The sequence below is a fragment of the Pavona decussata genome, unplaced genomic scaffold, assembly GCF_977016875.1.
Source record: "Pavona decussata unplaced genomic scaffold, jaPavDecu1.1 SCAFFOLD_344, whole genome shotgun sequence".
NCBI lineage: Eukaryota > Metazoa > Cnidaria > Anthozoa > Scleractinia > Agariciidae > Pavona > Pavona decussata.
In genome coordinates this window covers 231,925-372,766 of record NW_028145729.1, presented here as the reverse complement: position 1 = coordinate 372,766, position 140,842 = coordinate 231,925, and the positions used below count along the sequence as shown (strand labels likewise).

The following is a 140,842-nucleotide window of genomic DNA, read 5'->3' as shown; positions in this document are numbered from 1 at the left end:
AACTCACCCCTCTCCTACTCGGGGTGTATTGTTCTGATTGTCTTCAACAAAAGCAGGCCAATCAAAATCCATTCTTGTCGCTTACATCGCGAGGGAGGGGACCCACTCACCCCTACCTGTGTGACGTCAACGCATCATTTGATCTATTTATTAAAAACAAATTAAATTTGGGGCCATATTGTTTATAACATGTTCTGGACTCAAGTGTGCCGTTTTCAAACGGAAATTTCACCCTTTTGAAGCGGCAAATCGAAAGAATAACTTCTAAGAAGCACTCGACATTTAAAACGGTAGAAATTGGTGAGTTCATGGCGAAGGAATCGTGCTTTGTTTGACAGTCCTTGACCACGACGCGAGACTAAAAAGAGGTCATTGAGAAGCTTACGTTATCGTAATGGAATTCCACACATTTCCGGTGAAAGTCTGAGTCGCGTAACACAAGGAAAACAACGTAACGCGATCGTCGTGACTCAAACTATTCCATTAGCAAGGATAGTTTTATCAATCGGCGAAGCATACAGTTGGAAAAAATGAATCAGCCCCAGCATCACGCGTAATGCCAGTAAAGCAGGCATCTTGTTGTAAATGCCTGTGGGCAAGCAAGAATGCGGAAATGCTATTTCAGAGTCCCTGTGATACGAACGGGAAGATCGTGGGCGAATGCACTGCGAAATTGCGACTGTGAACGTGTAGGCGTCTAGGAACGTACGTGACATCAGTTTAAGCCAAGAAAGCGGATAATATTATAGAGATCAAGAGATCACGTTTAGGTGAATAACTTCAACTGTATTCTAAACAAAGTTTTATCTCCCGCAGTGTCCAAATCCTCTAATGCTCATTCAAGCAAGCATTCTACAATTTCACAATAAAATAAACATAAGAAAAGCACTAAATTGCTACATAGATTTCAAAAGCACATTTTGACTAGATTTACGAGATTGGCAAAATATTCATCGCAGATCGTGGTTGACACATCATGCCGGCATGATTTCGACCACAATACCATTGAGCATAATGGGCCGGCATAATAGTCCTACTGCATGCTGTTTTGCTGGCGTAATTGTGCAAATTGTGACATAACTTTCTGTTTTATTTTTATAGCTACTAAAAACTGTAACATTCCAAGATATTTTAATGTTCTATATGAGGCTTTCGTTATTTATAATTTTTTTTGAACCTTTGTGTTACTAATTTTAAATGAACTTAAAAATGAAAATTCGGTGTACGAACATAAGGTATCTTTGTTTTTACGTACACGTCTCTGCCAAATGGGGTAATGATTACGAAAGAGGTTAGCCTTTGATGACGTCATTAGAGTCATATCGGGCAATATTAAACAATCCAATACTTCTGTTTTCAATATAAAAGTGGTAGCGCTGACTCAGTGAAAGCAAACTCACTTTGATGTCACTGAAACTACGACGCTAGCCTCATCGTAACATTCAACTGCGTTTTCTGGTAATGGCTTCGCAATGTTCTGAACGCTTTTTAACTCCACGACAAGAATGTTTTAGTCAGGTTTTTACACCACCGGAAACGAACAATCACCCATTTGATATTATCTTGGTCGTACAAGATGGAAGAAAATTTGAAGCTCATAGACATGTTCTTTCAGAGGCAAGTCCGTACTTTGAAAAGCTACTAACTAGCGGCATGAAAGAGGCTAAAGAAGGATTAGTTTGCCTGGAGACGTATACTGCAGTTGCTATGGGAGGTTTGTTAGAATTTATTTACACTGGGAAGGTCCAGAGATGGACCAGAGAGATTGCCATCGACCTCTTCATAATGGCCGATTATTTGCTTCTTCCAAACTTGAAAACTCTCGCTGAGAATTTTTTGCTAAATACAGTGGAAACTTGGATTGCTCGTCACTGTATTTCAACGTATTATCATGCGGTGAAACATGACGGTAAAAAGCTTTCTTCCAAGACCGAATCGTTCATTCATGAAAATTTCCTTACCATAGCGAGAACCGAAGAGTTTTTGAACTTGTCCATGACAGAGGTTAAAATGTGGATTTCAAGAGATGAAATAAACGTTAGCGCCGAGGAAGACGTGTTCAAGATCATTTTAGCCTGGATCAACCGCGAGAAAAGAGAGCGAAGGAAATATTTCGCCGAGTTATTTTGCCATGTTAGACTTGTTTATGTATCACTCCACTGTCTATACAGCGATTTTGTGACAAATGATCTTGTGCGACAGACCGAAGGCTGTTTGGATCTTGTGAGACGAGCTTTGAAGTTAATTCGATCTGAAGCTCACTACGATTACGTGGATCCTCCCGCGGTTAGGCCAAGGAAGTCGCTTGAGACGCCTCTCATTGTGGCTTGTACAGAACGATCACTTCTCTGTTACTTTCCTAGAGAGGACAAGTGGTTTGGGTTTGCTAAAAATCCAATTACGAATTTAAGAGATTGCGAATTAGCGTCTTGCTGTGGAAAACTTTACTTTTTTGATCCACATGATTGGCAGATTAAATCAAACCTGCTTCGCCGTGAATTATTCTCGAACAATGATTCGTTCCCAGATAGCTGGAAGACCTTGCCATACAAAGAACACAGGTATGTGAAACATATCTTCGTCAGAAACGATAACGAAATATTTGCTTTGGTCACAGAAGCGTGTTTCGATTGTGTGTGTTTAAGCTGCCTTTGCTGTCGAGGATTAGGCAGAAGAAAGAAGCTGATGTCATTCATTACAAAGTACACACCCGAATCCAACTCGTGGAAAGACGTTGCCTCGTTTGACTTCGGTTCACGAGAAGGAATGTGCATCGTGACTAAAGACAGTTTTGTTTATTTTATCGGGGGCAGAGTGAGAGAGCTCAGAGGTGACAGTTGCGTTAAGAATACTGAAAGGTATGACTTAACCTCAAACCAGTGGGACAAAGTAGCTGACATTCAAGAGGACAGGATGTTTGCTTGCGGTGCCGCAACGCATGGAAAAATTTTTGTTGGTGGTGGAGTCAACAAACAGAGAGGAAAGGAGCTGGACACGTGCGAAGTCTACATCGAATCAACTAACGAATGGCATTTTATTGCGAGCATGCCCTCCGTCCCTAGCGTCTTTAGCAGTATGCTGTGTATCGATGGAAAGCTCTACGTAATCGGCGGTTTCTATAGTTACCAACAAGGAGGGAGAGTACAATGCTATGATCCCGAAACGAATGAATGGAACGATGGGATTGAAATGCCCATCGGCCGAAAAGGCTCAAGATTGACACAGGACTGCTATTTTATCGCTTGTTCCATGCGAGTCTTCAGAGGATTCGTTGACAATCTCGACAATGCCTCCACCAGACGTCACGTTGGCCTACGTAACCAGCGTAAATGCCTCATCATGTAAAGTCAATTCTGTAAATTTGCAAGATCACGATTTCCGTGTTCCTTACCCAAAAAGGGAAAAAAAATCACTTTTCTGCTTGCGTCAGCCAGTTGCAATTTCAGAGAAGTCTTTGACAATATTCACGTGTTTTGGTTCAGTACTTGCCACTACGAGATCTCAAGGCTGCATTTTAAAAACCAAAACTACGGCAAAATTTAGGCCGTGGCAAACAATAATTATATAGGTTCACTGCATCCAAAGTACGGCCTATGAATCACACTTAGTTATGCTTTCGTGTCGCACGGTTGTGATGATTAATAGTCCAGTCATTTTATGAAGAAAATTCGGTCAACCTGCCACTAATTGCAACAGAAGGTATTTCAACGGTTTTAGACTCAGAAATGTATCCTTAATAACATACCAAAAGTCCCAAAAAATCCCATAAGGGGAAGTTACCAAAAAACGGGATTTATTATGAAGCTCTGAGAACCGTTTTACGACGGCATGGGAACGAGGCTGGCTTATACTTTTTTTATATAATGCGCGTGTAAAGATCTTAAACTTAATAAAATGTTATGAAATTTCGTGTTTAAATGTTCAATTTAAGGTGTTCCTAATACTTTAAGTAACAGAAGATATTGTTTTGGTGAAAAAAAGGCTGTACTAGCGAAACGCTTAATATATTGGTGAAACTTTTAAGTCTGCTTTTTTGGGTAGAGTGTTGTTTTGTTTTGTTTTTGTTTTCAAGTTTACACTTGCCGAATTGATTTCGTTTAGGTTTTAAAAAAAAATAATTTAATTTAAATATGTTGTAAATTATTGTGGGAAAATAAAACGTTGCGGGTTCACTAGAAGTCGGTCTTGTAGGAGCTGGCGCCTTCGCTGTTACACATATACGTTTCACTCCGGAGTGTTTGTGCTTGCCTTGCACGTTTGTAATATTTCTGTCAAGCAAAATGGCTAGAAGACGTGATTCTGCAATGTTTAGTTCTGGTAAGACACACTCAAGAGTACCTACAATATTCTTAAGTTCTTATAACAGTAAATTGAATTAAGTACTTCTTCACACTAAACATGTGTCTTCGGAAAGGGTCGACCTGCATGAATAAATAAAACATGCACAAACACCGAGATCATTACAAAAGATACAGACACGTAAATCCTATTAATTGCGATTCTTTAGAAAAAGACATTGTACACCTTGCGGAATATTTTCAATCAGATTTCTGATATTTACACAACGGAAAAACATGCAAGTACACATCAAGTGACCAGTGTACGAGATTCCGATGTCAAATATTCTTACAAAACATTTTCGTAAAAACAAAGTAATTTGATAAACATTTCTCAATTAAAAACTTTAGATATCAAAGCCATCAGTTAACTACAACAAGTTAGGGGCTGCAGCTGTGCTGAAAAGCACCCAGTCACGTTTTATTTTCCCGTACATTTTGTGGTCAGTAATAATTTTTCCCGCGAAATTCTCAACCGGATTGAAGTCCGCGGGAAATTGCATACAGACAAATCTATAGAAAAATTAGACAGAGGCAGTACAACGTCTTGCACAATCATGTCGTTAAACCTGTGCTAGCGAAATTGTCTGCCCCAAAAAATAAATTTCTGATTGTTTTTTGTTTTTTTCACGAAAATTTTTTGAAAAACATAATATCTTCTAGCATATTTCAATGAACAAAAATTGCATCTAAAACCACGACAAGGTCTATTAAGTATGCTTGGTACATTCTAAGTTGCATCCTAATTATTTTTTAGACCATCAAGAATCCTAAAATGGATGACAAAATCACTTGCGCAATTTGCCAAAAATTACTTGATAACGTAAAGGACGTCGTAACTCTTTTGTGAGAAGGGAAGGGAGGGTATTAACTGGGCAAGCATAGAGCGCAATGACATCATTCAACCTGCTCCGGTCAAAAGGTGCACCAAACATACCGCCGCACATACTGCCACCCAACTAACATTATCAGAGCTAAGAAACAGGAGAGTACCATTTCACAATTATCAAGTAGCCGCCGTTCTTTTGATCGCAAGGCTGAAAAGTCTTTCAACTTTAAAACTGACTGTTTATTCTGTGAAACGAAAGTTGATTTCGAGGAACCTGAAAAGAGAAGACAAGGGGATGTGTTCAGGGTGACAACCCTCGACACTAAAGATACTGTGTAACAAACCTGTTCCGAAAGGAAAGATGAGTGGGCAGAAGTGGTACATGTTCATGATTTGCCAGCGGCCGATGCCATTTATCATCAGGCGTGCAGCGTGAACTTTAGGACCAAAAAGCAAATCCCACTGCTATTTGCCTCAGAACATCCTGGTTTTAAGAAAAGAAAAATTGGACGAATTTTACGATAACCCGTCAAATCAGGTGCGTACCCATGGGAGGGTTCCAGGGGTTCCGGAACCCCCCTAAACGAAACCAGCTTTTGCGCGCAGTTATAGAAAAGGAGGCTGCCGATAGAAAGAAAACAACGCTTTTGAGTCTACACGATGGGTCGAAAGGCATGAAGCATACGAGGTATTTTTTGACATGTTACCTTCTGTCGTCAAGACACTTGAGGCCATCTCCCATGAGCGACTGTTCCAAAACCAGTACAGCAACACTACATGGAACTGGAATGGTGAGAGTCGAAATAAAGCGAGTTCGCTTTTAAATGCCGTATTGAGGTTTCCCTTCCTCATCCCTCAAGTTACTGCTATGAAGTACTTATCGTTCGTAAACCCCCTGAGCATTAGGCTACAGAAACACGACATTGATGTGTACGAGGCATACCGCCAAGTTGATGACCTCAAAGGCGACCTCAAGCTATCCTGAGAGCAGATTGACACCCGGTTTTAACAATGGCTTGAGACAGCTGCTACTCTTGCATGAAAAGTCAGCATCGAACCCTCTATTCCAAGGCCGACAGGAGCATCGCAGTAACGTGGGACGTGGAGGCAACAATGCCCGAAGAGTATTTCAAGAGGGCTCTTGCAATTCCCTTGCTAGATCACTTAGCTACCCAGAAGGACTACTGTCTCGATCAGCTCAAAGATGCACTTTAGTTTTATTGCCTCAGGTCACCGACTTTGAACTCCTCCGTTGCGCCGAAAATAGCTGCAATCTTCACTACACAACGCGGTTAAAGCTCTGGCTAAATGCGACCATGATTTCTATCCCAACACTCACAAGTTGTTACGAATCCTCTGCACCCTAGTAACCTCTTCAGAATGCCAATCTTTTAGCCGATTGTAGGCTTACTTACAGGCAACTATGTATAGTGAACGAGAGTTTTCCCTTGCTGTCATAAACATCCACTATGACCAGGATGTTGACGTTGATGTTGTCATTGAAATTTTGCTCAAAAACACCCACGACACGTGTTTCTCGCTGACCTTCTGTCTACTGATCGAGAAATAATAACAGAATCCTAAAAAAAAACAAAACTGTAATAGAGCAGAACGTACTAGTTGACACGTCAAGAAATGCTTCTTCTAGTGACACGCGTATGCCTTATGAACGGCTGTATAATTGAACTTCCTTGAGTGACAGATTTCCGACGAGTTAGAAATTAAAACGTGCGTACGTACGTGTGATATTTTCGTAGATAGTATTGCGAAAGCCTATTTTATTTTTGTCAGTCATATCTTGGTTATCAGTATCATTGAAAACCAGTTGTACCTAGTAACTGGGTACTGTTGGACGATAATGAAATGTTACAGGATGTCTTTAGTACAGACCTTTCTAAGTGAAAATTTGAAATACTGCATGGCTTTGAGCTTAATTGAGCTTATACCATATTAAGTAAAGTTATCTACAAGGTGAAAGTTCGCAGAAGTATCTGAAGTAAAATTGATCAAATTTGGATGAATTTAATGCATTTCTGGAGATAAATAAGCAGAATAAAACCAACTTCTGGTTTTTAACCTCGTTTCCATGTAGCACCAAATCGGGAGTTATTAGTCATTAAAATTTTGACATGTTCCCGTGCTTAGATCCTTTGGGACTTTTAGTATGTTCATCTAGATACCATTCCTTAATGATTGGCGAAGAGAAACCTTCTGTTGCAATTAGTGGCAGGTCCAGCCACAAAATGACTGGACTATAAGTGGGTATCGTGATGATGGTGATAATGATGATGAAAATGACAGTACTGAAGACAAAAGATGACATGCTTGTGATAAGCTCGATCACTAAAAACCACTGTTCGGGAAATATCTTTTCCAATTTTAGCTGCTCTCAGTCCCTCAGTCTCAGGGTTTTTTTTGTTTTGTATTGTTTTGCTTTTTTGTTACCTGGAGGGGTGCTTACCATTTACATGTAAAACCCGGAAATTTCAGTTGGAAAATCAAATGGTACGCATCATTCCATTTGGAGTACTTCTGAAATTATGGGCTTCTGGTCAAAGTGATGCATTTTTGTGTCTACGGCTTCTAGAGAAGCGTAGACACTATGTCATCGGGTTGAGTGAAAGAGTGAAAGAGTGTAAGAGTGTAAATGCCACAGGAATCCCAAATAAAATACTATCGAAAGCCGACGCTAATCCTATCTAAGCGATTGTATTTGGGGATCAGGACAATGGCGACAATACGGTAAATGATGTTTTTCGATGTTGATTTGCTTTTTACAAATAGTTTAAGTGATGATTTGAACCAGAATTCTGTAACTTCTGTAATTTTCATCGCAAACGTTCCCGAATTTACTGCGAGTGATCGCTTACAAACACGGAGTGCCTTCAAATTTTACGTGCGTGTTTGCACGCACGCATCAAAACTGAAAGTTTTTTGCCTCTAATAGCAAATGCGTCGTTTATTTCAATAAAATGTTTTTTTTAGAAAGCTTTTTGTTGATTTTTGTGTCTTTGTCAATTCATATATGCGTTTGAGAAGCGACAAATGCGTAATCAAGGACAATTTGCATAAGCGGGTTGAAATTTCATATGCCAAAGGTCTTCATCAACATGCCATGAATTTTGGCAATATTTTTGCATTCAAGTGTGTTTTTCGGCAAATGATTAATAGGTAACCATATTATTTTACGTCAGCTTTGGAAGCCAACGATATTTATTTATCTACTGCGCATTTTATCCAGTTTAAACCGCTCTAGGAAAAAGTTAATTTATGCGAAAACTATGGAAACACGACAGGAGTCAAAGGGTTAAAGAATGATACTTGCCATTCATAAGTTCAGTATAGATTAATTAATAGTTTCTGTTGCATTTTATGCCTACGTTTCAGATTAGAACTTTGCTTTCAGTACTTTATGTTTAGAACTTTGCTGCATTGCTTTAATACAAAGTTGTGGTTCACGTTGTAAGATTATATAATATATTGTTTATGTTAGAATAAAGTTACAGTTCTCTGCATACAAAATGTTTGTGGTAAACGATACCAGCTTAATCTCTTCTCATCAGTATTCTGTGCAACATTTTACAACCATTTTTCTTTTATCTCTATCCTATTTCCACTCCTCCCTCTTCGTTTTCATTTCAGTCTTATTTTCCTTTTCTTCAATTCTTTTATAGCACATTTCTATACCAGTACTGCAGTAGACACATGCAGTCTGAGACTGCCTATTTTTATTACTCATTTTGAGATTTACAGCTGGCCTCATTTGTTCAAAGAGCGGATAAATTTATCCACTGGGTAGGTCGCCTCCGGCAGACAAAATGCGTGCAAGACTTTCCCGATAGCCTTATCATTTCTGAAGGTAGTAGAAGCATATGTCAAATTTAAGTATGGGATTGTGTGGAAAACTTCCCAAAAGCGTTAGTTGGGGTACATTTACTCCGCTAGATAGTGACTTATCCATTGGATAAAGTTATCCGCTCTTTGAACAACTGGAACCTGATGTTCATACATTTTGCATGCTATCCATCTTCTGTTAAGACAAGCTAAATCATTTCGTATTTATGCCGAAAATTTCCATCCGGTTGGTTTGCGTAAATCGTAGGCACCCCAGCTGGCCTTCATCCAACTTTGCATTACCTATATACCGTGATAAAGGCCTGAGAATAGGCAGATGTTAACTCTAAACACAACAAACATATCAATTAAAATTAAGACGGATAATTCATTGGCACTGATGAAAACATACAAAGTATCATGATTATATAAATATGTAATGTGTAAGACCAGCAGTAATAAAACATTTTGACACCTCGTTTCGAGGGCTTTTGCTTAAAACTTTTACATGGGTTTAAGATTGCCAAAAACGCACCGGAAAAATGCGGCTGAATTCACGAAACACTATGGGCCAGTCATTTAAAAAGAGTCTAAGTTAGGTCGAGGCTTAAGACAATCAGTGGGACTCCAAATCTGTTTGTAAGTGGTTTATTTTAAGTAGATAAATAGTTTTCTAGTGTGGGATGCAAGCCTCCTTGTTACCGCCAGCAGCAGACAATGTTTAGATATGACTGTTGGCAAAATTGAAAATGGCTTACAACGTGGTTTTGTTAAACACCGTCTAAACTGCCTTTTAATTACTGACCCTATTTCTTCGCTGTTTTGAAAGACAAGACCGTCAAACTTGGCCTTTTTACTAATTTTAAGTTGCATTTTCCAGCAGTTTCATTGAGTTTTCGTCAGGTGACTTAACTTGCCTACATCGAAATTTTAAGCTACTGTGATAAAGGCCAGTCTGGCATGTAGCCTGAAGCCGGCAAAGGATCTGCTTTGCATATCTTGTATCAATCGGGTGTGGTGAAACCTTTCCATAATTTTCACTCTGCGCCTGGTCAACTACAAAGATGGAAATAACTATCGTTCTTTTCAAACAAATTGGAATGTTTTGATTTTAAGGACGGTGCCTACTAATACAGAAGTATCTTTGCGCAGACTATGGGGGAAAAACAGATCTTAGCAAGGGCTATTGAAATCCATAAAGAAGATTAGGGGTAACCGCACATGTTTTAGAGGTAATTAAGCTAAAATTTATTTTAAAAAGCAGTAAAATATAAAGCAATGTATGGCGTTTTTCTCCAAATTGAAGCTTTCCTTTCTCTGAAAAATGCATGGTTACCCCAAATTTTCTTTTTGGATACCAAAAGCACTTGCTAACTTCTGCTCAGTCACAGCATAGGCTCGTCACGCAACCCACCTCACCACTAAGGAAAGAAGGGTTGCGTGACGACCCTAACAACGGCTGCGAAGGAGACCACTAGCCTGGTCAATCTTAGCAATTAAATATTCTGCCCACGCTTCCCAGCGTGAACTGCTTGCTTTCTATTTGAGTTTTGGATACTGGAAGATTGAACAGAATGCTCCATAGATTACTTTATACATAGGTTAATGCTCTAAATATTGTTATTGGTGTTTGTGTGTGTGTCGTCAGTGTTTGGCTTTGCTAGAAAGTGTTTTTTGTTTAACTGTCCTACCTCCGCTGTAAATATTTAATTTACATTATTTAAACCAGCTCCCTGATATTTTTAGCTCCTTAGTTATTTCAGGGAGCTGGTAAGCCCTTAACATTTCAAAATCTTTTCAACTAAATGTATGAATCACTTTTAAACGGGGTAATAAAGTCTTGTTGTTGTTGAATGCTATGAGCAGATATGATATCGATATGAGCAGAAATTGTGTTGCGTTGTTTATTCTGGAACAGGTCACTTCCGTAAAATTACACTATATGCTTAGTAACAACCTACGCTGCACGCACGGCTACGCTGCGCTTAAAGGGGAAGTATCAAGAAAATTTGCTGTCATTTCAAAACCCAAAAATGTTTGACTGTCAGCAGAAACAACAAAATAATTGTCAAGTTTGTTAAAAATTATCACCCCAGTGCAATAAAACTGTCGATTAGTGCCTCTGGCCAGAGACAGAGCAGGCTGGTTTGGATTGAAACTTGAAAAATATTAGGCTAATGTTTTTCAAGTTCTCGCATTTTTGTTTCCAAAATGCGCTAGAACAGATCACAAGTTGTTTCTTTTAAGAATTGAATTGACTTCGTTCCTCTCGTCATTCTTGAATTATTTGGCAGGTGATTGAAGGTCTTATTTCATCATTTTTAACAAAAGATATTAAAAACCCCATGATACTTCCCCTTTAAGAACCATTCAGTCGAAGTGAGCATAATATTTCTAAAATCCCGAGAACAGTTTCCTGTACGTAACGGAGAGAAATTTCAAACAGGACCATAAGACTATGGAACAGTTTACCCGCGGACGAAATAGAGTCAAATTCCTTAGTTTAATACTTTTAAATCTCAGTTACTTAGCTACTTTATTTCTAGACTTTTATATTATTTACTTTCACCACTTTTATTGCATTATTCAACTTTATTCATTTATTTTTATAGTTATTTATTGTTGATATATTGATGCTAATTCCTTTTTAATATTTAGTACACTTGGTGCGATATCTATAAAGATTTTACCGACGAAATAAATATAGATGTTGATGTAGTTCGGGGCACCCAGCTAACCTCGTTCCCAGGTCCTCTCTCTTCTAGAGAAAAGACCCCGGGAACGAGGTCGGCACCCAACGAGATTATCGAAGAAGAGTACTTCAAATATGGTGTCCTGTACTCCAAGACTGTTTTCGGGCCTTCAAGGGGCATTTGTGCACTCACGAGGGCTCCTGATCCGTCCTAACACAGCGGCGAGCTTTCGCTGTTAAATAGAAAAGCCAACTAACAAACTATTTTTCTAAGTAATCTTAGCAAACAACCATAGACGATACTTCTGCTGGTATACGCTGGATCAATTGTTGATCTGAGCGACTCAACAAATACAAATGATAAGAGAAGCAGAGACCGATACAACATAGAATTACTTTTTAAAGTGTACTATATTTCGGCTGGCCTCTATATTTCGCTCTCTCTCTATATCCTGTCCGATGGAACTAAAACTCACTGGAATCGCGCTAAATCGCCCTTAAAACCACATAGGAGGCAAGAAATACACAAAGGAAGTAAAATGGGTGATTTTTATTTAAAACTTCGTTCATATTTTTAGCCTCTAAAATAAACCGTTGTTCTCCCATACAAATCTTTATATTTTTCCACCGTTGCGTAACTAGCGCTCATATTTCGAGCTTGGGCTACCTGTGGTCAGGTTAGATTTGATAGGACGCGTTTCACCGGTGGAAAAGAAGGTGTAGTTAGTGAGACCATCGGAAATGTATGGGCAAGTGGCGCAATTTTTACCGCAACGATAGGAGCCGCCGGAAGGAGGTTGTGGGCACAGATTAATAAACCGTGGCCGACCTGTTGTAATGGCTTAGCCATGAATTGTTAAAGTCTACATCATAAACTGTAATAAGCGTCGAAGTGTAAAAGCCCAATTTCGATATATTACAATTCAGCCTCAAACAATAACATCACTTCGAGATTCTGGGGGATATATTATAGAGTTTATATAAGTTTATTCCCCGGAGTCTCGCAGTGATGTTTATTGTTTGAGGTTGAGTTTTAATATATCGAAATTGGGCAATTAGCCTTTTCTTAAACTCTTGCCTGCTCCGTTTTGAATGTAATTGATTTTGAAAAGTTTGTTTCAATGGTTTTGTTTGGTAAGACGGAGCGTCGATTTATGGAAGTGCTAATGACTAGGGAAATAGACCATTTCCGATAAATTAAAATTTTAGCTTGGCTACGAGGCTTGGGGAAATAAAACAACAGAATTTACACTGAGCCGGTTCAGAGATGAATAATTAATTTCTGTTGTTTTATTCTCCCAAGCCTCGTAGCCAAGGTAGAATTTTAATATGTCGGAAATGGTCTATTGGTTCGTTTATATATCAACGTGAGGTTCAATCTGCTCCAAACATTTTAAGGCTTTTAAAAGGCTGGGATGGAGAACATCGTTCGTTATACCGATCGCGATGACTTCGTTGTATAGAGGTTCGTTAAATCGCGGTTGCATTGTAATTAGACTTTTTGTTATGCTGTCATTGATCCTCAGCCGCTTGCTCTCTTAGCGGTGTGAAGCGGCACCGCAGGAAAGTACTGCTCAGTAGCTTTCATTTGAATAAAGGTGCTGTGTAAGGTATGAGTCAGAACGCCGGTAACATTCATTCCCGCCCTGCATGAAGCTGTACAGATTACAATTCTCAGTGGCCACAGATTAAATTGTAATTTGGAACTAAGTGTTGTGTATTCTATCCATCTCCAAGATTTTATTTGCTTAACCGATCTCGACTCCTCACCGCAGCTAACGAGTGCTTTCCCTGTGCGACATTTAGGGAACAAAACCCCCGTTCCTCAAATTTACCGTACTTATTGTTGGTTTTCCAAAAATTTTTGCTGACCCTATTTCGCTTTTAATGATATTTCTCGTTTACGGAAAAGGAAAGGCGGAATTCCCTTTTAAAAACGTTTTAGGTAACAAGCCGGCCTTCGCTTGTTTCATCACAACTGAATTCGAGGTTGTTACGCGATCAGCCCGCGAATAGCGCGCTTTAACAACGACGACGGCGATGGCAGCGAAAACATCGCTATTAATATAAACTGAATTCGCGTTTTTCAAACGTCGTGGCGATTATTCCAACTCGCTCTAAATGTCAAATGTAGGTGAAATTTCCTGGAGTTGAATTCTTCGAGACCGCACCCAAGTTTAGAAAGAGAGAGAAAAATTCGTCGCCTAGTGTCAGTACGTCCTCCATAAAACATCCCATCAGGAAATTTCACCTCCTAGTTGGGCTCCACTGTTATTTTAAAAGCTGACCCCTACGTAGGCGGGAAAGACGCTACATCCCGTGATACCATCACCAAGGAAGAATTTCTCTATTTTTAGCCACGATTGCAGGAAAGCCAGTAGTCTGTTTAAAAATCTGAAAGAAATAAAATTAACTCGATTTCAGAGACGAAAAATGCTTTATACAAGGTATTATTTAAACATTTTAAATCACTGAAAAAACAAAACTTAAGATTACCATTGAACAACTATCATCAGTGATATGATAGCGCTAATGTCCTCTCCAACCTCCCCCAGTCAGTTTTGTTAATTTATACCCAGTTCGCTCGCCAAATGAAACAAACATGGCGGCCGTTTAAAACACAACTGACACGCAGCTAGCGCTGTAAACAGTCCAAAGTCTTCGTCCAAGGTAGATCTTTTGATTTCACATCAATTATTTATTGATGTTATTGATACCGTCAATTATTTATGCCTTTCTGCTGTGGTAGCAGTTGGATTTGAAATGCTAAATGGATTGAATTCGACCCCGAGCGTATAATTTTATCCTCCGGGATAAAATTTGCATCGGAGAATGGTAATTGCGTCACAACCGTAAACGTTGTACGTGCTGTCGAGCAGAAGGAAAATGTTATTGGCACGAGGGACATAGTTTCCAAAACTACAATGGAAGCCTCATCGCAACATTCTGAACACTTGACTCCAAGACAAAAAAGTTTTTATAATCAGGTATTCACTCCACCGGAAGCCGGACTACAGCAACCTTTCGATATTACTTTGGTCGTTGAAGATGGGAAAGAATTTAAAGCTCATCGAAATGTCCTTTCAGCCGCAAGCCCATACTTTGAAAAGCTTATAAACAGCGGCATGAAAGAGGCGAAGGAAGGAATAGTTTGGTTGGAGACTTATACCGAAGCAGCAATGGGAGGCTTGTTAGAATTTATTTACACTGGGAATGTTCAGATATTTAATCAAGAAATTGCCATTGATCTGTTTACGATGGCCGATTATTTGCTTCTTCCAAACTTGAAATCTCTCGCTGAGAGGTTTTTGCGAACTGCAATGGCTTTGAATGCTTCGAACTGCATTTCAACTTATTTCTTTGCCGAGAGGTATAAACTGAAAGAGCTTGCGTCCAAGACTGAATCATTCATTCATGCAAATTTCATTACCGTGGCGAAATCGGAAGAATTTTCGAACTTGTCGAACAAAGAGGTCGAAATGTGGATTTCAAGGGATGAAATACATGTCAGCGCCGAAGAAGACGTGTTTAACATAATTTTGGAGTGGATCAATTGCGACAAAAGCGAGCGACAGAAATATTTCGCCGAGTTGTTTAGTCAAGTTAGACTCGCATACATTTCGCGTGACCTTCTGTCTAATGATATTGTCACGAACAATCTTGTGAAGCAGAACGAGGGATGTTTGGATCTTGTGAAACAAGCTTTGAAGTTTACTAACGGTAAAAACTCCGATCTTCTCTCTGTAAGGCCAAGGAAGTCGCTCGAGAGTCCTTTCATCGTTGTCTGTGCAGAAATATTTATTCTCTGCTATTTTCCTAGGGAAAACAGATGGTGCGAGTTTGCTAATAGTCCAATTACAAATTTTCGAGATTGCGAAATCGCATCATGTTGTGGAAAACTCTACTTCCTTAATCCACAAGACGTCTCCAATAAAACAGGCTTGCTTCGCTATGATTCGTACGCCAACACCTGGAAGACATTGCCATACAAAGAGCAAAGATATCTAAAACAAATCTTTGTCAGAAATGACAATGAAATGTTCGCTTTGGTGACCGAAGCGTGCCTTGATTGTGATAACTTAAGCTGTCTTTGTTGTCGAGAAATCCGCGGAGAGCCCCCTTCAAGTAGAAGAAGGAAGCTTATGTCCTTCATAACGAAGTACGTACCAGAATCAAACTTATGGGAAGACATAGCCTCGTTTGATTTCGGTTTGCGAGAAGGAATGTGCATCGTGACCAGAGGCAATTTCGTTTATTTTATCGGTGGCGGAGTTTTAGTGCAAAGCATGGAAAAGAGCTTGCGAGATACCGAGAGGTATGACCTAACTACGAACCAATGGGACAAAGTTGCTGACATTCAGGAAGACAGAATGTTCGCTTGCGGTGCCGCAACACACGGCAAAATTTTTGTCGGTGGCGGTGTAAGCAAGCAGGGTGGAAGGGTGTCAAAGACATGCGAAGTCTATGACGAGACGACGAACGAGTGGCATTTCATTGCAAGCTTGATTTCCAGGCCATGCATGTTGAGCAATATGGTGTGCATTGATGACAAGATTTATGTTGTAGGTTCTTGTTACGATTTTGACAGTGACTCAGAAACTGGACGGCTTCAATGCTACGACCCTGAGATTGGCGAGTGGAACGAAGACGTTGAAATACCCATTGGCAGAAAGGGCGCAGGACTGTCGCGTAGGTGTTATCTCAACGCTTGTTCGATGAGGGTCTTCAGAGGTTTCGTTGACAATCTTGACAATGCCTCGATCAGACGTTGCGGTAGCTTACGTGACAAACTAAAATGCTTGATCATGTAATGCCGAATTGTGTAAATTTCTTTGCTACTGTAAAACCAGTTGTAAATTTGGATAAAGCGGCGACATTTTAAATTAACAGTTACTCACCGCCGAGGAGGTGGATATCAGTGAATATTTACCGAGCCGCAAAGCGACGAGGTAAATATCTACCATTATCCACCGACATTGAGATGATATATATGAGAATATACACCAAAACAGTGGATAGCTAGTCCAATTAGTTTTCTATTATTACTATTATTCATTTTTTAATTGGGACCATTTTCTTAAAAAAACAAACACAAAAACAAAAAACTCCAGGACAAGGCCGGCGGTGTATAGTGAATACCAAATACTCAGGGGCACCTAACAGTTTACTTCGCTGGATATCCATTCAGAAGGCCTTTATATATCGCCTCAGAAATTGGAAATTTGGATTTAGTTTTATGGAAAACCTAAAGTTTCTTCGGCAAAATGTCAGCTGAAAATTTCGTTACGCTGGAAACGAATTCATTTCGTCGTTTAAAATGCGAAAAAAGGAAACATCAGCTTGTAAATTCGGGGAATAAAATTCCTTTCGCTTAAACTTCTTTCAGCAACTTAAACTTTCAGCAAAAGCATTTGAACAGACCAAAGTGTATTAGTTTACACAGAAATGCCTTTAATAGGACATAAAACGACCTGGGAACACAGAAGACAACCTTTTAAGTATTTTTTGTCAGGAGTTCCTGAAAACTAATCGCAATTTGAGTAGCTAATCAGATCGCAGAAACATTCTGCCCTAGTTAGGTATATATTAATAACCATTATTATTCAACACACGGTAACACTAGTGTCCAAATTTGGTCATTTTGCACTCAATATTCGTCGTCCGCACACGACAATATATCCTGCGATATACGTAATTTTGTGTGTCGGGGAGAAAATTGGCAAAATAAAGATCGTCTCCAGCTTTTCTGCATTAAACTGACTGCTTTGTTATCGAATGTGTTGAATAATAAAACAATTATCCTGCTCTATATATCTTGCGGAATACCCCGGCCTAATTTTAGCCAACTTGGCCCACGGTCTCGGTGGCTAAATATCAGGCGATGTTCCGCGCGATTTCGCAGGATAATTGTCAAACATTTGAATATGCGCGGAGACCTAAGAAGTGAATCTTATCTTATCCCAAAACGGATGGCATAAATAACGTTTGAGGTCGGTTGAACCAATATTTGTTTTAGTCAACCCTGCATTTTAGGGAAAAAAAATGTAAATAACACCAAATAAAGATTTTCTGAACTTAAAAAAAAAAAAAAAAAAATTTAAATAACGGTACCAAATAAAGATTTTCAGTAGTTCAAGCGTCGCAGAGATATTTGAAAGTGCAATTTTTGGCACTCCATCAAATACGCAGCCGGCTAAGTCTTGACGGAAAAGTTAGCGGCCTCAGGCGGTTCACAAATTTTCCTTGTTTACGCGTTGACATAACTTTGTTAGGGCTCTCAAAGCGGATGGGAAACATTCATTGCTAGTTTTAGCTTGCTTTAAAGTAAATTGTGATGGAGTCAATTCACAACACGGCACATGCCACATTGAAATGAAAAAGAGAGATTTTGTTCTTCAGCTTGGGCATTTAAACGACCATTAGCGGAAAGGAGAACCTTACAATAAGTAAACATTGTAAAACTGAGCGCCATTTGTTTGCCTGGCTCTAGTGAAGTGACAATACAGTCCACAGTTCACATACGTTTATATAATTATTTCATTTTTGGGCTTTAACTTTTCCATCTTTTAAATCTTTCACCCGCACTACAAATCATGTAATGTTTAATTTATTCCTCTTTCACTGAATAATTATCTTCCACGGGAATATTACGAACTCACGAAATGTCAAACACCCAGTTAAATTTAAACCACAGCGACAAACCGATGAGTGGTGCCGGATCTCTTTTAGACCTGGATCAATAAATTATTTCAAATGAGAAAATTAAATATATACGGTAGCCTAATCGAAGGTGGCGAAAATTAAACAAAATGGCTAGAGCAAATGAAATATATAACAAATTAGCCCGATATTTCGGTTTGTAACACAAACCTGTTAGCGCTGAACGGAACTGCTTAATTGTTTCTTAGTCGCGTTCAAGAAGGGAATAACTTGTTATGCCCAAAACAAAACAACAACAAAAAAAAAAATGTTGAACCCGTTGTTGACATTACATCATATTTCACTTTCCTGTCGGCTTTCGTTCTTCCGTGTAGTGGGCTGGTGGCTGGAGAAGGGTAAAGGGAGGGGGGGATGAGGGGAGTGGGAGTATTCCTTGGAATTTTTAGTGGCGTGCGAGACTCGGTTCTCTAAACCCTGACGCTATTTCAGACTAAAATATGTAATTTTCCGCTACCCGTTTTTCAGACGTAGTAACTGATCTGGCCTCTCAAATTCATACCCGTTTATAGACCTGGTTTCTAGAATCCATAGCCTTTACCAGACTTAAATGGTTAAAATGTATACTTGAATTAAAATCTATATCAAAAATCTACATTTGAATTTGGACCCATCCGGAGTCATTATGAAGTGTATTTGGTAAACGACTGTCTTCATGTTGATTGGACATTCTACCTCTTGCTGCTACACCGCGCTGACGAAAGCCAATTAGCTCAAAACAGCTGTCCACGGTTGCTTTTTTGACTTTCGGTTAGGCCTCTATCATGTCGCTATCGTGTCATGTTTACTACGCAGTATCATCCTTCTCCCTTGCTTACTTTACTGTTTATATTTTTGGCTGATTAGATCTTTCACAGATCCTGCGTATACCAGCAGTATTTTTGTTCACGGTCTTTTGCCACTTATTCACTTAAAAAATTTCCACCCTATTTAAGACCAAAACGACATCATGTAGCGTTTGGCACAGCGAGGTAAATATAAACCACTATTCGCCGACACCAAGCCCCAAATAGTCACTTTTATTTCTGAGAAACGGTAACAAAACTCGGAGCAAACACTAGGACATTAACGGGGATTAACAGTCATTCTATAATTTTGATTGGCGTATAGGTCAAGGGATACCAGCCATTCATTATACCACCTGCGAGAGATGGCGCCCATTTTATAATAATTGTCTCGTGGTCTTTATGGCAAGATCTAGCCATATTTCTAGATTGTCTTTAATAAAACAATTAGTTCATTCTCCCTTGTTGGATATGAAATGATTATCGTCAACGAGGCGCCTAGCTGGTTATCTATCATATCATAATTATTATAACTAATTATCGTTAATTATCCGGAGTTGGAGTCGCCATACAGAGCGCGCGAAAAAAACCATTCACTGGCTTGTCACGCACGTTGGGGAGAAACGATTGCGTGACGACCCAAAAGAGCATCTGCGAGGGAAGCTAAGCACAGTTCATCACCTATTATTTGCCTTGATTCAGTTCAGTGTTCGCTTCGAAGATGCACTTCGGCAGTTTAACTGGATACTAAAGCATTTTATTTTAGTGTATTTCTCACCAAGTCAACGTCGAATTGCGGCGAAGTGAAAAGACGTTTCTGTAAAATGAACGGTACCCGTTCTTGGTGTTTGAGCCAGCCCCAACCCTGTACCCAGGCTGTAGTCTGCAACCTGGACAGGGAATTTCATATATACTGTGCGTGATTGGGGAGTTTAGTATGCATGTGGTAGTAATTCTTTATTTCTCTAGTTCACGTTGTCTGTTCTTCACATGAGGTACCCGTGTTATTGTACCTCGAGAAAATGTAGGGTTCAAGACGTGTTTACACTGCAGACAATTTACATCTCGGTCAGCGAAAAAGTAAAACGCGAGTAATGTTCAAGCACGGCGAGAGAGAGGGAGAGTAAAAGTTCCTGAAGGATCTGGAGCCAGATTCCTTCAGTTAAGATTAAGCCTTCACACCAAGGGGAGGGGGGGGGGGGGGGGATATAATCTGGGGGTTGTTTGGGGAGGCGTGGGACTGACGCCGCAATTACAACAATTGGCTAATCAATTGCTTCATAATGCGAAGAACAATAAAGCGATTGCTTCGTGTTTGTCAGCATATGTCGAACTCAGTAAGCAACGAAAGGTCAATGGAGAAAGCAGCAGATATTCCAGTAACGCGCAGAGAATACAAATGAGTAAATGACGAAAGGGCGAATAAATTGATGAAAATATGAAATAAAAAATAAAATAAGAAAAACCGAGTGAATGGATGGATAAATGAATGAACGAACGAATAAATGAATGAACGAACGAATAACAATGAATGAATAAATAATGTAATGAACGAACGAAGGAATAATTGAACGAATGAAGGAAGGAAGGAGGGAAGGAAGGAAGGAATAATTGAATGAATGAATGAATGAATGAACGAACGAACGAACGAACGAACGAACGAACGAACGAACGAACGAACGAACGAATCAAACCTAGAAGGATAAAGAGCTCAGGAAATGCATTTCATTATTTTAGTATTTTATTCTATATTCTATTCATTTCACAACGTATTTACAATCTAATAGTTGAGATACTCTTTTCTTTCCCTTGTAACGGAACGGTAAGGATATTTGCTAAAAATTACAAAAGATAAACAAGTGCACTACATGTACATACTAACCTGCGATCAACCCTCCCCCCCCCCCCCCCCCAATCTCCCTACATCTCATCCAGATCGCAGGTTAACTTCATACAAATACTACACAGTAGAAAAAGGAATAAAATGCTTACGAAGTAAAAAGACGATCTCGTGAGTAACACTGGTGGGGGAAGATGAGATGGACGGCTACATGCAGTGACAATTCTGTGGTGGAAATTTCTGGAGCAAATTTGAAGCCGAAGGCTTCACAATTCGAACTTTTGTTCAAGTTTTATACTAACTTCATTCCCAAGGTCTCTCCTTTGGGACGGGAAGAGGAGAGACCCTGGGAACGAGGTTTTTAGCGAAGAAAAATCCATTGTTTCCAATAACTCTAGAAAGTAATACATCGTTCGGTGTAAAACCAACTTCACGCACAACCGTCGCCAATCTACACTCGTGTTATTTTGCCGGAAGAATTTCATCTTAAAAGATTCATTTTGCATTTGAGTCGTTTAATCCAAGTCCAAGTCCGTCGACATTTGGCCACTGTTATTTTCCACACAAGCTAAGTTTCCCAGATGAGGTGCTTTCTTGACCGCGCAAGTTGGACATAGGACACCACCGTCGAGCCTAATGTCCCCACCCTAAGGAAAAGAATGTGGAAATTTCAAATTGGAGTTCCGCGGTGCAAATCTGGAAAAGTCACTAACTTTTCTCAACCAGGCGCAATTTGTAAGTCGCGTTTTAGTCGCGATAATTCAAGCCCTCCTTCCGCCCCGCCCAGACAAAATAGAAGCAAAAATGGCAATAAACTCGCTTAGTACTCTAGTTTGAGAGGTGAATGAATGTAAAATTCGAACAGAGTGCAAATTCAGGATTCGATTCTTATCTGTGAACGTGAGTTGTATTCAACGCTCAAACAATGGGGTACAAATTGGGCCTTAGGAAAAAGAAAAAGAATAAGGCCTTTTTCAGAGTAGGTGCCCGTACCAGGGTCCTGGGCAGAGGAACTGAAAAGAACGTTGTTCTGTGTTCTGACTTCTTGGTGCCCAAGGAGAAATCGTGTTCTCGTTCGTCAGTTTAGCACCCGCCATTTTGATTACTGTATCGTAGGGAGGCATGAGAAAAAAGTGTTGGAACTGACAAAATCCTGTTCAGACCAGTGCCCGTACCCGAGAACCGCGTAGGGTTGTCCACGTTATGCCGGCATAATTTTGAGCATAATAGTGAGGCAAAAGAATCGAGTATTATGCTGGAATAATAGTGCAAAGTTTCCTCGACTCTTTGGGCCAGTTATCTAAACTGTCTAACTTAGGCCCCGGCGTACAACAATCATTGGGCCTCCACATCTGCTTATAGTTTTCTAGTCTGACATGCAAGCCTTCTTGTTACCGTCGGCCGTGGACAATGTTTAGATACGATTGTTGGCAAAATTGAAAATGACTTAGAACCGGGTTTTGTTAAACAACGTTTAAACCGTCTTTTAATAACTGACCCTTTGTATTTTATAAAAACTTTGCCAACACCATGCATAGAATTCTCATACAAGACAGCGGCCCAGGCATCACATTTTAAGATCAGGCCTGGTTAGAAAATAGCAAAAACATGGCTTCCAGCATTTCCAGTTCTACAACATTGTCAGCTGCCTTATCGGATGAGTCGTCTCAACAATCGAGCAAGGAAAATTGCGAAAAAACAACAGTTTTAGGGAGCATAATAGTGATGCTATTTGAGCATAATAGTGACATTTGTTAAGCATAAAGAATTAGCATAATAGTGTGAAACATTGAGCATAAAGTGGACAACCCTAGAAACAGGCAAGCGTACCTAGTCTGAATGGGGCCTAAGAAGCTACAAGCACAATGGACGGTAAGTTTGGAGCAGAGAACTTACCAAAGTGATAGGTTCCTTCTGGACGGCGATGTGATGCGATGAGGAAAAATGAATTTCTCCTCTGCACTCCGTACAGCAGACAGCAGGCTGTGAATTGGGTGGCAAGTCAATACTACTTATGGATACAGAGGTCACATTGCAAAGGACAACTCCCTAAGAGGCTCAACATTAATCATTGCAGATGTTTAGTTAACTAGACTTTCTCAGTTTAGACGATACTTTCAACATTTGCCCAACATTCGTTCAACAAGAGTTGATACTTAGCCGACAAGGCCGTAGGCGGAGTCGGCTAAAATCAGGCGATATTCCGCAAGATTGAGCAGGATAATTGTTTTACTATTCAATACATTGATAACAAAGCACACGATCTTTATTTTGCCATTTTTCTCCCTGACACACGAAATACGTTTGTTGACTACGAGCGATGAATATTTAGTGCACCATGACCATATTGACCATGTTGTTGAATAAATATGTGCGATATACGCTAATAACGCATAAAATGAACAATGACGTCAACAAAGATTCTCCTATTGCAGAATACGACTGACCAACCGAATGCACTTCAACCCTTTGCCTCTGTTCACAACACCAATGCAATGTCAAAGCAGACTGGTGTGAGCAATGAAAAGGGTGTCCTGAGTTATCACCAAATTCCCACAACTAACGCTACAAGGAAAGTATGAGAGTCAGAAAGGAGACTTTGTATATTGATATTAAGGATTTAAGGGTCTATGGGAGTATGCAAGTACCTGAGGTAGATCTTGTGGTAAGACTGCTTTTGTAAAGTATTCCTGTAAAATAAAAACATCAACTCAATATCATTTTACTTATTCTCATGGCCTGTAAGTTTGATGTAATAGTGATGTTGTAAAGAGAAATTAGACGTTGACCACTATTGGGGCCTAAGGGGCGCATCCTCGTTTCCAGAGCCTACGATCTTTTGGTCAGCGGTTGAATCGTCGCAACAATAAAAAGCCGTAAGGGCTCTGGGGAAGAGAACATAAAGGGCTAAGTCTGCCGTGTGAAGACGCCTTTACATGCACGAGCTCTAACCCCTGACCCCAACCCCTCTTAAAAAAGGATTAAGGACGGTGCCTAGTTCTGTTACTGCGCATACGTTCTGCGCATCTCGAGATACTCGGGTTCCCTATGGATGGTGCCTACTAATACAGGGATATTTTTGCACCGTTTAAAACTATGCGCAGAAAGCATAACTTAGCAAGCGGTTTTGGTATCCAAAAAGAAAATTTGGGGTAACCATGCATTTTTTTCAGAGATATTAAAGCTTCAATTTTGAAAAAGAAAAAAAAAACCACCATACGTTGCTTTGTATTTTACTGCTTTTTAGGACAATTGTTGCTTAATATCTCTAAAAAATGCATGGTTACCCCCAATCTTCTTTTTGGATTTCAACAGCCCTTAAAAAGATCTGCTTTTCCCGCATAGTCCTAAACCGCACAAAAATACTTCGGTATTAGTAGGCACCGCCCTTAAACACGCCAACAACTTATACCACCCACTAGTCAAAAACGCAAATCTGTCAGTAACAACAAACATGAAACTGCAGTTGAGAATGTGTTAGGGCAGTTACCTTTCTGGAACCGAGTATTCCCAGTATTGTCCTGTTGAGCTGAAGACACTTCTTGGCGCGACTAACGGCCACATATACCAAGTTCTTCTCGTCCTCTGCTTGGTCATCTACATGTGCAGAAACGTTAATCCATCTTAGAAATAAGCCGAGTACTGTTGGGCCAACGAAAATGAGACTACGAGCAGTTAAAATACGATTCCTAAGAAAAATAACGGACGAATCGTGGTCTACAAAATAAATGTATGGAAACTGACAAAAAGTGGGCAGAAATCTCTAGTCGTTTTTTAACTATCTCCTTTAACTCTATAGTTATTCCAGATAGCCAGCTCCCCCTGTCTCTTTTTTAAATAATAAATTAAGCGAAATAACCAGAGTAAACCAAAACCAGAGTATTTACTCTGGCCAATCACAGCAGGCGTAAACAGCGCAATGAACCAATCAGAATTCAAATGAAATACATGTAGCCGGCGCCAAGCGCGGGAAAACACGTGCGAGCGAGGCACGATAAGGTTTGCTTTTTACATCCCATTGGTTGAGAAAGTGGCGCGAGTTTTGTCAACCAATCACAGAACGTAGTAATGCAAAACCAAACCAAAACGCAATTACTTTCGACATTCAATTGAAAACCGCTCTAACTGTAATGTGACCGAATTGGGGTGGGGGGGGGGGGGGGGGGGGATAAAGCTTGTTGTTGCTTTCTGCCAAAGCATCTCGACGTAACTTGAAAGCCCCAATACCTAAATATTATCCACTTTACTTTTGAGTCTGCGACCGAAATCGTATAGTGTGGACACTCTGATTTGAAAGCTACTGAGCAGTACTTTCCAGTAGAACTGTTTATTATGCTGTACAAGGTGGTTCCAAGTTTTGAGTCTGTGGATGATATCCTGAAGTGTGACCATTCAAACAAAAGCTACTAAGCAGTACTTTCCTGTGGTGCCGTTTATTATCCTGAATAAGGTGGTTCTAACTTTCGAGTCTTAGATTAAATCCTAAAGTGTGACCATTCAAATGAAAGCTACTGAGCAGTACTGTTCTGTGGTGCTGTTTATTATGCTGTACAAGATGATTCTATCTTTTGAGTCTGTGGATGAAATCCTAAAGTGTGACCATTCAAATGAAAGCTACTGAGCAGTACTTCTTCGTGTTACTGTTTATTGCCATATAAACGGCAACTCTAACATTTGCCACTCACGTATTGAAATCCCAAGCTCTGCTCCAGGAAGAAAGTCGTCTGTAACCCGTACAGTGTCAAACTCAAGTCCTTTGGATTTGTGAGCCGTAGAAAATACGACATCTGCCAAATAGAAAGGAACGTAGGATGATTTAGTATTCGATTCAAAGATGTTACAATATGTTAACCGGTTAGCCTTTATATTTGGAGTTAAGTTAGGATATCTAGCCAAAAAATTACAAATTCTGGTGGCCGGTAACGTAGTCTTGTGGTAAGGTTCCTGCTTGGAAACTTAAAAAAAGTAGACAAAAATGGTAAGTGTGATTTATAGTATCTGCCATCTTGAAATGACCCGTGTAGAGCTGGGCCGGGTTTTTCAAAGCCCGATTAAAGCTAATCCACGATTAAAAGATAAACGAGATTTTCGGCGCGCTCGTTAAAAACAATTTTAAAGTCTAGTATTAAGCTAATAGTAAGGAAAGTCAAAGTCAAAACTGAGGGACAAAATCTTTTTGCAAACATCTTTATTGTTTAGTAATTAAACTCGAATCAAAGTTTTCGTTAATCCAAGATAAACTTAATCGGGCGTTAAACAACCTGGCCCTAATTAATAATCTCAAATGGGCCCATTGATCTCTGAAGTAAGGTATACCACGACCGAAAAACAAAGAAACAAACAAACAATTATTCACGCATTTTATTAACCTGCTTGCTGCAAGTTTCCAACAGCCTTGGATTTAATCTTCTCGATTCTTTGTGGCAACATCACGTGGTGAGTTTCAACAATCTGCATCGAGAGGCAAAACACATACAAATGTTATCATATGTACTTACTGAATTGAAATTAGCAGTGAATACAATGCGGCCCCTTAAGTACTGTTACTGTAAATTTAGAAAGTTACCGTATCGTCTCGATAAGGCGTTTGCGGACAAATTCGTATTCATATGTTTCCTTCACGGGTATATTACGAACTCACAATATGACCTGCTCCCAGTTGGCTTGATAGCTCAGTTGGTAGAGCACTGCACCGGCATGAACATGTTTATTTAATAACAAAACAGTCACTCAAATTCAGAAGATGAACAGAAATTCATTAACATGCTTTAAGACGGTGCTGTCTTTGTTCGGTCCATAGATTGAACAAAGAACTTATTTACCATTCCGTTTCTTGTTCCTCTGATTAAACATACAAACTACAACAACAACCACAAAAAAGGTTCCAAGTTACCTTAATCTTTCCAAGTAACACTGGGTCGGGAGCCACCTTGGCGTATTTCTTCAGTTCAGAAAATGAACCAAACTTCTTTATTAACGGGTCTTTGATGCCCAAACAAGCTGAATAATAAACAATGGAGTTGGAATCTAAGCTGTTGATATTTAGAGCTTTTAAAACTGCACCAGTACTTCTCTATCCTCTTCTCCTTCCATTCCCTTCCCAAACCCCGCAAAATTAAAAAAAACAAAAACAAAACAAAACAAAAAACAAAAACAAAAACAAACAAACAAAAAACATTAAGGACGGTGCCTACTAATACCGAAGTATTTTTGTGCTTTTTCCGACTGCTTTATTATCTCTGAAAAATGCATGGTTACCCGCAATTTTCTTTTTGGATACCAAGAGCACTTGCTAAGTTCTGCTTTCTCCGTATAGTTTTAAACCGCGCAAAAATATCCCTGTATTAGAAGGCACCACCCATAGGAAACCCTAGTATCTTGAGATGCGCAGAATGTCTGCGCAATAACAAGAGTAACTCAGCATTTAGAATCGCGTTTACGGCAGACGGCAAACGTGAGATAATAGGGTAAACATGGTCACGTGGTCATTTTTGCCGTTTGCCGTAAACATAATTATAAATCTCTCTCATAATTAAAATGATCAAATTATTTTTATGGAGCATCAAGGAAATATCGGCAGTTTGTTTAATGATTCAAGAGGCTTTGCTGCTTGACCTTTGTCGTTTCACTACAAAATCATTCTATAAAAAAGTCGTTATGATGATTCTATGATGAAGTCGTTATGCTGTCATTGCAAACTTACATCACTCCCGAGTCGTTTGGATTCAAGTAATTTCGCTATCAACGCGTTTGAGTAAAATGTCATTTTACTACTTCGCAACAAGTACATGTCTCGCTAAACTCAAGAAAGATTCACTTACGTTTGTTAGTTCCAGAAAGAAACAGTTTATGAATATCTAACACTCTGTCTAAAGCGAGACTTTGCATACCCTGAAAAAAAAATAAAAAAAAAAAAAAAAAATAAGAAAGAGAAAAGAAAGAAAACAAGCAAGGGGAGAGGTTGAGGGGGGAGAGGAAGGGAGGCAGGTAAGAAGGAGGGAGGGAGGTAGGGAGGGGAGAGGCAGGAAGGAACCACTAAATCTGTCTCCGTTTCACGTGTGATATAGTCACACAGTAAACTGTTCACAGCCCTCTATTTTCAATTTTTGATCGCTGAGATTGTTGAGACCTAAAGCTTTCTACGCTCATCGCCAGTAAAGTCAACCAATCAGGTTGGGCGATTTTATCACATGACTTTTCAAAACGCCCCTCGATGGAGCCTGGGAACAAGGTTGAAGTGCCAAAGAACGAAAAAATCGCCAGGTGTGTCCACATGAATGGGTAGAAAAAATCGCTTGCGATTTTCGCTGGCGATCAAATTCGCCGTATAAAATCGCCAGGTGTGTCGCCCGTTTAAGCCGGAAAAATCTGGGACTTAAGAGCTTGACAACTACCGATGCAATGAGGGTTGAAACTGGAATGGAGGGTAATTTATGGAGCGGGAGACAGGAATCGAAACAAAGGACAGTGAGTTGATCCTTTCACACTTCCTTATTTATTGGATCAAGACACCCCTTACCTAGACTACAAGCAACCCCTTATTTTTCTTAGGGACAGTAAAGCGAGCGCACCACGCGCCGCGCGAGAAAACTGCCTCCTGCGAGAAGACGCGTGGCAATTTTCGAGCTCCTCGCGTGTTTCACTCGCATTACTGTAATAAAACCGCTATGTTCAATCCATTCCTTACCCCGACAAATCCAACTTTGGTGTTATTTTTCGCACAGCAAACATTAACAGTTTCGTTAAACAGTGTATAATTACAGCGTGTAATTACACACAACTGGCCAGATGTATCACCAAGCACAGAACCTACAACATGAACAACAACAAGTCACGAGGTCTGACGGTAGTTTTCCTCAAAAAATAAATAAATAAATAAAATAAAAAACAACTTTGCTGGGGCGACCTGCACTGTTTACAACGTCTTACATGGTTGGTCGAGAGAACAAAAGAACGAACAACAGCACAATGCTCCCAACCCTAAAAAACAATGCAGCTGCAGGTTATCAGGGTACAGTGAAAATAGAGCTTTTGAAGGGTGGAGGGCTACTGTCTTTGCTTACTGTAGCCTCATTCCCAGGCCTCATCGCACTTATCGGACGAGCCAAGCCCGCCTGTGTGAGGATTGGCGCCGATCAGCTTAACGGGCGACATCACGTTCGGCCGCGCGCCAACAACGAACAACTTCAGGCTCGATGAAACGTTGCACAAAAGAAAGTTACATTGAGTGACCATCGTAAAAAAATTAATAATATCGTACATTGTCGCTATAAGAGAGATTCAGAATTATGCTTACGGAAAACGGCAGAAATGACCACGTGACCATGTTTATCCTACATTTGCCGCTCGCTGTTTTTAGTTTCTCAGCAAGATTGATTATTTTTGCGTTAGCATCAACGACCAGAATTATTTTGCCCTATTCTCATCTACGTACTCATTTCTTCAAAACAAGAACGCAAATCTCACGTTTGCCGCTTGCCGTAAACGCATTTCTAGAGAGATTTAGCTCCGCGTTTACGGCTAACGCCAAACGGGAAACGTCAAGCCGCTGTTTGTTCTAAAATGCATAAACTTGTGTTTCTCGTACTCACTTCTCTCTTTTTCGTGTTTGCTCGATAGCTGTCGCCGACTGGGTGGAGATAAGCTTAAACTAAAAAATCTTCATTGTTTGTCATTAAAGAGAAAATTTCAGCCTGGCGTTTGCCGTTTGCCGTAAACGCGATGCTAAATCTCTCTAATCTCTCTAGTAATCTCAAATGCGGTCTATAGCGAACATCTCCGTACAAGTATCTCAAACCGCACCAATTATTCCTTGTATGTGCATGCATGATTCTAAAGAGCTGCTGCGTTATCCAAAACATTATTTAAATCTGGCCGCCCTTTTTAAAACCATCTACTGCTAAACTAAATTAAATTTTAGCATGCTTGCATGGACATCAAAAATGCAATGCACCTTTCTTGGCTCCTCCAACAAGAGTCTTGTTCCGTATACCTTTTAGCACATCAAGCATACAAGAAGCCACATAAGCTATCTCGGGACCAAACCTGAAAGACTAAAAGCCAGCAAAGAAAAGGCTTTCATAATCAATAAGGGAATAATCTATTTTAAAAGGGTAAAGTCGCACTACGAGCCTACATGTAAGTGGCCCACACGGCCGGAGCGTAGCCCGGATTTCTGTAGCATGAAGCAACTAGGAGTATTGCTACATGTACTCACTCCAGGATTGGATGTTAGCCCATCACAGGGTTGCCCCCCAACAGTATGTCTCCAGAACCCATTTATACACCTGGGCGAAGAGACACAATGTGGAGCAGAGCTTCTTGTCTATGGAAACAACACAGCAATGCAGAGACCAACCCGGCCTCGAACCACCGACCCTCAGATCTTCCAATCGTCCGATCAAAAGTCCGACGCGCTAACTACTACACCATCACGCCCCTATAGACCCTTATCACTCGGCGGCCATGTTGAGTCTCGGGGGAATAAAAAGCTTTGTTTTCACACGGCAAGCCTCGGCCAGACGCGAATTCAGTGCAATGCTTGCCATGCAAAAACAAAGCCTTTTATTCTCCTGAGACTCAACATGACCGCCGTGTGATAGTGTATAGAGCGAAATATTTTCTTCAAGGGACTAGAATTCCGACTGAATTCTGCTCACCTGGGTGAGGTAGAAGGTGTGAGTGCTCTCCACCTCCTGAAGAGCATTCCTTGCTCCACGGAATGCGTAAATCTGTTGATGGGGATCACCAACCAGAATCTTGGCACAACTCTGTCTGAGGAGAATGTCTGAGGCAGCTACGGATAAAGCAAAAAAAGAAAAAAAACCCCTGTTACAGTGGAAAGTCGAGAACTGAAGTACAAACGCTACAGGTAATACATCAAACACAACGAAGAGGGGTTCTTCCAATCTCAGTGGGTTGGTAAAAACGAGGCACAGCCGAGTTTGTTTGTTTTTGTTATTGTTGTTTTTTAAACCAACTTTCAGGTGTTTGGGAATCGGACGAAACCCCCTTTCGAGTGTTTGATATAGCTTCTTAAACCAATAATAATTATTGGAGAAATTCAAAGCAAGAGTTCACTAAATTTTGTGATAATTAAGATCACCTATCCAAACCTTCTTCGCGGTAGTGATTTCACTTTCATTTTTTTTTGTTAATACAAAAATGTGTGTGTGTGTTTTTTTTATAATAACGCCAAATCTCCGTTACATTTTAAGTGATTCTTCCGTGGTTTGCCGGTGTGCTTGGACAGTGAAAGAGCTCTAAACTGTTGCAATATTCATAACATAACCACATTTATTTATTTATTTATTCATTTATTTCATAAAGTAATCACTTCCTTTTCTTAGTATATTCTACTCCCTTATTTCTTTTAGTGCCTCTTTAATATATTGTATATCTTCTTCTTGTCTTACTCTGTCCGCTTCGATTAGCTTTCCCTACCCGCGGTCCGGTGTGTTTAGTGAAAGAAGCTGCATTTCTCTGTATTTATACATTTAATATATTTTTAAATTTGACTTTATTTTTATATTAAATTTCACTTTCATTTTATTCTGTTAACACAAAAATGCTTTTTTTTGTTTTTTGTTTTTTTCATAATAACGCCAAATCTCCGTTACACTTTAAGTGGTTCTTCTATGGTTTGCCGCTGTGCTTGGACAGTGAAAGAGCTCCTGTTCTCGCTACATGCGTACATTGCTTGCTTACTTCCGTGTTCCCGTTCTTACCGGGGGTACAGTCTTGTGCTTCGTCAATCAGTAAACAGTCAAACCCGTTCAAAACTGGTCTGGAGAGTTGGTAAATCTTGAGATAACCTGGGGACATTGGAAATTAAACACGTTATAAAGTGTATGTTCTGGTACCAATAAGAATATCACAAAAGCAAACATATCCCATGCGAAGCCTTAAAAGTAACGAAGAAAAAGCTTCAATTAGACTGTAAATCTCCCATATTTTCCCTCACAAAATTCACAGCAGGAAACGTGAAGCGTGAACACTGAAAACGCGTATTCTCGCGCGTGTTCCTCGCACCCCGATGGGGAAAGCCTTAGCATGCAAACTTGCCATAAATTATCGTGAATTTCAAAGTGAAAAACTACTTAAAGACGACTTTTAACACATATCTCGGATGGAATGAAAGGAAAACGTTATCTGGAAAGGGTTTCAACCACATGTCTCATGGTCAGTGAGTGGTAATCACTTCACCATCGAGGCAATCACCCTGGAGGCATGGACACTTTGAAACGAAGGCCATTCCTTGGAAAGTTTTTTCTGTCCAGACGTCTGTGTTCTATGGTCTTCTAAACCCCTATCACCTACTGTATAAATTATATTAATCAAACTGCTAATTAGACAGATAGGTCACAGAACTACAAGTAAAAATTACGTCTTGCATAACTGCACCCGAACAAGGCAAAAGCAATGTACTGCAAGTTTAAAGTGGTTTTCAATTCAGTGTTGACATCAATCTGTTTTTGCTTTGGTTGAGCTTTGCTACGCTCTGTAATTTTGATTCTGACATAAAACCGCTATTTTAAAACGATCGATGACAAACGCACGGAAAGCATGCCATTCGACGGAAAGTCTTTATTAAAAAAAAAATTTGCACCACTTTCTCAACCAATCAGAATTCAAAGAAAACCGCTCGTGACTTGCGCGCACGCATTTTCCCGCGGTTGGCGCCTGTTGCATGCACTAGCTTCGAAATGTTATGGTTTTATTGATTAACATTTTTTAGAAAACGTAAACGTAATTCATTTACCCAGGGTGCACAAACAGCTCTCCACTGAGGAACTTGATTCAAAGGTGTAAGAGCGTTCCATGTCGAATTGGAAGCTTCAAATGTACTGTTAACTTACCATCGTGGGTGATGGGAAATTCCTTATCTCCACGATCTTTCATTCGTTCCCACAGGCCCTCAGCATGCGACACAACTTTCTATGATCAGACCAGAAGATCAGTAATTTAACGACGATTATAGCTAATAAATTACATTGTACACTGTATTAATGACAATAAAATTGATCAGTGGACATTATACAATCTTGAAATGAAATTATGGAAGCAAACAGGGTCGTTTTTATTACACTTTTCTCTTCCACTTGAGAATTACATCAACAACAACAACAATTTATTATAAGAGAAGACTTACACCGTATTACAATATTAGATACCCACAATTAGCAAGGGCTATTCGAGGTGGGTAGCATTGATCGTCGTTTACACGCTCAAAAGGAACCGAAAATTAACAGCACAAAATAGAAATGATTCATTAAACAAAGAGAAAAAGAATTAAATAGGAAAATAAATGAATAAATAAAACACCTAAATGACTAATTATTATTTAGAAAGTTAAATGCAAGCTAACTAAGTAGTGACATAAGATTGATACGAGTAACAGCGTTTATATATACATCAGGAATGGAAAGCGTATAGACCACAGGTCACCCTGATCAGGGGCTGTATACAACTGCAAAAACTGAATACCATAATGTCTCAAAATGGAACACCTACCCGCACAAATTTCTCACTGTTTAAATACTTCATATCTCCTCCATGGACACCAAAGATCAAACTTCCTTCTGATAAAGATACATCAACCACTGCACTGTTTGCTGGTGGGACATGCTTGGCTTGCACAGTGGTGTCAGCAGAGGCTATGAAATTCTTTAGAGTGTTCTCAACTCGCCTGGCATGCAGGTACCCAGATTGAGATGGGAGTGCATTCATAATGGTGCTGATCCGCAGTCCAAAGGCAAGCTTGTGTTTGTAGCTGTGAATGGACAAAGAACAGTAAATTTATTACCACACTGGTAACATTATGTACATGTAATGCAACCCATTATTTTATAAATTAACTGAATTATAGTTAAACTGCAATTCTCAAACTCAAACCACTACAGACTGTGAATTAAGGGGATTTGGGAAAGCGATCTTAATTATAATAAAATTGGTGAAAAACCCAAAGGACTTTTCTCTGTTGTTCCCTCTGAAACAATTCATGCACCCACTTCTTGGTGTTACATGTGGGAGATGGGATGAAGCTCTCTTCCTTGTGCTTGATGTAATTATTTGAACAGGCTTCTTCTCTTTTGATCTTTTGAAATTCCATGACTTTCCATGACCTTTTTCATGACTTCTCCAAGTTTTCCATGACCTAAAATTGACCATTTTCTTGGAAATCATCTTTCATTTAAGGTATGTTTTTACTATTTTCTTTGCAAACAACCCCAATTTATTTTGTACTTTTTAGTAAACATCATTTTGCATGACTTTCCATGACCCACAGCTAAATTCCATGACTTTCCAGGCCTGGAAAATGAAATTCTAAAATTCCATTACTTTCCAAGTTTTCCATGACCCGTACGAACCCTGCTTGAGGAGTTTACTAGAATAGGGGACTGTGTAAGTCGGGGGTTTTTTTCTCGCAAAAGTCAGGAAAAGGCTCCAAATTTGCATAGTTTTAGCCTGCACTGTGGATTTTGTGTACTGCATGGAAACCCTAGTATGTTATAAAACTAATTATTAAAAACTGAATCATTGTATAATGCAATTCGAGGGATTTGATTGGCTTAGCGGCCATGGTATATGAGCCATTATACCATGGCCGAGAAATGGCGACAATTAAATTTTCTGCTGTTTATTCTTGCACAGCGAAAGCAGTAAGATCTAGCAATTTTTCTTGATTGTTTTTAATAAAACAATTATTCCACTTGTGCATGTTGGATATGAAATGATTATAGCCAACTCGGCGCTACGCGCCTCGTTGGCTACAGTGTATCTATCATCTCATATCCAATCGCGCTCGTAGAATAATTGTTAATTATCTATACCAAGGCTACTTTACGAAGAATGAACTGAATGAATTTTGTACTGCAGTCTCGGAATGTACATGTAGATCACATACTAGCTTGTGCCTAAGAGCTGTGGGATGTTAGGCGAAAGCTGGGTGAAGAAGCAGTGAAGCTGCAAAAGGAATGGGGAAAAGGTGATTTGAAACTTTCTTGAGGCTTAAATGCCACTCATGGCTGCTCCACCACCAAAATTTTATACGAGTTCATGAGTGGACAAGACCACCAGCTATGCAGGCTAGTCACATACCACTTTATATAAATTAATGCAGGCAGAACTTTCACAGTAAGAATATAATATGTTAATTCAACAACAACAACAACAACAACAAAAAGATAAAATAAGCACACTGTCTACATGTAACTAACCGATGTCCAACTCCCCTGAAAGCAAGAGAATGGATGGTTCGAGACTCGACATTTCTTGGAAAAATCTTCACTGCATGTTCCTGAATGGATCTATATATTAAGAAAAAAAAAAACTTGTTAAACACACAAATTTCAAAAACTTGTATGCTGACTTGTCTGTTTAAAATTATTATGACGTACATTTACTGTGCTATGACCAGAGACTGTTCAGTAATAATTTATCATACAGTACCTCACTTTATTTAATATCTTTTTTAATAAACAGGAAACTTTGTTACCATCTTGTTTTCTGAATTCCGTTCGTTGGCCCACAGTTTATCGACTGTCCGCCAACAGCTTTATTTGGTAGCTTTTCTTTAAATAATGATTAACGCCTTCATATACTCCGAGTACTCCGTTGAGGGGGTGTTGAGATTAATTATCTAATTGAAGGTCTGAGGGCATAACCGACTTATGTCGAATTTTAGCGCGGCCTTCGATTTCGCACGGATTTGTCCGAATTTTGGCTCTCCCTGGTTTGGAAAACATTTTGCGGTTTTACAATCGTGGACAAAACTCCTTGAGAAAACCAAACACGAACAGAACAAAAACCACTTGCTTACTTCTCCCTCCCATCCCCTCCCCCTATGCAATGAGAACCGAACACAGACAGCCAAAAAACCACTCACTTACTGTTACTCCCTTCATAATTCTACAACAGTTACTTCTCCCTTCCCCCCTCCCCCTTATGCAATGTTGATGTGGGAAGTGATGCTTGCCAGGAAACTGTTCGTGACCCAAAAGACAACATTGAGTCAAGGGGAGGGGGAGGGGGAGGGGGAGGGGTATTTGTTAGTTTGCTTGTCTACAAGTGAACGCGCTTGGAAGGCAAATTTTTTATAGGTTTTGTCCACGTCAGACTCGTTTTCCAAATTATCGGTAGGCTAAAAGTTTCCACTGTCCACGAGCCGTGTTTAGTTGCACCAGTTGTTGTTTCTATAAGTAACGTTTGAGATGATATCATGGTTTGCTTTTGCGGGTTGTAACAAGCCCAAAATAGATCAAGGCAGTCGGGATAAACAACTTGCGTATCGTACTGGCTAGTTGGTTTCGCTTTTGTTTGGTGAAGTTTGTAAACGCATCAACATCTATGGATCTTTTGAAAAGTTATGAAATTGAGGAATGCAGTTCACAGGAACTGGTGGAAATGTTGTCCAAAGGATCCCTCCTTGGTAGTGATGACTGTGCCGTGATGAATTTTTCAATTCGATTATCAAATCCCGCGGGAGCATCAGAGACAAATCCCGCCATGTGCAAGGTGTTTTGCAAGCCTTAGTTGTGGTTTGCCAGGCTTGAAATTCCGTATGTAACGATTAACTTGACAATTTCAAGGCAATGATTCAATAAAAGTACGATTAACATAGATTTTCAACGGTTAACACCGACTGCTCGTAAAAAAGAATAGATAGTCTTTACCTTTTAATAGAACTGCCGTTAATCGTTGTTAATCCTTGAAATGGCTACATGTCTTCCTGTTAATCGTGTAGAATGCTAGTATTTTGCGTTATGAAGAGTGATATGTCGACAAACGGGACAAAGCTGGATTTTACGCCAGGAAATGGACACATTTTCTCTTGGAGGATGTAACTGTTTACATTTCGGACATTCCTGTCACGTACGTAGTAGTTTGTAACAGAATCAAATAAAAGCGTGACAGTATTCTTTTCGTTGCTCCCGCGAAAAACACCGCTTTCGTGTGCCGTGTTTCAAAGACAACGAGTGTATATTGAATACAAGTATTTAATCCTCAGTGCATTGTCCTTTTGGTCATCCAGTGTCTATAATGTTACCGATATATCTTTACAAGATGGTAAAATTTCTCAATGGCATTAATACGAAACACAAAGCGGCGTGAAAAAATACTGGACAATGGTTTTCAATCGAATCGCAGTTCACATGCGAAAGTTTGCACAAATCCGAGCTACATCGAAAAACGGGCTGAAATTTGACATAAGTCGGTTATGCTCCCAGCCCTTCAATTACTATCTATACCGCCCTGATACGATCCTTACTAGAATATTGCTGTGTAGCATGGCACCACACTCTTTCCTCCTACCTCTCACAAGAGTTAGAACGCATACAGAAACGTGCGTTCAAAATCATAGTTCCCGCGCTTTCCTACTCAGAAGCTCTCTATTTCCTAAATTTAAGAACTAATTAGACGAATTGCGTAGTGAACTTTGTGTTAAAACTCTTGAAAAGATCTCAAGAGGAGGACCTCTTGTTAAACATCTTCCAATGACGAGACAGCGCATGCATCACTATCAAACGAGGAAGCACTAAATAAATAAATATACATTTATTTAACTAAATGTAGGACAGAAAGATTGCGCTGTAGTTTTTTCCCAAGCACTATTTTAGCTTTCAACAATCTTTATATTTTAGACTTTATACCCATTTTTTAACTTACATAAGTATGAATTTACTTGTAATTTTGATATGAAACTTATTGTAACCAAGTCCCTCATTGATTGATTAACAGTACATGTATGTAATTTTTATAGTTGTACAATTGTAACCACATTGTAATTGAGATTAACTGCGATAATGATGGAATTAAACTTCTTTTATTATTATTACTATTATTATTATTATTATTATTATTATTATTAATGCATAACTGCATTAAAAATATTGTTAATTTTTATTAATTTACATTAATTTTTATGATCATCTGTAATCTACATGATTGTATAAAACAAAATTAATTAAAATCTGTTATTTTTGCTAACCTAGCCACTCACTCAATGTCATGCAATCCTATTTGTGCCTAGTATCACATTGATCAGGCCACTTGAATGCAGAGACAACTAGTCAAGGCAACAATTAACCTCACTCACTTGTTGTATGCCACATTTAGGAATTTCTCCATAGGCCTCATTTTTGTGTATTCAACCAAAGTTGTTGTCTTTCCAGTCCCTAAACAAAACAAAATCAAAATCTACAATTAACAGGGGCCCATCTCTTCTGAAAATAAATTACTGTCAACTTAACATCTCACAATAAAAGTGCGCTAAATTTTAAACCAAGGTATGTGTAAGGCTTGATCCAAAGGTCATGTTTTTGTTGCATCAAACTGAATTGAATAAAAGCTTGACTATTACAGGGGCCCATCTCTTCTGAAAATAAATTACTGTCAACTTAACATCTCACAATAAAAGTGCGCTAAATTTTAAACCAAGGTACATGTAATGCTTGATTGATTTCAAAGGTCATGTTTTTGTTGCATCAAACTCAATTGAATTAAGCTTGACTATACATGTATGTACATCTACCTTGACAGTTGACTCAATTGTTGAGTATAATTTAGCCATAATGCAGCTATAGACCAAAATTACTATCTTGGTTAAGTCTACTGTATAATCATACAAAAGAAATCAGTTGAGTGTACAAGGTACTCTTCAGTGTACATGTAGGTCTCTCCAATTTCTTGAAAAGTATTAATTAAAAGCTTCATGGACATGAATTTCTTGTTTATTTTACACAATGAGTATTTTGCACAACAAAGTTTCCTGCATGAAAACAGGTCTCAAAATAGGGCGTATTTGGAGAAAATTCATTTATGTTTTTTTGCCCAAAGCCAAAAAGCCCTTCAATATTGATCTACTGTACCTGCAAATGCCATGATCTTGATGATCTCTCCATTCTTAACATCATGTTTGATAATTCGAACTTGTTCGTGGGTTAGCTGAAGCTTGTCAGAAAGAGATCTGAAGAGCAAATTACTTTTGTTTTAATAGACAAGTCATGCTACATGTATGTTAAATTATTCTACTCTGGAAGATAACAGTGGAATTTAACAAACAAGTTGTAGTTCAATTATACTTACTTTGGCTTAATCACTGGTTATTTTTTTCCAAACCAGTTTTTATTAATAATTTTTTCAAACCCTTTCTAACCAACTTTAAATTATATCTCTCAGTGAGTACACAAGTGTGATTGGTCAATTTTGTGGGCCGCATTTCACTGTACGACCCGCTAAATTCTGTTGACCATTTCCCTTGACTTCAACTAGTTTCTTTTCCTGTGCACCCAATTAACCTCAGAGATAATTATAATTTAAATATCTTACTAATCTTGTTTTAGACTCTGTCCTTACTGGAAGTTATATATGGATCCTTGATTTTTCCCGCTGATTTATGGCCCATGCGTCTTGGCCATAATTCAACAGGAAAAAAACTTGGTCCATAACTTACAGTACAGACCTCAAACTCGAGGTTAGTAAGAGGTATGTATGAAAAGGGAGTGGTTGAAAATGGGGGTCTTGAAATAAATATTCACCCGTAACTACAGCTGTAACCACTTGAAGTGTTCATTTAATAATATTAAAATAAACTAAAATTAATAGATTGTGTCCATATACTCACCTGTATCTCATAATAGACTGCTGTCCAGTAAAATTCTGATCAAACACAGAGTTGATGGAAGCGCACGTTGCCTCAAAAGCATTTTCGTACAAGTAGAGTGTATAGAATACTCTGTAGTGTAGGCTGATTGGGACAATTATAAGAGAAAATAAGTTATTTAAAACATTTGAATAGAGTCACTCAACATTTTAAGAGTCTCTACTCTTATAAGTACAGGTATATACATTGTTAGTACCTTTTGGAAGGTTAATGATACATATGGAAATCATGCTAGAGTTTCTAAATAAATATGTACAGTGTAAATAAATAAAATACTTATATAGCACATAAACCATAAAAATAATGTTCTTTACAAAAATCAAGCAAAGATTTTCCTATACACTGTGGTACATGTAAATAGACAACCACACGGTTCTTTTTAAGAGTTGTAAATGGAGGTAACAAATTTGTAGCACCAGGTGGAAGCCACCTCCCAGGGAATGATGGGACCGAGAAGGCCACAGGAAGAATGGAAGCTAGAGGTCAGCATTGTCTTTGATGGAAGAAAATGCTCAAACCAAGAGCAATTTCTTTACAGGCAATGGATTTTTAACGTGATATCATCTGCTGAATGTTTCTACATTATTTATGGAAAGGAAACTCCCAAAACAAGGACAAAGTTTTTCAAAATAGGGTGAATTTTGAAAGCAGTTTCGATAATTTCGGAAACATTTTTCACAATAGCCGGTAACATTTACGGTAATAGACGGTACAGTAAAAATAACCAGTTACCAGCTCTTAACAAGACCTGTGCTACCAGTGCAGACCTAACATGACATACCCACTTCCAATCCTGCTCTGTGATTCAAGGGAATAAAAAATTGATGCCAGACAGTAAAAGCACTCTAGGATGTCCTGCACTAGACATGAAGTGGACCTTGTCATGCAATACACAATTTCTTGCACTTCGTAAACTGTTTGACAGAGCAATGTCAAAAGAGCAATGGCTGACCAAGGACTCGGATCCTACAACAACAAACAAAATGACACTGCTGTTTGTAGCTGTCATGGATGCAGAGCTCAGGAAGATTGCCACAACTGGAAATGTTAAGATGTTAGAATCTAACTTGGGAGTGAATAAACTCAAGGCTCAAGACTAATAATAATTATAATGTTTTAGCTCATTAATACATGTAGCTCAGTGGCTAGTAACAGGTACATGAATTTAGCTATTTCAAGATTGCTGTTCTCGCAATAAAGACATGTAGACAATAAATAAATATTGATTTTTTTTGTGTCAAAAAGATTACACTCTTACATTAATTTTATTTAATGAACACCCAGGCAGCCTGATAGAAATTCATTTCCTTCCAATAAAGAGCAAAAAGGTGTACATGTAATTGGCAACTTACCACTTTTGAGCTCTCTGTGATTGTTTCCAAGTATGTTTTTATCAATGGGAACTTGCAATGAGTTTTCAAATTTTCTACCAATGATGGATGTCCTTTTCTTTTAAAATCCTTCATAAAACTAAAATAAAAATGAAAAAAAAAAAACATACAAATTAAAATTAACAATGAACATTGTCTAGGCCCTACATGTACTAAACAATTGCATAGAGATATTTGTGTATATGCAGTTAATACAAAGTCATGTTTTTACAGTCCAAGTCTCACCTCAGCTCACTGCCACCCCATTGATATGAACACATTGCCATTATGCCAATGAACTCTTTTTCATGGCCCAAGCAAAAGCTCAATCATGTTTGTATGTAGAAACTCACAATCACCATGTACATGTACAATGTTAACATGACCAACAAACACTTTTTGGAAATTCCCCTAATACTAACTGTTATCCTCCTAATAAATTGATTCAATGAATTCAAAAAACAACAAAAAATTATTAATAATTTGACTGAAGGAAACACAAATAAAAAATCCTAGTTACAAGCATTATTTTTTCAATATTATTATTTTATACATAGTTACATGTATGTACCTCCTTCCTTTTTTTGTACATTCACATGCAGGCTATCACAATATTTAAAACAACTATCAAGACCTCTTACTAATAAATAAATGACCAAAATTTCATGGCCTGTCAGTGGTTGTGTCAGCAAGGTTCAACAGCTCTCACTGTTTAACAAGGAAACATATTATTTTTCATTATCATACCTTGCAAGATTAACAGGAAGTAACTCCACCTCTAAAAGACCTTTCTGATCCAGTAATTCAATCATCTCATCCTCACATTTAGAATCTCGGTTCTTCAAACGGAAATATTTCTTCTTCCAGGGGATAAACTGAAAGACAACACATGACATATTTGCACTAGTATTCAACAGAAAATAGAGAGCTTCAGAGAGAAGAATTATTAAATCATTTGATGTATTTAATGAGCGAAAGATGCCAGCAGTGCTAATAATCAGTCAAATGTAATGAGCTAACAACAATAATATTATTATTTATATTGACAAGTTCACAGGTTTATTTCCTGGCACCATTCTCTGCAATACTGTTAGTGTAGCTGCAAAAAAGGTGATGCGACCACTTATTGCCCCCTTATATGTATGTTTACTGACTAAATGGACTTCATCCCTCTAGAGGCTAGGGTCTGATGAGGTAGATCATTTAATACAGTTACAACAATAGATACCCTGTATACACTTTATATACATGTAGGTGGGAGGCTAGTTTGTGTAGTGGAGGGGAGGGGGACAGCAGTGGACAGAGAGCTAGCCATCACAATCGGCTATTACTGCTGGCAACTATAGCGTAAAGAGCCAGCTAAATACACTGTACTCAGGATTTAAAAATGACTAAGAGACAGAAAGAGTGGAAGACTTCCTTTTGTTTATAAATGTTGATTTTCTTGGTAGAATTCCAAGTTACACTAAGTTATTGAAAACCCTAGGGATACCTGTATTACCTGTGGTGGGAGTGGTTGCACATGTACATGGGAAATAATTGTTATTAGGCTGATTTAGCAATAGGACAGGAACATCAGATAAGTCTGGACGCAAGTCTATTTTGACTATCTTTGGGTATTCTTGATGTGCGTGCTGTTGTCAACTGACATTCCCATTCTGCTGCTAAATCAGCTTAGTGTCTATTGTAACACCACCTTAAATTACTTAATCAGTTTTTGGATTGTTTAATTTCTTTTAGATATTACCGAATCTCTTGATATAATGCTATTCCACTGTTGGCAAACCAAGACACAGTTCAACATCAAGTCTATGATGGGCAACTGGCAAAAGATATTCTCCATAATTTCAACTGGCAGCTGAGAAAACTCAGTCCCACAATGGCTTAAATCCTCTGAATCGTCTTCTGATTCACTGACATCATCACCAACTAGACCATACATGGATGAGCACGCTGATGACTGCTTTTTGGTACGCCTTGAAGATTTAGATGAGCGTGCAGACTTTGTACATGGAGATGATGATTGACTTGATTCATTGCTATTAGATGATTGTGAAGCGCTTGTCTGAGAACAGCTAGAGATTTCCTCAACATCAGAATCACTTACATGTAAGGGATTTTTGTTCCTGCGAGCCACATGTTTTACCATAAAACAATCACTATCGCTCGATTCTTCCCCATTTTCACTGTCCAAAAGTGAAATTAACACAGTCTGCTTGAAGCGTTTCTGTGTTTCAATAGTTCTGCGGTTTGGACGATTCTGTGCGCGCTTGACCTTCCGTGAAGAGGTCGACGTCGATGATGAATTACTTGAAGATGTTGAACTCGAAGACGACATTATCAGCGGTAGTGGTGCAACACGTGTTTGTGCGTCAACGAGAGCTTGCTTTCCTCCGCTTGAGAAATACGCCGAATCGTCGCTAAAGCTGTTTTTATCAGCGCATGTTTGAGAATGCAAGTCTTGAGGTGAAGAAACTGAAGATTTGCAACTTCGACCCTCTAGATCGCGCTGACCTGACAATAATTCTTCCTTGGACTTTGAGGCTTGCTCGTGTACTTTTGCCGCTGTTGTAAAGCCAGTGGCGGCTGAAGGGAATGTAAATGTAATTTTATCCGAATGTCCATCACTGTCTCTTGTCATTCCCGAAGCGGGACGTTTAAATTTAGGCTCTTTCGCGGGCTTTACGAGAAAGTTCACGTCTTCTTTCGTGATTCCATTCCTCGGAGTAAAGTAGCTCCGAATTATACTTTGCTGTGGCGATAAAACAGTCTTGTTTCGCCTTTTTCGAGGAGACAAATTGAAAGCCATGAAATTCGTTAAATATTTTCACCGTTGAACGCCATGACAGTTTTCGTGAAATCCGCGCTTGTACCCAGACTTCTTATTTTCTGAGAGGGTGGGGGTACAGAATTTAAATATAGAGATAAAAGTGCGCTTAAAATTATCGTAAGCATCATTTCTGACGAAGCGTACAAAAAATAAAGACATAGAATACCTCCAATTATTTGTTACGCAAAAATAATTGTTTTAAATATTCTTTATTTTTCCCGAACACCATTATTTTATCTCTAGCTACCCGCCCAAAGGTAAATTTTGCAATCAAGATGGCGGACGAAGAAGACGAAAAACCGAACAGAGAGGTTCGAGAAGATTTTTCCGAATATCCTCTCCCTCTACGCCTCATACAGAGAAACAAGTGCGAGGAATTTATCAGCGTGGTTAATTCTAGCTCTGACAGGAAGGCTATTTTAAACTGTATTCATTCAAAATCAGGTGATACTCCTATAATTGTTGCTGCCCGCCGTGGTCACCTAGATTTGATGAAGTTCTTGATTCAGAGAGGAGTTAATGTCGAGCAGCGAAACAAGGATTTGAAAAGAGCCATGCATGAAGCAGCTGCTGGATCGCACTTGGAATGTGTCAAACTTCTTCTTTTGCATAAAGCTGAGATAGATTGTTTGAAAAGAGCGGACTGGTAAGGAGCGGCGTCTAACACGAGGGTTTGCTTTGGTATAACGCGGGATGCGGGATGTTTTAATGACTGGAATATGAAAAAACTTGGCAGAAGTGGGATGTATTTTATTTTGTCAGCAGGATGCAGGAAAACAGTGATGTCTATCGTGTTGCGAAAGCAAAACTCCTGAAAGCTGCAAATGATGGTTGTTGCACAAATATGTGTAGTCCAAGAAAATATCCACATTCTGCACTCCACTAGCCTCCCACGCAGTCGTTTTTAGGGGACTTGAATTACTTCCTCCCCAGGAGGCTAGCACTCCACCCCCTCTGCCCTCTGATGGAAGGGATTTCTTCTAAGACTGTCCTACAAATTTTGGGCCTTGAGACCCACCCCCCAGGAATTTCCAATCCCCCCTATTGTGGGGTGTGTGTGTATGGGGGGAGGGGGGAGGGGGGTATCCACGACACGTTTTGGAACTACATAATGGTACAATCCCTGGCTAAACAATTTTGAAATCTTATAATTCTATGAACATTGGCCTAGTACCATGTCTGTAATCACTGTGTAATCAGTGAAAAAACATTTAAAAATATACTTGTCGGGCCCGACGAGTTACCGGGACTTTGGAGAAATGGGCCCCTGGTCTCTAAAATACATACTCATTTTTAGACCTGATTTCTAGAATATCCATACACATTTTCAGACTTTCAGACTAAAACAGTTAAAAGCTATATTCTATTTCAGACCAAATTAGCTCAGAAACCATCCGTACTTATACCCTTTAACTATATAGGGGAGTTAATACCCCCTCTCCCCCCAACCAGGTTATACCCCTTTAAGTCCAATATCAACACAGATAACTGATTGCAGGGCTGACACTATGGCAAAGGGCTTAATATTTATCTGGGCCAATATTTCAACTAGTACAACTAGTCTTCTTCAGGGCCGGGGTTACAATGAGAAAAACTAACAGCTCTTAAAAGTTTAAATTTGAACGTAAACATAAAGGGGTTAATGGTTAACAAGACTATTCTCCTCACTGTTTGGATATTCCTTTTGGTTTGTGCCTCAAACAAAATTTAGTAACTACTATTTTTTTTTTATTTACTTCTGTTTGATTTAACAATAACTTTTAACATTATATCGTGACTGTCTGCTCTGTCAGCACAGGACTCCACTGATGATGTCATGCACCAGGCCCAACATTGATGTCATTAGAGTATTGATTCAGAATGGTGCAAACATGAGACTTACCAACAAAGATGGCTGGAATTGTTTTCATATTGCTGCAAGGGAAGGACATACAGAAATCTTAAGTTATCTTCTTGATTGTTCTTTGGACATCTGGGACAGTCGTAGCAGGAATGGACGCACACCCCTTCATACCGCAGGTTGGCCACCTAAGTATGGTATTGTGTAGGTCCTACCCTCCCACTCAAAAATGGGAGCATTTTTTCTAACACTCCCGCCACCACCCCCCCCCCCCCCCCATTCTCTTCCAACACTTCTCTGGAAATTACAATTTAGCTTCATGGTTGCCTTTAAATTTTTGTTCTTTTTTTTCAGCTCTCCATGGGAAGGCAGATGCTGTGAAGCTCATGATTTCTAGGTATAAATAAAAATAGAATTATTTTCTGTTACTATCAAATTTAATTAAATTTTGAAGGATATCAATATTTAATTAGTGCTGAAAATGATGTTTTATTCGTTGAGTGACACAGGCACACTTGGAAAAAGGACATCCGAGTGATCCTATCAGGAATCGAACCTAAGACCTTCTGATTGCTAGTTCGGATGCTCTACCACTGAGCTACAGGAGACTCATGAGAGCTTAAAGGCCATTAAACTGCATTCATGTTAAGGAACTAGTAATCGGAAGGTCTTATAGGTTTGACTCCTTCCTGAATAATATACATCATTCTCATTCATTCACCAGGCTTAAAATATTCCATCACATTTATTCCATTTCGTATAGGCCACACATGACATTCCATCCTAGCAGTATGCAGGATGTTTGTCCCATGAACCTAATTTAATGGCCTTAGCTCCCACCAGTCTCTTGTACGTAGCTCAGTGGTAAAGCATCCGAACTAGTAATCGGAAGGTCTTAGGTTCGACTCCTGATATGAGCACTTTATTTTTTTGCGAGTATGCCTGTGTCACTTAGTGCATAATACATCATTCTCATGCTAGTTAGTGTTGCCAAGTAACTTTATCTCATTGTGAATCAATTCTCTTTTGGTTTCCTCCAATGAGTCATAAAGTAAGATAGTTATTAACAATAAATTTGAGCCTGTTTCTGTCAAACAATAGATGTGGCTACACACCAGACTCTGCTGACAGCTGTGGTTCAACGCCTCTCATGGATGCGCTGCATGCAGGTCATGTGCAAATAGCTGAGATTCTTATCAAGGAACATAAGGTTTGTTTTCCTCAGCGAGTAGCTTCCTCGTTAATGTCATTGGGGGAAGAGGTGGGGCTGGGGTGGGCATCATGCACCCCTCTAAGACAGAGTCATAGAGTTGTAACTGTTGTTTATTATTATTATTATTATTATTATTATTATTATTATTATTATTATTATTATTATTCTGTCAATAATTCTTATTATTTATTATTCTAAATTTATCTCCATTCTCTGTTGGAGGTCACTTTTCTACACTGAAGTTTACAGAGAAAATTTCCCGGCAATTCCAGTTTTTGTTAAGTAGAAAATCTGCAACCCAACTATCCATTCTCTGTTGGAATTAATCTTTTAATAAATTTATCTATTTCTTTATTATTATTATTATTATTATTATTATTATTATTACTCTGCAACATTTCACAATGTTATAGTGGCTTGAATTTCTTAGGAACATCAGGCCACATCAGCTTTGTATTAAGCTTCTTCTCTTTTATATACTGTACTATGTATAAATAAACACTATCCAGTTAACTGTTCTTCAGTTCATTTATTCATTCCCCTCCAACTCTGATCTTAGACAGAGACACACTTCTCCAAGTTGGAGGTCACTTTTCTACACTGAAGTTTACAGAGAAAATTTCCCGGCAATTCCAGTTTTTGTTAAGTAGAAAATCTGCAACCCAACTATCCATTCTCTGTTGGAATTAATCTTTTAATAAATTTATCTATTTCTTTACAGGCTTGTGTAACCACCAAGGATCAGCTTGGTAGACAAGCCATTCATCTTGCCGCTCTGGCCGGCTGTATCGAATCACTAGATTACCTGATTACACACCATGATGCCGATGTCAATGTGTGTACTGGAAAATCTAAAATGACACCACTGCATCTGGCGGCTAAGGTACGGTAAGCTGGGTTAGTGTTCATGGTTATTCTGTAAGAATCAAAATTACAACGTACTGGCCAAACTCAAGGCGCCCGCATGAATGATAATAGACCGTATTCGTATTGTCGGTATTGAATTGGAACTAGCTTGCACTTGAGGCTTAAGTGTGTGTGTGTTGGGGGGGGGGGGGGGAGGGAGTGGAATTTTCACATGTAAAAAGTTTTAATTAAAAACTGACTCATCGGATAACGCAGCTCCATAATTTTGATTGGTTTCAGTTGATGAAAAAATATATTCTCTTCGGCCACTCCTCAATGACGTAGCACCACAATTTCTTTATCATTCTCTTTTAAACCGTTGTATGTGTCGCAAAAGTGGCAAGGGCCATGACTTCCGCGTCTCGTAAGCTACAAGTCACTTTGCTCTATGTACAGTATGTACCTTTGGATGCCCGATTCTGCCACAAGAACTAATTACAATTGCCTTGTTTATAATTCTATAATATTTGAAGTTTTATTATTATTATTATTATTATTATTATAATTATCTATTATTATTATTATTATTATTATTATTATAATTATCTATTATTATTATTATTATTATTATTATTATTATTATTATTATTATTATTATCTATTATTATTCCCTTGGATTTACGATGAACGATAAAATTAATCGGTTCAAGCAATGTGGCGAATCAACTTAAGTCCTATATCTTCGGTTCCTGTGAAGCACCACTGATCCCAGTGATCTTGGATCCTGATCAGATCTGGATCATCTGTAGAAAATCGTCCTCATTTCTGTATGGAGTTGATCATGAATTCAAGTTGTAATGAAATGACTTGAAGAAGGACGACTTTTCAAGAAGTCAGCGGAGTCGTTATACCTCACGAGTTGCGAGCAAAAGTCAAATCATTATCGTTTTCTGGTGGTCGAAAGATTTGGTTTGTACTTTTTTTTTCTTTTCGGAAAACCGCATAATTTTTGTAATGCCACGATTGAAAACTGGTGTGGAAGTACACCGTAATTTCCGTCGGTAGAATGCTACGAATTTTAAACTTGATACCAAAAATGACAGATCTAAAAGGGCTTAAAGGTGTGTAATGGCTTATTGTACTCGCGCCATCCGAATTTTCCGAATTTTTTAGCATTTCGTACACGGAATATATAGCGAGTCTTTTTATAAATGACAATTTTTTGTTCAGACGCAGCGAGGATGTCAAATAACGTCACCGATTTTCTTTTCGCAAAGTACAGATTTTCATTTCGTTTCTTTCGATTTCGTTTCGCAAAGTACGGTAAGCCGTGTATAATCATGTTGTCAATTTTCAAACTTTTGCCAGACTGATTCATTATAAACAGATTCTGTTAAGGTCAGGGAGAAATTCAAAAAATTTTGTATCAAGTAAGAAAATTTTGAATTCCACCCCAATGAAAAGGCGGGGGATTTTATTTTGGATAGGCCCTAGGTTTGGCAAAGACTGATTTCCTTGTTGGCGAAATATTTGCTGGCAGTTTAATTTAATTCAGATTATCTCCCTGGCATTTTTAGCTTCTTAATTGTTTCAGGAAATCGGTTCCCCTTGATTAAAGTGCACCTAACCCCTAAATTTTTTTTCCGCTTCAATAAATCTTTGCACCTGTTCGAAACGCATGGAGCCTTTTTGCGCCTTTTTTCAACCAAATCTTGACTTTTTATAGGCTGTAAAAGTTACAAAATCTAGCCATCATCTGTCCCATGACCGAGCTAGTAAGGGACATGGGTCTATTTCTTACATGACGTCAAAAACTGCTTTGCCTGCATTTTCACAAAGACTTAATACAATGTAAATCAGTTTGTGACGTCAAGTAAGGAATAGACCCATGCCCCTTACCAGGTCGGTCGTGGGACAGATGACGGCTAGATTTCGTAACTTTTACAGCCTCTAAAAAGTCAAGATTTGGTTGAAAAAGGCGCAAAATAGCGCAATATGTTTCGAACAGGTGCAAAGATTTATTTAAGAGAAAAAAAAATTGGGGGCTAGGTGCACTTTAAGAAATAGAGTTTATTCTTTTGTAAATTAACTTAACTTATGGGTACAATAAAGTGTTGTTGTTGTCTTGACTTGTGAAAATTGGTTTTTGTCAGTTAAACGTCGTCAGTGGAATAAGTTTTTTTTTATGTTTTTTACCGAAATTATCTGACATTGGATTTCGGGTCTTTTCCATTAAAACACTGCATTTTGTGTCACGTTTGACCCATTTCGAACCAAAGACCCGGATTTTATTGCGAAAAAGATTCGCATCCATCATAATTTTTGTGTCGACATTTTCAGGAAGGTTGTGCAGAAGCAGTTCAGTTTTTGTTGGACAACGGCGCAACAGTTAACGTTCAAGACAAGAATGGAAGAACAGGTAGCTTTCTTTGCTTTGGTTAAGTTTAGAAACTCTATATCACGGTTTATCTTTTCCTTTAACCAATTACAAAGGGTTGTTCCTAGAATGTATACTCCAAAATAAGGTTGGACACCTTATGGTGTTTACACAATGTATTATTCTTAATGGTGATAGCCCTGAGGTAGACGAGAGCAGAAGCCCATTTGTTAAGCAGGGAACTGAGAGAATAGAGCTCTACTTAGGCAGGGAACAGCCATTTTTGGGATTGAGCGCTGATCTACACTATTTAGACCTAAGCGCTGTTTTAAAAACGGTTAGCTGTCATTTGTTGTCCTGGCTAACTCTCTGAAATAAGTTAAAAATTAGCCCTCTTTGGTCAAATGGATGTGTACAGAAGCTAGATACGAAGCAAATGACCCGGTTTCGAGGCATTTGATTTTTTAAACTTTTTTTACCGTTTCAAGTACGATTCTGTTGTGTAAATATCATAAGGTGTCCTACCATTTAGTAGACAAAGGTGATGTTTTCTCTTCCCAGCTCTCCATCTTTGCTCAGCAGCCGGACATGAACATTGTGTGGATATTCTTTTACGCTTATATGATGCTGATAGAAGCATCAAGGACTGTTTAGGAAAGACCGCTGAAGACCTTGCTCTCAAGCCTGCAGTCCGCAAAATATTCAAATTGGAGGCGACGTAAGAGGAAGGCCTTTATTAGGACTAGTAGCTGTGCTATCTGCGGTGTTGTTATTGTATTTACTAGTACCATATCAGTATAATCAATAAGAAATAAATTTGAAATATTTATGACATAAACTACTAGCTCTGTTGTTTCCATGGAAGATCTTTGAGAAGCGAATCATAAACACTCTTTTGTTTTTATAAGAATATTGTTTTTCCGGCCCAGGCTGAATATTCTTATTTTCTGCCGATGTTAGGCTGAAAATATCCTTGTGAATATTCTTGGATTATAGCGTATGACAATTTCGTTTTAGAATGTATTGGAGTATCAATTACAAATGTTTGGTGTCCAGATCTGTATCGAACTGTCATTAGCATCGAAAATTTGTTATCGTTTTATTGGCTAGTTTTGCCGTTTAGAGGAACGAAGAATTTTATACGGTTTAGTTAAAAACATATAATTGTATTGTATTTACAAATTTTCAACACACAAACTTATATTCTTTTCAAAATCTCAGCCTCGGGTTTGCTCTTGAAAAATTCTTCAAATGTCGCAAATTTTAGCCTCGATATTCTTATAAAATAAATTCTTATACACGTATTAAAAAAGAGTGTACGCGTCCCTTCCCGAGTACGCTCTCAGTGGTTGTGAATAGAAAACTACCGAGGAGGCAGCGTTGCTGAACAGTTAGGGCGCCCGGAGGTCTTGAATTCAATTCCAGCTAGCTCGAGTTGTTACGACTTGGTAGCCCCGAGTTCAACTCCTTGGCCACGCTTGCAAATACTGAGCCAGCTAATCTGCATCCTGCATGTTGGAATTTTTACGCTTGTTGTGTTCAATTAAATTATTTCATTGTGAACTTTTATTCGGCCCCGCCAGCCCCTGTGCCATCACTGCCGAGGGTAAAAAAAGTTATTCAAATCAAGAAATAGCCGCGTAGAAACTACAGAATTTCCATTATAGACCTTATCACGGTTTTCGACGCCATTTTGACGGGTAGGCAAACAGGCTCGAAATAACAGTGTTTGTATGGAAATCCGATGTCAAATAATTTTGATAAAAGATGTCTTCTGAAAAATTGATGAATTTGAAACTTTTGGCACTAGGAAAAGGATTTTAAGAAAAAAAAAATTGGAGGGAGGTAGCTGTGCCAGAAAGCGTCCAGTTGTGTTTTGAACTTTCCATACATTTGTCTGTATAGCGAACCAGCCGTGAACTGCTCTAAAAATACCTCGCGGGAAAAAAATACAGGGAAATGTATGGAAAGGTCAAAACACGACTGGACGCTTTCTGGCACAGCTACATCCCTCCAAGTTTTTTTCCCTAAAATCCTTTTCCTTGTGCCAAAAGTTTCAAATTCATGAATTTTTCAGAAGCGATGTTTTATGAAAATTATTTGACACCGGATTTCCATACAAATACTGTTATTTCGAGCCTGTTTGCCTACTCGTCAAAATGGCGTCAAAAACCGTGATAAGGCCTATTCTCGGAAGGAGAACAAGCTATTTGGACAATGGCCATAAAAGTTTCATTTGAATGTACGAAACGAACAAGCGAAGAGTTGACGACAGTCGCACTTTATCAGGCGATTGTCAGCGGCTCCCGTATTTTGAATTCGTGGTCTTAGATCAAGTAATTTTGAGGCTTTTTTAATTTTTGTGAAATTAGTCAAAACTGCCGATCCTGTTTAAAAAAAATTTGCTAAAGAGAGATGACAACTGAAGGCTACGATGAAGTCACGATTTCTAAAATTAAAAGGTTTTCGAATGTGTTTTAACTGTCACCAACGGGTATTTGGTTTAATTGGGTTGATAATGGCCACTGCAACGAGAACTGAAACAGGCCTGGACAAGAAGATATACGAGAGCTGGCCTCCCACCGCGTTTAGGGGACTCGAATTACTTTCTACCCACTAACGAGTCGATCCCCTGAAAACGGCTGCGTTGGAGGCTATGCGAGAGCTGACGTTTTGAGCGTTTATAGTCCGTCGGGGTTTCGGCTACCGCTCGAAACGTCAGCACTCGAATCACTTTTATACGGTGGCCAAATAAAATTGCCTTATCAACTCCGTTGACGAAACCGAATATTGATTTCATTTCCTCCACGGAGCAGCACCATGGTTCATTTGGAAACTAACCCCTTACGTTTGATTTTAGAACCGCTATCGACTTTTTTTGGCCTTATTTCACAAAATGGTAGGATTTTATTACGGTATAAAATATTGAAAATCATTTGTTATTATTTTAACAATACCTCTGCTTGCAACCTTTTCTAGCGCGCGTGCCGCAAGGATTCCGGTTGATCGTCAAGTTCGGTAAAGAGACCGTTTACTGCGGAACCCGGAAACCACACAAGACTTAAAATCCTCTGGCTTGCAGCCTCAATTATTCCAGCGTCGGTTGTCTTCTAAAAATGAGTTTATCTTAAAATCCATGTTGCGTGGTAGTCTTTTTAGCCTGCGAGAGCATCTACGCCTTTTTCCGGCTTTGACCTGGCTGATAAAATAATTTCGCATAGTTTATCAGAATTAGGGGGAGGATTTACCCTGTTTGATCCAATCTCCCTGAAATTTGGCGAAGAGATCGTTTACAGTTTATCCTTGTTGAACCGATTAAAAAACGGTTATAATCCGTTTATAGAACTTGTTTCTTGCTTTTTCGATGACTCCTAATGAGGTCTTTATCATTCCACCTTTTGCTGAAATTCGCGTGACCAACAGGACTGACGGCAAATTTAACGAAAATAGCCACCTGACTGACGCATTATAAATGGCAAAATATTTTTAAAAGGTAAATGAAGAGGACCACTTTAAAATGCGGTATTGCATGGCCATAGTTTTACTAAACATTTTAATAAGAAAAGTTTTCAAGTAATCGAGTTCAAATCTTCCACTCAGTTCCAAAAAAAGTTCAGTTCTGCAATCAACCAAGAAATGTATAAAGTTAACGTGATATTTGGGAAGGCTTCAAATTGGATGACGCCAGACGGGTTTGTCTTCTGGGCCAGGTTGTTCAAAAGCCGATTATCGCTAATCTACGATTAAAAGCTAATCGATGATTTCATCTCGCTCTTTACAAGTGGTTTGAAAGTCTAATTTCAAGGTAAAGGTAAAGAAAAAATTTAGTCAAAACTGAGGGACAAAAATCTTTTGGAAGAATCTGTACTGATTAGTAATTACACTCGAATCAAAGTTCACGCTAAACTAAACATAGTTACCTGAGGGACTGGTTATGAAACCTTGCCATGAAAACAATGGTGCTGCAATTTATGTTGGAAGGGCCGCGACCCTGCACAATCCTTTGTTTTAACGTTCACACCACAGTTAAATTTCTTAAAAAAAAAAAAAAAAAACATTTCGATTGGTCAGTTGCTCCAACACATTCCAAATTCTATTGTTGTTTGTGCAGGGTCAAGGCCAAAAAGGCAAACAAAAACATATAACAAAGAAGTTTGTCAGGTTTCATAACCATTGCCTTCAATTAACTATGATCTAAATGATTAGCTTTATCGGGAATTGAACAACTGGGCCGGCCCTGTCGTGTAAGTTATTTTTGCGGTCAAGGCGGATAGCAAAATGGAGGGAATTGCATGTAAGGTATTTAAAATCTCTGCGGGGTGTTTTAAGCCGTAAGTCCGCCGCACTTGAGCTATCGTGGCGCTTTGATCTGTTACCTTTCCTCAATCACCACAAAGTGGAAATTTTCAGTTATAAAGTTGTTTTCGAAGTCACGTTATTTTTGCACACTTGCGGTTGGTCGATTGAGCGTCGAGTGAAACGAAAGCCAGAAAAGGGGAAACTTTCAAACTTTGAAATTTCCCTCAAATATCAACAAGTGGAATTTTTTCCTAAAGTGTTTTCAAAGTTGTATTAAAGGAGTTACACAGAACAGTTTCCACCGCAGAGTTGCCGTAAATCACTTGTTAGTTTGTGGCATGAAACAAAAGCCGGCGGAAAAGGCGTCTGCACTCGCAGTACTTTGAGCTGTTGAAACTTCCTTCAATCATCACCGAGAGGAATTTTTTATAAAGTGTTTTCGAAGTTGTATTAAAGGAGTTACACAGAACAGTCTCTACTGCAGACTTGCCGTAAACAGTTGAGCGTCTGGTGCTTTCCCAGTACTTTGAGCTGTTGTAACTTCCCTCACTCATCACCGAGTGGAATTTTTTATCAAGTGTTTTTCGAAGTTGTAATTTGTCACTCTTTAAGGGAGTTCAGTAGAACAGCCTCAGGCATGCCGCAGACTTGCCACAAGTCGACTTCTTATCAGTTAAACGCCGAAATATGAGCGACGAAATTCATTTTCGCCTGAGTAGATCGACTTCCGTCGTTCCCTCTGCAGGCTGTCTGCAGTTTGGCACAAAATTGTTCTCTCGGGCGTTGCTAGTTCGTTTATCTTTAGTATTAGCAAACAAAAACCTCCCTGGTCTTTCATTTAATCGACTTGATAGTTTAATGATAGTTACGTTTTCTCGTGCTTTCATAAATAACATGATTGTCATTACAACTTTCCGTGCCTTTACTTTTCACGTGAGGTGAAAATTTAACATTTTAAAATAAAAACTAGCGAAATTAATTAGTATTAAAGGAACAGCCTTTCGCCGTCCTCGTGATCGACAGCATTGTCAAGTTCACTTCTAAAAAAAATGTTTCTAAAATTTACCACGTCACGGAAATTTAAAAAAGAAAGAAACAGGGAAAAGCAATTCTCAATAGTTTTAATTTACATAATGACGCAAAAGAAACTTAAGAACGATATAATTCCCTGAAGGTGGGAAAGTACAAGTTCAATTAAATTTCCATTTGAAACGGTCACACTTCAAGATTTCATCCACAGACTCAAAAGTTAGAAGCACCTTCAGTAGAGCATAATAAACAGCACCACAGGGACGTACTTACTTAGTAGCTTTCATTTGAAAGGTCACACGTTAAGATTTCATCCTGACAGACTCAAACGTTAGAGCACCTTGTACAGCATAATAAACAGCACCGCAGGAAAGTACTGCTCAGTAGCTTTCATTTGAATGATCACACTTAAGATTGAACCAGTAAAGCGCAATAAACAGTATCACAGGAAAGTACTGCTCAGAAGCTTTCATTTGACTGATCACGTTTTTATGATTTTGTCAACAAACTCGAAAGCCGGGACAAACCGCGTCGTTCAATGCTGGAAATTTGTTTACTGCATTTAAAAGTTTCAAACTTTGTGTTTTTGACTTGGGTGATTCATTCAAGAACTTATTAAAGTAACGACTTTCGTTTCGTGACCACATTCTTCCCTTCCATTGTTGTCATTTGAATGTGAAAAGGTGATCGTGGTTTGAATCACAATATTTGCTGACAACGTGACCTTTGAAAAAGCTGGCGGAAACCCATGACGTTTTCCATAAATAACGGGTGTCTTGTAGAAGCCGTGTCATTTGGTCTTCGCGTGAGTCTGGTAATTGAAAATTGAACACAATAGTATGGACAATAGTTTTAAAAAATCACCCAGCATGGCAGCAAATGTCTGAGCAAGAAACCGGGGAAACTGATTTCAATTTCTCATTTCAGAAATTTGTGACGTTATTACGCCGTCAGTTGTGTTAAGTTGACAGAAAATTTCGTTGTGCTTGTCTACGATCAAGATGAAACAGCAACGGATCCTAAATTTATTCCCGTCAAGTTATTTGGTTATGCTGATGCTTCTTGGCACATGTAAGTCTTTATTGTAATCATTTCATTTGTTGCCGTCGACGTATCCTTGCCTCGCATCGATTTGTGAAGTATGTTTGACTATAAATTGAGCCCATAGGTATACTTTCCTCAATAGTGAACCTGCTTTATACATTGGACGTTGTGTGAATTTAAATATAAGGCATAGCTATCGTTTGAATTTTTAATTTACCTTCTCAAATTTATTTTGGCACTCGGAATTTTAGAACAAGATCCGGCAAAACCTTTGAAACTGAAATTCCGATGAAAAGCTGTTTCTAAGCCGGAATTAAATTTGGGCTTGTCGAAATCGTGACAAGTCACCGGCGAGTTAACCGGGACTTCGCAATGTATTTTTGTCTTCGATCCACTTCAGTCCGATGAGATAAGAATCTCTTTCTGTTTACATTTTTGCTCGATATAGCTTTGTGATATTCTTGATATTCATCGCTGGATTTCCATCTTCTGTAATAATTATAACTTCAGCGAGAATCATTGGAAATTGATTCGATCAATGAAAATTAGAAAGCCCACCGATTAAGGCACTAAAGTCAGTTGTTATAATCGGCACGTGTTGTACTGTTAACGAAATGGAAGCTTTTATTCAAATTAGCGATGTCGCTATAATTGTTTATTCAGTATGACAATACAAAATATTAAAATCTTGTTTTGTAATAAATCAGTTTTGCATTCGCATTATAGTACACGCATCAGTGCTGTGCTTAAAAATGCCTTTACAGTTTGAAATGATTTCCGCTAAACTCAAAATGTCCCTTTCGTGCTGAATTAATGTTTTTAATCACCGACATTTGACATTTGACAACTTAACCTTGGTAGTAACGAAGCTTTCATGCTGTTACAAGTGAACAGTTGAGTTGCCATGGTGAGTGAATCCGAGCAGTGGAGGCCCTGGGGCGCATATGCGTTTCTTGTCGCGCAAAGACGGCCACATTATCTTGCTATTCTTTTAGCTTCCAATTTTTTCTCTGCATGGCAGTATCAACTAAAAGACTCATATTGCTTAAAAGAATCAGTTAAAATGACAAACAATTAAACGGTGAGAAGAAAAACAGGACGTTTTGAAGATGTTTGGCAAGAGCACAATGATCAATTTGGAAGGCGGAGAGAAATTCTAAAATCTTTTGCTGAAAGGTCACGAAGACCTTTCAAAACGAAGACCTTATAAACTCATTTAAACGAGCTTTATTCGTCTCGTTACAAGCGTTTTTTGACGCTTCATTACGTCCGTAACGTCGCTTAAGACTGAAAAAAGTCCGCCCAAGCTGTCATTGCCAAACGGCACGGAGTTTTATGATCTTGCTTTTAAAATATTTCCCAAAAAAATTTTGTCAATCCTTGATTTGAGTAATTGGAAAATTGGACTCCCTAATAGCACCGATAAGAATCGGAACGTCGTGTTTCCAGGGGAAAACGATACCTCATTCTACTCCCACATCGATACTTTACTTCATCAGTTTATCTGCATGCGCGCTGTCTCGTTGCATGTTCCGAACTCGATTTTTCAATTGGAAAAATTGTTTTATTATTTAGACAATCCGTGAACTGCGATTGAGAAATCATATTTTTTTAAAACAAAGAAATGTTTCTGAAAAGAAGCACTTATTTCCATCAAGATTTTCAGCTAACAATCGTAGGATAGCAACTATTACAGCCTACAAATGAGATAGCCAATCAGAGGGCTTGCTTGCTTGCTCATTTCCAGAGGCCAAGCTCGGCGATACGTGCGTATTGTTCGGCGACGGTGTCCGTAGATGACAGTTCTTTTTATATACGTGCCTAGCTGATTCATGGTATTTGCTTATCCGATCTCGCACATGTCACGTTGTATCGAATGTTTACGCTTCGTGAATACGCTCACGTGGATACGTGACCAAGGTCACGAGTTGCATTGAGCATAAGAGCTTGTTGTAACAGGAAGGACATATCTTAGTTAATTCCAAAAGATTAATCGCCGTACTCGTGACAGATATCAGTCCTTGCAAGTTACCGGAAAAAAAAAAAAAAAAAAAAAACTGTGCTTTGTCCAGGGTTTGTTTGATCCGCGTTTTGACAGATATCAGTCCTTGAGTTACCCGGAAAAAAACGTGTGGTTTGACAAGGGTTTGTTTGATCAGCATTTTGTTTTCAACCGGTGTTGCCTGTTATACGTGACCCAATAGGCCTGATCACGGTTTTCGACGCCACTTTGACGAGTAGGCAAACAGGCTTGAAATAACAGTGTTTGTATGAAAATCCGATGTCAAATAATTTTCATAAAACATCGCTTCTGAAAAATTCATGAATTGGAAACTTTTGGTACAAGGAAAAGAATTTTAGGAAAAAAATTGGAGGGATGTAGCTGTCCAAGAAAGCGTCCAGTCGTGTTTTAAAATTTCCATACATTTCCCTGTATTTTTTTCCCGCGAACTATTTTTAGTAGCAGTTCGCGGCTGGTTCGCTATACAGACAAATGTATGGAAAGTTCAAAACACGACTGGACGCTTTCTGGCACAACTACATCCCTCCAATTTTTTTCTTAAAACCCTTTCCCTAGTACCAAAAGTTTCCAATTCATGAATTTTTCAGAAGCGATGTTTTATGAAAATTATTTGACATCGGATTTCCATACAAACACTTTTATTTTAAGCCTGTTTGCCTACTCGTCAAAATGGCGTCGAAAACCGTGATAAGCTAGGCCTATTGGAAATGGACGTCTTATTCCCGTGATCAGTACCGCAGTTTCATTGCCCATCATTTAAAAAAAATTGGCCGGTTTCATACAGGATTCCTTTCGTTTCGCGAGCAACTTTTTTTTCTTTTTTCCTCATTATGAAAACAACAAAAAAAGGTAACAATATAGAAAATTTGTATCAAGACATTTAGTCGTCGCCTTTCTCAAACAGCTAATATCAAAATTTGGTGGCGCAACATAAAAAGATAAAATATAAGGCCACCGGCGTATAGAGTTCATTCTTCCCATTCTTATAGACCTCTTTACTCTGTTTCCGTATGCTGTTTTATATATCCTGAAGATTGTTGTCTTCGAACTGAAGTGTCTAAATGAAACAGTGTTCAATAAAAGCTAATGAATTTAACATTATTTACACGTTGGAAAGTGAAGAAATGCTTTACATGCGTTAAATAAAAATCCAAAAACCGGGTGAGAAATATTTAGGATTTTCTCTATAGATGAAAAACTTGCTCTGCATGTTATACAAATCCGAGGGTTTGCCGGTGTCGCCGTTATAAACTCAGTATATGATGGTGTTCCAAAGTTTCTTCGTTAATATATCAACACCCTTAAATGTGTTAGGTTAACGAATGGGGTTACACTTTTGACGGCATTTCCGTAACCCTTGTTTGAAAATTTGCACAGTAATTTACCTAAATTATACATCATCGAAAATATTCGTCAGTACGGTTAAATGTTCGCACTATGTTTTTTCTCTTCAGACGGAAAAAAAATTTCGAACGTTTTTCCCTTGCAAAAGTTTATTCATCCGAACTGATTTTTTGCCATTGAAATAGCAGACACGATTTGGATAAGGCACGACTGCCAGAGGTGACTTTCTGGACAGTCAAGAGCTAGGAATTCGAAAGCTAAACGTGAGACATGACCGGGCGAAGACAACAACGGAGTGAACGAAAAATTGAGCGGTGAATTTCGCTCTCCCGCAAATGACAGCTACAACTAGCCTCCCACGTGGTCCTTTCAGTTGACGGAGTCACTATAATCTTCCTCCAGGGCCGTGATACGATTCTCCCTAAAACGACTGCGTGGGATGCTACATACACTCTCTCACCCGCAGAGGTTTCTCCTTAAAAAAGGAGCGAAAAGTCGGAAATGGGAAAAAAACGGAAATGGAGAAAAAATGGCCCGGGGGATGACGGGAAGAGTAATCTCTTCAATCCCTTATTTGTCCGCTCGATCCCCGCGCTCCTTTTTCGCGAAAGAAGCCTCTGCGGAAGATAGAGGGATGCTATACAATAGCTTGCAAGCTAGACATAAGTACATACTGTAGCTGTAGCCTCCCACCCTCCCCCCCCCTTCCCAATCGAGAAAGGATAGAATGTTTTCCTCTCGTTGGATGGGTGGGTACGGCTTCAATTAGGCTAATTGCTTTTCCTCTTGACTAATTACACCACGGGGACTGCTTACTGAGTAGTCTATAATGTATTCGAGCACGGAGGGTTTTTTTTTTCGCCTTTTTTTGAAACACCTGCCATTCGTGGCGGGTATTCCTTAGACATGCGTTTGCTTTCAAGTAGTTGCCAAGGCAAGCTTAACACTGTGCTTGATGGTAAAAAATGTAAGGTGACAGAATATGTCTGTTAAATGAACAGGTACCTGTTGGTTTTTGAACGTTGTCAAGGAGACCGGTATTTAACGAATGCCCGCAATTTACACGCCATATCACTGAATTTATTAGAGAAAAATGTAGGGTTTGGCATAAGACGCACCAAGGTACGTCTAGAACTTGATCTGATCCATTTTTGTGCTCAGATAAAGTGCTTTTCTCGTTTGATTATAGGCGAGTCCTTGTTTACACTTTTTGCCTCATTAACATATATATGCTTATCACTATCTGATGACGCTAATAAAATAAAAACTCTGAATATTGAAAGGGCATAACAGTTTCAGTTTTCTCTGAAAATTTGAGCCCAATACATCAATGGTTTCGGAGAAATTCTCTTCTTCTTAATGTATGGCTCATTAACTTTTTTGCCACCCAGCAATTTCGCAGTTTTTGATGTCTGATATTTCCTTCAATATTGCTTGCAAAGAGCTGAAAATTGCACAAAATGCTCAACTTAATCAGCTCTTTCAACTTGTTCATTTAGTTCATATATACGGCTACGGCTTCTATGAGTTAAGTCGTATGCTAATGAGGAAAAATGTAAACAATGCTGGCAGCAAGGATTCACATATATCTCTCAGTTAATACGCGCGATGTGATTGGTCAATTTTGTGGGCCGTATTTACTGTGAGACCCGCTAAACTTCATCTAGTTTCCTTTCCCATGCCCTCGATTAACCTCAGAGGCTAGATGCAATAAACAGCTTACTAACCTCGTTTTCTCGGTCCGTACTGTAACGGATCCTCTTTTTTTCCCGTTGCTTTATGGCCCGCGCGACTTACAACACGAACCTCGAACTCGGTTAGTAAGAGGTATTTATCCAAATCTCGTCTTCGTTAAGAGGGCTATGTTTCTCTCTTTCTAGCCTGCGTAGCAGTCGTTTCCGTTTCCTTCAAGCCAAGCGGGATAAGCGCGCGAGGGCATTGGGATAAAAAGGAGCAGAAAAAATAGGAGCGGAGGGAGGGGCGGGGCGCCCCTCCCCCCCACCCCGCTCCTACTTTTTTGCTCCTTTTTGCCCAATGCCCTCGCGCGCCTGCCCCGCTTGGCTTGAAGGAAACGGAAACGACTGCTACGCAGGCTACTCTCTTTCTATCCTGAAAAACGTAGACATATTGGAATCAAACAAAGCACAAATATAGTAATTTTTTTGTTTAAAATTACGCTGAGTTTTCATCTGAAACCAAAAACAACTTTGAACGTTTTGGTTTACAATCGGCCTTGCGACACTGTTACGTAAGTGATTTTATTCAGTTGATGGTATAATAGTTTACCCAAAGAGCAAGAACAAAATAAAAAGATTGGAAATTTTGAATTGAGCATTGGCACCTGATCAGTAAAGAGAGAACGGTTTTTGAAAAAAATGTGCCATGCCTATGTGAATAATATGCGGATGAATAGCCATTTAACTGTAAGTTGTTTTAAAATCACATTGAAATTATCCAGTCCTGTCAAACACCATGAAATTGTTTGCAAACGAAAAGTTTACCATGTTTTTTTACGCCACGCGTTTAGTTTGTGGCGGAAAATCTGTGAACACGAACAGAAAATAATTAAACATTTTTCTCCGGAGAGTATTATATAAAAAAAAGTTAATAAACTTTTCGATGTAATGGACATTCCAGAGCTTCCGTCAAGAAATATAACAAAGCTAATTTGAAACGATGTTTCATGTTTGTAAACATTCTTTTTGTTATTAAAATACAGGAACCCTTAAACGAAAAAAACTCCATGGACCACCGGTTTACACATTATTATCAAAAAGATGACGTAATCGAAAAGATCGCTAAATTCACTAAATGTACTGAAATGTTTGTCGTACTGTATACTGTGTCCAGTTCGCTTCAAGAAGTAACATAACTACATTACGAACAAAGAAACCTCTTTCTCCGAGGCAGATGACAAACGATTTTAATTATGCAAATATGTTGAAAGTAAACAAACTCATGGACATAAAAAAAGCCTTTGTACATTCGCCCTTGGCGCGCGCCACAACCTTCTCAATTACATGCAAATTGCTACAGACATTCGGGTGAAAAGTTGTTTTACCATTTTGAAAGCAGTCAGGAGAGAACAAGCGATGAAACACGGGAAATGTCTGATGTTTCTTCAAATGATGCTGTTTGCTGCATACACTTGTAAGTGTGAAACAGTTAGAATTATTTTACGTTGAGAAATTCCCAGGTTTGACGCTTCAGGCATGAACGCAGACAGTGTGTTTATGTTAGTTCAAAATTTTGACATCTGCTAAATGCAACGTTAGGATAAACAGTGACGACCTTTCGCACAAAGCAACGTTACTGTTCGGCGAAAGCAGTTAAAACGACGTATTTACTAATGAGTTCACCAAGTGTAATATTTACTGTCCGCCGTCAAATTAACAACTCCATCTCCTTCTTTGTTTTACATAGAGTATCCCAACCCGGTTGAATATCAAAATACGTCAAAATGCAGTGTGTACCGTTTCAGCAGGCGGTTTAACTCGATTTTCGCCTCTCGCATTCCGTATTTTCTTAATTATTAAAATATAAAGGGCCCTCTTGCACCGGCTTCGTATGTTGTCATGAAACTGAAATAGCCATTGACCCCTCACCAGGGAAAGAAGCTAAAAATAGTACATGCATGAGGTGGTTAAATTGTTCCACTTAAACTGCAGAGGACAACCCTTGACAATTAACACCGCGTTCGGTTCATTGATTTTTTTTTTCTTACATTGCGAACACACAAGGAGAGTGCCACAGCGACATTAAGTGAAGACACATTGCAGGGACAGTTCCTGATGAAAATATTCCGTTGCAGGGACAAAACTCTCTCTCTGCTATGTAACTAAAACGTTTCCTTTATATTTGCTACTCATTGAACTTTTTTCCTTTTATTTTGTATTTTTTTCTTTTAGAGGACCCTACTGTTAACCACTTTGCGTGATGTCGGCTTCCCCCAAAAAGATTAATACTGATTGATTGGTTGCATGAAATTCAGTTGGCTTGAGCTTATGCGCCATGAAACCTAGCCTGATTCTCAGACGGTTCAGGTCCCTCGCGGTCACACACTCTCTCCTTTGGCCACGGGCGACTGGATCGTCTGAGAATCAGGCTACATGAAACCGGGACAAAGCTAATGATCTAAATTTTCAATGTCGCATGGATTGTGTTCCATACTCTTGAAAACTGCTCTCGCTACTAAACTTAGGTTTTCTCTCTTTCATTGCGACGCGCCTTACCGTGGACACCCAACAAACTTTTTTTTACGAGTTAGCCATAAAATACAAAACGAGTAAACGACATGTTTTCAATAACTCGTTGTTGCGTCACTTGTCTGTTGGACTTTGCAAGAAGGCGTGACCGTTAACCAAATTCGTGTATCCTGATTGGCTAACTTGTAAAAACGTTTGTTGGGTGGCCACGGTAAGGCACGTCGCACTATAATATAGGAAAATTTTACTTCCTTTAGTGTACTTGAGTGTGCTTTTCTTCTTTTTTCCCCTTCTCACCTTTTTATCTTAATCTAATAATTATTTTCGTATATTAGAAAAATTTACATATTAGGAGAGATAGTCCTGTCATTGACAGAGTTATCAAGTTATTTTTAACATTAGAATTCCTCGGGCTTTCTTGCCTCGTTAATATTTTGTTAATATCGCATTTGTATGTGTGTTATATGTGAGCCAAATCAATAAACTGAGCTGAACTGAACCACCAACCCTCTGATCTTCCTAAACTGAGGTCGACGCGCTAAACCGCTACACCAATGCACTTGCTACACAGTGTTTAGTTACCGTTCACGCTTTTTTTTTTCTGATTTACACACAGGGTCCAGAGCAATACTAGCTTTAGCCTTGCGTATTTCTCTCTCAATCCCAAATACATGCTGCCCTTTCATGAACAATGGCCGTTGGCTGCGGCTTTAGAGCGGTTTTCAATTGAGTGTCGAAAGTAGTTTCGACTCTATGATTGGTTGGCAAAGCTCGCGCCATTTTCTCAACCAATGGGAATTAGGCCAAACCAAAACCAATTGTGCTTGGTCGCACGCGTTTTCCCGCGCTTGACGCCAGTTACGTCTATTTTCTTCGAGTTCTAATTGGCTGATTGTGCTGTTTACATCTGTTGTGATTGGCCAGAGAAGTACTTCGGTTTTGGTTTTACAACACTCAATTGAAAATCGCTTTACTTGCTGACTTATTGTTGATGATGTTTTTTTTTTAATTTTTTTAGGCAAATCTTCCCCAATTCTAAGTGACCGTCGCATTAATTTACAATGCCAACACGATTGTATGCTGCTAGAACTGGACTTACAAGATATACCCAAGCTGAAGCCAACTTCTTTACATCTACGACAGTTCTCGTGTAGGCCTCATAAGGTTACAAACACAAGGGCAATATTTCGTGTACCTTTTCAAGGTTGCGGGACAACCCGAGGGACCGACTCAAACCATATTGTCTATCAAAATGTCGTGGGCAACTCGCAGGAATTTAACGAAACACGCGTGGTAGTCAGGCATGTGCCAGAACTATACTATCCTTTCGCGTGCCGTTATAGGCAGAAATATACTCTTACGTTGAAAGATGGAGAGATGAAGGAACAGACAAAAGAAAGTGGACACAGAAAAGCAAACAGCACGAAAGAAGGTAAAACGTATTAAAATGGTTAAAGAAGTAGAGCTAAAGTAAATAGGTAATAGTTCACATGATCCCTAGTTTCAAAGCTGATCTTTGTTCCTGTTTGAATGTAGACATGCCACTAAGGCAAAACCAAGTGTACGAATGAAGTTCAAACGGGCGTCGTTAAAACGTTTTTCCAGAGTATCCATACGTTTTTTAGTCTGCTTGGAAACTGGTGCTGCTGCTCTAGAAAATGCTGATCCATGCAAAAGGTACCGTGTTTAAAAGAGGTAGCAAAACGGATTTTTATCAATTTATGAGAGTACGTGTTAACTTAAAGTTATACAGGGAAGTTATACTTAAAGTTCATGTGCAGGGAATTTCATTGAATGACAATTGCAATTGTCGCTCAAATGAAAGCTATGGAGCAGTTCTTTCAGCTGTAGTCTTTGTATCTCATAATCATTCTTTAAAGTGAAGTGAATTCAGCAGTAATATGAACGTGGGCACTCTTGAAAGCGAATTGTTTTATTGAACGCAGTTTTTTCGGCCTTCAGATAACCCCCAAGATGAAGCGGGATCCACAAGCAGCGTGCCACGTGCTCACTTACATTTCTTAGGCTGTCTTCTTCTTGGAATCCATGTTTGGTTGTGATGGAGAAACAGCAACCAACTTTAAGAGAGTGTTGTCTTCGTTTCATTAGCTCAATTCGACTAACTTATGATGAGCTTTATACGCAACACAATACAACCTTCACCAAGCTTGGTGATAACATCCATAAAAAGGCCTTTGAGGTCATGTGACCGAAATCTCACCATCGCCATCGTCCGGCTATATATTGATCATCATCATCATCATCATCATCATCATCATCATCATCATCATCATTATCATCATCATCATCATCATCATCATCATCATCATCATCATCATCATCATCAATCAGTACCAACAGAGCACTTCGCTTTATCTGACTATAGCCTTCAGATTTTGCTGTTCTTGTGCCAATCCTGCCACCGGTGCAAGCGACGTTTCCTCCACCTGGTGTGGTCTGAACGTTTGGAAACCATCTTGACCACTCGATAATCATGGCTTTGCTACAAAAACCCGATATTAAACGTCATCAACCTTCCTATGCCGATCTCTCGTTGAGGTGGTGGCACAGCAGTTGTTCATAGGATACGAATGTTCTTCTTAGGCGTCCTGGCGTCGTGTGGCATATCCTGGCACGAACTAAGGGAAGCACAAAATGTTGCTGATTCTTCATCTAGTAGCGGAGCCAAGAGGGTGTTCTTGGAACCCTTTTCGAGACACTTAAAGGAGTCTTACACAATGAATTAATGGGTGGAATCATTTAGAAATTGCGGTAGACCATAAATTGCGAAACAGAAGCTCTGCCGTAAGTTTATATCATGCCTTGCAAAATATAACAAAAGAGGAATCGGAAATCATGGTCTTTAGACAGATGATAAAGGTTGCAGATCACAAAAAAAAAAAAAACTGACGAAATGTCGTAAGAAACAGAACCAGTCTAATATCCAGGCGTTCACTCTTGCTTCTTCAATGTCTGCAAGGGGTCTGAAGCAATTACGTACTTAATTAACGAGTACTTAAACCTTTTACTTACTTACTGAAGCGGGGTTACTCGGTGACCGCGCGAAACCTGGTCGAGTGTTAACCCGGGGCAAACGTAAAAAAAGGAAGAAGATCAGCTAAAGATAAGATTCTTCTATCAGATCCCAAAGGTGTGTCCCAGGATTTTTTGCTTGTACATTGAGAGGGGTGAGAATAATGTTAAAACAAAGGCCAAGTAAATAGACACCCTTTTCGGCTTTCTGTTTGTTGGATGTTAAAACCCTTGTCTGAAAGGTTGTCCTGAAACTATTTTACAGTTCCCTCGAAGGGAACTGTTCATTCAGGCTTGGGTATTATCCTCCGATATACTATCCGCCTAAATGGGTTTGTGAGTCTAGGAGTTTACTAAATCATTTTACGATTTAATTAAACTGAGTTTAAGGGACAATCAGGTGAAGTTATTTTTCGGATGTGACACATTCAAACAGAAAACAAAGACACAGCACCGACCAATCTCCATTAAAAATGGAATTTTTTTTAGATTATCGTAGAATGATTTAGTAAACTCAGAATAACAAAGAAATGATCAGCCAAGAACTGTCAAAGTAAAACCCTTCTCTTAACGGACTTTCTTTTATTTTTAACGTTTGACCGTGGTTAACTAAGGATGAGTGTTATTTAGTGACGTCCCTGTAAAAAGGTAGAATTCAGGCCTAATCGGTTAATTTAGGAACGCCGAGGGAATAGTCTGAAGCAAGGTTTCGTCTGCCACGGAGGATCTAGCTTTTTAAATTGGAGTGATGAAAGTTAAATGTCTTTCACAAAAAATAATAGAGGCAGGGTCCTACATGATTAAATTTTTACTTGACGTGCTAACGATGCAGAACAAAATGTTGACATTCACTAAGTAATATATCGAGATCCTCCCTCGAAAATACTTCTTAAAGACAATGAAAGTAAATTATTTATTGGCCTGTTGGAACCAGGCCGCATATTTGCGAAGAGCTGAGAGGCTTGTGATTCTCCTGTCCCTTTTTTTCCTAGCGAGACTGATATTTACTAAGTATGACAGGAATGTAAAAATATATGTCTGTAACAATAATTATGTCAAATAAAGGTTGAATTTTTTCTAAGGTTTTTCATTAAATGAAACCATAGTTAATCCAGGGACTAGTTATGAAACCTTGCCATAAAAACAATGGTGCTGAAAGTTTCGTCGGAAGGGCTGCCACCGAGTACAATCCTTTATTTTAACGTTCACACTACAGCTGAATATCTAAACAGGAACGTTCCTATTGGTCAGTTGCTGCAACACATTTAAAAATCTATTGTGGTCTGTACACAATCAAGGCCAAAAGTGCTAACAAAAACATATAACAAAAAGGTTTGCCGGGCTTCATAACCATTGCTTTTTATTAACTATAATGGCACCTTATAATTGACCACTTTTGGTGACCGACACAACGCTACACCGTTAGACATGTTTGTATGAAAGTAGGATATGATGGGCGTGTGCTCCCTTGCTTGCACTTCACGCGAGTGTAAAAGCCGTAATGATTCGATTTAGTACTCTCCTACAACCCCTTCCGAACAACCCTTTAATCCCTAAGAGTACCAACTGGCACATAATGGCATAATTCTGTCAATATTTGACAGATTAATATGAATTTTTGACACCACGATGGTCTTGTGAAGATCTACTCAATAAAAGGATGAAAACTTTATTGATAACCCCCTCCCATATATGGTATGGTTGACCACCCCAATGACTTTTCTCCCCCTAGTAGTTGTGGGTCTTAAAACATCTTTCACATTAATGAACATGTTCAGAACTGCAAAATAAGCTATAGTTTAATAAAAACTAAGCTAGTGAGCAGTACTCTGCGAACTGTAGTTGAATAACTTCTTTATTTCTCCTAATAAACACAAGGACTAGAACGTTTTTGCGTGAACTTTTAAGTTTTTTAAGTTTTAATGTTGCCCATTTACCTCAAAGCCATAACTCATTTATAATTATATCAGTTATAAACTCATGAGTAGCTTTAAATGGTATATCATTCATGGACATTGAGTTTTTTAGTCCTGGATCTCGACAGAATGTTGTCTTGCCTTCGGGGTTAAAGGAACAATTGTTCTCCTTCGAGTGTTCTCCTTCGAGCGCCCCTATTTTGGCCGTGGGATTGCTTAGGGTGTAAAAGGTTCAACGCCGTACAGCTCGCTGGTTGCTACCAAGTAATCACCCATTGGCTTGTGTAGCAATTATGTTACAAAAACTGTGCTGGAGAACCTTAAAACAATGGAGAGCACATGCCCGTCTAAACCTTGCTATATAAAATAGTAAACGACCTCGCTGCGAGTATAGTTTCATGTTATGATGAACTGCAATTCTCGTGAAGATATACTAGGAACACAAAGCCGCAATCGCTCATGACAATGAAGTCCCACCTTAGGACTGTTAATAATTAGAACAGGGTTCCAGAAAGCAACTTCGTAAGAGCCGAAGGCAACCCACAAGCATCGAAGGAACCTGATTTCCGACCTTATGTAGCCTAGCTATTGACCACCCAGCTAATCATACGTCCTCAACCTTGAAGGCTGGTTGTACTGGAATAATCGCCTTTTTTGCGTAAGCGCCTGAACTCCAGTAAGGGCCCTTTAAAGTATGGCAATTACAAGTGAATAGCTGCCATTTGACGTAACTTCCAATATTGAAGTGAATTCTACTTTTTTGTTTTCAACAGGAAAGCCTATTCACCCAAACGTGGTTTACGATAGGGTCCTGTAAAAAGCAAAATATAGATAAGTAGAAAAACGATCAGAATACAAAAAGTAATTTATAGATAGTGTATACAGCAGTATGCTTCAAGTAAATTCCATTCTACCGTGAGTCTGTTCAGTTGCAGATCGCAGATGATGAAAAAGAAGAGCGAACGAAAAAAAGGTAAACAGACATGATTGTATTCAGTTTTATTCACTTTGCAGTGATATCAACTCTTTTACATAGTAATCAAACATCAAGCCTTTGAGGCTGATCGAGATTTCACAATGCTTTCAAGATCGATGCACATGATGCACATGACTGTTACCTGTTAACTCGATTTACTCGCTATAGTGTTTTACAGGTGGCGGTTTCATCTTCTTTTTATTGTCGATGGTCTTCACTTTGGGCGGAGGAGGATGGATTCGAGGAAATTCCTCCTCTGCGTCGCGATCGTTGTCATTGAAATGCTTAGCAGGAGGGGTCTTCATCTCCACGCTGTTGTCAATGATTTTAACTTTGGGTGGTGGAGGCAGCACTCGTGGAAATTCCACGGATTTCCCACCTTGGTCTGCCTGTGCGGTTATGTTTTCAAGTGCGTCTTCCATCTCGCCAATGGGTCTTGACGGATACCACTTGGACTTGACCTCGTTTTCAGTAGACTCCTCGAACTGTCCCGCCATTGTGAATGCATAAAGATCCTTGTTAATCAGCTCGTCGATAAAGTACTGTGCATAGGGGTAGTGCTGTCTCAAAGCATGCCATTGCCATGGGTACTTATTCTGGTCGATTTGCTCCTCGAGGTCTTCGTAGAAGGGCTTCTGGTCGTTTCCAAAGGTAAAGTCCAGTTTAACCCGATCGCCGGAACCACGATGTTTCTGGTGAAAGTTAGGATTGTTTCCATGATACCCTCCGCCCCATATCATGTACCCCTCGAGTTTAACAGTGAACGTGGCGAGGATCGTAGCTGTGTAAGGAATGGTGACTTTTCGAGGCTTTTTAAACGCATTCCACTCAGCAAATGTCTTGGCAGGTAACTGCTTATCTTCGTTCACTGTCAGAATGTGCCAGTCTTGATCAGCAGTTGTCTCTTCTTCCTCTCCTCCCCACTCGTACTTGAAGTTCGTCTTAGCTGAGAACCCGACTCCACCCGTCGTACTCGGGGGTTCGTACTCCAGCCCCACCTCGATTCCAATATTAGCATCCCAGCTACTCCTCTTGACATTCTTAAGGGTTCTAGCTGAGCGAATTTGCACTTGGACTGAAGATGTGGTGGAGCTACTCTTCCTATTGGAGACCACCTTTCTGTAGCTCCTATCTGGTGAATCTATCAATCTCTGCTCCTGATCCAAAGGAATCGTTTGAGTGATAGATTCTCCAAATTCCACGTCCTTCATAGTGTAGGCAAAATTGCTGTAAGTTATCTTCAGGCGAACGTCCTTCTTTGGGCCTCCACCGGTGCACCAATTGGATCTATAAAACGTATTTGAAAATACATATTTGAGGAATTGCGTATGCATCGCAAATGTTGGTAATTTGGCATACATTTAATTAGAGTATTAACCATTGTAAAGGCACAAAAAATGTTTCATTAGTTTGTCTGTTTTGTTTCTTTATCTGCCTACTCCATGGAAATATGCAGAGAAAAATTCCCAGCGGAAAACCGTCGCGAGTCATCATCATGGCAAGCAAAATAAAGAAGTCTTCTTTAAGCTTATTTAATAATTACATTGCAGACCTGGAGCAATTCATGCACTGTAAATCAATGCCACGAGTGTGAGAACAATAAACATTCTGCGAAATCATGGTACTACGTCTATACTATATGTAAAGCTTCCTGGACAACTGTTTTCAGTGTTTAGGAGGTACCAGTTGTAAGACAAAGTCTGCATACTCTTGATGGGCTGAGGCGTGGTTTGCATAAAACACAGCCTTCTAGGAGATTGACTTATGGGTTATCCATCGAACGCAGCATAATCAAGACTTCCACCGTTGGGCATTTCTGATGCCTCTTCATCTCCATACGTACAAACATTCCTGGGGTGAACACAGTGATATTCGGGGACCGGTTGTTCGAAAGCCGATTAAACGCCAATCCAAGATTAAAAATAAAGCGAGGTTTTCACTTGGCTCGTTAAAAATGTTTTTAAAAGATTATTTCAAACTATCGGAAAAGAGAAGTCTGCGTCAGAACTGAGGGACAAAAACCTTTTTGAAGAATGTTTATTGCTTAGTAATTAAACTCCAATCAAAAAGTGTCACGCTAACCCAGGATTAGCTAAATCGGGGTTGAAAATTGGACCCAGTCGTTCCATGTATTGTAGCAATCCGTGTACAGGCCTTTCGATTATTAAAAGTAACGAATCACTCAAAAAAAGAGTGAATTTTTGACCTGTAAGTAGATTCCCAAGTGTCTCCTCTCCGACGGAAATCATCTCCGGAATATTTCGCCCAACATCCACCAGACCACGCAAATCCCATCATGTTGGCAAGCTGCCCAATGTTAAACATGGTGGCATCCATAACACGTTGTTTTAATTCGTCTATTGTGTTTAGTTGGGGGATTTCTGGAAAGAAAAATACCAGAATCATTTTACTATCTTGTCCTTAGAGCTGAACCTCGATTAACGTGGTAAATTCGGTGATGGGATTTTAAGTTCTACAAAGAGCTATCAGGGAATTAAAGGAAGGCAACCTATTACAAGGAGAGATGGAAGGCGGCATTTAGGGTAATTCCACCGGTAGCGAATGCCGACAAAGTTTTTGGATAATAGTTACAAGTGTTTAATGTTTTGTCAAATCTGTTACATTTGTGACCGATTAGCCTCGATCTTACAGGAAACGCTCTTGACATGCGCACAAATGTTTTGGGCAATTCTCTTTACTGTACCAACGCTAGAAAGAACTTACAAAGTTGGTCTAAGCGTTTCAAGTTGCAAGTTGCATTTCTGTACTAACCTTAGCTTTTTTACAAACACTTGTTTTATAACAAATGTAGCCTTAGTGTGTTAGAAATTTAAATATATTTTCAACAAAGTCGGACCATACATTTTAGACATTCGCTGGCAAAAACTGTGTTGCTAAAATAACTCTCGACGTGTTAGGATTAGTTGCTCCAGCTTGTGTCGATGGAACATGCATGGTGGAACTGAAATTTTTGGCAGTCAACTTTCTACGCTTTCCGTTTTGACTTAGAATGATAGACTTTGATATCCAGATTACGTTTCAGAAGGGGACGTTCATTCAGGAAGCGAAGGCAAAAAGGCGAGGGAGGCTCCCCAGAATTGTATCATTATCCTTTATCGCAATTGTAGTTTCTGAACTAAAAGCGTACCCCTAAAAGCGCACCCCTAATGCATGCATGCTCCAGGGCCCGCTCAGGTGCGAAGGCATTTATCACCATTCCACCATGGACAAACAGAACATGTAAACTAACAAAAGAATGAGCCACCATAATTTCTTAAGTTATGTTACACCATTATCTCTTTCATGACCTACCCTCCACCATTTTACAACATTTAAATTTCTTGATGCTGGACAGCTTGCCTCCTGAAGCTCTTGTCTCGAAACCAGCAATGAAATATCCATCTCTCTTGCACTCACTCAATCCAGCCTTATTGAAAGTGTTGCTGACATCTTCGTTGTAACAGCCTCCCCAGTGGTATGGGTGGTGAGATGGTTTGCAGCACTTTCCCCATTCTATGTTTCCGATATTGTTACCGTTGGAACGATATAGCCCCCTAAGGAAGAACCCTTGCTGGCAGACACTTGTTCCGGTGCTGAACAGGTAAAGTGATATCAAAATTATCGTTAATAAATCAAAATACAAATGCGAACGCCTTCCTTTGATTAACACTGCTCCGGTTTTGTGTTCACTATGAGGAGCACAAGTGGACAGATAAGTTACTATACACTAAAAATTGCCTTGTGCGACTTTAAAGCGTACACGGCTGAACCTATAACACAAATAAGCCAGAGACGCATTTCAACGTGTGCTTCAGTGCTTATTTTGAATTTTTGAAAACTTACGCAATTTACTCAAGTTTTTTCTTAAAGTGGGAGCCAAACATGACGATCGTAAATCATGGAGAACGTCCCAAAGTGGACGCGACATTCAATACGAATATCGCTACAGAAACTCACATAAGTGAGTTTTCAAACAGAATTTGTGTTCTATTCATACTATACCAGATAGTTTTGCCCGTTATAGTAACCATACCGGATATGCATTTACGGTCAACTCACACACGAAGCACATTTTTTGAACAGCAGTGCAGACAACTTCCTGTGCAGAGGCGCTGCAGAGCTGCGTCGTCTTGATATGGTAGCTGATTGACTTTGTACAGGATAGGTTTTTGCACTGCTCTAAGAGTAATACAAACAGGCGATCCGATTGATACGTCACGTGCGATATCCGGTACGGTTCTGGCATGAATCCTACCTGCTATGGTTGGATCGTCCACACACAAATTTATATGCCAGCATAAAAAGATATCCGATTAAGCCTAAAACGTAGCCTAAACCTAAGGTTACCTAAAGTAGGTTATCTGAAGACGGCTTTTTATTTGGCCAAAATGTCCGTGCTAAAAGCTTTCACAAGCTGGAAATTTCATTTGTAGATCAAAAAGGCTGACGTAATGGCCCACAAAGAAAGAAATATGGAGATGGCAACTTTTACAAATTCCGTGCCAACCGTTTGGGGCAGAAAAAGTGGAGTATCTCCAAAGGAAAGGTCGTCCTTTTGTCCCGTGTGGATAACGCTATCAAGTGGGTAATTTGCTATCCAGCGGATAAAATGTAATGGTTTGAGTACATTTTATTCTCTGGATATCCATTTATCCACTGGATAGAGTTATTCACTCTTTGAACAACCAGGGACAGAACCGGAAATTTTGGCCAAATGGTAACCACCACTCGTCTATACCCGTCCAATGATTTTATCCAGTCAGGCATCTGACATTGTGTTGGCAGGTTCCAGAAGGTTTGGTCTCGTTCGCAGCATTTGACCTTCTTTATTCCCTGCAAGTTGTCGGTACCATCTCGTTCGAATCCCACAAGGTTGAAGTATCCATTACTGGATTCACATGACGTTTCATCGTCCTTCTTGAAGCTGTTGCTCCAATCCTGCATGAAGCAGGATCTCTGGGCAGCTGAACGTTTTATTAGAAAAGAAAGCTTTTAGAAGTAAAACTTTGGACTACCGTATTTATTCGATTAACTACTTATTATTTTCCCAACATTTTCAGCAAGCGTGGACATTTTTAGAGAATAGCAAAACAAGGCATAACAAGTTTATATCGCTTCAACAAGATAAAACAAAGGGCAAAAAGCTATCATAAACAAGCCATAAACAATGTAAAAGTTCATTAACTACCGTATCTAAAACCAATTTTGGAACACAACTGACGCTCCTCTTAATTCGCGCTGGGTAGTGCAGAAATGTTTTTGTTGGGAGTGGGGTAGGGTGGGCGCTTATAAACTTTTTGGGCTTTCAGGCTGGGCACTTATTCGAGGTGGGCACTTATTCGAAGGTGGGCGGTTAATCGAATAAATACGGTCTATCAGGATTTCTGTGGTCGGAATGTGTGAGAGGCTGATCTCGGGGTTTGGCGTCTGAGTAGAAATGTCTCCATGCATGTCACAAGGACCAATAATTTTGTTCCTGAAACTTGCAATAAGCTCTTTAAAATGAGAGAAAACTTCAGGCACGGCGGGGCGTTGTTTAATCAAACTCTTACTCCTTCATGTTGAATGATCTATTTTCTATTTTATTCAACATAAATCTGTCACCCATGTCTTTGAAAGATATTTATTGCTATGGGCATCTCAAATGTCACCACTGCGAAAAATCTCTAGATTAAAAATTTAGGACCACAAGAAGGAGAAGTTTTTTGTGACATTATGGAACACAAGGATTTGGTATTTATACCTTCATGCTGAAACAATTGAAGTCAATAAAAATCACCAAGACATTTAAAATGGGTAATCCGTTTGAATACTTACACGAATAAGACAAAATGAAGCTGCAAAAGAAAATTGCCAGAAGAACTGGAGTGGTCGAAGACATGGCAAGATTCCTCTTCAATGTAATATGGCTGCAAAAGCTGAAATATTACCCCTTAAAAATTGGGAAAAGAGATGAATCAAGTTTTTCTGAAGTATCAAAGAATCAATCATGTTAATAGTTTTAACAACATCCAGCCATAACTTTAGAGGAAATGGCAATCGACGCCAAAGTAAATTTTACAATACTTTTCTAAGGAAGATTGTCGATTAGACATTCAAAGATTCAAACCAGTCGTTAGCTGGGGAAAGAATTAAATAAAACAAAACAGTTTAAGCCAAAAAAAATAAAATTCATACTGTAAATCAACACAAAAACTCTTGGTTGTAGTGTATTCCGATTGCTGCTGGAAATTTAATCCGTCCACATGTACTTTTTTTCGTTACCAAATTCTAGTAGGTGGTACAGAATTATATAGTTCACGACAAATAAAGAATTTCATTCCTCCTTCACAAATAGTGATTGTTAGACATTATTGGAGAAAAAATGCCTCTTTTGTTTAACACAAACACGAGTTGTAATATACTACTCTTTATGAAAGGTGATGCCTATCAGTGAAATCAGGATCTCCTTTAGTCAAAATTTAAATGTCAGTTTTGACACCTTTTGGAAGCAGCAAAGGTCTGATGTACACAGGGAACAAAATTACAAGGAAAATTTAGGGGAAAACATTCATCTTACCAAATGAAGTCCGAGTACTTCAACACGACGTCTTCTTTCTTCGTAGTTAAGTTGATTTGTGGAAGCTCGAGTTTTCTCACAGTTATTAGTTTTGAGCTCGACTGCGTGCTACTGGCACCTGTTAAATACCATTGTTAATTTACCTTCAAAAGCCACCGTTGCGTAACATGTGTGGTTACAAAACCTTTCAGAAATGACATTTAATTATAACTGCAAAAACAATTGAAGTAGTTTTGAGGTTAAGACTTCCTTGGAAAAGTCATTTTGAGTTCTGCTTTCATAGTTTTTTTTGTGGACAGACACTGAAGGAAAGTTATAACGTTTGGTAGTATTTTATTATTTTGCTGATAAATCTTTTGTAAATGTTTGTTACTATTAAGGCAGCAAGACAAAAAACTTGCATGCAAGGATGGGTTTTTTGTATTTGACAAATATGTAGACACCAGTAATTGTCTATACAATTGAATAAGCCACCAAGTAAAAAGATATTAAAAATGTCGGGGTCACCCAGACTGTCAGAAAATTGGAGTTTCTGTTAACACTCATGACAGCGACAAAATTAAAAAACTCACTCACTCATGAAGTTCACCCATGTAAAGTACACATTGTGGCCCATTTATTTCTTTATTTATAATAGATGCCATTTTTTATTGCCATTTCTCTTTCACCCCTGAAGTTATTTTCAAGAAGAACAATAAAGAACAATTTTGAAACCTCTAAGTTGTTTCAAGCGTGGTGGTTTAATATTTGGTAATTAGAAGGTAATGATTGAAAGTGTAAAAGCTGGTGGATTCAGGTTTTAGCCGAAGAGCATCTCATTTCAGCTAGGATTTAAGTTGTTGAGGGGCTTGAAGTTCCACCAATTCAACACATCTTTCCAGAAAATTTTGACTGCAGGACACTCACAAGTGTTTCGTTAAGAAAATTGTAATGGCAAGTCTCTGGATATTGAGGATTTTCCTATAGCAGCTGGAGGCAAACCTGTTAAGCTCGTCCCCTTCGCTTCCATAGAACTGAGTATCGACAGACAGGCTGCCTTGAGCAAATTGAAGAAGAACATAACCAGAGAAAATATCCTTGTTTATTCCAGAAAACGTGGTTTTGTTGTCCATTTTATAAAGTTATTACTTTCCCCGATCACTGATGCGTTTGCTGATATTTCGAGAGATTGGTCAGTTATTGTCATCAATGGCTTTAGATCGCGCGACAGGACGGTATCTTTGTTCTTTTCTAGCTCCACTGGTCTCTATTAACCATGCTAGTGCCTGATTGTTCAAAGACAAATAAGATAACCTAGCTTACGTTTGCCAGAATTAATTCCCTTATTTAAGTCTTTAACCTACGTTTACTCTAAAAATTGTTCCTGTTAACGTTTGGCGGACTTTTAGTTGCTACCTACGAGTTTGTGATCTAATTGAATATCTTTGCTCCTTAATTTTGGACCTTTCTTAAACGTGTGATAATTTTACTGTTTGTTGAAAAACGAAAATCTACTTATGAGCTTGCACCCGAATTGATTGTGTTTGTCGGTCTCTGAAACTTTAGGGCAAAAACGGAGAGGTTTTAATTTCAATCAGTCGTTGAAGTGTCACCTTTTTTAGCAGTGCTCTTGCAGGAATCTATTTTGACAAAGAATTCCTTTCCCCTCAATGCAAGGACAACCAGATCTAGACCGTAACCGCTTTTTAATTTCTCGAGAACAATCAGTTTTTCTAATTAAAAAAAAATTTCCTCACTGTAGCGTTGTAAAAAGTTCAATGCTGATGACTTTTCGTCACAGTCTGGTTGATTTCTCATTTCCAGTCTATGGCATTAGAATTTAATACGAGTTTCTGCTTGATGAATTAAGGAGAATAAATTACTCTTGCATGCGATTTCTTTGTCTAGCATTTTAGATTATCGACGTTTTCTAAAAATCTGTCTGCTAAAATGCAACCCATACCAACGAAATGTTAACGTTTTTTTGCCTTTCTCAATACAAAATGTTTAATAAAACTGTTTTACGGAAGAAGAATACATGTACATGTTATACAATTTCTGTTGTGTCGAGTTAAGTTGGACTGTCACATCGATTTATCTCAAGTACCTACTATGGCATAAGAATTTGTAATGTCTTTGTCCTTTATGAAAATCCACTGAATCGTGCAAACAGCTACCATGACTGTCGCTGAAAACCAATTAGATACATTTTTTGTTTGCTTTTCCTACTTTAATAATATATTACGAGTCTGTTCTGGCTACAGTTCCAGAAAACTATAGATAGAGCATTTAGTATACCTGCACTGGAATCCCAGTTGACTCAGATAAAGACTGTCGGTGGTTTCGGAACAATTTGGTAAGTGTTCTGGATTTTTTTTGGTTTCATCTTGATACGGGCGAGAGCTGGGAAATGTTCCTTCAGTTAAATCATGACGGCATTCATTGACAATGACTAAAGAGAAATCTAGACAGCACAATAATTATTGGAAGTAATTGATGGTTAACGTTGACTTCTCGCTTTGTAGTTTTCGACACAAAATTAACGTTCAAGTGTTTGGTAATTTTCGTTAGGCAAAGCCGATATAATTTTTTCAGCTGACGCCTCTGCTGAACTTAATTTTCAGAAGGTTACAGTGAAATTGAAAGAGGAGGCAAGTTGATCATGAAAACAAGGCACACCTTAAAGAGCCATTTCGAGGCTATAATAAGGGAGTTTAAGAAACGAGGACGGCAACGGTAACGAGAACGCCACAAAACAATGGGCTTAATGAGCAAAAACAATCGCTCTGCACGTGCGTTTTACATTTTGGTACATTTCTTTGCCGTCCTCTGCAAAACAGCAATGTGAAATGACAAAATTTTAGGTTTTCTCGAGAAAGGGAGCGTATGACGCAAAATGTTCTTTATTTTTCCTTACTTTGACGTTAATCATACTAATTTAGTTCCTGGAGAGTTCGCCAGCATTTTCCAAGTTACACAAATTTAAATGATTGCGAAAGAGTTACAAAAACGAGAAGTTATATCTTTAAATGACGTTCTCGTCACCGTTGCCGTCCTCGTTCCTTAAACTCCCTGCTATAACTCGGGGTACGCGGTGAAAAATTAACTTTTGTTTCATCCAGCTAGCGGTCAGAGAAAGAACTCGAAAATGGCGCCCCCAGAATTCAAGCGCGCGCCTCTAACCTCTCGACCAACTCACCGCAGTTTCTTCTTCCTTTTCGTTTTAGATTTTTTGAAACCACAATGGCATCGTTTGGCGTTATTGCCCTGCCATTCTTAGTTGTTGTTTCAATGTATCCGCTCCAAACCTTGCAAAGTTGTCATGAAGACAAAGATTTTGCAACTGAAATGTCAAAAGAGGGGTACTCTTGGTGCACCGATCAATACGATCTTTTGTATGTGAGGGGATTCCAAAGAAAGAAGCAATCACCCGATGATCTGAGAGACTTCAAGTTGGTGAAGTGTTGCCAGCCACCTGCCGTGCATAGGGAGAAGCCTTACACTTGTACATCTGCCGATTGGGACTTGAGTTTTAAAAAGTGCGTTTTGTTAACTAACGTTTTAGATAAGTTTTGATATTTTTTTTTTTTTTCTTCCAGAGGAAACGGGAGCAGGGATGATGGAAGGGTGAGGGGTTTTGGCTATTACTCCATTGTGGCCCGGGTTTGATTTCACGACTCGGCATCGTATGATGGTCCACTTTTTTATTGGTTCTCGTCCTTGCTCCAAGAAGCTCTTCTCCATGTACTCCCGGCGGTTTTTCTTTGTCCTCACAAACCAACGTTTCCACATTCCGACCAATTATGTAACCCAAACCCCACGAAGTCGTTAGGGCCCGTCCACGCCAATGTGCTTCTGTTTAAAAACGCATACTTTTTGATACGTTAATTTTTGCTATTTGTCCACATTAAAACGATCGGAAACGCTAATGAAAACGGAAACTTTCGAAAACGGTTTAGATCGGACGGGGCATTGGTTAAAAACAATTGAGTGGCCCTCTCGTTAAGGACGTAAATCTTTTTTAAACGCCGTTATCTCCCACCATAGCCGAAAACATTTATTCATTTTATCATATCCTGCCACTTTGAATTAAGAATTAGAATCAGAATTAGCTTGCATCATATGTCAGGTGTGTCTGGACCTTGTCCATTGCTCCAAGATACTCCTTTATTATTCTTAAAAGTTATTTGGATTTTCTTTGTAGTGAAGATCGGATTTGCAGTAAATAACTGTATGGATAACATGATGCACTTTTTAGAACTTGTGAAGCTGAAATTTTTCTTACTCTTTGCAGATTCAAAAATTGAAATTGTACACTGCACATTCAATTGATCGGAGCCCTTTCCAGCATGTATAGTATATGCATACACATAGAGTACTACTAAAATACCCCATTGCCCCATTTAGTAACGTGAGCTTCTTCGCATATTTCAGAGAAGGCTGGGCTACCTGTCCGTCAGGGCATTTCATTCGTGGATTTCATCGAGGAGCGAGTCATCAATTGAAGAGCATCCAGTGGGCCACTTGCTGTAAGCCAGCTCTTCATCCTCACCGCTACCGATTGTGTTACGATCAGAATCTTGGTGACGGGGATACTTGGGAATGCAGTAGAAGCGGTTTCTATGTTGCTGGTATTCACAGAGGTTCAACCGAGAGCCTGTCCAGCATCAACAAGCTCAGATGTTGCAGTATGTACGACGGTGAGTATAAAAGCGGACAGAGGATTAAAGGGACAGTATCACGCTATTTTTAGTAACACATTGAAAATCGGAAAGACGCTATTCGGTTGATAGCAGCCAAGATATAATGACAGAATTCCATTAAAAAGCTATCAGAATGCAAAGAAACTATCCACGGATATTTTCGCCGGCAGATGACCAAGATAGAGAGGGCGTCAAATTTGAAAACGTCTGGCAGACGTTTTCAAATTTCGCTGTTGTAACGCACGAAAAATCGCCGGTTGTACTATATTTTGGTTCAACCTTTCGTCTTAGAATCACTATTAACATTTCTTTAAATTAGCGATTGAGAAATCAAGTAACACAGTGTTCAAAGTTTAAAGTTAGTGAATTTTGGCCAAAAATCATGATATCTCCCATGATACTGCCCCTTTAATACAATCGAGGAAACAATGTTTTGGTAAAAGGATTATTTAGTAGTTGAAGGGGCGTTGTCATGGAGATTTTGCTGTATGTTGCTCAAAACTGCTCAAATATTTGACTAAGAACCTCTTGTCTAACGTGAAATTCCTCTTAGAGCACCGAGAAGAAGAATTGAAACGATTTCTCCAAGCAAGAATAAACTATTATCGGTTTTTAGCCATCTCTCCAAGATACATAGGAAATAGTAATGAAAAGTTGAAATCCATTTTCATCCTAGCCATCCGCAGATAAAGATGAACGATGCTAGTTTCTGTGCATAAGTAAGCTTATTTTTAACAAAACTGAATCTTTATTTTTTGACGTTTACATCCATAAAAATGTTTTTTGGTTATTCAAAGTGGCACTGCCCCTTTAAGACCACACATCGAGTGTTAATCAAATGTTTGAGTCAGTATGTGGAGCAAACTGCCTATTCAATATAATTTTATCCATGATCTTACTATTTAACAATTATTCCGCGAGCGCAGGCTGGATAAGAGATGATAGATAGCCAACGAGGCGCGAAGCGCCGAGTTGGCTATAATCATCTTGTATCCAACAAGCGCGAGTGGAATAATTGCTTTATTAAAAACAATCAAGAAATATTGCTAGATCTTACTGATTTCGCTGTGAGAGAAGAACCAGCAGACAATTTAATGGCCGCCATTTCTTGGCCATGGTATAGTGGCTCATATACCATGGCTGCTCAGCCAATCAAATCCCTCGAATTGCATTATACGATGATCCAGATTTTTAAAAAAATATCTTTATTCAAGTCAATAAGTGTTTTCCATGTGCCAGAACCGGAAGGCCAGGCCTGCCAGTCTGTAGATCGAACGTGTCCTTTTGAAGGGATGGTGTTGCGAAATCTTGAACAATAATCGCTTCAAAAATGGTAGGCACTTTATTGAAGAAATTCGAAAGTCTTGCATAATGGTTATCCTTCAAATTGGTACTTTCCGTTTACAAACGTACCGGCCTGGTCGACCACTTCTGACTAATCAAAAGCACCAAATGTATATCCTATTGGTCGTCTTTATTTTCCTTTCTCAAGCCTTAAGTTATCTGTTAGGTTTGTCATTAATTTCCATGCAAAGTTGTTCAGAAGTTTCAGTGTGTGGAAGAAAGTGCTTATTCAATAAAATGTTGTCAAATGATCTTACATACATCTTTATTCAAATCAATGTACCCTACTTTTTTTAACCGCCTTAGGGTTTTATTTAATTAGATAGCTTTAGAAGAATGAGTCAGAAGGAAGAAGATTTGGTTGTCAGTGTTGTTTAATTGCTGTGTACAGGTGTTCAAACCTTTTAAACTCTCTAAGGGCAATCATTTACAATTTCAAAAGAGAAGAAGGAGAAGAAAAAGAAGAAGAAAAAGAAGAAGAAGAAGAAGAAGAAGAAGAAGAAGAAGAAGAAGAAGAAGAAGAAGAAGAAGAAGAAGAAGAAGAAGAAGAAGAAGAAGAAGAAAAATGCTCCTGGATCGAGAGAGCCGTGATAGATAATTTTGGTAGAATTATCGAGGAATACTTTTTGCTGATACTGTTTCTTGAGTTGTACAAGATGGACCCATCTTTCGATTCAACGTTAATTCAAATGAAATTCCACGGTGTTACGGTTCATATAAAGGCTAAGCTGTCGATCGGGGTTTTCCGTCGTCCTGTAATTTTTTTTAGTTTCTTGGAAAATAATGCATACGATATGTTTTTTTTTCTAAGGCACACTGACCCTTCCTTTTTCTTTGTAGAAGTTCTAACACTGAAGGGTCTTGAAGAGGTCAAAACGCGCATTATGGATGTAACTCTGACTAACTTAGCTCTTCTGGCTAATTATCTCGGGTACGGTTGGGCTGCTGGTTGCAGAGCGAGAAGCGCTGGTGAAGACTTCCTCCGCGATGGGGACAGCTGGAGGGCCCACTACCAGCAAGGATGCAAAGGGTACAAGTCGACCCATCGTTTGAAGATCGTGTACGAGAACTTCTCCTTCAGAGTGAAGAACATGGAATATTTGAAACAAGAAATTGAGTCCCTGAAGCCTATTGTGCAGGATGTTGGAGAGATCAAGAATGAGGACTCTTTGTCAACGAAAACGAAAATTCAGCGGCAAATCAAAACCGTTCGCACCGTGACGCATTCGTCCTCGACAAGGTTCAAGACTACAGTGGGGGCCTCACTGACTCTCTCTTACAAATCACCTGGTTTAATCGGCGATGTCGCCACCGGAACATTCAAGGGATCGTTTACTTTGTCAGGAGGAAAGGAGAGTGCCCAACTGAACAAAGACACAAACGGGGAAATAAAGTGGGACGTCGTGACAGTCAAAGAATCGCAGACAACGGACGCCAACTCGGGGACATCTTACCAGATAACCACGTCACAGACGAAGATCAACGTGCCTTACAAAGCTACCATACAAGTGCAATTCACGGCCAGGCTTGAAGGCTTTTTGATTTGGGGCGGAGGCCCAAATGGCAAGAATCCCAACTACCATGAGAAATGGAGAGGATCAGGTGATAGGCCTACCTTTAACTACGACATCGGTACGCAGGGAGTTCCCTTCTACAAGTTTCTGAAGCAGGTCAGTGATCGAGGAGAGAGTCCTTGGCTGTGGAACTTGCTGAAGCAGAACATACCGTACTCGGAGACCGTGTTAGGCATACTGACGGATGAAAGTCTGTACGAGTTCGAGCTTCAAGGCAAGTTCCACGACGTGGCAGGCTTGGATTTCAACGTTCAGTGGGATGATGTTCCCATTGCAAGTGCTAACTCTACTATCACCCTGTGACACAGGACGAGCAGTATGGTAATTTGACGAGTTCCAGTTCTCTCGTTAAGTGATTTGTAATCCTAGTTTATGGCGATTCACCACGCCAGATCAAAATAAAGAAATCACGCTAGCCAAGTTGTCTGTTGTGGATTATTGCAGAAGTCCATAGATATAAGGGGTGGTGGGAGGGGGGAGTGTACCATTGATATAGAAAACCCTGAAATTCCGGTTGTAAATTAAATGGTATGTGTCGTTCCAGTCTCGTTCTAGTCCTTAGGCTCTTTGGCCAGCGGTTCGCCTGGAGTGAGTTGCAAAAAATTTAACGTCGGGTGTAACTGTTGATGCCAGACATTCATCCCAGTCATATTTAGTATTTTAACGTTTGAAAATATCATTTACGCCCGCCGTTAAGTTTTATGCAACTCGTCCCTGGAGATCGGAGACACTTGGGTACTTGGATACTGGTAAAGCAATGAAAATAAAAGGGAGATTCGTAAGGGGGCAGCGTCTCTCCTGGCAACCAATCGTTGACCAAGGAGCCTGAGGTCGATCTCTGAGTAGATTAGTGTCGTTCCACTTGGAGAGTTTCGAATCATATAGGCTATAGCTCTGGCCCTGAGAAAGACTAATTCTATTAGTCGAAATATTGGCCACTAATAAATCTGCCCTTTGCCGTAGTGCCAGCCTTGCATTCAGTTTTGTATTTTCACGTTCAAGTGACGCCTGACACGAGATCTTTCACAAGAGAGATCCGGCAAAATTACCAGCAAGTTTAATTCCTGCGTTGTGTGGACCTCTGCATTCAAAAGTTTTCTAGCCTAACGACTGCAAGCTATTTTGGGCAGACCTGTTGATGTTGTTACAATTTCTTTACGCTTCTCTATATTCCGTAAGGACAAGCTAAATCATTTAATGTTTACATCTGCAATTACCAACCGGATGGATTGTGTAAATGTTAACCTGACCCAATGCTTCCTAAAATTCTAAATGAGCTGTTAAGAGTCATCTTTATACACAGCCTCCTCATTTAATCGAGGGCTTGTACGACGCATGGAGAATCGTTTTTATACCAAAGTTCTGCCAACCAAACAAAAACTTAAGGCAATTAAGGAACATGCTCCTGCTTTTCTTTTTTACTGCGGGTGCGTTCTGCACATTTCGGAATGGTCCTAGAAAGTCAGGTTTCTCAGTAACTGCGGTGCTTACTAAAAGTGTCAAAGATATTTTTCGGCGGCTTAGTGCGGAAAAAGTAGATATTGGCAATAAAGGGTTACTGGAATCCATAAAAAAAAAGTGAGATAGCCACGCATTTTTCTCAGATAATTTTAGCTTCTCGCTTTGGAAAAAGAAATGACATACATTTCTAGTTTAATGGCCTTAGCTCCCACGAGTCTCCTGTAGCTCAGTGGTAGAGCATCCGAACTAGTAATCGGAAGGTCTTAGCACTCGGAGCACCCGGATTTCTTTTTTTCCGAGTATGCCTGTGTCACTTTCTAGAATAATACATCATCCTCAATGACATACATTGTTTTGAATTTCAACGCTTTTTATATTAAAATTATCAGGTTGCTTAATTTTGCCTGAAAATTGCATGGTTACCGCCAATTTCTTTCTGGTTTGTAACAGCCCTTGCTAAGATTTGTTTTTCCTGTATAATCGTAACCGGGGAAAATTAATTCTATATCAGGACTCACCATCCTTAAAGTAATACTGTGTGGTCCACTGAAGTGGGTGGACGTGTGAAATAAACGAGGAAGCCAAAAAGATAATGAACATAATTAAAATGGACTTGTGAACTGGCAAAATGGATCAGGTGCCGGCATGTGATAAACAATTGACCGTTATTGAATTGTACTCGAGGAGACCACGGGAGGGTCGTCTTTAACGTACAGAACAGGCGATAGTTTGTCCAGAAACATAATTTGTTGTACTTCAGTACCAGACCAAACGTCAGACACATTACAAATGTTGGTTCAATTTCGTTTCAGACGTGTGATTAGGACTATTTTTAACATAAAGTTGGAACCTACAACGGCAAGAATTAAATATACCAATGATTTATGTTTCCTTTTTAAGAACAGAAACAGACAACAAATTTACAACTATCCTTGCGTTCAACTTGCTGTCAAGTTGTAAATAATGCTTTGCTATATAGTCCTTTCAACACAAGTACTGTTGCTCTTTTGAGATTTATGTGCATTCTCCTTTGTTTACGTACAGAACATTAAATATTCTATTTTAAAGGAGATTAACAGCACCCAAGCGTATATATTTAATTCAATAAGTCTAGGTCATCGTCTCTTGTTTGTAAACCAAAAAGCCTTCTAAAGGTGGGTTGTGTTTCATGGGCTTGTGCCAAGTTGGACAGCAAACACGTATTTCTAGTATAAAATCGTTCACGAAATCAATCAAGAAGAAATTGAGTTCATTTTTGGCAAAAAAGACAGTATCTGGCTCAATTTTATGATGGTTACTCGACAGATACAAACGAGTTAAAATTCAAATTTTTCCCTTGCGGAAAAGCGTAGAAGCGAGGCCCCTAGTTGAACCATAGTTTATTAATTTAAGTGCTGATTATTGCGTCAGTACTTTGATTTGCTTTCAACGCTGTATTTGTTTACTTTCGGTTAAAATGTCACAGTCACGAACTGAAAAGAAAAAAAAAACGAAAGAAAGAAAGAAATGCTGAACTGCCTACATGTGAAACGAATTTGTCACAAAACGGAAAAAGATAAAAACAAAAAATAGATTTTACTGGTGAAAGGGAAGAACCCCAACTGTAATCTTTTATCGATAGGACAATCAAAATGTACTAAGCATATAAAATATTTTGATTTTTAAACTTTCAAGAAGTAAACTGTTCACAAACAAGAATGTGTTAATCACTATTTCATAATTTATCTTAATGTAAAAATGGAAAATTAACATTGCTGCTACTGACTATATTAACATCCGTTAATTTCATGAAAATATGAGTACCATTTGACGAAACCTGCAACGTCAAGTTTACCAAAACTCTTATTTGCCATTTTGTAACTGTGGTAATTGTTCATGCCCATTGTACTAATATAATTTGACCGCTAAAAGCAGCTATCATCCCACCCCACGTAAAGTGAAATTTTACAAATGTCCTTAAACTGCTCAAATGAGACAAAGGAAGTACAATCAACAAGGCGGATATTTATTGGTGTATGCGAGAAAAAAATCAAGTATAGAACGAGATTTCAAATGTTGCCAGATACTTTCCATTTTGTCAACAAGTAATTCTACTCGACCTGCTTGGCACAGCGTCTTACATGTTGAGAATGTTGGTGTAAAATGTAATTTCTCATGATTGATAAACTAGTAATTACAGAGAATTCGTTGTCATTCTAATTCAGTCCTTTCAAAAACATCTTATCAATATATAGCTGACAGTTTCCTGTCTTGATTTGTGAATTAAAATAACAATGACTAAATGAGAAGATATTATCTCTGAATCGTTAGATATTGAATCACTTACGGAAGAATTCCTCGAAAACGTTTTTTTTTAAAGAGTGGGGCATGTTAAAAGAAAACGGAAAAAACATAATAAGGACACGTCATTGGGAAAAAGCGGAACACTTTTTTTTAAACAATTATTTCACGGCTACTCACAGTTAACGGCAAGCATTTTGCACATGTATGTGATATCAGCTACCAATAATTTAGTTCAAGAAGTATTTGCCTACAAAAAATGCTTATAATGTTAGGCCTCTCGCTACTACAGCGGTTAAAGACGAGCAATGCAATGCATGAGGGGATCTTTTGAGGAATCTTCAGAAGCAATGGGGCCAATATCAGTATTGGAAGCGTTTTTAAGGTCCTCGTCGCATGAAAAGGTCTATTGCTGAAACAAATTCGAGGATTCTTGCTATAAAAGGAGCATACGCTTGTCATCGAATATTCAGTTGTGTTTTAGCTCCAAACAAGCACGGGACAACTGGTAAGCTAACATTTTTGCTTCGCATGCCAAGTTTGTTTTAGTTTGTTAAATTGTTTTGGTGTTTTTTTCGACGTTTTTCCCATATAGACCATAAAGTGACTGACGTACGAATATGAAATCTGAGTGCTACAGAAATTTTACTTGTTTAGGACTTCAACAGATTTCATCAATGCTTATCTAGTAGTTTGCAATTGCCCTCACTTTGCTTGGCGAGTGGTGTTAATACAAAGCAGGATTTTTTCCTTCGTTCCCTCTCGCCCTATTCAAATCTGTACTTAATTGATGATAATGACTTTTACGTGGACTTAATTGTGTCAAGGGACGGGCTACTGGGGCTAAAGCAGATCAAGAGCTCGGCCAGGGATAAACATGAATGGAGATGGCTTGTGGTCGATTGATTTTGTTTAATTTGATTTTTTGGTCAATTTTACCAGTATTTAAATCGCCAACTCAACTTTGTTAAGCTGTACAACTTAACGTTTTTGTCATTACATGAGGATGAGATTAATTTCAATACAAATAATAGAATTACGTGAACGGCAGACATACCACAGCCTTGTTAAAAATTTTTGAAGTTATGGTTGTTAATCATCCACGGTTGTATTTGCCATTTGCAAGAAAAATGGACTCTTAACGTTTTCATTATTATTATTGATTAATTAACTTATTTATTGGTCGAGATGCAACGAGACGACGAAAATGTCCTTTCCCTGAATGTAAAGATAAGGAATGTGTAATCATCCATTTTGCAGAGACACTTGGTCGATCATCTGTATCTATTTCCTCCATGGTCAGATCAGTTTAACAAACCGTACAGTATTAGCTGGGTAACTATAAATGTCATCATCATAGGCAGATTTTTTAAACCAAAAATGACGGACAAGCTTGCTTTGTCGGTAGATAAGAGCACGGTCTTTAAATCAAGAATAGTTAGTTTGGTTGTAATAAATGGAAAAACAAGGTAGTTAGTTAACATTCCGTCCGTATATATCAAGATTTTTACAACGGGAGTATTCAATCTCATTTATATGTAATATCATTTAATTTTATTTAAACTCTCTAATTGCGGGTCTTTTTTCGTCAGATAAAATGAATACAATTTGGAATATTGTGGTTTAAATTTGGAAAGACATTTCTGCAAATTTTCGCTGTACTCCAGCCTGACACAAGTAACTCTTAAAGCATCTTATGAGAAATTTGTTGTCATCATTGCCCATTTTTAACGATAAAATGTTTAATATTATATGTCGTGCAACTAAAAAAATAGCTATTCCAATATAGTCATTGTTCCTATCTGTTCTTTTTGCGTACGCTATCTTTTCGAATTAGAGATCGATAACGTTCACACGTTAAAATGTCTGACTTCAATTAATGCTAACTTTGAGTCCTGCAATGCGCCAGTTTGCCTCTGCATGAAACCGTAAAGTTTTCTTAAAATGATCGCTACCAAGCAGAACTTTCCTGTGATGCTGTGTAACAATATACAAAACGGTTGTAATGTTTTTGTAGCTTTATTTTTTACTGTGCGGTGAATGAGTTCCTTACGTCAGAGCAATAGATTTACGGCTATCGCAAGCAATACTTCCTTTTGTGCCCTTAAGCGTGCCGTGCAGGCTTCAGATGTGTTGAGTCTGTGGATTATTGTTAAATGATTGAATTACAGTTAGAAAACTGTAGTACTACTCTCATGGTGCTGATCTATTGTCCGTATCTTGTAAAATGTGATTGAAGATGTTCTTAAATGTCAATAATAATGGTGTTTTTTTTTTCATGATAAATGTGTGCAATTTGTGGAAAAGCTGTCCAGTATTCGCTACTGTATCTTGTTCTATTGTTTATGCACGCTAGGAAACGTTTCAGACATTGTATCGCACTTTAGAAGCCAATTGACGCACCACATCAAAATATCAAGTTTTTTTTAACTTAAATGGTTGTTTTGTTTCATCACATGACGTATGTTGTTGAAAAGCTGTCCTGTATTGCTACTGTTCCTTGTTCCTTGTTTTTATACACGCTAGAGAACACTTTAGACATTTATATCCCCGCGATTCAGCTGCTAATTGCCACATTACTTTAAAATGTCAAGTTATTTTAAATTCTGATCATAATCAATTTTCGAGTATTGCATCTGTGTTAACTTGTACGTCTTCCCCTCCTTTTCAGATCACGTTTCAGAAAATGACAGGTGCCATTCCTATTGCACTGGTGTGGACAATTCTGTCATTAAGCTTATCATGTGACGCTCGAGGTAAGGGAAAGTTTTAATTCTTCCATTTTGTAGACGAACGAAAAGAACGTCAACTAAATTTATCTGTCTTTTTTAATTTGTTAATGTGCACTGTAAAAATGAACGAGGTTTAGAAATTTCACCTACCTGCTCAAATCAATTATAAGCTCGTTTTTAAACGTACGTTTTTGTCCTTATACTGAGCCTTTTGTTCACGGTCAATTATCTTTAATTTTGATAATGACGTGTGTTCAGTACACACAGATTTGCGAGTATTTGAGATATGGTTATCTGTAGACGCTACATCGGAGTCACACTGATGTGTTCTAGCTCCGCCATGAATTTTGTGTCCGTAGAGGAAATCCTATAGTGTGACCTTCAAATGAAATAAAGGCTCTTCGATAGCACTTGTAAGCTGTGCTGTGGGCAACTATCTGGATAATATCCCTTTTCTGTTGGCAACATTCATCACTGGTATATATTTAAACACCTGGCTCACACATGGATAACTTCCTGACTGAACTAATGAGATGAATGAACTTCTGAAAACTAGGCTATTACCATTTTTGTCTAAGAGACACTGACGGCAAGACTTGAAAACGTCGACCAGACTTAATCAAGTTAGCATTCATTTCCAACTTGGCCATCTCAAGCCAAGATTCGTGAAAAGTATAGCCTTTGTATTGAAAAGTTGGGCAATAGGTTTATGCTGCAAATGATCAAAAAGGGCCATTTGGCTTTTCGTTACTTAATTAATTTAATATATCTTTTAATACGACCTTGTGTTCAAGTTTCAAAATACAGTTTTTTTAGAGTGAAAAAGGGATACTTGACTTCTATATAGGCAATAACGAACAGCCTGAAAAAGAAAAATAACAGCTAACACGAAGGGACAATTTTTGCCCTCACTCTTTTCACGTTTCTTGAAAGTATATTCAACTATTAACAAATACGAAAAAATCGTTGCCATAATTTCACCAACGATCTAATCACTTAAATCAATCCCATGACAAATTTTTACCCAGAATAACAAAAAAAGAATCTAAGCAAAAAGTGATTTTACTGCATTAAAGTTATAGATTAGTCCTCCCACTGTTGCCTCCAATATTAAAACGACCAAACGAACAAAGAGTAACAATACGGTACTTACAAGCAATATCTTGTAGTAGTTTCTGTCATTGTTTTGGAAACAAAGGGAATTATATTGGGAGCTTGCTCTCTCTTTTGAGACCACAGCAAGGAAACGATTACAATATTTGCACAAAAAACGCTTTTGTTATCCTTTAAAACAATGCGGATGTTCTACTGAAAGAGGTCATTATACAACTGACAAAGCTGAAAAGCTCACACTATTCCACGTAGTTCTGGTAGAGACGAAGAAGAAGAAAAAAATGATATTACAGATTCATTTAATTTTGTTCTTTAATTCTAGCATTAAATCTCTGTGGAGTGAGCCCTATAATTCTCATTAGTTAATGCGTGATCGTTATGTTAACACTGTTCATTAAGTAACTTTTAAAAGGTCGGACATGTGTGAAGTTAGATGTCAAGGATTTTATGTTTTACTGGGCTTGGCAATACCTTTCTTAACATTTAGGATTCCTTACTCCATAAACATAGTTCATTAACTCATTCATACATAATAACCAGCTTTTAAAATTAACCTTAAACGATCTAAAACAACTGTTTTGTGTACACTGCAAAAAATTCAAAGACCATCAAGGGGCATGACAGGAAAATGTTTTCTATACACAAACTTCAATAACTCGAAAAGGGATGGTGCACGATTCAATTCACCTAAGACTCCATAGTTTGAACCAGCTACATCTGAGCATCGTATTCACAGATCGACTCGATCAACAGTTTGCAGCACACGGGTCTTTAACATACACAGCAACACAGCAAAAATACGACACCCAACTTATTCATGACACAGGCTCGCGTACACGTTAACGTTCTTGTAAAAAGTTAACGGGCTTTCTCGATATACAGCTTCCCAGAAACTTAATTAGCTTAAAAAATTGTGTGAGAGTTCGATTGCGTTCGATTTCCGAACCCAATCAAACTTAATCGAACGGTGCCAACCATCAGTCGAAATAGACAAGAATTTTGAAAAGTCTTTTTTAGCATACAAGAACAACAAAGAGTTAGGTGAAACGGACAATAGATTGATGTAGCTTTACTGAAACACCATTTTATGATCCACTACTGTTATCATTTTTAATCGAATGTATGCCAACTTCGGCTACCGAACCTAATCAAACTCAATCAAAGTTCGATTGGGTTCGATTGCTCCAAATTTTTTTTGTGAGAGTTCGATTGCGGTTCGATTGTGAACTCAATTGAACCCAATCGTTCTATAAATTCGATTAAGTTCGATAAATGAAACGTTCCATTTGGTTCGAGTAGTTACGTCGGGCTTACTTCTGTTTTATGCCCTTGTAGTTTAAACCAAAAGTCAAAGAAATGTTAATAGTTATAATATATTAATATTAATATTAATATTTCCTTGTTGCTTCGTCATTCGTAATGAGGCTTACATAAAGCACTGCATATGCGCATGCGCTGTGGTGGATTTATTTTATTATGTACATCTAACGTATGTTGTTAAATCTCGACACGATCACAATTCATTCAACATATGAAATAAATTTCAGTTAATCAACAACTCTTCAGTTTCTGTTTTGAGCTATGAGCTTTGCCAAAACATCCAATCACTGACCTCAGGATCACCTCTCGTGAGAAGTTCGAAAACCATCCAATCAGAATGAAGTTTGCCATCTCGATAGCTGCTTGCTAAATTCGTTCACTGTCTTTGAAGGTTTGTTTTCTTGACACTCCAGGGTTTCATGGGGCTAAAATATTAATTGAGCACTTTGTCATCCACTTCCCCATTTTCAGCCACACGAAGTCATTGTTGTCCTTATTTTAAGAGTAAACAAGGGGAAGTTTGTTAATTATGATTTTCTTTGTGTGTTTCTCTTCATAGTTGCACTTACATCAGTAGGATGTTTTGTGGAGGACTTTTACGACCGGCTATTCTACAAAGTTTATCTAGATTACAGAAGTCAAATCAACAGTGGCACACAACCTGACACTGTCATCCAGGCCTGTGCTAAGGCTGCTGTGGCAAGGGGATACACGTATTTTGCTATCACAAACTATGGTGTCTGTAAATGGGGTCCAAATGGTCACACGGTGTCCAGCACAAGGCAGAAGGCGCATTGGTGTTATCAGGGTATTGGAGCACCGTGGTTGATTTCTGTCTACAAGATTGGCAGCCCCTCGGCTGGTATGTACTCTGTCCGAGCTTTCCACATAACTGTTTCCTCTCTTGCTTGTATCATTTGTATCTAACGTTTTGATCCTTAGAGGCGGCGAAAATGTGCTCTCTCTCTCTCTCTCTCTCTCTCTCTCTCTCTCTCTCTCTCTCTCTCTCTCTCTCTCTCTCTCTCTCTCTCTCTCTCTCTCTCTCTCTCTCTCTCTCTCTCTCTCTCTCTCTCTCTCTCTCTCTCTCTCTCTCTCTCTCTCTCTCTCTCTCTCTCTCTCTCTCTCTCTCTCTCTCTCTCGTTTTTTACAACTTTACATTTTTTTCTTTACTAGTTGATGGCGGTTGGTCAAGCTGGGGAACATGGAGCGGCTGCAGTGTGACATGCGGCGGTGGTTCACAAACACGCATGCGCACTTGCAGTAACCCACCTCCTTCTGGTGGTGGTGAAAATTGTCGAGGAAGTAGCTCCGAATCGCGATCATGCAACACACAGGGATGTTCAGGTGAGAAAGTAAGGAATAACTCTTTTAAAAGCAAACAGACACAATACACGAGACTTTAGCAGACTATAAGTAGACTCGCAATCTGATTGGCTACACAAGCGCATTCAAATTTTCGAAAGACTGCTCTGGGAGCTCACAAAGCAACTGGTTTACAAAAAGCCATTTTTTCTTTGTTGTAAAGATCGGCCACTAGGTTATACTGAAACAGTTTATTACCAGATACTTAGCTAGCTAGTTTGATAGTTAACTATCAGCAATTAGAAAGTAAGCTCGTGGTTTCTATTTGTTAAATAGAACTATAATGGGTGCTGTTGATAACATTGTCAACTCAGAAACGTGCCAATTCATTCCTCGTAAGTTCTTTCTTGATTATCACAGTTCTAATGGCTAAAAGTCTTACTTTTTTCTTCATCTTTATTCCTTTATGGACTTTGAAATCTCGAGGAAGTCTTGATTTCAAATATTGCCTTTCGTTTTTTCCTCATTGGTCCTTTAAAGGGGAAGAATCACGCGAATTTGATGTCATTTCAAAACTCAAAAATGTTTGTCTCTCAACAGAAACAAAACAATAATTGTCTAGTTTTGTTATAAATTATCACCTCAGTGCAATAAAAATGTTGATTAGTGCCTCTGGCCAGAGACAGAGTAGGTCGGAATGAATTGAAACTTGAAAAACTGTTAGGCTAATGTTTTTCAAGTTCTTGCATAATGGTTTCCAAAATACGCTAGAACAGATCACGAGTTGTTCCTTTCACGAAATGAGTTGCTTTCTTTCCTCTCGTTGTTCTAGAATTATTTTGTAGCTAAGTGAAGGTATTATTTCACCATTGTTAACAAAAGAGATCAAAAACCCCATGACACTCCCCCTTTAACGCATTGTTATTTTTCTTTCCGTTTAGTCGATGGTGGATGGTCAAACTGGGGAGCCTGGGAAGGATGCAGTCGGACGTGCGGCGGTGGATCCCAAACACGCACGCGCAGTTGCACAAACCCTCCTCCATCCAGTGGTGGCATTGATTGTCAAGGGCAAAGTTCCGAGGCTCGAGTTTGCAACACGAATGGATGCCCAGGTGAGCATTTGGCTCATACTCTTTTAAGGAATGACTGAATGACTGACTGACTGACTGAATGACTGACTGAATGAATGAATGCATGCATGCATGCATGCATGCATGCATGAATGAATGAATGAATGAATGAATGAATTGAATGAATGGATGAAAGAATGAATAGAGTCTTTAGATTGAAGCATGCACATCTTCTGAATATTTATGGTAAAGTTTGAAAGGTCCCTTTTCTTTATCTTTAGGCTTTCGATTGATTTCATCTCCAAAAACGTTTATTTCATAAAGGGGTAATTGCATTTCTGCACGTTTAAAAGTAAAATCCATCATGTTAACTACTGAAAGTAAAGCTCTACTGATCCAAACCTGGTAAGGCTTCGAAAAAGCCTGGACACTTTTGTTCGACAACAAGCAACTACATGAATAAAACTACTATTAGCTGTGACATGCTTCGTATCTGACAATTAATCATGTGTATCTTAATTAGTACTCATTCAGTCCGCAGTCTTTTCGATTGAGTACGCGAAGTCGGAGCCGTCAGTTTTGTCAAACGTGTACGTGTACAACATATCATGAATCAATGTCCCATTTCTTGTTCATATTTGCTTGTAATCTTTTTCTTTGTAAGTTAATGGCGGTTGGTCAAGCTGGGGAGTATGGAGCAGTTGCAGTGTGACGTGCGGTGGTGGGTCACAAACGCGCATGCGTACATGTACCAATCCTCTCCCGGCCAACGGAGGTGCTGATTGCCAAGGGAGTAGCTCTGAGGCTCAACCTTGCAATTCGAATGAATGTCCAGGTGAAATAGTCAATTTTAATAAGTCGTAGTTATACGTATTGTAATTTCTCTCCCCTCCCCCCCCGATCCAATTTAAAGTTAGAACTGTACTAAGTTTCGTGTTACCTGATTTGAAAATATGAATGAAATTCTTTGGGTTATTATAAAAACCATTATACTTGAATGTTAGGAGACTTACGTGGAAACTGTTTTTTTTTTTGGTAAAAGAAGTGCTTTTTATTTTGATTGGTAATTTAGAATACTTAACTGTGACGACAGAAAATAAACATTAAAAGGGAACCTCCACTCTCACAACAAATTGACGGGTAGGCGTTGGAAATAGTGTCTAAATTCTAAATATTTGTCTAAAACGTAGAAATGACATTCAAGATTTTTTAAAAAAATAGATATGATTATCGACAACTTTTGCTTTTAAGTTTCCTTGCGGCAGCCATTTTGAATTTTATGACGTGTAATGGTTGCCGCTATTGTTATTCAGCAGAAGTTCTTTTGTTTAAAACAATTAATCAAAGATGACGGCGCGCGGGAAATTTAAAAGCGAAAATAGCCGATAATCAAATCATGTTTTTTTCGACACTGAAATATTATTTCTATGTTTTCCAATAAAATTTCAAAGAAAATAATATATATTCAATAATGTAACGTGGAGGGTTTCCTTTAAGGTACAAGAAGCAGAGACCGATACAACGTAGAAATACGGTTTAGAGGTTACTATATTTCGGCTGGCCAAACCAGCCTTCTTCAGGTATAATGAAAATTTACATTGGGACATACGCTTATATAGCTGACAAATATTTGCGCAATAGCGGAACTACGTTAAACTAAATTGATTGACAGTATAAAATATGAAGCAAATGAAATAATAATAACAAAAAATAAAAAAGAATAAAAAGAAAAAAGCTAGTACATTTCCTCGCGAATATTAAGGCCATGTGGAGAAAGTGTTCTGCCATTACTCCTTTTACAAATACAACAACTTCATTCCAGCATCACTATACCCACGGCTACCGCCTCTATACATGAACTCCAAACTCTATCGACGATGGAGATACATCTTATTATTATATATTAAGGCCATGTGGAGAAAGTGTTCTGCCAAATTGTTGTATTTGTAAAAGGAGTAATGGTTGTTGCTTGCACGGTTGTTGCTTGGACTTGACTTTCCTTTAAGGCACTATCGTGTCTGTAATAGAAGTGGGAAAAAAAAAAACAGCAAAATTTTTTAATGCCTACTTTAGGAGTTGCTTTAATTCGATGTTTAATTTGTTACTAATCGTAGTCTCCATAGTCTCAGGTGAATGGTCTCCCTGGGGAGCATGGAGCAGTTGCACCAGAACATGCGGTGGAGGTCAGCAGACACGTTCGCGTATATGCAGAGGAGGAGCTGGCTGTGAAGGACTTAGTTCCCAATCTCAACGATGCAACACTGACGAATGCATTGTCCAAGGTATAACATACGTGCTTAACGAAACGTTTTTAGTAATCTAGGTTACAATGTAATTGGTTGGAATGCAATGCCAAGAAACTGTATTTACTACTCTATTTAACAATTATTCCACGAGAGCGCGTTGGATATGAGATGATAGATAGCCAACGAGGCGCGTAGCGCCGAGTTGGCTATAATCATCTCATATCCAACAAGCGCAAGTGGAATAATTGTTTTATTAAAAACAACCGAGAAATATTGCTAGATCTTACTGATTTTGCTGTGCAAGAACGACCAGAAGGCAATTTAATGGCCGCCATTTCTCGGCCATGGTATAATTGCTCATATACCATGGCCGCTAAGCCAATCAAATCCCTCGAATTGCATTATACAATGATGCAGTTTTTAATAATTACCCTTACCTTTCGATTGAATTTCTTCTTAGTCAATGGCGGATGGTCAAACTGGGGAACCTGGGGCGGCTGTAGTGTAACGTGTGGAGGTGGATCACAAATACGCATGCGTTCTTGCACTAACCCTCCCCCATCTGGTGGAGGCGCTAATTGTCAAGGAAGTGATTCCCAGTCCCAATCGTGCGGCATAAACGGTTGTTCAGGTAAGCATGCAACTCAATCTTAACCCATGAACACGAGTAGAACATAACAAAATAGAGAAAGAAATAATATAATTGTTGGGCAAATTATGCCAGTTTTTCTGAGCTTTAGCAATAAGCATTTTTTAAAATAAAATTAAAACTGACTTAATTGAATTAAATTTTTAGACTTACCTAGCTATTAAGGATAAGTATCTTATTGTAACACTTGATAAGTCTGTTATCAGTGTAATATCAAAAAAAAAAAGTTTATGAGCTTCATAGAGCATTGAGATATGATGATATGATGATAGGATATCATGATATGATGTCTTAAATGTACTTTAATGCCTTTAACGACAGCTAAATTGGCCTTAGCACACCATTAATTAATTCCTGAAAATGGACTTCAACTGACTCAATCAGCGAAATTTATGAGATTTCTTTCTTCTAGTCAACGGAGGTTGGTCTCTTTGGGGATCCTGGACCAGATGCACTCTGACGTGTGGTGGTGGGTCCCAGACACGCATGCGCACTTGTACTAATCCACCTCCGTCTGGAGGTGGAGCTACGTGTTCAGGGAGTAATTCTCAGTCCCAGCGTTGCAACGCAAATGAATGCCCAGGTGATTAATTCAGCCTATTACACTAGCTAGTGACAGGTTATATAACCTCGAGATCTCGCCCCTTTAGGTGGTGAAAGTTATTTTATCAGTAGAAAATGGAAGGTCTTCACTATTGCTTTCTTTTGGGAGAAATAGCTGAACCTCATAACGCCCTAAAATGTCAGCATCCAAGACTGACTTTTAGAGATCGAATGACTGCAAAAACGTCCCTCGTTATTGAAATGTATCGATAGCGCCATATTTTAACTAAAAAGATGAAAATTAACATGCATGCACCAAGTAAAGCGATTACTTTTTCAATGCATGTGGTGGTGGTTCGCAAACACGCATGCGTAGTTGTTCCAATCCTCCTCCATCAAACGGTGGTGCAGGTTGCGAGGGATCTAGTTCCCAGGTTCAGTCTTGCAGCAACAATCAATGCCCAGGTAAAGTGAGACAGCACATGACAATTATCGCATACCAAAACAGAACATTACGGGTATTCTTACACATAGTACAAAATTGGGAAGAAAAAAGGTCTTGTCTCTTCGAGAATGGCAAAGTTAGGTGGTTATGAATAAAGCTCTTTAGCGGTCTCAAACGACGGCCAGTTCACATGCATCTTTACTGAGCTCTTAATTGACCCATCCTCAAGAACGCACGTACTGAAAAGGTTCTAAATAATAAGGAGTTGTTAATTGTCCAAAAATGAAGAGTGTTACAAGATGGCTCCATACGATAGCTCTTACTTTATAACCACAAAAAAGTGCGCTCAGTAGCTTTCTGTTACATTGTCACATCTTTTGGATTCCTTCCCTGGACTCGAAAGTCAGTACTACAATGCACAGCTCAACAAGTAAAACCACATGAAAGTACTGCAAGACAGTAGGTCTAATTTTAATACTCCAAAGACAGAACTTACTCAAGAGTTTAAACCACACTAACTGTATCAACGTTGACGTAAAGGGGCAGTTTCACCTATTTTGATCAGTGTCACTTTGAATGGCCAAAAAGCGTATTTCAATCAATGGAATCGTTAAAATAATGATCCAGTTTTGCTAACAATAACCCTAATAGTACACAGAAACGGAAGATTGCGTTAAGTAGAAATTCTGACATTTGCATTTTAAATTGGTTTTCCAGTCAATGGCGGGTGGTCACTCTGGGGTACCTGGAGCAGTTGCAGCCAGACGTGTGGCGGTGGATCACAAACACGCATGCGCACTTGCACCAGTCCTCCACCAAGCAATGGTGGCGCTAACTGTCAAGGGTCTAGATCGCAGTCTCAGGAATGCAACACTGCTGCATGTCCTACAGGTAACAGATATCGCATCTGGATGGCATCCCTGTTTGTCAAATAGTTTATTTCTCTAACAAGGCCGAAATGTTTTTTGACAGGAGCGATTAATTAATGCTTAAATTTAATTTTTTTTGATTCACCGGGGTCAAAATGATTGGGTAACACGACTATAACATGCATGTCTTTTTAATGCGGTAACAGAAAATAACAACAACACCATTGAGACCTTCTTCATAGATAAAATGGGTTAAACCAACTGAGAAAAACGTCCGTTCTAACCATCCAGATATATAGAGTGTTTTCACATGACGTCACGGTTGCCATGTTGGTGTCCCAAAAGAAAGAAATGGCGGCCATGTTGGTGTCCCAAACTAAACCTCTGGGAATTGAACTCTATTTTTATGTAAATACTTTCTTTTGTTTCAGTAAACCAATATGGCCGGTAGTCACGTGAATGAAAACACTCTATAAGGGTAGATCTTAAATCGTAGATCGTTTAGGTTTTCAACTCAGAAGGTGAATTAATCAAATACAATTCTAAAGTAAAGTAGGTCACAGTACCTAATAAAATTATTTGAGAGTTAGACTCACATGATCCTTACTTGAAGTCCGTGTGTACTGGGAGTAAAACAGAGCGATTGCTTTTAACGATCTGTTGTTGTTCTCTGTCAAATTCTAGTTTCTCTCTCATTCGTTTCAGCTTGTCAAGAAGGTAGTTCCACATTTGATCAGTGTGGACAAAGATGTGCATGTCGGGGAGGTCGTCTGGTGGACTGCGTCAGAATTAGGAAAGAATTCACATCAATGACAACTGAGGAGCGAAGACGTTACGTCAGAGTCATAAGAACGGCTTCAACTGACCCAAGATTCAAGAGAAATTATGACGCCCTCATTCTTCAACACAGAGAGCTATTCCTAGATACAGGTTCGTTTTCACCACACGATGGTGACAGCAGATATGTGTAAAATTAATTGGGGGTTTAAAATTGGCGGGGCTAAGTTCAGAGAAAATGGCACAAATTACTTAACTGGTAGTGAGAGCACTTGCAACTCAAAATAACGCAGTAGAGTAAAGAGCGGAAAGTCGGTGATCTAACACCGACCTGACATAGATTCGAGATTTGATAGCCCACACAAACACTACTCACTAAATTTTTATTTTTTAATTTTTATTTATTAGTCACCGCTTCCTTAGGATACCATCCACAGAATTAAATATACAGCAAAAGAATTGCTTGATAAAATTCATTAATGAATAAACCTAGGAGTTTAGTCTAGAACCCCAGACTCTAAGGTAAAGAAGAAAAAGTGTTCATTTTTTTTACAAACTTATCCATGTAATGTTAATTGATCTATCCATGTAATCCAGTCTGGTGTCTGACAATCTGGCACGTCTCCTTGCTTCTTCAGGAATCCACGACAGGACTCACTTCCTTACATGGCACCGGTACTATATACTGCGCTACGAAAACCTTTTACGTCAAGTTGACTGCAGGTTCACGATTGCCTACTGGGACTGGAGCGCAGTATCCAGTAATGCATTTCGCACGACAGAACCACGTGACCTATGGCACAGCGCCGACACTGGCTTTGGCGGGAACGGGGTAGGAATGAATAGTTGTGTCCAGACGGGCCCTTTCAGACAAGGTGAATGGGAACTTATACCACTTCCCCCAGGAGAACCAACGGAACCAGGTTACCCCTGCTTGGCCCGGGCATTCAATGGAATACCCCCAAATATTGCTGTAGTTCAGAGGGTCTTGAATACATCAGTAGCTGACTTCAACGATTTCGAGCTGATGCTTCGTGTAAACCTCCACGATCTAGTCCATTGCCTGATCGACGGAACAATGTGTTCGCTCGATTCAGCTAGCGCTCCGGAGTTTTTCCTTCACCACGGCTTCATCGACAAACTCTGGGACGACTGGCAGAAAAAGAGCGAGAATCATAAAAATGTATATTTCCCCACCTTAACCCAATTCATGCCCGGTAGCGAAGTTCTACCTAGAGGAGTCCTTGATCTTTCTTCACAGCCGGGAGGTGTGAGAGCGGAATATCAACCAAACCCGGGTGCCGCAAGTGTGGTGCCTTTGCTTAGAGGTAAGTACCGGGGTTCCTATCATGGACCTTTTCTTAGATTTCACCATCTAGAAGTAAACGCGGCACAAAGCCGAAGTGAAGTGTTTGTATGAGAAACATCCCGAGCTCCAATGTTCAGTGGTTTTCACATAATTTCAACATTGGAAAAATATGAGTTTGAAACGTTTCTATAATTTTCGAAGTACAAGAATGTTGGGCCAAAATTTGAGGGATTTAGCTGAGTGAAACAGTCATTTAAAACGTTTTTAATTTTCCATATACATTTGAACATTTTCTTTGATCTTTGTTAGGTTTGGCCTGCAAATTTGTGCAATCGTTTTAAATGCATTTGCAAGTTGATTAGTAAAAATATCGCTCAGACTTAGAGAGTAAAAGCATTTGTCTGACATTTAAATTTGCGGCAATATAAATGTTTTGTTTAGATCTCAATGGATGACCTTGACCATTGATGTCAATGGATGACGCACTGGCGTTGGATGTCAATGGATAACCTTCCCATAGAAATACGTCATTTTTCGCAATGTTTGTCACATTTCGATGATTTGTTATTTCACCCTTTTGGCAAAAATAATGTAATTTGTTCCTTTTTGTAATTATATTTGATTTTTTTCTCTAGGTTTTAGTTCAAGCAAACTGCAGCGAATTCGACGCAAACGATTCTCCCTGTTGAGCAATAAAATCTTCAGGCTGTTTCACCTGAAACAATCCGAGATTGACAGAGCAAAGGAACTGGAGAAATTGCTGCAGCCAGAGAATTCACGGCGCTAATGAATATTACATTACAATTTTAGACAATATATTTAAACAGGGAATAGTTTAGAGTTTCAATTCTAGAGCTTTGCAAGTGCTTCATAATCCTGCTGCAAAACAATTTCTTCTCTGAGTTTGGTCAAGCCAAGCCAAACAATTCTTAAAGTTTATCTACTCCACAACCGACTAAGTCCTCTTCTTGACTATTTTTTCTTTTTTTGAAAAAATCGGAATTACAAAATAAAAGACTTCAGTGTACATGAATCGTCCAGGTACCTTTTTTTGAGGGTCTCAATGGAAGAGAAAGTTACGACGGTTGACGGTTAAATTTTACCGATTTTGACAGTTGACGGTTATCAAGGGGAACTTTCATTCATGAGTTAATATTAAAATTAACTTTAATGTCTTTTTTTAATATTAACAATTGTGTTCTGAAGGTTATTTTGTGGTCAGAAACACGTTATCAATGTAGTTAATCATTAACATTTTGAAACCGGAAGTAATTCCAGACGGAAGTTAGTTGTGATGTCATTTAAGACGGAAATTAGGTGGAAAAGACCATAAAGTGAATATATTTAGGAACACGAAAACTGGTTTACCACTTAAAACGACACGAATAGCGATATTAGAAAGACCTTAAAACCTCTTGATGGCTAACAATAACTGCTCTTTTCAAAAGAGCAATTTTTAACGCGTTAACCGTAAAAGTTTTACGGTTAACGCGTGTTAAAGATTGCCTTCTTGTGACGGCTGACAGTTAACCCCATTGAGACCCACTTATTTGACTAATCTAAGTGTTGTACTTTAATAGGCCCAGTTCGAATGATTCTATCGTCGTGACGAACTCAATTCACCTTAATTAGCATGAACTAAAATCGACGTTAGCAGGACGTCTGACAACTGCCGTGACAAGTAATTAAGCACGACAAGCATGCCAGGTAATTAAGAATGACTTAGCTTTGCGATTTAAACGCTGTGTTTAGCTTTTGCCTCACCCAGTGCATACGGTGTTATATTTTAAAATCTAAAGAAACGTTCTTTGATTTAAACGGATTTTTTTTAAAGATAAGCTTTCGGCTACCAGACTGCAGCCTTTAACGAATACATTAAGATGTGTAATCCTAGGTACTCGTCAATTTTTTTTTTTGACAAAACAATTTTTGTTTTACATAACTCAGTTTTACAGTACTGAACACTGCTTACACTACTTGCAATAATTACAATACTTACATTGTTGACGATACTTATTAACTGTATATACATACAATATCTACACTACATACAAAACTAACGCTATGACTGGTTATAATTATGAATAATTACAACTTACATCCATCAATACTTACAACACTATGCTTAGACATCTAGCAATACTTTTTGATCACAAAAGAGCTACATTCTAAAACATTTTTTTTCAAAACATCGAAGTGTGCATAATCAAACGAGAAAAGCTCATTTGCAATAGTAACTAGAGAGAGAATTATTTTCAGTCGCGATCTCTTAAAGAATTTCAAGTTTTTCTTGGATAAGAAGAAAGCTCTGAAAATTTAATTAATCTCCACGGGAAGCTTCTGCAGAAAATGCTATATTTTGCGATTTAGAAGCAATGTTAGTACCTGCCAATGTTTCGTCCTGTCGAACTAGCCGTAAGGTATGTGGCTTGCAGATAATTTTATGATTTCGCTTGTTTTTTCGCACCACCAGTTTAGGGACGAGGTCCAAAACTCGGCTATTTGAACACAATTTCACAGTAAGTAGGTTGAAGATGTGTCCTGGTAACTCGTCTATTTTTACTTAATGCGTATGTATGTATTGTTATAATGTCGTAATTTTGGTCTAGCTAGCACCTCCCCCCCCCCCCCCCCCACGTCAAGCTGAAGTCGGGCTAAAAGCCCAATTTCCAGTTCTTTGCTTAGTCATCTCATCTCAAGTAGAAGCGAGGCTGGAGATGAATTTGTGGCGTATAATTCATGGACCATATAGTCACCCACATAACCCTAACCCTAACCTCCATATAGTCACCCTTACCTTATCATGAATTACTTGCCAAATTTGTTTTCATTCAGATGAAAATCATGTCGTTCTTATGCTAACTAGTTTTCGTTTAAGTTTGAGAAGCACTGAGGTTTGTATCAAATCAAAGGCATCTCCAGCCTCGCTTCAACTCAAAGACCAGGTCACTAAGGGCATGACTGTAAATAAGTGTGAGTTCGAAGCACGACGTTTAAACCGAGCCATATATATCACCTTAGTCTAAGACATCAACGCCCATCGGCCAGGACTTAATGAATATAACTACTCTACAAATTATTAACACCCAATGTTAAATCAGTTACTAGTATTCTCAATAAAGGCTCGATAAAACAGTCAATGGTCACAGGATTCCTTTTACTCTTATGGTAGAAGCTTTTAGATTGTTTAAACATTCTAGAGGCCGTCATTTCTATGAAATCTGACTACTCATGGAAACTCATTCCCCAGTTCCAAAGCTTCAGTCGAAAACAAGCAAGTGAACGCGGCGAACGAGTGTGTTTTCCGAGTAGTCAAAAGTGTTAAGGCAGTAAAAACAGGCCGGGCAAGATTTCCGGGAAAGCAATTTACCCGATCGTGATTAATACTGAAAAGAAGTGACATCACCTTTCGTGGTCTACTATTTTTAACTCAGCGTAGTGTCACTCAGGGATACATAACGAGAACATTTAGCAAAATACTTAAAATGTCCTTAGATCGTGTCGTACCCTTTTAAAGGCGTATTTGTACAAGCTTATACAGATTGATTTGCTCGGATGCGTTAACTGAACATTTAAGTTGCAGAAAGTTTAAGGAAAGGGAACTTTATTCCTCGAATTTACCATCTGTTTGTAGTGTTACAAAATATTGAGCTGTTATTTTTCGAAGAAAACTGTCGATTTCCTTTATTGCTAAATCCTAATTTCTGAAACTTTAAAGGCCATCGGAACAGATACCTGCCGTGACCCGCCGAAAGGAACCTATGGGTAACCCCGTATTGTAAATTTTCAGTATTTAAGATAAGAGGGAGAAAACTTGATGTAAATGAAAGCAATGCGCATTACAAAAGTGAGACTGCTAAAGGGCCGCAGTGAAGTAGACAAAACGGGCATTTGATTTTTTCAATGATCACCCGAAAAAGCGCTGGCAATTTCTTGCCTCTCGTCGATTGTGAAGGGGATTTATTAGAAGTTAAGTGGGAAACGAGAAAACACGAGAAAAAATAGACCAATAGCACTGGTGCTCTTACACAGCCAGCTATTCATCGGAAACCAGGTTATTTTAAGCTCTGTTTGTTTTGCCGGTGGCTTCTTTCACATTCAATCTCGAATTCGACTGATATTTTGACGTTTTTAATTTCTTGAGTTGTCTGTCTGGTTAAGCCTTTCAAAGGTAAGATCATATCATAATATATCGAAATGCTCTCTGTCATATTCTGTTTAGTACATACAAAAAGCCTTTGGTTTGTTAGGCCATCTGGATGAAATATTTCATTTCCCAATGATTGCAAACAGTAGCTTGATGATTTTTTTTTGCCATGCCGCCGTCGACATTGCTCTAAAATGTATTCGAAGACGTCGTTACAAGGGCTGATTTAATAGCCAGAGTGATTTTAAGATGCATAAAAAGCATATTAAACTTAAAGATTCCCAAAAATTGGAAGTTAAGTAGCGAGGTCAGAAACAATTGTATCTTTTGAAAATAATTGGGACGGTCTGGTGATGGAAGGCGAAGCGTTTTATGGTGATGGCCTAAAGAAAACTATCATTTCAAACCTCATTCTACCAGAACAAAAAAAAAAAGCGATATTCATTTTCTCAGGTGGAGAGAATATCGATTTCAGAAAAACTCTTCCATTAATTTGTTTGTTTATTTTATATTTTCTCTCCATTGTATAGCTCTAGTTTTACTAAATAATAGATTGGCGTATTTATTATTCTTAGAGAAAATCAGTTTGTTTGATCGCGAGGTTAAAAAGAAAATTTAGACTTGATCTTTTCTATCATGGTATTAACTATCCATACCATTTATGAGGAAACTAAATTTCAATCTGGGATTGTTCGTAGCACAAATATGGATTGAAAAGGTGGCCATGTATAGCACTCTTCCTTCTTGATCATTTACACCTTGTTATTTATTCTTCACCACTCGTTGTTAATGATGAAAAACAAACTTTTTACAACGGTTTACTTTACTTATTACAGACCTTTGGTTGCATTTACGAATACAGAAAATTTTAACCACAATCTATTATTAAGCCAAGGAGACTAATCGTGGATCCTATTAAGACCAGGCTGTTTTCGTGTTATGGGAGCAGTGGGGGTGGGGGGGGGGGGGGGCGCCCCTGGTTCCTTACCTACTGATCTAAGAATACTAAAGCCAATGTAATGAAACTTGGACGATGAAGAATACGTCTAGATCTAGTGATGTTTCTTTTGGGGTTAACAACGGGAAGTGATTAACATCATGTGATTTAAGAGTTACTTGGATTTTTGGATTGCCCAAAATTTCGGAAAGCTAGCTAGCTACCCAAATTGACCTAGAAGTAATCAAACGTAACAGAAGAACAAAGCAATCTTAAACATGAAAGTTACCATAAAAAAGGAATATTTCTGAAAAATGTGTCCGTCAAAATTTGGTTGCCATTGTGATATCAAATTGAATGAACATTAATGTTTGGTTTTAAAGATAAATTTACGAGAAAGTCAGAAAGTTTGGTGGCGCTTGTTCACATATTAAAAGGTTATAAAAGTACAAAAGTCCAAGAGGGCACAATCCTCCTTCTCCCCCACGATTAGGGGTTAAACTGGGAGAAAATATTGTTGGCATTTCAATGCAAAAAAAGTTGCCTGGCATACAGACTAAAGACAGATATAAACGTGGTACGAACAACTGCATTTCAATTCTCGATTCGAAACCTTGGCATATTTTATAGATCAAACATAAAAGCTAGAATTACATACCCAATGCCACCTGCACATAAATTGAGGTGAACTTAGGAACTGCATGTCTTCAAGAGTGTGATAGTTCATCAGTTATAAACTTAAAGGAAACTAGAGCGTCTGTTTAATTTGTAGCTGACTGTAATACAATATCTACCTTCTGAAAATGCTCTTTGCAGCACCCTAATACAAATCCCGCGGTTTGAGTGTAATTTCCTAACCCAGTGATTTTTGTTTCATGTCTTTCTGCCAGATTTGTACAAGAATGAAGATCCTTGTATTGATTTTAACAACGTTTGTCGCAAACTGCACATCACTGAGTAAGTTATATGTGTACTACCTCAATGATGAAGAATGACATAACTATTATAATGATCTAGCTATTTTAATGTATTCGAAGTTTGTCTCTTCCTTACTAAAAGATTTCTTACTGGAAAGGTAACACCGATTTTCAAACCCAGATTTCTGCCTTCACCAGATCAAACGAAACCAATGTCTTTTACCATGGGGACAGATTCACCAGACCAAGTGCGGCCATTGATTTAACCCTATGCCCGGTGGTGTTGGGTCCATTTCTACACCATCCTCTCCTCCCATTTCTGTGCAACTTCATGAGCATTAAAAATCTAATAATGAACTTGAAGGTTATATATAACGTCCAAAACTGTTTCTACTGAGATCGAAAAAATGGGACGATGACGCCATATGACTTGGGAATTACGTTTTTGCCTTTTGAGTAGCCGCCATCTTGGGTATCTCAATTACCCTTAACCCTATAATAAATGCGCAAATTGGCTCCAAAATAATTCCAATTAATACCAAACGCTAAAATAACATAACGTACAAAAGCTACAACTTGAACGAATTAATAATGACACACTTCCCACGTTACATGACGCGAAAATTACGTCTTTTATTTCTAAGCAGCCGGCATCTTGCGATTAGATTTCTCGTTTTCTCTAAAACCTCAGATAGATTTGAAATGGATTAATATCAATAAACAACGCGGAGTGATTTAAGAATATATAAAGCACGACGAAAGACTTAAATTTGTCCATGAAAAGAGAACCAAATTTTGGTAAACGCGCCTGACAAAATGTGAATGTTGTTCTCACGGAAAACCTGAACATAAAGTCTTGTGAAAAATGGCGGATTATACCAAGTTATTGCCAGATGATGTTAAGGATAAGTCAGGAAATTTGATTAAAAAAAGAAAAACTATAGGCCGCGGGGGTACTTTTCCTCCACATTCCCAACCCGAAAGCTGAATACACAGCATGCAGGCTTAGGAGGAGAGTGATTATATTGGAATCTCACTCGTTTAAAAATTTAAAACTCGATCCGTATTATACTTAATAAAACTGATCCTTTACTCATTTTCAATCCTCCTATTCATATTATGTCAAGAGTATTATACTTTTGTAAATGGTTTGAACCCAGGAGTTATGTCATAAGTACGAACTCCAGTCATGATGAATGTCACCTCAAACAGTCCTTGTTAGGGCTACTCTCACACGTACTTATTATACTTTTCATAGTTTAAAGGGACACTGCCTCGGCGATTTTGCTATATCTTCGTCAAAATGGCTCAAATATTTGACAAAGAACCTTTTTTCTTACATGAAATTACTGTTACAGTACCGAGAAGGAAATATCAAGGTATTTATCCCGGGAAGAACAAACTATAAGCATTTTTTGACAACTTCTCTACAATACACAGGAGGAAGTTGAAAAAAACTGGCCAATTTGTTCAAGTTGCAATCCATTTCCATCCTAGCCATCCCCAGCAAAAGATAATTAATACTAGTTTCTGTGCATTATTAGGGTTATTGTTAACAAAACTGAACCATTATTTTGGCGATTCCATCGATTCAAATACGTTTTTTGGGTATTCAAAGTGACACAAAAAAATCTGTGACACTGCCCCTTTAAGTTTTATTATTTTTGTGATATAAGGGTGCCATTGTTCTCTTTCTGTTGGGTTTTCTTCTTAGTACTCTGATACAAAAAAAGTGATTACAAATTGTCGAAAAAATGTATCGGCCATTTATCAATTATGGCATGAAGTGGGTGGCGAGACAGTCAAACCAAAAGGGAAAGCTTTTGTGTGAGATGTACTGGAGATAAAGAAATCAATAAATCACTTTTATTAACTGCCAATGTATTTAGCGCAGAACACTAATTGGAGACACGTTCCAGATCGAATTGGAATTTACAAATGTTGGAGAGGGGAAAACCGGAGTTCCGGAGAAAAACCTCTCGGAGCAGAGAACAAGATCTCTCGATATAACGTATAGATAGATATTAAAAAAAAAAAAAAAAAGAACTGTACCTTGAGCTTACTTTACCAACACTTTGGTTTCTGGATACAGAATGTGAGAGTGGATGGAAATTGTATGAGAGCAAAGAGTCCAGCCAGACGTGCCGGCCTTCAGACCCGCCCAAAGGCTACAGAAAGTGTCTTAAATTATTTAACCACAAGAAGTCTTGGGACGACGCTGAAAACTCATGCAAAAACAAAGGAAGTCACTTGGTAAAGATCGAGGCAAAGGAAGAAAACAATTTCCTGTTGAACACGTTCCTTCAAGTCCCGATGGGTAAGAGAAATATCGAGGCGTGGATTGGACTCTCGGACAAGAAAGACGAGGGTAAATTTGTTTGGACAGATGGAACACCCGAGAATAAAAAAAAGGGTTGCACAGTATGGGCAGAGGATCAACCAAACGATGAAAACGGCCAACACTGTGTTGAAATTGCGAATGGTGTTTTCTGGCCCGGAGGACCTCCGCAAATTGGAGTATGGAACGATTTCCATTGCAAGAGAAAAATAATGTATATCTGTGAGAAGAGTCGCGAAGACTATAATTTGTCATAAGAATCGTGAAACTGGTCCTTTTCATTTGGAGCACATAAATAGCTTAAGTGAAGTAGCTGTTCGTAGTAGTTGTTGTTGTACTACTTGTCACTAATCAACGCCAGCAGCTAAGTTCATGCAAAGTTAACAACCTTTCGCCCGATGTAAGAATTTAATCGACTCATTGCCGTGAATCATTTCCCTATAATTTAATTTGGCATAGAAATACAAATAAATAAATAAATAAATAAACAGCATCGTTGTAAGTAGATTGGACTCTCCATGTTTTCACTGATTTATAAACAAAGTTTCAGTTTCCTTACGCTTAAGACATTTTTACTTTTTCCTTTCTTCGTCAAACATCGCGACATTTATCAAGATGCTGGTTCTTAGATTTCCGAGTGATAAATTCAAATTATAGTTCGGCAGAACTAGCTTAAAAGTAATAGGGGATGTGTTCAGGTTTTTCCCCATCACTTAGAAGGTGGAAATGCTTAACCGACAAAATAAAGTGAACAAAACACTGGCGCATGCATTTGCTCTATCATAGATAGGACGTTTATCAGGAGTGGAGGGGGAGAGGGGTGGGGTAACCACTACAGCTCGGGCTAAAAAAACGATTCTTAAACAGGGAGTTCCGGTATAAAAGGGGCCTGGCCTGGTCATTCTGACTTTCAGCTGTCAATCAATCATCAGAACGTAAACAACTGACAAACAATATGTCCTTTTCTACAGCCTTTACCGATAAAACTGGTTTAGTTTTCAGAAAAAAATCCTGTTAACAAATTAGAACTTGATATCTCATATTGCTGTGGTGTTATGAAATTTTAAGGCATATTTTTTCGGAGGACGCTTGGGTCAGCGACTTGCCACAGCTGAATTGAACGTCATCTATGTTTGCACCTCACACCTACAAAGGTGTGAAATGAGGGAGGAACCTGCCCTTTAATAGCGGAACTTCTTGTTTAAAGTGCTTCCCACTAGTCAGAACTGGACGGACAGACCTGGGTCACTTTGTAAATGGAAAGCATTATTATTATTATTATTATTATTATTATTATTATTATTATTATTATTATTAGGGGATTAGAGACCTTAAGCAGATGCCAACGAAAATGGGACTCTAAAATTACATTCGCGTTTTCTGAATGAATTTGTATTGATTTTCTACTCATTTAGTTTTTGTAATGTGGCCGAACTATCCAGAAACTAACGTAGTTGGGGCGGCTTCAAAGTTGTGAAAGAGAAAGGGAAATTAATCATCATGCATTCAGGTTCTCCATAAAACCTTGATAGTAGTCATTTCACGTCGGTGTTTTGCAGAGGACGAAAACGCAACTGCAGAGCCAGTGTTTTGCCAATTGAAACCATTGTTCTTAACGTTCTCGCTGGCGTCGTGGTCGTTGCTGCTCCCAACTGAACGTCCCCAAACTGGTGCACGCTATTTTGACGAAATTAGAAGGCGTAGCATAGAAGAAGTTCTCAGTACAATTGAGGACAAAAATCGACGTCAAATTACTAATTAGGGAATGGGATATTGACACTTTTATGGTCTGGTGACTTCATACAAACCCTTCTAATTTTGTCTAAGGTTTAGAACTGAGACAAAATTAGAAGGGTTTGTATAGAGTCACCAGAACATAACGGCGCCAATATCTCGTACACAAATCTAATAGTGATTGTGATTTTAACCAGTGGGAATTTGTCATAAGTTTTAGTTGTTGTGACGTCATACCTTTAAGAATCTATTACCACAAAAGTAACACTGGTGGCTCGAGCAAAGGGCACTCAACTGTTAAAAAGAAAAACCAAGGCATGCTGTTCTTTATTCAATGATTCTGCTGGTGGTTTGATTCAAAGGCATCCGTTCTTTTGAATATTATTTTGACTAAAAAAATAAACCTACGAGCACGAGAACCGCGTAAAGAGCAGAGCAAAAGAAGGTCGTCTACATAACGAAGTTGTTATTTCTTGTGATTGAGTTTAAGAGCATCAAGGGTAAGGTGTTACTTTATTTAAACTGTTAATTGTTCATTAGCTTTTTATTTAGGTTTTGACATATTTATTGATAGCGAACAATAAGCATTTCAGTATTTATACGCCCATTTTACTTCTCAAATCGTGTGTCATTCCTACGAGGAATGCTAAATGCACTTTGACGTGAAAAGTAATTGTCTGTTGATTTCACGAAAACGTTCTGGTTTATTGTATTATATATCTAGTTTATAGATATACATAGAATTTGCTTTGCGACAGTCATGGTACTGAATATTATTGCGTCGAGCTCATATTTGGGGAGCAAATATTTGGTTTATATACAAGTGTCAATTTTGTAATTATCTTTCTAATAATGTAGTGAAGTTTCAACCCTTCCGTTAACTTTTGTTGGGCACTCGATTGGCACAAACCGCGGGTTAATGGCAGCACAACTGTTCTTAGGAAATAGATAAAAGGGCAGCCTATCAGGTTGATCAAATGTTTAAGTGTTTGTTATGACTTCAAACTTCGAGAAAGCATCAACCAAAGGTCTAATAAGAAGGCAAAACCTGTCCACAACACAAATGTCAACTCTAATCTTGGAACAACTGGAAAATATTGAATGATCTGGAAAATACTGTCAAAACTACCGAAAGGAAATAAGAACTCAATCCTACGGAGCTGTATTTTTGTCAGGTCTAGGATACGGTTTAAATGAAAAGGAAAAAATTCATTACACAAGTTAAATAAGAAAATGATGTATCAGTAAAAATTGACAACCTTTTGGATATCAATGAACAGGAACAATTAAAGAGCAACAAAGAGAAGTAGACAGTTAGCGATGAATATAACTGTAATACCTAGTATACGGGAATTCCCCAAGAAAGCCGAGTCACCGATCGCATTATTGACAAACGCTTTCTAGAGGGAACTTTACTAAAGTCCCTTCCCTAGTCCTGATAGCTATAGGTGCATAACGAAACAGTTGCTGGGCACGACACGTTTTCGGGAGGTTTAAGAAACGTTGACCAGAACAGTAGACTGAGCTTCCCATTGGCTATTTTTTTAGTTTGCCTACGGTAAAGCGCCGATTTCAACGAAATTTCAAATACATCGCACGAGTCTACTGCTTCATAACAGAGAGTCAGAGCGATCTGCGCAAGCAAACAGGAAGATAAGCGAAGCACCTCATGGAAGAGGCTGATTTGATATCTATCTTTGCCTCTCCGCTTGCGTAGTCTGCATAGCTTGCTAACTTGACTATCAAGAAGGGGACCACCGACCGTCCTCACTTAAGCAGAACCCCAGGCATAAAATTAAGAAACACTTAGTTTGTCGAAACATGACTTGAAACTGAGTTAAGTTTCAGGATTAACTCAAAATTGTTTTGCGCTCGCATAATAATACTCCACATAATTACAAAAGAGCAGGTAAACATCTATCTAAGTTTATATGGATTACGGCAATTTCCCTTTGGGAATACACTACACCAGCTGTCAGTGTAATTAATTGGTGTAATATAACAAACTAATGCTTTTTATCCATTTTTACCTGTAGTTTTGTGCAAGAATGAAGTTCCTCTACGCTATTTTAACGATGTTTGTCGTAAACTGTGCCGCACTAGGTGAGGAATAAGGAATAACTTGAGTGTAATGAATAGTGTAATAATTTTTCCCAACATGACGTTTTTCACAATTTTAATTTACGGTAGGTGTTCCATGACATCTGATCTCGAAAAGCCAAGGTTATATAGAGAAATTCATGAAATACCTCAACGGAGACCCTTATAACCATTCAGACGAAACTGCTGAGCTAGCTAAAATTATGTATAGTAACCTGAGGACCGACTGGGCAGTTCAAACTGGAATACGTCTATTCCACAGACGAAAAAACTCTCCGTCGACAAAAGGCCAGTTCAATGGATTAAAAAAATACAAAACATAATTAAATTTTACGTAAGAAGCCCTGATTTTCGTGGTGAAGATTTTCTTCACTCGAAGCCCAGCTGAAAGGAACACTTTTCGCTTTTTATTCGAGTTAACATTCAAACGCTAAAACAGCACTAAAACACCTCCTCAGTGTCCTAACTGAATACCAGAAACCGTAGCGATTATTCTACTAGACATTCCGATACAAATATCGAGTGAAAAAAAAAAAAACAAACCTTTTTTACGCGTGCCTGCATGTAAAGTCAATGAACGAAAAACCGGAGCTGCAAAAATTTGGGCCAACAATTTGGTACCATATAATATTTGTATTTTTAAGTCTGTGAAAATATGTGATATCGGGAAACTGTTAATTACCTTAAACATATGAACAAAAAGTCACGCATGGCTATAAACTGGTCTTTTCACTTGAAGTAAATACTCTGTCCAATTTTCTGAGGATTTGGATACACGGAAAAAAAAAGCAAAATGGCGGTTCCGAGATGGCGGTTGTTCTGAAAGCATGACGTAATTCCCTCATCACGTGTCGTCATAATATTATTTTTGCGACGTTGTTATTTAAAGGGGCAGTATCATGGGAGATCGATGGGAGATATCATGATTTTTGGCCAAAATTCACTAAATTTAAACTTTGAACACTGTGTTAATTAATTTCTCGATCGCTAATTTAAAGAAATATTAATAGCGATTCTAAGACGAAAGGTTGAACCAAAATATAGTACAATTTAGCGATTTTTAGTGCATTACAATAGCGAAATTTGAAAACGTCCGCCAGACGTTTTCAAATCTTGGTCATCTGCCGACGAAAATATCCGGGGATAGTTTCTTTGCATTCTGATAGTCTTTTAATGGAATTTTGTCGTTATATCTTGGCTGCTATCAACCGAATAGCGTCTTTCCGATTTTCAATGTGTTACTAAAAATAGCGTGATACTGTCCCTTTAAGCTATGGAAGGGACCGTCAGCTTTAGGAAATAAAAAAAGGTTGCTAAATAGGGGATTCGAGAGTGGTGTTCATCTGAGCATTTTTATTTCTGGTTCGAATTTCAGTGTGCGAGAGCGGATGGGAAAAGTACGACAGCAACGGTGCCAGTCAGTGCCTGCCATCTGACCCACCCAAAGGCTACAGGAAGTGCATTAAGATGTTTAGTGAAAAGAAATCATGGGGCGACGCTGAAACTTCATGCGAAGACAATGGAGGTCATTTGATCAAGATCGAGTCAAAAGAGGAAAATAACTTCTTGTTAAACACGTTTCTTCAAATCCCAGAAGGTGAGGTAAATATTGAAGCGTGGATTGGACTCACGGACAAGGAAGAGGAGGGTAAATTTGTCTGGACAGATGGAACACCTGAAAAGAAAACTTGTACGATGTGGGCAGATGGCCAACCAAACGAAGAAGACGGCCAAGACTGTGCTGAGATTGCGAATGGAGTTTTCTGGCCCGGAGGACCGCCACAAGTAGGAGTGTGGAACGATTTCCAATGCAAAAGTAAAATAATGTACATCTGCGAGAAGAAACGAGAGGAATATGTTTTGGAAGACGAACAATAAATATAACTTTCTATTATCGATTTTTTGTTTGTTGCTCTGAGTTCGACCCATAATAGATCAGCTTAAATTGTATATTAAATCTGCTGCTTGCAAGCTAAAGCTTAGCATAGCTTTGAAAGCCTTATTTAAGGCTGTTAAGGTACTTTGTGGAAATTGAAATGTATATGTAAGTTATTAAATATCTAAATTCATTATTACACGCACCCTCTCGAGTTTACTTTTGGAATCTCTAAAATAAAATAAAAACATTGTCTCTAACAGGAATTATAATTTAGTGTCTGCCCTACCGTTAAATTTCGATTATGGCCATTATAAGGTCTCTGGCCGGAGTTATGCTCATTCCAAAATACATTATAAAGGGATATTTTCGGGTGGGACTTATTTTTGGGAGGGGCTAAGGTGGAGCCTATTATTGGTTGGAATTTTGCATCACAAACAGGAAAGAGAAATGTTCTTCCTTCGTCTGGTATAAACTGGAAACAATTTTGAGGAATCGTATCATTTTATATCCTGGCATTTAACTTTCTCAGAGATGACGAGATGGAGGTTTAAATTTAATTAACTGGTGGCCCATGGTGTGACTTTTGTTTTCCTTTGTCGTGATGTCTTGTAGCCAATGAAGCCAGAAAGTCTGGTTGAACGCCTTTATGTAAATTTGACTCTATTAAGGTGACTGCATTGTTTATCTTACCGCACTGAACAAGAAAACGCTTGCAGGGACGTGTTGAAAGGTAGATTTTTATTTTTTTTATGACACGTTTTCGTTGTAAATTTTCTTGAAATTATAAGAAAAATCAATTTTCTTTCCCTAATTACCGGAGCAAGGATGAGTTGCAATAGAAGAAATAGTAAATTAAATCGAAACGCTGAGCATAAAATTAGCAATTTTCACAAACAGTGGAGACACATTCTGCTCTAATACTGGCAGTTTAATTCAGTTACTGTATATTGAACAAAATTACTCCGCAAGATATTATGTTACTTACGTTTACGATGAAACCAATGGCAAATAAGTCAAACGACACATTCTAAGAGTTTCTATTGACGCAAAAAGGTATTTTAACGGACTAGGTCGATTTCGAGAGAGATAACAATGACAAAATTCTTGAAAATTGTATCACAAATATTTTTGTTGAGCGTAAATGCTCGCTTTATAGACACAATGAGAAGAAATTCAAGCAGGATTTAATAATCAGGTCGTTAAAGGCACATGGTGACTGTCGTGCTTACCAGTCGGTAATTAAAGGACAAAGATATTTGGATTTATTGATCAGTTGATTAGGTAATTTGGTCTCACAAGAGAGGTTTGAGAGCAGATGCTTCTAGCGTTAGTAACCCTCATTAGAGAAAATGCACAAAGGGTTAGGTCAGAATCCGTCCCCTCCCCCTCCCCCCCCCTTGAATCTAGATAGTGTTAACTGACATGATCACTGACGATAATTAAGATTCTAACTGTAACACTTTGTTGTGTCAACTTCTATAATTAAACAATTTGAAAATTCACCACCATATAATTAAACATATTTACTTATCGCTTTATATTCAGATTGGTTTCCTTTCTGCGAATATATGGATACCCCTGTACTGCTCATTATCCTCTTGTGTACCACGGGGGCCCTTTCAGGTTGGTGTGAGATTTAAGCCTGAGGAAACTAAAAGATAAACAGACTTATTTAAAAAGAAAATGAAAGACCGGAACCAAACCAAAATTCTACCGAGGCAGTAGACGAGGTTAAAAGATCAGGGAAGCCTGTCTTACTACGGTTCTGGTCAGGTCCAACTCTCCCCTCGCTCCAAGTCCCCTCCCCTTCCAAAGTCAAACGATGCACTGGGTAAACAATAGCCTGTGAACAGGCTACGGTTGGGGATAGGACGAAAGAAAACAACGCGAGCGAAGCGAGCCGGGGGGAAACTGTGCCGAGAGAGGTAAACAATAACGTTATGAACAAAGTAATCTCACATGAATTTATTTCTCAAGTTAAATTTTTTTTTTCCTTCACTGTTTTGTCTGGGCTTGTTCTCCATCAAGTCTTTTGTTTACTTAGCTTGTTTGCTTTTAGCTTGTGAAAAAGGATGGCTGGCGAATGGCAAACAGTGCTATAAAAAGTTTGTAAAACACACAGATTGGAAGAGAGCAAAGTCAGATTGTCAGAAAAATGGCGCCCATCTTGTGAAGATTGACTCTAAAAAAGAAAACGAATTCCTATTTAAGCACCTCCTATCCAAAAAAGGGTGGCATTTCTATGAGGCTGCGTGGATTGGACTTAGTTACAGGAGTGCGGATCGAGAGTTTAAGTGGACTGATGGCACAAAGCCAGTATATACGAACTGGGGAGTTAAGCAGCCTGTGTCAATGAGGTCAAACAACCAAAACTGTTGCTTGATTGCTAACGGGATGTTCTGGATTCAAGGGGCAAGGTACAAGGGTACTTGGCTTCATTCAGACTGCAATTGGAGACTGAAATATATTTGCGAAAAGCCGCAGCGGTGAAAAGTTAAAACAGACCTGCTAAAATCTCATTTTACTTTTGAGTTCATATTAATCTGGCATTGGAATGGAAGAGATGCTGTGTACTAGCTTCCCTTCTTTCCAGGAAATGATGATCCAAAATTAGCACAAGAAGAACAATATTTATACATGAAAAACAGGAAGATTTTTGCATGTGTCAAAGGGAGGTCAACTGTAGTCTCACTTCGAATCAAAGCCAGATCGATAAGATTAAAGCAGTAGATTTGACTATTACCCGCTCAAGAAACTATGAAGAGTTTTGGTACGAGTTCAATACCTTACGTCCTCACATAACTGTAACTGAAAAAAAGATCTGTTGAAAGGAACAGATGCAAATAAAGTTGTAAACAACATTTACCTCACCTGGCGACAGTTGTCCTTAAGTGTGCCATTCAAATAAAAGCTAGTGAACAGTACTGTCTAGTGATTCTCAGGATAATGAATTAGAAGCTGATTTAAACTTTTGATTTTGGGTAAGGTCCGGATGCTATACCACTGAGCTACAGGAGACCCGTGGGAGCTAGGCCATTAACCTAGGTCCATATGGCAAACATTCTGCATACTGCTAGAAAAAGGAATGCCGATGTGTGACATATTGCCCCGTCAACACGAGCAATTTTTATGTGGCAAAAGTATGTGGCAATTTTTATTTGCCCGTGTAGGTAGCTCGACAAATATTTGTTGTTAATTTGCGTCAGTAATAATTTCGCACATCGGAGATGTCCATGAAAAGGCAAAAAGGAAGATGGCAAAAGTCAGAAGACGGGCCAGACGTTAAAAATTGTCACATTTTATGTGGTATCTCGTCTACACGGACAATTTTTTATGGGGCAATTTTTATTTGCCACATAAAAACTAACACGCCAGCTTTTCAGCAAATGCAGTTGTCGCATAAAAATTGCTCATTTTTCATCATCTACACGGGCAAATAAAAATTGCCTCATAAAAATTGCTCGTGTAGACGGGGCTTATGCGTGTGTCGCTGTCCAGTGTTGTCGCATTAGGTGGTATTAACTAAAAGAAGGGGTATCGAATGTTCTTTGCGAGCATTTGCAAGCATACGAGCAGTGTGTTTATTTTTGCGAGCACGAGCAGTTGACAATTTTTTCTTGCGAGCAGCGAGCACTTTAGACAGATGGCGAGCGTCTTTAGAAACATACAGATAGCGAGCAGCGAACACTTCCAGTACTTCGTAAATTTTTCGCTAGCCGGAATCTCTCTTTTATTTAAAATAAGATACGTTGTTTTGCGCCAAGTAATAGCTAAGAATCTGTCTGACACCTCCAAAACAGAACAATAGTTACAGGCTGAACTCATTTGAAGAAAGACTGAAGCCAGAAGTAAGGATGTTTCAACATTTTTGTTTTAACCATATAATAACTGATTTGTCGTTTATATATGTATAAAAAATAACTACAAAGGAGGATTAAATTTCGAGCAATCGAGCGCATGTTAACGAGAATGCGAGCATGCGAGCAGTTGCAAAAAATTTGCTAGCACGAGCAAGCGAGCACCCGTGTAATTTTTGCGAGCAATTCAAGCAGAGGCCAAATTCTGCGAGCACTTTTAAATTGAATGGGACCATTCGATACCCCTAAAAGATAACCATTAAAATGTAAACCCTTCAGTTAACTGTACTTTACCGTAATGTTGTTTGCCAACATTTTTTCCAAGCCCACTCCAATTTCCCCACCATTCGTCATACATTGCATTCAGCTAATGCACCACTAGATGTAGAATCCGGCTTTGGGTATGACTGAAGTAAAGTTAGAAAGCTCTGTAATTGAAAATTTAGGGATCCTTTGTTAGCGCCTCCCCCTTCCACCCCTACCTTTCCCTCCGGGGCAATTATCACGGGAATATGCCTCGTACGGTACCCAGAAAAAGGGAAATGTGATCGGGGTTGGAGATTTGAATCGGTTTTTTCTTTCAACAGGCAAAATTCGTGCGCGAATCTCTTGTGGTTTTTGGGAGCTGAGGACTTTTTCAAGGACAAGACCCCGCCTTCGTGAGAGCAAATGATTTATTCAAAAGGGTTTCATAAAGAAATTTTGAAGGTTTCGTTAATATATCTGTCTTTAATCCATGGACAACAATTGATTGCAGCTGAAAATTCGCCCTCTCGGGGAAGCATTTCTTACTCTAGAGTAGGGCGCTTGGACGGCTTTCTGGCCACGTTAGGAGGAAATTTAAGCAAACTAGTTCTCAACACTTCAAATGCACAGAGCGAGTGAGGCTCAATGAAGGTAATTTTGAAGTTTCCTATTGATCAGCGTATAATGTATAGTCTACCATTATACAGGAAATTTTAAATTTTGGCATTGCCTCCGGATTATAATGAGTTTTCAGTGGGCTGTCTTTAGAACTATAAAGGAACATGTTTTGTGGTTAAAATTTCAAGTGCCGATTTCGAAACTCTGTCTACATCGGCGACTTAACGTGAAGGTTCCTCAAGGGATTAAGAGCTAAGAGATTAGCTCTTATTTTACATTTAAAAACAGCAATAGAGTCGTTCAGCTTCAAGGGATTTACGTAAGCCATTACATAAAGCTGTGATTCCATTCCAAGATGTGATTACGTGTGGGAATATAGCGTATTATGCCAATATTTCCAGGTATGATCATGCATGAAGTTGCCTGATATATACATAATGCTTGTGTTCGTTACCATATCAGTCCAGACAATATTTTACTTGCTTTCTTGGACACATTTTGTTCAAGCCTATTACTGTACTTGTTAGTTGAGGTGACATTGAAGGCCTTGAATTAGGGTGTCTAAATAAAGGCTTTGAAACCTTTGTAGTTATGAAGTCTGGATTTCTCAGTAACCTTAAGCACTATGGATGCCTTTTAAGGCTTCGTTGCCTGGTAGGTGCATTACAATAGATCATTTATAGGCAAGAACATCGTGCTCATCCTTCAGGTTGAGGGTTCCAAGTGGGACCAACAAGAAATAGTGTAGATGCCCACTGGGGTATATTAACAGGTTCAACTTTACAAGGAAAACGGTCTAGCTTACTCATTGCATTTTGTATAAAAATATCTTGAAGTCGCCCAAAATCTCCTTAAGTCGCTTAACATAATTTCACAGCGAGTTTTGCTTCCACAAGAACAGTCTAGCTTACTCACTGCACCTTGTATAAAAATCTCCTTAAGTCGCCCAAAATCCCCTTAAGTCGCTTAACATAATTTCACAGCGAGTTTTGCTTCCATGAAAAACAGTCTAGCTTATTCACTGCACCTTGTATAAAAATATCCTTTAGTTGACCAAAATCGCCTTAACTCGCTTAAAATAACTTCACAGCGAGTTTTTCTTAAGTCGCCATAAGTCGCCCAAAGTTGCGGCGACTTAAGGTAGGTCTGATTTCTAAAGCTGATGTTTTATGTCGGGAATCTGAGCTGCGATGACAGAGGATTCAGTCGTGGTTGTCAGTTTGCTGGCGCCCTTATCCCTCAGAAATGTTAACTATTCTTTGGTTTGCATTAGCTGTTTTTTAAGCTTTATCATTTTTCATTTCGAGACTCGCAATAAATTTGGAATACATAGTTGCAAGCGAAGTACATAACTTGGGATCTGTAATTGGCTAACCGTATTTTGGAAGCCAGTCAAAAGGCTTGTTTTCAGTTCGTGAGAAGTTGTAGTCTCTAATTTATAAAGTTTTAAGATGGTTTTTATAATATCAAATATCATTTTAAGTTTGGCAGTCCAAAAGCAAAGCAGTTTTGATTTATGCACGAAGGAAGTTGTCTATGTACTTGGTATAGTTTAATATATCAAATTCGATTAATCTTATCGTGAAGACGATGAATGAATTAAATTTTATGAATTTAGTACTGTGTTTAGACATTTGGGGAATTTCGGTACTTACGAGATTGGATATGCCACTAACCACCGTCTGGTTTACTCAGTTGGGAGAGCACCCGACTACCGTGTGGGAGGTTGCGGGTTCAATCAAACCCCGGCTGGATCAACACTCAGGGTCTTTAATGTTCTTACGAGTAAACTGTAGATGTAACTAGAACAGTAACTTCATATTGTAGAATACAGGAGAAGATTGGATTTCCTTTCTATCATTCTACATGGCAGGCTACGGTTACCCGAATTTCACAGGTAAGTCTCTATTTCGACGAATAATTAAGTTAAAAGACACATTTTTACGGTAGAATGTTTAGTAATTAGAACCTCCTTCCAAGCGCTCAAACTGTAAGGTTGCTTTTAAAATATTAAATTAGGTTAGGCAATACACAAACACATTTCGGTCTCGTTTGGATGTCTAGTAATTGATTCTTCACTGTTCACACAGTTTGCTGAAGAAAAGCAGACGACGTCGGTTTTGAAACATTATGTGTGTATGTGAGATAAATCCTTCCAGTAACTGACACGAAATATTATATGGGCCCAACTTAGAGACGAATAAACTAAGATGAGTTACGCTTTCGTGAGAGTGTTTTTGTATGCCTTCTTATAACTACCCGCTCAAGAACGGCTACGAAAAGTCTTGGCAGGAGTCCAAGACGTTACATTCTCACGTAAAGTGAAAGAAGAAATGTTGAGAGGACCAGATGCAAATAAAGTTGTAAAAAACATTCATCACACATCAACAGGTGATTCGATACTAAGTAGTTGTTTCTTCAACACTTCATTTGGGTAGTATTTATCAGGTGACACGCTGATGACAATGTGATTGTGATTTTAACGGCTTGACTCAAACAGTTATTTTACGTAGGATTCTAGTCAAATCGTGTACGTATTTGTTGTGGGTGTTTGGGTGTTGACACACTCACGAGAACGTGACTTCAGCTGTAAACGTTGTGTAAAATGTGTTTTTAATGAAATCTTGTCCAAGCTTCCCTAAGTCTGCAGTTTCTAGACGACACTAGTTGAAGGAGGATAAAACTTGAGCCAATCAAGATCTTGTTGCTGTCTGTGCCCTCAGTAGTTATTTGTTACAAAAATATTTGTTAAAAAATTAAGAAGGTAAATAAATATCACCTGTCCATATTTTTAATTAAAAAATGCAGAGAACTTCAATACCTCCGAAATAGCCCATTTCAACTGTCAAACGCTATAAATTAAGAGTTCAAAGAGCACGACTGTACAATTCCCTAAGTATAATTGATTCTATAGAAAAACGGCTCGAAATGCTAAAGGACGGGCGCGTAACTACCAAGAACTTAAATGGGATAATAAATGGGGAGACAAATGCGAGACAAGAAAGATGTAGTGTGATCAGTGTCTGGTTGGTGGAGAACAACAGGTCTTTATCGGGTATATCATGTTACTATGAAATAGCGTGTCTTCAAAGATAAGTCCTCTCTTTGCTATTAACCTCCCTGTGGTAAAAGTTAATAACCAAGCTTCTAGCTGCCTTAAAGATCACACCGCCGTGAAGATCAAAGTTCCCAGGCAAGTGGTTTCAGTGTTTTCTTTTCGCAAACCGCTTAGTTTTGAGCATTCTAGAGGCGTTTGGTTTGCACAAGATTAGTAGTTCCTTTTTAGATTTGCTGTCATGTCTTTACGTCGTGTTCTCTTTTCTTGGGCATTCTTTTGTTCGAAATTTAAGTTCATTTCTTGCTAGTTCACGTGTTTGTGCTAGTGACTTTGGGCTGAGCGATTCAGCTGGTATTTCTCTTTTTGGGGTCGGCGGGTATACTGTTGATAAAGTCATCCAATTCGACCTCGATGTTGTGCGAAACTCAAAGCCTGACATTGTCATCCTCGAACTAACCACGAACGACCTTACCTCCTTGCCCCCTGTATCCGTCAGTGGTTCTGCGCTGGAGGAACTCGTTCAATCGTTGCATTGCGAGTTTGATGTTCGGGTTATTGGGGTTTTTTAGGTTATAAAGCGTATTACCCCCTCTCAAGACTGCCAGATTTGAACTCTTGGGTGCTCAAGCTGCATCTTTATTTACAAGTAATTCTCGAGCTCTTGCCATTCTCGGCACATTGGAAATTGGGAACCGAGCAGAAACATGTATCTCAGGGACGTCGTTCATTATTTGAACACCCTGGGTTTGATAAAATGTTATAGGAGCTATAGAGAGGGGGCTGTGTTAAAATCTCCTTGTCTTATTCACGACGCTTAACCAGCGTCACTTCATTTCGAGAGCTATTATTACCAGCTTTATTTCAGTTATGAACGTTTTATTTTTGTTGGTGGAATGCTGGGCTACTAAGGTGTGGCTCAGTGTTTCCCTATAAGGCCGGATGCATATGGTGGCTTAATCTTGGGCGTTATTGTGGCGGCTATTTTTGAAGACGTCCACCGCACATTCTTTTGTCAGGGCTATTTGTCCCTTGACTTTTGTTTATCAGCCGGGACACTATGACGTATCAGTGTAATTAGTGCGTGTTCCTGGCAGTGTGTGCAATGCGCTCAGACCGAACAAAGGAACGAATGTGTCCAGTTCTTATTGCCATGGAATGATATGACCGTGCCCTTGTTTTGTTCTGTTCTTCGTAAACACAAAATTTACAGACACTTTTTACGTCTAATTTTTAACTCGTGAATGCGCGCATGCGCAATGAACGAGTTATCGCAATGTGGGGTAAATATCACTCGGTCGGTCGTATCAAAAGGGCTGTAAACTTTATTGCTTGAGACAGCAGGTTTTAAAACCGAACACGGTGCACCTTGTGTTTTCAAACCGAGCTCCCTGCCGTTACGTAGAGGAGGTTATAAATTTGTAATCTCATTAGTTGAGTTTCCTTTCGAGACGTAACATTAAGTCTTTTTTTGTCGACTACTGCAGTAAAATTTAAAGTACACTGGGTATGTCGAGAGCTATCATTAGCACCGCAAAGAAGAATGTCCTGTTATTTGAAATCTCAAGAGCCATTTTCGAAACGTTGACGACATCGCAGAATGAAACTGAGGAGCCCTCGATGGCCTCAAAATAGAACGCGAACTTCCCCTGTATATTGTATTCAGTATAGAGTGCTTTCACATGACGTCACGGCAGCCATGTTGGTGTCCCGAACTAAACCTCTGGGAATTGAACGCTATTTTTATGCAAATACTTCCTTTTGTTTCAGTATAGCAATATGGCCGGTAGTCACGTGAATGAAAACGCTCTATTGCTTATGGCCGGCCACTTGTATTATTTCGATTTCATTGGGCGACAGAAAACTGACTTAACCTATATAAATGAAAATAGTAAACATGAAGTTATTTCATTCCATATTCAATCTTTTGAAGCGGCGAGGTGAGTTTCCTTTGTTTCTGTGTATCATATTAGCAGTGAAAGTGTTATTTAGAAACAAAAGAAATGAACATATATTAAGTCTAGCGCTATTCTTTTGTTCATTTCATTAAGAATGCATTAATTTCAACCATATTTAGCTCAAGCCGTTTTAATGTTCAGAAAGGAGATCAGCCAATCGATTGAATACTACGCATTTAGTTCACTGGGTATCTCTGGCTGAAATTCTGTGTATTGTTTTACTTTAGGATTCAGCACTTTCTTTCTAAAATTGGTGAATATTTTGCTTTAGGTTGAGGCTAACCCTGTATAAATGTGGAATGACAAAGTAATTTCTCATGAGATTCCCAGGGTAGATGGAAAGGCGATACTCAGGGAAATAATCATTGAACTATTCAAAACTCATTCAGTTTTGGAAAGATTAAGGCCCCCTTGCGCTCAACACGAACACAGGAACGGGCGTGGGATGATATAACCGTTTCTGTTCTGTTCTGTTCTTCGTGTGACAAAAATTTACAGATACCTTTGAGTCTAATTTTCTTATGAGACAGCAGGTTTTAACACCGATCATGTCGCCACCTTGCGTTTTCAAACCGACGTCGCCGCCGTTACGCAGAGAAGGTTATAAATTTGTAATCTCATTACTTGAGTTTCCTTTCGGCTATCCTCCTTTCGAGGCGTAACATAAAGTCTTTTAGTCCACCACTGGAATATTTTGCTTCGAATATTTCCGCCACTAAAAATAGCGAGTTTTGCCGGTTTCTGGGTTTACTTGCAATTGCGAAAATCTAACTTTTGGTTGTTTGCGAATCGTTTGAACTTCAATTTGTAGATTAGCTCTTTCAAGTTAATTTAGGATGCCCAGTTCTACATGTTTGCATGCTAATCTAAATCCACTGAAAATAAATCTTACACGTTCACGCGGTAAAATAAAGAATTTCTGTTTCATTCCCCTTACTTAGTCCGAACTTGACGGTAAATCCCTGTATTATAAATTCTTTATTGGCTAAGCTGGTTCGCTCAATTTAGTCAAATTTATATTACTTCCTTCATATTCAGATTAAGCTTACCTTCAATTATCCACCTGCACCAGTGATCCTGAACTGAATGGAATCGACGACAGTGTGGAAGGTGTTGTATATCCTGGCGGTTTTGTTGTACACATCTTGCCTTGATGTTACCTCAGAGAGACAAGGTAATTTTTATTCAATGCCACAGTGGCGCAATTGAAAGTAAATGATCACACAAGATAATCAGAATTGGTTTCGAAACTTGCCTTTCGTTTATTGCCTTTTGATAGTGCCCAATACGCTCGTATTTACTTTAATAAAGTGCTGATATTAGTATTACATCATCCCCGAAACAGCTAAAAGAAAATTTCTGTAAACTATTTGAAGGATCTTTTGAATGCCCGGAACTTATATGGACTCTGAAAATCCAAGGAATCTGGCGCGTTTACCATTTACACAAAAATCCGGTTGGAATGGAACGCTTCATATGGTACGGTTTTTCCAGTTTAAGCGGTTTGGCTGGCCCGATTCGCCTGCGGCTCACGAAAAAACAATGAAACAAAATGGCGGCACAGTTGTTGAGTACGATTCCGCTAAAATTCTATACCTCCAAGAATTTGGCCCCACAAAACTAAGAATAGTTAAAATTGATTATTTACTTACCTCTGTAATTATGATTCATCAGTAGTTGTGAAAAATATTGCTTCACAAAGAGTGCATCGCCATTCCGTAGTCGCCATCTTGAATTACAACTGAAAAGCGCACGAAAATGGACCGGGTCGAGAATGATTTTGACAAATGGTACGGTATTTTCCAGTCATTTCGGATGGAATGGGAAAAGAGGAATACATCTGAGCACTTCCATCTTTTCCGGAAACGTTCCAGTGAAATGGCCTGAACCATTTGAACTTCCAACCGAAAATTCCGGTTTTTGTTGTCAAATGGTAAACGGCCCTGGTTTGAAAGCTTTTAGTATCTATGCGTGATTTTCTAACATTGACCGATATTTCTAAGTCGCGATGCAGGCATTGGTATAAGAGTTCTTATATAGCGTTTCAGCAGACCGATCAGTGGGAACTCTAGACTTGCCTCAATTCGTCTTTTTCTGCACCGAAAAAAGAGTGAAGAAGCTGCGAGGAGACGACTTGTCCCGCCTGCATGGATTCGAATTTACTTTGAATTGTGTTGGCGGGAAAATATGGCTATGACTTCATGGAAACGTCGCACGTAAAATAAACAGTTCTCAAATGACTGGACTGGCTGGATAATTCCATGATGAATGGAGATGACCTGACCCCAACTAAAGTTGTTTCTCGGGTCAATCTCTCCCCATATTCGATGGAAGCAGTCTGTATACCGTGTGTTAAAGCTATTCAACCCCTAATTATAGTCGTAAGCGTTTACTGGCTCCAATGATAATAATTTGCAGATTCTCGTTAGCGGGAAGCTAGACATGGGCAACTGTGTGGCTAAGATTATTTGTAGAAACTGTGCCCAAACAAATAAAAACGTAGTTAAAAAGATCCTAGAAATAAGGCAGCAGTTTTCGTCGTCAAAAGAGAGGATAGCACCGGACCGTGATACTGTCAACTCGGTGACAAGACAAAGGTAAAGACTGGCGCGAACAAGTCGTTCGTGGTAAACGAAAAGCTTTATCCAGTGAAAGCAGCGCTACACCTACCGACCAACCCGTTCCATATGTCACATCAACAGATGTGTCTGCCGTTCATGTTAATGTTTCGAACACTGAAAATAGCTTGGTGTTTTTTCACGTTTGCTTAGATGGACAACCTTTAAGTTTTCTGTGCCTGCACTCCCCCAATACGACCTTCAGATAATCTGCCGAAGACGTTGGCTGTATATTTGTTTTTACGACGATGTGATCAAGCTCGTTTTGTGTTCTTCCGTTATAGATGGTGGTTGGTCCTCGTGGTCATCATTTTCTCCTTGCACGTTGTCCTGCGCCGGAGGGAGACAAGTACGTTCTCGTACGTGCAGTAACCCATTCCCCCTGCATGGTGGCCGGGTATGCCCGGGAAGGCATATTGAAAGCCGGTCGTGTAACACTCAACAATGCCCAGGTACGCCTACTTTCAACGAACAACATTTTTTGTGACGTCATCCATAGAGCTGATCGGAAAAATCCACCCGCTGTCAGTTTCTGCTCCAAGCCCTCAGCAAATTTCGCTTCCCTTCTTTTGCTTTCATCACGATCTCATGATAACTGGCTATGGCAGGGCGGATAATAAGATTTCCCGAAGAAAATCCCTCTCTGTAAATAAAAGCCCTGCAAAGTCCTTAGATGGAATCGGCCCAGGGCCCGGTTGTTAAAAAGCCAATTAACACAAATCCCCAATTAAAGGTTAACCGAATGTTTTCTGAAAAGCAGCTTTTAAAATAAAGGTAAAGAAAAGTGCAAATCAAAACTGAAGGCGAAAAATATATTGGAAAAATGCGTTAATTAAACTGGAATCAAACTTACATTAACCCAGGATTTGAACAACGGGGAGCAGGCCTTTTGCCCGGTGTTTTCCAGTATTACTTACACTTGTAACGTTAAATTGCCCCTAACCCTTCAATTTGTTTTCTTTTGCTAGATTTCCATATCTGTGAAGAACTGATTTTCGAAAAAAATTTTTAGAAAAATTGAATCCTTTTCTTTTTACGAGCGCTAAAAGTTACTGATTTTTTTAAATTTTTGCGCGCTTTACGCCCCGCTAGACAAATGTTTGTCTCGTGGGCTCATTAGGAACAAGCCAAAGAGAAGCGTCCGATATTTGACACTTTCTTAGCTATGACGTAAGAAAAGGACACCAGAAGGATTAAGAAGGAATTTTAAGCACGCTGATTCCTTTCTCTCCATTTCGAGAGTTGCTGTATCCAAAAACCACACATTTTTCAACCATTATCTCTGTTTACAATTGAAGCATTACCGCGAATCTTCGGATATTTTAGCACGATGTCCTTTTCTTACGTCACGCTCCATGTTTGGCCGAGTGGGGGACTAATGCGAACGATAGGTGAAAATATCGACAAGACTGCATTCACTTCTAGCGCTCGTAAAAAAAAAGGATTCAATATTTCTCAAAAATTTTTTCGAAAATGAGTTCTTGAAAGATATGGAAATCTACCAAAAGAAAACAAATTGAAGGGTTAGGGGCACTTTAAAGAAATGTATTACTTAATAGAAGATTCTCTGTGTTTCTCTAGTTAACGGTCAATGGACAAATTGGTCTTCATGGAGTCAATGTAGCAGAACTTGTGGTGGTGGAACACGATCACGCACGCGCAGCTGCACCAACCCCCCACCGTCCAACGGTGGTGCCCAGTGTCGTGGACCTGGATCCCAGACTGAGATCTGTGGTATTTCCTGTGGAATAAAAGGTTTGTTGAAGTACCTACCTAACGCTAAATTTGGGTAATTCAAATAAGCCATAGCTTTTTGTCATTGTCATATGACTTCACATTTGACCGAATTGAGTTTTAATAAGAATTAAGGTCAGGGGAAACTTTGTGATGTCTATCATACAGTTTATTCATCTCATTAGCGTGTCTCTGCCAAGGCCCGTTTAAATTGTTTCAACATTTGACCAACATTTATCCAACACAAGTTGAACGGATGTTGGGCAAATGTTGGACAAATGTTGAATGGAGTGTTCAAACGGCTTCAACGCCATTCAACATTTTGGAGAGCAAAGGAAAACATTAATCGATGTTGAATGAAAGTTTAAAACATTTGAAATTTTAATAATCTGTTCATGTTGTCATTCAGCAGCATGGTTAAAAATATATAAAACTGTTCAATTGAAATTGAAATTTTATTTAACAAGCGTTCAACATTTTTTATACTTTCAACAATATTGAACGACTTGTTCAAACGCCTCCGACATTTGGTTCAACAAAGTGTTGAACGCATATTGAGGCAAATATTGAAACCGTTCAATAAGGTGGTTCAAACTTTACCACCATAAAGGTGACCTTTTCAGCAGTACTTTTCTATTTGGTATACCGTGCAGAGTATTTCCCCGGTTTTTATCTGAGCCTGAACCATTCAAGTCACAATGTTGCAGTAGTACTTTTCAGCTGTGCAGTTGGGTATACTGTGCAGAGCATTTTCTTGGCTTTAGTCTGAGGATGAACCATTAAAGCCACTATGTGTCAGCATTACTTGATGTCTTTTTTCAGTATTCGACAAAATAAAGGAATAGACTTTCGTGGGCGGTGAGGGGGTTACAAACTGAGTCACTTTTGAGCCAACCAAGTGACTCATCATGATAAGATTGTTGTCAGGTGGTGCACTTTTTCGCTTAGATAAACAATCTTTAATTATTCTGTTGGTGCACTCCCCCAATGCAACCTTTGCTTCACTTGAATTGGGACAAAAAAAAAAGAGTCCGCTCAAGAGAGGTGTCCGCTTCTGGGAGGTTAAAAATGTAGTGTTTGTATGTAATTTGTATGTTTGTATGTAATTAAAAACATGACCAAGTGTTCGCTTACGAGAGGTCTCCGCCTACGAGAGGGGTCCGTTAGCGGAGGTTCGACTGTATCTGTTTTTACGACGATGTGACCAAACTTATTTTGTGTTCTTTCGTTATAGTGGATGGTGGTTGGTCCACGTGGTCATCATTTTCTCCCTGCACGTTGTCCTGCGCTGGAGGGACACAAGTACGTTCTCGCACGTGCAGTAATCCATTCCCCCTGCATGGTGGCCGGGTATGCCCGGGAAGGCATATTGAAAAGCGGTCGTGTAACACTCAACAATGCCCAGGTACGTCTACTTTCAACGAAAAACACTTTTTAACGTCATTTATAGAGCTGATCGGAAAAATCCACCCACTGTTATTCTGATTAAATGGGCCTTTAACCCGCATAATGTGGTTCAAACTTTAGACAAGACACCATTCAAAGGTGACCTTTTCGGCAGTACTCTCTCTGTCGTGAGTCATCATGATAAGATTGTTGTCAGGTGATGCTTAGCTCTATTTTCGATATTCCTGACTTCAATTAGCTAGCAAGACAAATAAATTTCAACAAGCTCAAAATGAGGTTCACAGCAACTCAGAAATTCTTTCTTCTACCTACCTTACTTTCGTTAGTTGATGGTGGTTGGTCCTCGTGGTCATCATTCTCGTTATGCACTTTGTCCTGCGGTAGTGGGACACAAGTACGTTCTCGAACGTGCAGTAAACCATTTCCCCTGCATGGTGGTCGCAATTGCCCAGGAAAGAACTCTGAAAAGCGGTCGTGTAACACTCATCAGTGCCCAGGTACATCTATTAGCATCAGAAAACATTTATTTTAAATAAATTATTAGTTTGTATCAAAATTAGCCAATAGATTAGCCAGTCATGAAGATAGCAACGAATATTTAACAAATCGACGGCAGTTTTCTATGGTCTATACTCTTATAGACCATTAAATGACGTCAAAAATGTTCAAAACTCAAGTGGAACCACGAGCCGCAGGCGAGTGGTTTCACTGCCAAGTTTTGGACATTTTATGGCGTCATTTTATGGTCTATAAGAGTATAGACCATAGAAAACCGCCGTCGATTTGTTTTTTACAATAACATGGAAAAAGGACGAGCGGAATTTGCTATTTTTTTCGTTGAGAAAGTGCGCGCTACATCTGACGTCATTTTTATTGTCTGTACTCTTATAGACAATAGCTACGAGCCAATCAGCGCGCAGGAATTTGGACAGTTATTGTAAAACTGGTTTTATCAATTAAATTGATAACAATTAAGAAAAATAAATAAATAAATGACTATATTTAAGAGTCGAAGTAATTAGCACTGCAGTGCTAACTGGGGACACTATAAATTAGTGAAACAATTATACAAACTGATCCCAACTGGTGGGAGGCAAACCAGTTGGCTATTTACAAAGCGTGGCCTTGGTTTTAAAAACGGGACAACCGTGAAACGAATCCAAGTGGTCAGAGCGCGACTTGAACCCGGGGCCTCTAGATTACAAGTCCGGCCGACCTAACGACTACGCCACGCCGCCTCCCTAACACAAGGTAAGATAAGATAAGGTAGTGCCCGTGCTCTCCAAACTTCCCGCGTGCATCCATAACTCGGTGGTATACAAACGCTAAACACTTGAACCAGTTCTTAATTCTACGACGATGTGATCAAACTCTTTTTGTATTCTTCCATAACAGTTGATGGTGGTTGGTCCTCGTGGGGACCATTTTCTCCTTGCCATGAAGGGATACAAATCCGTTATCGTGCGTGCACTAATCCGTTACCCAAGCATGGTGGTCGGATGTGCCAGGGAAGTAATTCAGAAGAGCGGACGTGTACTGACATTGAACAGTGACCAGGTACATCTATTCACAACAGAAAATAATTTATTATAATTAATAGGTTCGTATCACAATTTGCCAATTGATTAGTCAAGTTATTAAGCCAGTCACAAATATTTGTTCTTACCACTAAGTTGATAAGGTAATTTGTTCACTGCGAAGAACGAGAGATGACAAGAAGCTGTCACTGAAACCAAAGAAGTTGTTCCTCAAGCCAGTTAGCTCTGCTGCCCTTCTTCATTTGCTAAAAATCTGTCTGTTAGAGGCTGGCGTGCAGCATCTACATCTGCAGCAGCCAGAGAAGGCATTTCTATCCCAGAAATAATTCATTTAGCGGATTGGACAACCTAGACCACCTTTAAGATGTTCTCTTTTCGCCCAGTATGGAATGCTAGTTTGGCCGCTCTGTTTCAGCGCTGCAGTTGAGAAGGAACCGTAAGGCTTTAAACATACATTGTTATATCGAGACGACTATTATGATGTACAATTTAAGATTATACAAGAGCTGCTTCCCGCCTGCAGTATAAGCATAATTGTATGAAATAATTTGAGGCATGATAAAACGCTGTACCCCCACTTCTTTATGGATAGTAATAGTTAATATTCATTTATTTTTCAGGTTGGTAGCCACCAATTCCTTCGCTCCACAAAAAGGCGAGGTTATTCGAGCCGGGGCGCCTTCGGATACGGCCAAGGGTGGCCTCGTTTTGGTTTTATTGGCGGTTGTTGTTTGTAATTTTACTGTTGTTTGTTTTTTTTAATCTTTAAATAGCTGCCATGTGTGAAGAAAATAAAGGACATTTACATCGTTATATCTCGCCCCCTATATATTATTTCACACAATTGTACAGTTTTGACCAAAATATACAGAGAATTAAATGCTCGTGGCATAGGGCATTCGCAAGGGAAAAGTTGACTGTAATTTAAAGAGGTGAATTAACAATTTCCCAAGGATTTGACACTGCTACATATCAAACTTGTAGGAATTCCAGAGATTTAGAGATACTTTGTTCTCGACCAAAGGCTTCTGGGTTCGAACCGTGAAAAATCTTACGTAGCTCTTGTTTTTTGCTCCCGTGAATAAATTAAAGTCCCAAAGAGATGCTGTTTACTAGGCTGTACATAGTACCTCTAACATTTTGAGTTTGTGGATGAAATCGTAACGTGTGACCATTTAAAAATGGAAAAAAGCCACAAAGCAGGGGTCAGATCCACATAGTTCACTTTATCCTAAATTGACACTCAAAATATATAAATCTGTTTCGTCACATATAAATATTACACACTGCACAAACAAAATAGGCTTGGTGACGGGGAAGCCTGAATTTGAAGCCGGGGGCCTGTTATAAGGTCCAGGCTGTCGTAAGCTTAGGATTAATCTCGTACCACGCCCAGGCTCACATTTTCTCATTTCAAAACCTGCAGTGAGATCTTGGTACGAGATGATAAAACAGAGTGACAATAGGAAAAATAAACGATACGAACTAGTTACAAAGAAGGACAATATAATCATTGACTACATTAGTTACAAAACATGTTATAAAAAAGGTACAGGAAAAACTAAAACCACAAATACAATAATATAAACAATAGTTACATGATTGCCTACCAACAATAAATTGTACAAAAGCTACCGTAAAAAGGAGAGGAAGAGGTAACATTAACAACTCAAGTATCGAGATAGCAATTCTGATTTGAGCGAAGATTTGAACGTAGCTAGATCATTTAGATTACTTAGACGACAATCCAGAGAATTCCAAAAACGAGGACCGTAACAAGAAATGGAGAATTGTCTCAAAAGTATAAGACATTGATGATATCGAAGATTTTTGGCCATTTCAAGGGTTGCAGGACCAGCCAGTCTTCCTGGTTACACATCAGTTCCTATAATTGCATATTGTTATGCCAACAAAAGGCTATTATAAGTAACAAACAATACTTAGGATACATCTTACCTCAAGAGAGCTTCGTGAATTCGGTCTCAATACTTCACATTCCATTTACATTTATATTTAACATTTTCTGTAATGATATTTGTTACTGTGCAAGGTGGCTCTTAATACTGACTTCCTTTTTTGGCTTATTGTTTTATTACGTGGTGCAAGGTAGTTTTTTAACGTTTGAGCCTGTATGTTTAACCCTAAGTGAAGCTATGAATTAAAACGAAAGCAGTTACTCAGCTACTGTAGTTTCAGTCCCGTTTCGTATACACTCGATTGCAAAAACGTTGACACCTAAAAAGCATAAACCGTGAACGATGAGACCCAGTGGCTTTATGGGTATAAGTGTACTAAATTTATTTGCATAATATTCTATTCTCGTGCAACGGCCGATGACCAAAATTAGTTGCACGTGGTGAATGATGGAAACTGTCCAAGCTTTCCACTTTTGCAAGTGTCCAAGTTGGCCAACAAGGGCCAATTTGAGTTATATACAATCCGCGATTTGCCTAAGTTCAAAACAGGCAATGAACTTAAGCAGTATTTGGTATAAAATTATTCGGAAGAATTAAGTCAGCACTATTTTTTATTGCAAAGAACGAGAATAGTAAATTATTGACTATGGAAACGAGGTTATTGTTTAAACCGGCTACCCACAAATCTGTTGGGTCTCATCGTTCACAGTTTATGCTTTTAAGGTGTCAACGTTTTTGCAATCGAGTGTATACAAGTGTCATGGGGTTTTTGACCTCTTGTTAATAATAGTGAAATTAAGACTCACTTTGCTACAAAAAATTCTAGAACAAGGAGAGGAAAGAAATCAACTCAATTCTTGAGAGGAATAACTCATGATCTGTTCTAGCGTATTTTGGAAACAAAATTACGCGGGCTTAAAAACCGTGAGCCTAACATTTTTCAAGTCAATTCCATTCTGACTTACTCTGTCTCTGTTCAGAGGCACTAGCTGACAGTTTTATTTCACTGGGATGATGACTTTAACTAGACAAATATTGTTTTTGTTTCTGTTGACATACAGACATTTTTGGGTCTTGAAAAGACATCAAATTCGCGTGATACTTCCTTTTTAAGTTTCAAAAGTGACTGTGGTGCTGCGTCGGTGGGGAGTAGAAACAAATGTCTGGTTTTCCTCAGAGCGAATCGAAGGGACACTCAAAAAATCAACACTCGAATCTCTTTACGGTGGCTAATTCACGTTTACTTTTATCAAGTCTGTTGATAGACAAAACATCTGTTTCTTTTATATTGCACAAGGTGGTTATGACTGCCGAGTGACTATTAAAATTTCCTTTAATTTATTTCCAATTTCCTGTGATTTTCTATGCCCCTATTTCTCCAGAAGTAATTTGGGAGTGAACCTACTTACTCTTTTGAGGCCAACTCATGGTGAATACAGGTTGGCTGGGAAATAATGAATTCATCACTGGATAATACTTTAATTCATTTTATTATTCAACACACTGTAATAACACTGCCCAAGTATGGTCATGGTGCATTGAATATTCGTCGTCCGTTAAGCCAACAGATATCCTGCGATATAGGTAATTTCGTGTGTCGGGGAGAAAAATGGCAAAATGAAGATAGTTACCAGCTTTTTCGCAATAAAACTATGCTTTGCTATCAACGTGTTGAATATTTAAGCAATTATCCTGCTCAATCTTGCGGAATTTTCCATGATTTCAGTCAACTCAGCCTACGGCCTCCTCGGCTGAGTACAAGGCGATATTCCGCTCGATTTAACAGGATAATTGTTAAATAACTGTATAATTCACAACATTGTTACGCTGTGGAAAAACTCGTTACCCAAAGCTCACCAAGGACCCATTTCGTTTTTGCCCTGTGCCCACTTCACCGGTAAATGTATAGAGATGCATACATGACCGCAATCAAGCCACCAAGCTCTATAGTTAAGAATGCCGTAGGGATGCATTTTAGGCATTGATATTGCGTTGTCTACATTATGAGTAAATGTTTTAGTACACTGCGTATGCCGAAAGCTATCTTTAGCACCGTAAAGAAGAATGTCCTGTTATTTGAAATCTCAAGAGCCATTTTCGAAACTTTGACGACATCGCAGAATGAAATTGAGGGGCCCTTGATGGCACCAAAATAGAAGGCAAACTTCCCCTGTATATTTTATTTTCAGTATTGCTTGTGGGCCTCTTGAGTTATTTCGATTTCACTGGGCGACAGAAAACTGACTTAACCTATATAAATGAAAATAGCAAACACGAAGTTATTTCATTCCTTATTCAATCTTTTGAAGTGGCAAGGTAAGTTTCTTTTGTTTCTGTGTATCATATTCGCAGTTAAAGTGTTGTTTAGAAACAAAAGAAATGAACATCTATTAAGTCTGTTTAAATGGGGTTGACAGACCTGCTCTACTCCCGCTGTGTGCACATTGTGTTTATAAAAGCCTTTACAGTTTTGCTTTAACAAGCATGTCTTTAAGCGATTTTCCTTTTCTATAAGAGATCAAGGGAGGTTCCTTGTATATCTCTCTTAGTAGCGGCTGGTTTTGTATTAAATGCCATTTGTTCATTAAAATGTTTTTCAAACATGGCAGTGATGGTTGAAATTGTGTCACGAATGGTAGAATTTTCTTGTGCGCTTTCTGTTTTTGTGTAAGAGCGTTCTTTCTTTCTGCGAAGTTAACTTCGGAGAGGATTTTGTCCACCAGGTTACTAGGATAACCTCTCGATATCAGGCGTGTTTTAAAGTTTTTAATGTTTTCCTCAAACACTACTTTAGAAGGGTTTGTCCTCAGAAGTCTAAGAGCTTCTCCTTTAACGAAGCCTTTTTTGGGTGGCAACTGTTATAGTTTGTGTACTGAAATGTTTCAGTAGGTTTGTAATGTGTGCGCACGTCGAGAATCGATTCTTTCTCGAATCTCTCTCCCTTATAGACTGTTGTATCCAAGAATGTTGTTTCTACTTGTGAGATTTCAGCAGTAAACTTTATGGAAGGGTGGGACGAATTTGCTTGCTCAATGAAATATGTTTTTCTTTTTCGTTTGCATCCCACAAGCAGAATACATCGTCAATGAACCTTTTCCACGTTAGTGGTTTCTTAACGCTCTGCCTCAAGATCTCCTTTTCCATAGATGCCATAAAGATGTTGGCAAAAGCTACTGCCATTTTAGTACCCATGGCAGTTCCGTGTGTTTGGAGATCGTTAGATCGTGCCGTTAAATTGGAAGGAGTTCTCCTTCAGTATAAGGCTAAGCATTTCTCTGAGGAAATTTGTAGCTATAGGAGGGTTGTTGGCATGAACGTTCTCGTATGCGTTGCATACTATAGTGGTTCCTTCCTCCTGTGGTATATTCGTGAAAAGGCTAGTGACATCCATTGAGACTAGAAAAGCGTTTCTAGGCACCCTAGTGCTTTCAATAAACTTTATGAAATCTGTCGTATCATTAAGATACGAGTCCTGTATTTGTGCTATTGGCTGAAATGGTTTGTCTACGAATGATGATAGGCGTTTTGTTGGGCCATCACACCCAGATATGATAGGTCTTCCGACTAATGTCGGTTTCTGAATTTTTGTGAGGGTATAAAACACTGGGATTCGAGGCAGATTTGGTGTAAGGTTAAACCATTTAACCGTCATTTCGTCTATGCACCCTGCTTGGGTAAGGGCAGTAATAAGGTGTTTAACTCTCTGGGATGTGTCTCTAACCATTGGTTTGTCTAGTGGCTGATAGTTATTTCTATCGTCCAGTTGTTTCTGTCCCTCATTGATTTTGTTTTCTCTGTTCATAACGACGGTTGTTGTGCCTTAATCGGCTTTTTTGAGAATAGTTTCTTTGTTGTTAATAAGCTCTTTGAGAGCTCGTCGCTCGCCGGGTGGCAGATTATTTTTAGGTTTAACCAGTGGAGTTCCCTGCTAGCAGAGGTCTCTGACGGCGAGAAGGGAGAGAGACCTCTGCCGGCCCCCGACGCGTTCTCTCATGTAGCCGCCGACCAGATTTTTGGTCGAAACTGACCGGTTTCCAAAACCGGCTACAGTTAATACGCAATGCGCATACTCTGTTCAGATTGTGCCCTGGAAATTTCCGAGCCCACAGTTGTTACGGCTTCCGCTGGTTTACACAAGTTTCCCACTTCAGTTATTTTACGTTTACCATCTTCAAAATCCTTAATTTGCTTGATAAATGATTCCACTTTGCGAAAGCATTCCGTACAGAGCGGTGAAGATTCCTTTTGAAAGTTAGCAGTCCTCCTCAACAAACCGCAAACTACAGCTTTTCAATCGCTTGTCTTTAGCGATCGCCAGGTGTTCTGGCCGCTTAACTTGAAATTTACTCGGCACAAAAAGCAGTTTTCATCTTTGCCTACAGCTGCTGGTTTTACTGGTGTCCGTGGAGAATTATGTTCTTTGAATATGCGATGTTGTTGAGGAGTCCGTGGCATTTCCACATATAGCTACGAGTTATTTCACACATCGCCCTACCGCGGCTGCTATTTGCGCGCAAACTGGTTTGCGAAGCTCGTGTTACATGTGGCTAAAATGTAACTCGTTGCTAGGAAACCCTAGCGCATGCGTGACAGAAGATTCGTCGGGGGCCGGCAGAGGTCTCTCTTCCTTCTCGCCGTCAGAGACCTCTGCTAGCAGGGAACCAGTGGAGCTTCTGCAAGCTTTATTTTGACTTCTTCTAAGTAAGTCTCAAGAGCAACTGACCGTTGAATCGGTGGAATCCAACTGGATTTCACGTGAAATGGATGTCGCTCAGTATTTTTGTCATGATATATATATATTGAAGGCGCATCCTTCTGGCAAATTGGTTGAAGTCTGAGTTAGCTGGCGCCTTATCTGGTTTTCTTTCATGACAGGTGTTGGAATGAATTTCAAACCTCTAGAGAGTAAATTGATCTGCTCTGTAGTCAATTGTGTATCTGAGAGGTTTTTGATGTGTTGCTTGCGAAATTCTATAGTCTCTCTAGACTTTTTTGGCTGTAAAGTATTTTTCCGCGTTCTTCGTTTGTAATTTCTAACAGTGAATGTATTTCTTTTTGTCCCTTTCTCCCTTCCCCCTTTTGAGACAGAGAGTACACTGGGATTCACTTTGTTTATTCTTAGAATCATCAATCTTTGACAATAGTTGCGTGAACATGTCAATCTTTGCTTGGATATTCGATGCTAACTTAAGTACATCAGTACTCATGTGTACACTACATCTCTAGGCGCCGATGGCGTCCTGCTTTTTCTAGTTTGAAAAACACTAGTTTTGTTTCTCTCGCGAGACACTTCTTGCTCAACCTTGGTGCGTTTACTTTGTAGTTGTTCAATGCACCTCTGGTTGAATCTCGCTAAAGTGCGAATAAATTCCTGTTTGGCAGTTTTTCTAATCGAGCCTATTTCTTTCTTAAATTGTTCGTCTGGCGTGATATTTGCACGCACGCTATATCCAAGAGTCTTAGGACAGGTTCCGTCCTTGATGTGTGCCCTCAGTTTCTTAATGGCGGTCTCAGATCTTTCGATC

The 140,842-nt window shown here is 38.9% G+C and overlaps 12 protein-coding genes across 19 annotated transcripts; 10 read left to right on the top strand and 2 right to left on the bottom strand.

Moving 5' to 3' along the window:
- Positions 1 to 1,366: 1,366 nt before the first annotated feature.
- LOC146453219 (kelch repeat and BTB domain-containing protein 12-like) lies at positions 1,367 to 10,854 on the top strand. 2 transcript variants are annotated; one of them, XM_085096857.1, is made up of 3 exons: positions 1,367 to 3,644; positions 7,426 to 7,723; positions 8,884 to 10,854. In XM_085096857.1, exon 1 carries the CDS (start codon positions 1,462 to 1,464, stop codon positions 3,343 to 3,345), a length of 1,884 nt encoding a protein of 627 aa, XP_084952983.1. In that variant the 5' UTR covers positions 1,367 to 1,461; the 3' UTR covers positions 3,346 to 3,644; positions 7,426 to 7,723; positions 8,884 to 10,854. The 2 variants fall into 2 exon arrangements, with proteins under 2 accessions (XP_084952983.1, XP_084952984.1); XM_085096858.1 differs by having other exon boundaries at positions 7,426 to 7,736; positions 9,137 to 10,854.
- Positions 10,855 to 14,271: 3,417 nt separating this feature from the next.
- LOC146453218 (kelch-like protein 25) lies at positions 14,272 to 17,828 on the top strand. The gene has a single exon (XM_085096905.1). The coding sequence runs from the start codon at positions 14,617 to 14,619 to the stop codon at positions 16,501 to 16,503; it is 1,887 nt and encodes a 628-aa protein (XP_084953031.1). The 5' UTR covers positions 14,272 to 14,616; the 3' UTR covers positions 16,504 to 17,828.
- Positions 17,829 to 21,104: 3,276 nt separating this feature from the next.
- LOC146453217 (F-box DNA helicase 1-like) lies at positions 21,105 to 43,928 on the bottom strand. The gene is made up of 22 exons (XM_085096900.1): positions 42,816 to 43,928; positions 41,816 to 41,943; positions 41,051 to 41,168; positions 40,480 to 40,664; positions 39,660 to 39,782; positions 38,905 to 39,002; positions 38,133 to 38,211; positions 35,254 to 35,343; positions 33,548 to 33,806; positions 32,893 to 32,971; positions 31,762 to 31,848; positions 30,694 to 30,830; positions 29,988 to 30,087; positions 28,722 to 28,843; positions 27,856 to 27,925; positions 26,928 to 27,034; positions 26,404 to 26,485; positions 25,720 to 25,821; positions 24,525 to 24,631; positions 23,683 to 23,724; positions 22,931 to 23,017; positions 21,105 to 21,681 (listed from the first exon to the last, which is right to left on the bottom strand). The coding sequence occupies exons 1-22, from the start codon at positions 43,875 to 43,877 to the stop codon at positions 21,550 to 21,552; spliced, it is 3,396 nt and encodes a 1,131-aa protein (XP_084953026.1). The 5' UTR covers positions 43,878 to 43,928; the 3' UTR covers positions 21,105 to 21,549.
- Positions 43,929 to 44,130: 202 nt separating this feature from the next.
- LOC146453216 (uncharacterized) lies at positions 44,131 to 51,485 on the top strand. 2 transcript variants are annotated; one of them, XM_085096892.1, is made up of 7 exons: positions 44,131 to 44,544; positions 45,697 to 45,917; positions 46,093 to 46,135; positions 46,840 to 46,948; positions 47,673 to 47,834; positions 50,142 to 50,216; positions 50,736 to 50,946. In XM_085096892.1, the coding sequence occupies exons 1-7, from the start codon at positions 44,174 to 44,176 to the stop codon at positions 50,826 to 50,828; spliced, it is 1,074 nt and encodes a 357-aa protein (XP_084953018.1). In that variant the 5' UTR covers positions 44,131 to 44,173; the 3' UTR covers positions 50,829 to 50,946. The 2 variants fall into 2 exon arrangements, with proteins under 2 accessions (XP_084953018.1, XP_084953017.1); XM_085096891.1 differs by having other exon boundaries at positions 44,132 to 44,544; positions 50,138 to 50,216; positions 50,736 to 51,485.
- A 4,735-nt stretch (positions 51,486 to 56,220) lies between these two features.
- Positions 56,221 to 68,232, top strand: LOC146453215 (uncharacterized). 3 transcript variants are annotated; one of them, XM_085096850.1, is made up of 4 exons: positions 56,221 to 56,316; positions 56,430 to 56,573; positions 65,137 to 65,550; positions 66,081 to 68,232. In XM_085096850.1, the coding sequence occupies exons 2-4, from the start codon at positions 56,504 to 56,506 to the stop codon at positions 66,176 to 66,178; spliced, it is 582 nt and encodes a 193-aa protein (XP_084952976.1). In that variant the 5' UTR covers positions 56,221 to 56,316; positions 56,430 to 56,503; the 3' UTR covers positions 66,179 to 68,232. The 3 variants fall into 3 exon arrangements, with proteins under 3 accessions (XP_084952976.1, XP_084952975.1, XP_084952974.1); XM_085096849.1 differs by having other exon boundaries at positions 56,284 to 56,573; XM_085096848.1 differs by lacking the exons at positions 56,221 to 56,316; positions 56,430 to 56,573 and adding an exon at positions 62,777 to 63,063.
- A 1,820-nt stretch (positions 68,233 to 70,052) lies between these two features.
- On the bottom strand, positions 70,053 to 76,716 carry LOC146453214 (uncharacterized). 2 transcript variants are annotated; one of them, XM_085096898.1, is made up of 6 exons: positions 76,603 to 76,716; positions 75,861 to 75,952; positions 74,782 to 75,007; positions 73,356 to 73,636; positions 72,250 to 72,424; positions 70,053 to 71,330 (listed from the first exon to the last, which is right to left on the bottom strand). In XM_085096898.1, exons 2-6 carry the CDS (start codon positions 75,922 to 75,924, stop codon positions 70,199 to 70,201), a joined length of 1,878 nt encoding a protein of 625 aa, XP_084953024.1. In that variant the 5' UTR covers positions 75,925 to 75,952; positions 76,603 to 76,716; the 3' UTR covers positions 70,053 to 70,198. The 2 variants fall into 2 exon arrangements, with proteins under 2 accessions (XP_084953024.1, XP_084953025.1); XM_085096899.1 differs by having other exon boundaries at positions 70,114 to 71,330; positions 75,861 to 75,975; positions 76,603 to 76,640.
- A 1,677-nt stretch (positions 76,717 to 78,393) lies between these two features.
- On the top strand, positions 78,394 to 84,617 carry LOC146453213 (uncharacterized). Of its 2 annotated transcripts, none has more exons than XM_085096897.1 (4): positions 78,394 to 78,937; positions 79,809 to 80,120; positions 81,016 to 81,281; positions 83,469 to 84,617. In XM_085096897.1, the coding sequence occupies exons 2-4, from the start codon at positions 79,825 to 79,827 to the stop codon at positions 84,503 to 84,505; spliced, it is 1,599 nt and encodes a 532-aa protein (XP_084953023.1). In that variant the 5' UTR covers positions 78,394 to 78,937; positions 79,809 to 79,824; the 3' UTR covers positions 84,506 to 84,617. The 2 variants fall into 2 exon arrangements, with proteins under 2 accessions (XP_084953023.1, XP_084953021.1); XM_085096895.1 differs by having other exon boundaries at positions 78,394 to 78,941; positions 83,469 to 84,604.
- Positions 84,618 to 88,433: 3,816 nt separating this feature from the next.
- LOC146453212 (uncharacterized) lies at positions 88,434 to 103,446 on the top strand. The gene is made up of 13 exons (XM_085096871.1): positions 88,434 to 88,451; positions 90,615 to 90,699; positions 93,668 to 93,970; positions 94,282 to 94,452; positions 95,352 to 95,522; positions 96,145 to 96,315; positions 97,604 to 97,762; positions 98,187 to 98,357; positions 98,788 to 98,958; positions 100,081 to 100,254; positions 100,938 to 101,162; positions 101,648 to 102,337; positions 102,954 to 103,446. Exons 2-13 carry the CDS (start codon positions 90,630 to 90,632, stop codon positions 103,103 to 103,105), a joined length of 2,628 nt encoding a protein of 875 aa, XP_084952997.1. The 5' UTR covers positions 88,434 to 88,451; positions 90,615 to 90,629; the 3' UTR covers positions 103,106 to 103,446.
- A 2,941-nt stretch (positions 103,447 to 106,387) lies between these two features.
- On the top strand, positions 106,388 to 111,416 carry LOC146453211 (alpha-N-acetylgalactosamine-specific lectin-like). The gene is made up of 3 exons (XM_085096887.1): positions 106,388 to 106,489; positions 108,293 to 108,359; positions 110,412 to 111,416. The coding sequence occupies exons 2-3, from the start codon at positions 108,305 to 108,307 to the stop codon at positions 110,912 to 110,914; spliced, it is 558 nt and encodes a 185-aa protein (XP_084953013.1). The 5' UTR covers positions 106,388 to 106,489; positions 108,293 to 108,304; the 3' UTR covers positions 110,915 to 111,416.
- A 1,204-nt stretch (positions 111,417 to 112,620) lies between these two features.
- LOC146453210 (alpha-N-acetylgalactosamine-specific lectin-like) lies at positions 112,621 to 116,574 on the top strand. The gene is made up of 3 exons (XM_085096888.1): positions 112,621 to 112,891; positions 114,428 to 114,494; positions 115,867 to 116,574. Exons 2-3 carry the CDS (start codon positions 114,440 to 114,442, stop codon positions 116,367 to 116,369), a joined length of 558 nt encoding a protein of 185 aa, XP_084953014.1. The 5' UTR covers positions 112,621 to 112,891; positions 114,428 to 114,439; the 3' UTR covers positions 116,370 to 116,574.
- A 424-nt stretch (positions 116,575 to 116,998) lies between these two features.
- Positions 116,999 to 119,396, top strand: LOC146453209 (brevican core protein-like). The gene is made up of 3 exons (XM_085096889.1): positions 116,999 to 117,100; positions 117,916 to 117,993; positions 118,430 to 119,396. The coding sequence occupies exons 2-3, from the start codon at positions 117,939 to 117,941 to the stop codon at positions 118,858 to 118,860; spliced, it is 486 nt and encodes a 161-aa protein (XP_084953015.1). The 5' UTR covers positions 116,999 to 117,100; positions 117,916 to 117,938; the 3' UTR covers positions 118,861 to 119,396.
- A 3,412-nt stretch (positions 119,397 to 122,808) lies between these two features.
- Positions 122,809 to 134,214, top strand: LOC146453208 (coadhesin-like). 2 transcript variants are annotated; one of them, XM_085096882.1, is made up of 8 exons: positions 122,813 to 122,988; positions 127,143 to 127,278; positions 129,007 to 129,174; positions 130,304 to 130,477; positions 131,691 to 131,861; positions 132,190 to 132,360; positions 133,259 to 133,420; positions 134,022 to 134,214. In XM_085096882.1, exons 2-7 carry the CDS (start codon positions 127,191 to 127,193, stop codon positions 133,414 to 133,416), a joined length of 930 nt encoding a protein of 309 aa, XP_084953008.1. In that variant the 5' UTR covers positions 122,813 to 122,988; positions 127,143 to 127,190; the 3' UTR covers positions 133,417 to 133,420; positions 134,022 to 134,214. The 2 variants fall into 2 exon arrangements, with proteins under 2 accessions (XP_084953009.1, XP_084953008.1); XM_085096883.1 differs by lacking the exon at positions 131,691 to 131,861 and having other exon boundaries at positions 122,809 to 122,988.
- Positions 134,215 to 140,842: the final 6,628 nt, after the last annotated feature.

Excerpts from the sequence above, each read along its gene's own strand:
- LOC146453214 (XM_085096898.1), bottom strand. The coding sequence starts at position 75,924 with ATGTCTTCGACCACTCCAGTTCTTCTGGCAATTTTCTTTTGCAGCTTC. Across the intron at positions 72,425-73,355 it reads ATGTTGTAAAATGGTGGAGG|AAATCCCCCAACTAAACACA; the intron begins GTAGGTCATGAA and ends TTTTCTTTCCAG. Across the intron at positions 71,331-72,249 it reads ACTTGGGAATCTACTTACAG|ATCCAATTGGTGCACCGGTG; the intron begins GTCAAAAATTCA and ends TACGTTTTATAG.
- LOC146453219 (XM_085096857.1), top strand. The coding sequence starts at position 1,462 with ATGGCTTCGCAATGTTCTGAACGCTTTTTAACTCCACGACAAGAATGT.
- LOC146453217 (XM_085096900.1), bottom strand. The coding sequence starts at position 43,877 with ATGGCTTTCAATTTGTCTCCTCGAAAAAGGCGAAACAAGACTGTTTTA. Across the intron at positions 39,783-40,479 it reads CAGAGCAGGATTGGAAGTGG|CCTACACTACAGAGTATTCT; the intron begins GTATGTCATGTT and ends TGTCCCAATCAG. Across the intron at positions 21,682-22,930 it reads AGAAGGAACCTATCACTTTG|GGTGGGGACATTAGGCTCGA; the intron begins GTAAGTTCTCTG and ends TCTTTTCCTTAG.
- LOC146453212 (XM_085096871.1), top strand. The coding sequence starts at position 90,630 with ATGACAGGTGCCATTCCTATTGCACTGGTGTGGACAATTCTGTCATTA. Across the intron at positions 98,358-98,787 it reads CGGCATAAACGGTTGTTCAG|TCAACGGAGGTTGGTCTCTT; the intron begins GTAAGCATGCAA and ends TCTTTCTTCTAG. Across the intron at positions 100,255-100,937 it reads CACTGCTGCATGTCCTACAG|CTTGTCAAGAAGGTAGTTCC; the intron begins GTAACAGATATC and ends CATTCGTTTCAG.
- LOC146453209 (XM_085096889.1), top strand. The coding sequence starts at position 117,939 with ATGGATACCCCTGTACTGCTCATTATCCTCTTGTGTACCACGGGGGCC. Across the intron at positions 117,994-118,429 it reads TACCACGGGGGCCCTTTCAG|CTTGTGAAAAAGGATGGCTG; the intron begins GTTGGTGTGAGA and ends GTTTGCTTTTAG.
- LOC146453211 (XM_085096887.1), top strand. The coding sequence starts at position 108,305 with ATGAAGATCCTTGTATTGATTTTAACAACGTTTGTCGCAAACTGCACA. Across the intron at positions 108,360-110,411 it reads CGCAAACTGCACATCACTGA|AATGTGAGAGTGGATGGAAA; the intron begins GTAAGTTATATG and ends TTCTGGATACAG.
- LOC146453215 (XM_085096848.1), top strand. The coding sequence starts at position 62,934 with ATGCAAATTGCTACAGACATTCGGGTGAAAAGTTGTTTTACCATTTTG. Across the intron at positions 63,064-65,136 it reads GCTGTTTGCTGCATACACTT|GCAAATCTTCCCCAATTCTA; the intron begins GTAAGTGTGAAA and ends TAATTTTTTTAG. Across the intron at positions 65,551-66,080 it reads AGCAAACAGCACGAAAGAAG|ATAACCCCCAAGATGAAGCG; the intron begins GTAAAACGTATT and ends TTCGGCCTTCAG.
- LOC146453213 (XM_085096897.1), top strand. The coding sequence starts at position 79,825 with ATGGCATCGTTTGGCGTTATTGCCCTGCCATTCTTAGTTGTTGTTTCA. Across the intron at positions 80,121-81,015 it reads TGGGACTTGAGTTTTAAAAA|AGAAGGCTGGGCTACCTGTC; the intron begins GTGCGTTTTGTT and ends CGCATATTTCAG. Across the intron at positions 81,282-83,468 it reads ATGTTGCAGTATGTACGACG|AAGTTCTAACACTGAAGGGT; the intron begins GTGAGTATAAAA and ends TTTTCTTTGTAG.
- LOC146453208 (XM_085096882.1), top strand. The coding sequence starts at position 127,191 with ATGGAATCGACGACAGTGTGGAAGGTGTTGTATATCCTGGCGGTTTTG. Across the intron at positions 129,175-130,303 it reads TAACACTCAACAATGCCCAG|TTAACGGTCAATGGACAAAT; the intron begins GTACGCCTACTT and ends GTGTTTCTCTAG. Across the intron at positions 132,361-133,258 it reads TAACACTCATCAGTGCCCAG|TTGATGGTGGTTGGTCCTCG; the intron begins GTACATCTATTA and ends CTTCCATAACAG.
- LOC146453210 (XM_085096888.1), top strand. The coding sequence starts at position 114,440 with ATGAAGTTCCTCTACGCTATTTTAACGATGTTTGTCGTAAACTGTGCC. Across the intron at positions 114,495-115,866 it reads CGTAAACTGTGCCGCACTAG|TGTGCGAGAGCGGATGGGAA; the intron begins GTGAGGAATAAG and ends TTCGAATTTCAG.
- LOC146453216 (XM_085096891.1), top strand. The coding sequence starts at position 44,174 with ATGGCGGACGAAGAAGACGAAAAACCGAACAGAGAGGTTCGAGAAGAT. Across the intron at positions 44,545-45,696 it reads TGTTTGAAAAGAGCGGACTG|GACTCCACTGATGATGTCAT; the intron begins GTAAGGAGCGGC and ends CTGTCAGCACAG. Across the intron at positions 46,949-47,672 it reads TTCTTATCAAGGAACATAAG|GCTTGTGTAACCACCAAGGA; the intron begins GTTTGTTTTCCT and ends ATTTCTTTACAG.
- LOC146453218 (XM_085096905.1), top strand. The coding sequence starts at position 14,617 with ATGGAAGCCTCATCGCAACATTCTGAACACTTGACTCCAAGACAAAAA.